The sequence below is a fragment of the Gadus morhua genome, chromosome 19 (assembly GCF_902167405.1).
Source record: "Gadus morhua chromosome 19, gadMor3.0, whole genome shotgun sequence".
NCBI lineage: Eukaryota > Metazoa > Chordata > Actinopteri > Gadiformes > Gadidae > Gadus > Gadus morhua.
Genome location: NC_044066.1, coordinates 7,506,332 through 7,631,702, shown reverse-complemented (window position 1 = coordinate 7,631,702; position 125,371 = coordinate 7,506,332). Strand labels below are relative to the sequence as shown.

General features: G+C 44.9%; 3 protein-coding genes across 16 annotated transcripts in view; 2 read left to right on the top strand and 1 right to left on the bottom strand.

The window, feature by feature from the left end:
• Positions 1 to 4,013: 4,013 nt before the first annotated feature.
• arhgap24 (Rho GTPase activating protein 24) lies at positions 4,014 to 63,546 on the top strand. 5 transcript variants are annotated; one of them, XM_030341477.1, is made up of 10 exons: positions 4,014 to 4,717; positions 13,928 to 14,155; positions 24,650 to 24,737; positions 52,142 to 52,264; positions 55,210 to 55,417; positions 57,500 to 57,632; positions 58,143 to 58,216; positions 58,326 to 58,447; positions 58,637 to 59,933; positions 60,808 to 61,093. In XM_030341477.1, the coding sequence occupies exons 2-10, from the start codon at positions 13,955 to 13,957 to the stop codon at positions 61,091 to 61,093; spliced, it is 2,532 nt and encodes an 843-aa protein (XP_030197337.1). In that variant the 5' UTR covers positions 4,014 to 4,717; positions 13,928 to 13,954. The 5 variants fall into 5 exon arrangements, with proteins under 5 accessions (XP_030197337.1, XP_030197336.1, XP_030197339.1 ...); XM_030341476.1 differs by lacking the exon at positions 4,014 to 4,717 and adding an exon at positions 8,281 to 8,601 and having other exon boundaries at positions 60,808 to 63,546; XM_030341479.1 differs by lacking the exons at positions 4,014 to 4,717; positions 13,928 to 14,155; positions 24,650 to 24,737 and adding an exon at positions 35,879 to 36,426 and having other exon boundaries at positions 60,808 to 63,546.
• A 373-nt stretch (positions 63,547 to 63,919) lies between these two features.
• On the bottom strand, positions 63,920 to 96,850 carry mapk10 (mitogen-activated protein kinase 10). Of its 7 annotated transcripts, none has more exons than XM_030342015.1 (14): positions 96,408 to 96,850; positions 87,036 to 87,107; positions 86,181 to 86,350; positions 80,619 to 80,748; positions 80,443 to 80,501; positions 79,481 to 79,619; positions 78,994 to 79,159; positions 77,044 to 77,115; positions 74,668 to 74,850; positions 74,127 to 74,251; positions 73,334 to 73,360; positions 71,991 to 72,054; positions 70,573 to 70,650; positions 63,920 to 68,375 (listed from the first exon to the last, which is right to left on the bottom strand). In XM_030342015.1, the coding sequence occupies exons 1-14, from the start codon at positions 96,408 to 96,410 to the stop codon at positions 68,233 to 68,235; spliced, it is 1,431 nt and encodes a 476-aa protein (XP_030197875.1). In that variant the 5' UTR covers positions 96,411 to 96,850; the 3' UTR covers positions 63,920 to 68,232. The 7 variants fall into 7 exon arrangements, with proteins under 7 accessions (XP_030197875.1, XP_030197877.1, XP_030197874.1 ...); XM_030342017.1 differs by lacking the exon at positions 77,044 to 77,115 and adding an exon at positions 78,482 to 78,553 and having other exon boundaries at positions 87,019 to 87,107; positions 96,408 to 96,847; XM_030342014.1 differs by lacking the exon at positions 77,044 to 77,115 and adding an exon at positions 78,482 to 78,553 and having other exon boundaries at positions 96,408 to 96,847.
• A 2,022-nt stretch (positions 96,851 to 98,872) lies between these two features.
• Positions 98,873 to 125,371, top strand: part of ptpn13 (protein tyrosine phosphatase non-receptor type 13) — a 63,234-nt gene continuing 36,735 nt past the window's right edge. For 2 of the 4 annotated variants that reach the window (XM_030341594.1, XM_030341593.1), the window contains exons 1-8: positions 98,874 to 99,266; positions 103,996 to 104,115; positions 109,302 to 109,468; positions 111,412 to 111,477; positions 112,415 to 112,600; positions 114,027 to 114,114; positions 117,385 to 118,071; positions 125,352 to 125,371. The exon at positions 125,352 to 125,371 is cut by the window's right edge and continues 73 nt beyond it. In XM_030341594.1, coding sequence (XP_030197454.1) covers positions 104,001 to 104,115; positions 109,302 to 109,468; positions 111,412 to 111,477; positions 112,415 to 112,600; positions 114,027 to 114,114; positions 117,385 to 118,071; positions 125,352 to 125,371 — 1,329 coding nt within the window. In that variant the 5' untranslated portion in view covers positions 98,874 to 99,266; positions 103,996 to 104,000. Of the gene's footprint in view, positions 99,267 to 102,101; positions 102,218 to 103,995; positions 104,116 to 109,301; positions 109,469 to 111,411; positions 111,478 to 112,414; positions 112,601 to 114,026; positions 114,115 to 117,384; positions 118,072 to 125,351 lie in introns of those variants that run through there. The other 2 variants (XM_030341591.1, XM_030341592.1) reach the window with 2 other exon arrangements.

Genomic DNA, 125,371 nt, shown 5'->3' with positions numbered 1-125,371 from the left:
TTCATGAGAACCGCCGCCCCAGCGAGATAACGACCTGCTCCCTGACGATCATACCACGCCGTCTAAATCTTAAGATGCGATGTCTCGTAGGAAAGCCGCTTTGCTCTCTGTAGGGGGTCGGTGGAGGGCTTTCCCAGATGTGTTTCTTGCAAATGGCCTCTTCCCTCGTCACAAGGTCGCAGAGTTTCATGTTAGCATTCCTCGTTCTGAGGTTGGCGAAGAGTCAGATGGCTGGAGCCGGGACTGCACTGTTAAACACGTTTTGATAAAGTCTGACGCCTGCTACGCCGCACAGAAACAGTTACAAATAAAAAAAAAAATCGAATATTATGTAAAGGAAAGCGAGAGGGAATGGTATTTACATAAACTTAAGTTGAATCAAATGATTAAAATAGGCATTCATGATAAAGACAACTTTATCATGATTCAGAATTTGAGCACATTTTTTGGGGGGCATTTCAGGGTCACCATCGCATTTATTTATTATCTGTCTACTTCAAGTAAAGAAACTTGACTCTTAACCGCCATATCACCAGTTTCACAACTTCTAATCCTTACCCAAACCGTTACAAAATGGACATAGAAATAAAAAGTCTTTGGTCCTTGTGCTGGTGGCCAAAGACCGCTACCTCAGTATTTTCAACAAGGCTGGCATGGATGGAGTGAGTGAGTCAGTCACACAGAGCTTCATGTCGCCTACAGCTGACCGAATAGTGTTTCTAATCCGACCAGGTAAAGTGAGGTTGCCTCCTTGAGCAAAATGTTCCATCAATAGATAATTGATTGAAAGGCATTTTCTCTCAGAGGGAATCATGCCAGTGACCTCACATCATCTACTCTAAACTACGTCATCAACATGTTCTGTTATAGTGTTAGTAGGCTCATACTCAGATATTGTTTTGAATTCGAAGCTTCAGATGTTGAGCACCAGTGGAGTGGGTCTGAAATGATTTTAAAGAAGGCTGTAAGTTTGCGGCAAAAAACGTGCAATTTGACAGTGAGAGAAAGGGGGGGTGAGAGTGCGTGAAGAGGGTCATTTGCTTGAGTCTCACGCTATATGCGTGAGAGTTGGCAGCTCTGTAAGTTATTCCCTTGTGAAACATCCAAAAGCATCTGTCTAGCAAACAACAGATGTCTGCTTATCACTAGTGCTGTAGATTATGGCCCAAAACACATAACAGCACAATACAGAGCTATGCTAACGCTTTGGCTACTAAATTCTTCAACATGGCATAGCCTGCCAAGGCTCTTGGTACATGAAAATCTAAGATATTTAGTTTTCTATTGTTTTCTATTGGCCAGATACATAGGCCTACGGATTTTGTTGTGGATAAACACGGTTACCTTGCCTGCACATTGGACCTTTGGCACTGCTTTTGTTCAAATGTATTTAATATTGAGTGTAGATAGAATAAAACCCATCCAGCCATGGCTCACGCAAACATGGGATTGTTTTTATCTAAATCAATTTGTTCTTCAGAGGAGAAATATAAGACACAGAATCTAACTTTGAACAAAAGTGTAGTCTGTAGTGAAAAGGTTAGGGCTGGTATAAAGGTTATGCTTTAATGCATGTGCTCAGTGACCTGTCATAATAATCTCATTTGTTATCGTGTCCACTTGTCCGTTGTGGGTAGAGCTTGGCGGACTGGGGGCTGACTACACCTGCCCGGTTGTGTTCATAGCGCTCTCTACTCAGTCTAAACTTCAGTAGTTTGAGCCGGTATCGAGACAACCACAACGAGGGCGCAGCATCTGAACCCACAGCATGTTTAATAAGAACAGGAATGTGTGTGTGCATCCATCTTCTCCACCCATCTCCCTCACAGCCTTCTCCATTGTTTGCTAAGTTACGACCACATCAGTATCTTTATGAATCTTGCTTCTTGCCACATCAGGATTTGGGCAGTGATTTATGGATGTCTAATTGTTACACATCTGAATTTGCACTGACTATGTTTGAACAAATTGTGTCTGCTATAGAATAGCCCAGACAAGTTTACTAATCATAGTATTTGCAGTTTAATCAAGACTTCCTGTAGATATAGAACCTTTTACACAGGTTAGTGTAAAATTCCCATTATATTATCATCTTTTTTCAAATACCTTGCCTGGACTGCCTGTCCGATATGCAAGGCACCTGGGGTCTTCAAAAAGACTGAGCAGATTAACCACAGCATGGCTGGGCACAGGAATGCACTTGTCAGAATTCCTTCTGCATGTCAGGGACTCACACACTTAGTTCAACAACATGCTACAGCGGTTGAAGCCTGTTCCCTCTCTCTCTTCTCCTGGTCACCACTTCTTTATTATTTTTAGTCATAAATACAGTAGACACTTCAGAGTACAGGGATATGCTTTGTCCAGACGTCGTTAATTACGTTATCCCTTGCGTTTACAATAATACAATGTTGAATTTCTTCACTTTCCAGTGAGTGTTTGAAAGACTTGTTAGATGATCAATAGTACACAGTGTCTTATCTTCTCCGGATGAGCAAGTCGGCTTTAGGAATCTCGCTCAAGGACGTCTACAGGTGGACTGCAGACATGTCAATGGAGATGTAACCCAGACTCCTTCAGCAGGGGGTCAACACCCACCACTGCAGAGCACTTCCCCCTGTGCAGTGTTAAGAGTGGTTTATTCCACTTTTACCACATTCACCAACACTGGTTAGATAATAGTTATGTTCATCTGTAGCGTTATTGGCTTTCGTGAACTTAAGCAGCTGGATTTGTATTATTCTTCCAAGGCGCTTTGGGCAAATTGCTTTTGGGTTGTCAAGGAAACACGTGGTCAATTGTTGTATTCGACTATGTTTTCAGTGTTGGATTTGTAGTGCATTGACTCACGACTGTTAAGAGGCAGGGGTGTCCTATTATCGAAAAATAAAACACCCCCCCCACGTTGTTGACCAATCAGGATCAATTATTCAACAATGCTGCGGTTTATCTTTGTATTAGAACTAATGGAGAGGAGGAAAAACAGGCCGCTCCCACCATGCAAACAAGAGGGTTCTCTTTGCGCCACTGCTGTGTAAACAGCTGGGGTTTACTCTGTGGTGAACAGCGAGAGGCTGGGCTGTTTTCTCCTATTTTACGGTTTGTCCCAGTAGCCACGCTAACACTTAATTTATCTGAGTCGTTACGAGGACACCTCGCAACTGGGGCAGAGTTTGCACGTAGCAAGTTGAAGCACAAGCGCGCACACAGACACGTACTAACACACAAAGACACACATGTGTGGACACACACATCACATCTGCATGCACACACACACACACACACATGTGCATAAACATGTGTGTGCATGCACAAACACACAAAGACACACGCGTGTGGACGCACACACACACGTGTGTACGCACACACACACAAAGACACACACATGTGGACACACACACACACATATGTGCAGGCACACACACTTGCACAGAATCTCCAATCTTTTTTAAGAAAGCATGGTGTTTCTATCTGTTGATTGCAACAGGAGGGACTTTCTCAGTCTCAAGAATAAATCTCATCTTGACACTTCCTCAAACATGCTCACACAAATACCCCTCACCCCTTCTCTTTTCACTCTCTTTTCCTCTCTCTCTTCCTCTCTCTGCCTCTCTCCCTCTTTCACAGTCCCCCCTCCCCTCACCCATCGCTCCCTCCCAACACACACAGTCACCCTCACAGCTCTCTCTCTTTCTCTCTCTCTTTCTCCCCCTCTCTCTCTCTCTCTCTCTCTCTCTCCCTCTCTCTCTCTCTCTCTCTTTCTCTCTCTCTTTCTCCCCCTCTCTCTCTCTCTCTCTCTCTCTCCCTCTCTCTCTCTCCCTCTCCCTCTCTCTCTCTCTCTCTCTCTCTCTCTCTCTCTCTCTCTCTCTCTCTCTCTCTCTCCCTCTCCCTCTCCCTCTCCCTCTCCCTCTCTCTCTCTCTCTCTCTCTCTCTCTCTCTCTCTCTCTCCCCCTCCCTCTCTCTCTCTCTCTCTCTCTCTCTCTCTCTCTCTCTCTCTCTCTCTCTCTCTCTCTCTCTCTCTCTCTCTCTCTCTCCGTACGCTCAGCGCAGAGTGAGCGCGTCTCACTCTGACTGTCAGGCTGTTTGAGGAAGACCCTAAGGATTCATTAAGCAGGCTGCCGACTTGTTGAAAAGTGCGCACGGGAGAGTGTGTGCTCCATTGACTCCTCCTGCTGCCTTTGCCTCCTCAGTTTGTGCGTATGTGCGTGTGAGTGTGTGTACGTGTGTGTGTGTGTGTGTGTGTGTCTCGGCGTGTGTGTGACAACGCGGACCGTGGCCTGCCGTCTCTCTCTCTCTCTTTCCTCCGCACTCTTGAAGCGGCTACAAAGGCAGACTTTCCCGTAGCCTAGCGAGCCGGTCAACAGAAGAAGAGGAGAAGGAGGAGCGGGAGGGGGAGAGGGCGGGGGGGCGGGAGGGTGTGTAGGAAAAGTTTACAACCATAACTTGATCCAGCAGTCCGGTCATCGCAGCGCACTCACCGGGAGACACGCGAGCTGAGCCTCAGCAGAAGGGCTCCTACAGGAGGGGGCACCGGCTACCGCGGCACAGAGATAAACGGCGTGCGTCCGGGACGGTCGGCGACCAGGATTACTGTTATTTACTACTACTCTTATGCCGCTGTCCCCGGTGCGCCGCTGGGCTCAAGCGCTCCCGTCGGACTGGATTTAACCCTGTTGCACCTGAGAGAGTCCACTGCTGCGGCCGGAGCCCTAACAGGGTGAGTGGATGGAAGTGGGCTTTGTTTATCGCTTGACGTCAGTTATTTCGCTGTATTTTCGGCTGACATCCTTTGCTACTTTGACGGAAAAGAGGGTTGTTTGGTTTATGGTCCAACTGCGTCTGTGAATCAAGCAGAAGACCCCATCAACACCGAGTCAACGCTTTTAGAGACACTGTTGTCTTGGCAACGGATTGACATTTAACGACCTGCTATCTGACGGAGAGGGAACACGATTTGTGAAGGGTGTTCTTGTTGTTCAGTAAGCGTTGCTATAACCACCTGCTAATGTAAGACCTACTGTATATATGCATAGAGGCAAGTTTGTGTGGTTGGACTGGTTTCACCCAGAAGTTAATGAATCGCCTTCAAACAGCCTCTGACCGGTCTTTAGTCAGCCACAATGCGTACCCATGCAGCAAAGTGCGTCGTTTACCACTACTGTGTGTCCCCCGTTTATTAGATACACCGAGGTACCCCATAAAACCCCCCAATGTACCGGACACCCCCCATGGAGCCGGCCAACTTTATTAGCTACCTTGATGCAGTTAATAAACTATCAAACGCTACACTTCTTTTGAAACATGCCACACTTTAGTGCACAGGTCGAGACACAACACCGTAAAAAGAAAAAGCCTCCTCCCCCCCACCCCCCACCCACCCACTGGTTCTCCTTGAAGTTCCATTTCACAGCGGTACGATGCAAACATTAGTCACGGCTCTCCTGTCATGTAGGGGCTCGGGGGGAGACGAGCAGAGGAGGAAGTGATTCGGCGGTAACGGTGGGTATCCATGTCACTGATCTACAGCGCGCCACCTGGGTGGGCAGGCTCTGGCACGGCCGCCACGCCGGCGTCTCATTACAGGATGGAGGCAAATAGAAGCAGCAGTGGCCCGAAGGAGCCTCGTGAATCGCTTACTCGCAGTAAGTTCTGTACAGTCAGGGGCAAGGGCGGAAAGGGAGAGCGGCACTCTGTTCAGAAGCGTGACCACAAGCCCTACCTGCTCCTGAAGGACGTGTGTCGGGATTCACTGGCGGTCGCTGTGGATGACATTGTCGGTTAAATGACTGAATACGTGAATATAAGGGGAGTGAATGTATAAGGAACATAAGAATATAATAGCACGACCGTTTTACGTAAAGAGATCCGTACCGAGGGATAGCGAATGCAGAAATAAATTCAGATGTTTCTAACTATAAGCATATTAGGCACTGATGGAGTATGCACTATCAAGGTCTCACTAAGACCTTAATGAGACCATAATGAGACCTTTCTCGTTGAGGTCTTAAAATCTGCAACACTGAGGTTGAAGGTTGAAGTCAAAGGTAAAGGTAAAAATTGTCGTAAAAAGAAAAAGCATAAATACAAATGAAAGAAGGAAACAGGCTGAATAAACCATACTCCATGTGGTAGGGCACGGTCCACCATGGTGTTGTCCAGGAATGTGTGCTGCAGTGTGTTGGGGGAGCTCAGCTGCTGCTCTGCCTTGTGGCTCCAGGTCAGGCTGTGTGTTTAGGGTTAGTGTTTATGGGATGGAGAGGAACCAGAAGGAACCGTGGAAACGAGACATGAGAGCAAACCCAAACCCAGCACTCATTTAATTACACTTTCAAAATGCAAATATAGAACCAATTCCATTCAAAAGTGTTATAAACTGATGCTGGATATGGATGATGTTTGGTGGACTGGACACACTATCCAAAGTGTCCTATAATACCATTGAGTTGTTATATTATTAGCAGTGGGAGCATTAATGCCAGGTTCTACCAGTTGAGCTAGTGTAATTCTTGCCAATGAACTACACAGAGTACACCTTCCTTCAGATTCCATGCAAACAGGCAAAAGGCTGTTGTAAAGTTTGACCCTCTCGCGACATGTCAGACACACCTGGGAACAGATGACCGTCACATCCCAGAAACAGCTACATGGGTCTAAAGAGTTCTTGTAACTCTGTCTGAAAAGGACATCAGCAGGGTCAGATGCTGCAGAAGGCACCAGCTGAATAATGGCTTTTATTATGACTTGTTAGGGTTACTGGAAAACACTTTCAGTATGCCAGTGTGAGTCAGCATGCGGAATGGGTTTTTGGAAGGACCTCAGGGTTTTATACGCTGACATAGTGCGTGACACATGCAAGGATCATGGGAGAGCACAGTTGGTGCACACATCCATTTATAAATATAGAAACAAACACGCATTCTGTGTGTGTCTGTGTGTAGCTGTGTTGAGTGTGTGCATTTGTCTGTGTCTAGCTGTGTGTGTTTGCACGTGTCTGTATCTGTGTGTGTGTGTGCTTGCGTGGGGGTATGTGTGTGTGTGGTCGTGGGTGTGTTTAGTTGACTCTTATTGCGGTTACACCGATTTTCCAATCAGTGATCACCCTGCAGTCTGCGTCAATAGGCCCGTGTGCAGACGTAGCCAAGTGTATTCTTTCCCGATCCATATGTGTGCGCAACTTCGCACGAGACGGGATGGGTCTGACCGTTCTTCCACATGAAGCCGTTTCACCCTGCTTAACCTCATCTTCTTTACCAAAGAGTAGCGAGTAACACAGCACAGGGGGAAACTGGCCCCGCTTCTCATCTCTCTGTGACTTTGCTAGAGGTCAACAGAAACTGCCTTCTCTCTCTCTCTCTCTCTCTCTCTCTCTCTCTCTCTCTCTCTCTCTCTCTCTCTCTCTCTCTCTCTCTCTCTCTCTCTCTCTCTCTCTCTCTCTCTCTTCCCCCCAACATGCAGCTTCGGTGACAGGGGGTTATATTTGTCTTCGGTACATACAGGCTGACGACGAGACCCAGTCGTGACCAGACTACGGGTGGGGGGTGCTCTGATGGGACAAAGGGAGCTGGCCTGGGATATTTAAAGGGGTTTACAGCATGACCAGCGGGTGTTATATAAAGATCGTGCGGAGTGCATTTTCAGTGCCCCGCTGGTTTTAATGGAGTCTGTCTTCAGTCTGTTTTGTAATAACAACTTCAAAGTGTGGATATTACGAAGAAGAATCAAATTCTTTAGACTTCTGTAAACATCATGCATACCCTTTGTTAAGTGTGTATTCATCACAACATTAATAAGAGCCAGAATGACAATTACAAAAAGAAAATAATATGAACTGGGGAGCTGCCAGTAAAGAAAGATGGCTAACAGGTAAATAGCTGAGTAGATAAAGACTGTGGCTTTGTAGATCGGCCCACAACAGTCTCCTCTCGAAGTACAGTTCTGAAGTTACCACTCTCTCCGTGTGGGAAACACCATGCCAAGTGTTTCAAGGGCAAAGCCCTCTGTCACTCACTGCCTCCGTCTGATTTACCTCCTCCAGAGGGCGGTTGTCATCTGCACTTCTCTGAGAGCTCTGCCCATCATGCTTGAGAGAGAGGCGGGCGCTGCCGGTCTGGGATGAGGCTTGTCAACGCTGGCATGAATCTGTGATGGCCCGCCACACAGCTCCTCGTGTGAATCCTAATGCCGGGCCTTTTAAAAGCAGAGCGTTTTGCATGCTGGCCACCTTGCGACACAGAGGCGTGACGCTGTGAAACAACCGAAAGGAGAAGTTTGATTTGCATGGTTGATGAAGCACTCATGGACTGTGTTGGAAGTAATGTGTTTATGGTTTAAGCGCAGTAGATTGTCATGTTTGCAGCCTTTCTTTTGCTGTTTTAGTTCAAGTGAATTTGCTCAGCTGATTTTAGGCTGATTGGTTTTGAGCGTAATGTTTTATCCAGCTGTCTAAAACATGAGATTGCATTATTTTTGGGACCAATCGACTAATCAGTGATCCAATTCAAAAACGCAATGAAGCAGGTTGATGTGAAGCCGTACGTCCCATCAGTTTCATATTTCGAGAAAAACTCAAGAATCTATGCAAGAAAAGGTTGCAAGAAAAAAGTAAGTAAAATCAAAGTCCCTCAAGCTCCTTCCTGTATTGGATATATTTAGAAGTCAACGCTGGTTGTTCTCTTTTCCCCGAACCATTGTGGCTTTTCTGTGCTTCTATATTTAGCCATCAGGCTTTGGCTTTAATGTCCTTGAGAAAATTGATATGGAGACCGGGTCATAAAACAGCAGGCTATAGGACGAATGTAGCATACGACAGCTGTGAGGCAGCAATGAACACGACTGTAGACAGACGGACAGACGGCCCTGCTCATGGGGCTGTCTGCCACTTGCTAAAGGAGGCGAATAAGAAAGAACATTTCCTATTCATCTGGGAATAATGAAGCGTGTTAAGTGGCAGTAGATGATGAAGCGATTTGTGTTAGATGGTTGGTGAATGAATAGCGTGTTTGGATGGATAGCCTTGTTGTGTGAGTCATGTTTGGAAACGAAAGGGAATGTCCAGAAATAAATTGCCACTCGCTTATTGATTGTATTGAAAATACCCATTTATTTGTAGCCGAGGGTCCACCAGTGACACATCATCTCATCATAGGGTCATATTGGGTCCCAGTGAAGTTCAAATTTCGAGGACAGAAGTGCATCGGGAGCTTGGCTCCCTTTTGAACTTTCGTTTTTCATTTTAGGGATCACAGGCGGGCTAGTGTTTCAGACGCGGGACTCGTCAAACGATAATCACCATGTTTATATGCTCTGTGCTCAATCTCATTCCGATACCGAGGGGAACAAACCCGCCGTGTGTACGCACTGGACGAGAACAGCTGCCGGCCGATGACGGCGGAGCCCAGGGCGCTGGCGGCCACCACACGCTAACCCGCATCCCGTTTCATAGTTTTGTTTTATAAGAACTCATCAAGCATGCTTTACGGACTTTCACACCTCCCCCCTCCAAATAATCCTATCTCCTGGCTGCTCACGTTGCTGACACAAACCATAGTCTCATGTGAACTTAAAGCGGGAACTTAGAGACCTCAGTGAGGTAGTGGGCTTTCCACTGTTCCACAAGTTCTCAGGTTTTCATATTGGGAACCTGTGTTTGCAAATCAAAACTGCTGCTATATGGACTGCAAACTCACTTAAACAAATGAGTTTTATTTGGTCGAATATCCCGGAACCAGCCGTCAGCCCGCCCCTTTCTGTTGCTGGTTTCCTGCCCAAGCTCTGAGCGCCCCTTCCCGGGGGGTTCTGCTGCCACATAGGGGACTGCTGCACCAGGGGTTAAGCTCTGCTGGGCTTTCCTATAAAAAGCTCAAATTACAAAAACAAACCGTAAAAATGGCTGAAATATATAGCCAGCCGTCAAGGTGTTTTATTGTATTTTTGTTAGTTCACAATTTCTTGTCTTATTACTCTGCTGAGGATGGGGAGGAGAAAATAGAAAAGATTAATACACGTCTGTATACATGTCTGATTTACTAGATGGAATATTTTATTTATGAGGGTCATCAATGGGGTCTTTCAGTCTGGACACGGTCGACGAACCCGGGGGACAAAGCAGCACTGTTACATGCTGACCCCGGTGACTTTGGGATACAGTGCGGACCGAGGCACACACACGGCTATATGGAGGGAAATGTTATGCTGCACAACTGCTCACACAGGCACGTCGACACACGCTGACACAGAGTCACACATACCCACATATTCATAGACCCACACATCCACGAACACACACACACACATACCTACATATACGTACACACACACACACACAACTACATACACGCACACACACACACACACACACACCTAAACATCCATGACACGCACACATACATCCATGACACACACATGCACATCCATGACACACGCACATGTACCAACACACACACACACACACACACACACACACACACACACACACACACACACACACACACACACACACACACACACACACACGCATAGAGACACACACACAGAAACACATGCAAATAGAGAGACGAACACACAAACATAGAGACACACACACAAACACACATAGAGAGACGCACACAGACACGCACACTAGTGTTGCAATTGTTTTAGTGATGTGTCAGATACGAAGCAGATTGTTATTACTCCTCAGTGACATGTTGGGGGTGTTTTGGTGTGGGTCCAGTTTTATATTCCCTCTTAATGTGTTATCATGTATCACGTGCTCACATGTCATTGATACCCATAGAGTGAACCGGTACGTGCATAACACAACACACATCTTGTCACCAAAATCCCTTCTTGCTGTAAGAATACTGAGTACAATAACAAGGCACATGACACTCATATTTACATAGGCCCAACAGAGAACTACAACCGTCATTATAACAGAACTACAACCATCATTATAACAGAGAACTACAGCTATTATCGTAACTTACAACGACAACTCACAGAGTTACGTGTTTTCTGTCTGAGCGGAAACACATGAGCAGCAGCAGTGGTAGCGGGGATGGAGGGAGAGTAGCCTAGCGGTAGCATACGCAGGATGAATCTATCACTGAGTAGGAGTCCTGGCCGCTACGTGCTAGCGCTGTGGTGCTAGCCCGACAGAGCACCGCGGGGGCCCTTATAAACAGATGGGCGTGTCACCTCTATGCTGCTGCTGCTGCTGCTGGCAAGTCTGTGTGTGTGTCTATGTCTGTGTGTTGGTTTTAGTGGAGTGTGTGTGTGTGTGTGTGTGTGTGTGTGTGTGTGTGTGTGTGTGTGTGTGTGTGTGTGTGTGTGTGTGTGTGTGTGTGTGTGTGTGTGTGTGTGTGTGTGTGTGTGTGACTGTCTGACTGTGTTGGTTTGTGTTGTGTGTGTGTTTGTGCGTGCGTTGGTTTTGGTGGTAGTGCCCTTGTTTTGTTGATCTTTAGTGGTTGTGTGTTCAAAGGTTTGTGTGTAAAAGAGAACCAGGAGTAAAGAAAAGCCTTATGAAGCCACATTAAGTGTGCTTAAGTCCTCCTTAGCCTGGAGCACAGCTCCAGTTCTTCAGCCCGCTGTATCAGCTGGATCCCGCCACCATAGCTCAATAGATACTTTATTATTATTTCCTTCATGTTACCAACAGCTGAGGAAGTGCAGTACTTACACCACAGTGATATGAGCCGATATTATCAACAAACCAACAAATCTCCAGTAGCTTCAATAATATTTGAACTGCTCCCTAATATTTACATCCATATATTACAGCCTACTCGCACACACATAAATCCAGTCGGCTCTTGCCGCAGACTGCCAGCCGAAGCAGTGGGAGGTCACATGTCCTCCTGATGCACTTGTTCCGCCGCCGCTGCTGACGAGGCCAAGCGCTGCACGCCCACATCTGGTGCTCATCTGGATCTCCTCTGGTTCCCCTGGTCGTTTGGACGGCGCCCAGACCTAATGTCTTCCCTCGGACCGCTGAGTGTGTGGCCGCGGGTGAGGACGGCAGCAGGCCGTCAGAGGAAGGGTTACCGGGGAACAGATGAGTTCAGGACGGTGCATCATGTTGTAGGAGATGGTACACTGTTGAGGGCGGATTTATGGTTCTGATGAAGCTTTCATAGACTTTAAATGCCTTTTTGTGTGTGTTTGTGCATGTGTGTGCGTGTGTGCCCGCGCACACTCAAGACTTTGTTCATGAAACAACCAATCATCTTGGGACAACAGACGATATGAGTTACTTATTTCCCCCATACTTTATCCCAAACCTAGAGTCAAAACAATAGCAGAATAGATACTGCACATATATATACATGAATCTGATACCAGAATAATTCAATCTATTGTCCCTTGTACCACAAAATAACTTCCCAATGCTGAGGAACACACAGTTTTATTTTTATGTACGTCAAGCCGGTCTCGTGTTCCAAACGTTTATGTTGATGAAGAAGAGTGAACAACATGTGCTTTGTAATCCATATGACCTGTCTCTCTGACGACTCCAGACCACCAAGGAATGGGAGCCATGTGTAGGTTATATGTATATCATACATTGTGTGGGAAGGCTAGCAAACTTTGGGTATGTCTTACTATTGTCTCGTGCGCATTCAACGTGTCATTCATTCATCAAGCCAGTAAATGACATACTTTGACAAACACTGTGGCATTCATTTTATTTCCTGCTCCTCCTCCATTTTCATAAATATTAAAGTACTTAATCTAGGCCATTTTTTAATCAAACCAAATCTCTCGCTGTACATTTTCAGAATTATTCCAACGGGAAGAAATTAGTAGGGGGAAGAGAAATGTACATTGTGTTTTTGTTTATTGTGGAAATATTGCCCTCATCCACTGTCCAATCACTGACTAGGGGGATGGAATGACATGTCATGGGGCCAATGAACAAGCTCCAGCTTGTTCAAGTTACACATTTATGACAACAATGAGGCCCAATCCCATTTCTACCCCTTACCCCTTACCCTTACCCCTCCCCCTTACCCTTACCCTTTCAAAACAAGGCAGAGGGGTAAATGGGATTGGGCCTTAAGCTTAGATACTCTTCTTTAGTTGAGGTAAAAAGTGTAAGCTTAGGTATTATGTTATAACTTAGCGGTTCGTTTTGGGTATCAGGTTGGTGGGGTTAAAGGAGAAGAGAACTGGGAGACATTTCTGCACACAGACAAGACTCTAGCAGCAGTTAATTAAAAGAGAGACACAACAGGTGTTAAAATAGTCTTTGATGAATTATTTAAAGTCAACATTCAACGTCCTTTGTGAGCAAGGATGGATTTAACATCCATAACATCCTTAACATTTTATGCCTGTGCTAATTGTGGACTTAAACCGTGTGAGAGCGGTTACTTGTCTCAACAGGCAGAGACAGGGAGTCTTATGCAATAGAAGATGAAAACAGAGAGACAGAGAAACAGAACAAGAAACCCCTAGACAAGTGGGAGAACATTGGCACGTGGGCGGGGGGGTTTAGATGTTTTCCCCTTTCTCAGATTTCTCAGGATAACACACACGCATCAGAACATGTAATATATGCAGTTTATCATCATGGATCTTGAACATATCACAGCGGTACGCAGTGCCAGAACACGTTGACTTTGTTATTTAATTCATGAAACACTTCGTGACAAAACAACTCGACTAATAACGAGGGATATTAAAAACCATAACTATAACAGCAGCCCGCCAAACCATTTGCCAGGTCCCTTTATAGAGCTCTTTACTGACTCAATAAATGACTGGCCTATTTCGACCTAACCTCTCCTGCTTTCAATGGCTTACATCTAAATAGCCTTCACGGTTAGTTTGAGTCTACATCACAAGTCAATACATTTGCTTCACTTTGTCCTTCGTTTCCGAACGCAATTGTAAATAGCACAATAGTAAATAACACAATGGTAAATATCCTTCCACTTGTTCACAGATCGCGTTTCCTGCGCCGCCTCTCTCGATGGAGGACCAGGCGGTCTCCCAGAGAGTCGGGGGCCCCGCCGCCCACGTCCCGGGGCCCGGCGGCGGGCCGGCCCGGGTCGTCCGGTGTGGGTGGCTGAAGAAGCAGGGCGGCTTCGTGAAGACCTGGCACACCCGCTGGTTCGTGCTGCGCAGGGAGCAGCTGTGCTACTACAAGGACGAGGAGGAGAACAAGGCCCTGGTGAGTCTGAGGAGAGGCCAGAGGAAACCCACCCTGTGGCCGTTACGCTGTTCTTACCGTTACCTAAGCAACCCGACGATCCAACCACAGCCAAGGAAGCGTGTTTATATAGCACGCCTCAATCACAAAGGCTCCTCTGCCATGGTCGATTGTGTAAGATGTCTGCATATGGAATATATATAGATATGGCTTTTATTAAATCTATTTTATAGTTCCTCCGTCATCCTGGAAACCATAAAGGTGGCCGCACGTTTTCTTCATTTCTATACAGGAGGTCTTCCGTCTTTCTCTGAAAGACGGTAATAATTACAATACATAAATTTAGCACGAGAAATCTCCGGTGGGTGCAGTAGGACAGCCTTTGTTACGGAGCAGAAGATGATGTCGTAGCGTACCTCTCCTGGCCTAGATCCTGGGAGGGACCCTGACTGTCATAACACTGCTTTGATTTTCCCCTTCTTGTATCCGTGTGCTGGATAGTGTACTGGTGGGAATAGCAACAACAATGCGAGTCACTGCAGCGGTTGTTGTCGTCAGACGCTCCACAAACTCCGAAAAAAGCTTAAAGAAGCGAGGATGGAGGGTTATTGGGTTAGACTCATGGAAGGAACTGGATCAACATCAGAGAAGCATCGGGGCGACGTGAAGGTGGTTTTATGTTGAAGGTAAACAGCAGAGCGCTGGCTTGGAGGAGTCAACATGGAACGTCAGTACTGTGGACTGATGTAAGCATTCCCGACACTGTCTTCCCTTTGTCTGGGTGTCGTTTTCCCAGTGACTGTGATTTTCCAGCAGGAATGGAAACCTTTTTAGTCGGTACCCCTGCATGCTACTCAACCCTTGGTTCGGACGCAAAGAAAGCGTTCTTCCATTGTTGTTCTTGGTGTACTTTGTGTTTGATAGATCGGTACCAGTTAAAGGGTTTTCCTGGAGAATGACCCGCTCCTGGACAGCATCTCTCGTACATAAACTGACGTTAAAAGCCCTGGAAAGCGCTCTCAGATCAATTAGTGAGTTCAGATAGTTCCAGAAGCTTTCTCTTCTTTTGTTTATCCCTTTCCTACCATCTATTCATTCATTATTCCCCACAAACTTCCGCTGCCGGCGGAAGATAGTGTTCAGTAAAGTCGAGTCGTTTCTCTTTCCTTTGCCCTACTTCTTGGGGAGAGACTACATACATTTCAGATAGACATTTTCCCCCTTTAAAACGGTAACTTATTTTTTACGTCTTCAGTGGAAAACTTTAATAAAACTTTAACAAAAAACTAGGCCAGGCACAGAGCAATGTGTTCAAAGTCCCTAAATCTCCGTGGCTAGCAGGGCGGAACAGTCTCGCAGATACACTCACACAAATTCACTCCCGAACACGCACACACACACACACGCACACACACACACACACACACACACACACACACACACACACACACACACACACACACACATTCACTCCCGAACACGCACACACACTCACACACACACACACACACACACGCACGCACACACACACACACACACACACACACACACACACACACACACACACACACACACACACACACACACACACACACACACACACACACACACACACACACACATTCACTCCCGAACACGCACACACACACACACACACACACACACACACACACATGCACTCCCGAACACGCTAACACACACACACACGCACGCACGCACGCACGCACGCACGCACGCACGCACGCACGCACGCACACACGCACACACACATGCACTCCCGAGCACAGACACACACGCACGCACACACTCCCCCACAAAGTAAAAGTACCTAAAGAGAAGTCGGAAGAAAAGGAAAGTTGTTTCCAGATGGAGATAATACGGAGATAGGCCTCTTTGGATGCTCCCAGTTTAAAAATGCTTCTTAAAGGTTCACACTGGAATGTTCAGGCGTCCTGATCTCTGAGCGTGGAGCCGACTGATTTAGAAATGAATAGTTAATGGCTCTCTGTTGCATTATTTCTCAGAGTCATAAAACCCACATGCACCCACACACACACACAAACACACATACGCACACAATGACAATGTGGATCTATATTCAGATTGTTATTGTCAGCTCGTGTGAGGCAAGGCGTTTGTTACCTATTACTTTCCCATTATTTACCGCTACTGCTAATGGCGTCCTCTGTTGCCCATAAATAACATGCATGAAACATTCAGGTAAGGATAGTAAAACGTACCGAACCAAACAGAGAAACACAGACACAGCTAGCCAAAGGAAATTACTTCTCCTATTTTCACATGCGCATACAATAGCATGCAGCAATAAGTACATACACTATCCCTAATTCCCTGCGTATAACTATCTGATAATGCAACGACTTCAACTTTGTGATATATGTTGATGCTCAAGCAGTAACTGCAGCGGAATGTTTCGATCCGCTAAGATTGGATGATGAGGATGATGATGGCTGTTATGATGATGATTGTGGGGATGAGGAGTTATGGACCGCTGTTGTTGTCACCATGCAAGGGTGTGTGTGTGTGTGTGTGTGTTTTAGTGTGTGTGTGTGTGTGTGTGTGTGTGTCTGTGTCACTTCATCAGTACCCAGCCGCTCCCTGGAATCTGAGGAATGGGAGAGGAGATTCGGGTGAAGGGTCAGGGAAGCATGTGTGTGTGTGTGTTTGTGTGTGTGGGAGGGGGGTTTGAGCACGCGTGCGTTTGGCATCACCACTCTGTTGACATGCCCCCCCCCCCCCCCCCCCCCCCCCACCCCTCGATACAGCTGCCCACTGCAGACACACAGGCAAAGACTAATTAAGTTTCAGTATAGTAGGCACTCGTGCAAAGAAATGTTAATTCCATCATGTATAGTGAACCATGTACAACATAATGTATAACATAATATAGTATGATCATAACCTCATATATTTGCCTGTTATATCAAATCAGCTCATGCAGTTCGTTACAAAAGCATTTAGGGGTGCATACCAAACTCCTACCTTTCTTGTGTACGCCAATCACCCTATTCTCTTTCTGACTCCTAAACGAATCGTCCCCCTGACACACCCACCCACACACACACACATCAGTCTAGACACCCTCACCGCACCACAATACGTAATCGTAAATAAAGGCAGTGGGGCTGCCAACCACCATCCATACTCCAACCAGCCAGACAGGGAGAGCCCGCCCGCGCCCCGCGCTCCTCAAAGGCACTGCCGCTCGGCTGCGTCTGCACGCGCTCAGAGGGGTAAGGCGAGAGCAGGGGGCGGGGGTCTGGACTGCAGCAGATAACAGTTGCTGGTCCCACGGCGCGGTGGTCTTCTCGGACCGACGTCGCTCCTATAGCGGGGTTTATTAGTTCAGAAACAGAGCCCGCGCGGCGTGTGTGACACTTGCCAGCTGAACGGTTTAACAAGTTCCAGTGTGAGCGTGTGGTGGCGTGTCTTGGCGCTGATGCTGAAGTATAAAACCACGGAGGTGGTGGATCCTTTTTCTCAGCGGGGTCATCGCTCATAGCACTAATTGTTGGGCTGGTATTTTTACGGGGCACGGGTAGAAGAGTTATATCCACCAGTTGAGTCCACCATCCTTGCCCTGGTACGTAAAGTGGAGCAGACCTATAATTAGTGTTATGAGGAACACCTGTGTTTGCCCTACGATATCACCTCGTGAACAGGTCTTCAGGGTGTGTGAAGAAGTAGTCCTCCATTACAATTATGCTAATTGGTGTGTTTTAACAAAATGTGAGATCAGCGTTTGTTGTTCCAGCCTTTGAAGCTATTATCCCTAAAGCCAGATAGTCTAGTGGGGGCCTAGGGTGTTGGGCTCCCAGCATCATTCAGCAAGATTCCTTAATGCCTACCTTCTCCTTAATATAGGCTATCTATGAGGCTTTCGATAAAACCGTCTGCTAAATGACTAAATAGTAGTACTTTTTTTGATACTCTTTTTAATTTACTTCATTGGTATACGTCCGTTTTTTTGGAGTTGTCATTTATACAGTTGAAAGGTATTTATATAGTTCCTTCTTTTCAGTTAGCCAGCAAAGTTGAATCCGTCCTCAGCTTGGCCGTGTGGGAGCGTTTTGCTTTGAAGCAAGGTGCCACTTGATTTCTGGTGTCAGCTAACATCCTCACCGCCAAGCTGGGAATGTTTTGGCCTCGGCAGGGCCGGCGCTCTGGCAGTGTGGATTCTTATCGGCGCCATTCCGTGGGCTTTGGTCTAGAGGGAGACAGATAAATCAGACTCATGCATGGGGATTACTTTAATGCGCCACCGTTTGAAACGCCAGCGAGTGAGAAGGTTGTAATAAGCTGCTGAGAGGCTAGGTCTTAAGGTCGCTGCGAGGGGCTCTAAAACACGCACACACGCCCACACAACACATCCATACATGCACACACACACACACACACACACACACACACACACACACACACACACACACACACACACACACACACACACATACACACATGCATACACACATGCATACACAAACGCAAACCCTTGCATGCACACACACACACACATGCATGCACACAAACACACACACACACACATACACATACAGAAACACACACATGCAAACCCACGTACAGAAATATATAAAGAGTCTCACATCAAGGCTTGCACAAACTTTGAAAAGAAACAAACTCAGTGTGTTTACTAGCTTGATTTAAAAGTATTTTTTATTTGACAGATAATATGCATATTTTTAAAGGAGTGATGTGTAGGATTTAGCGCCATCTGCCAGTGAGGTTGCAGATTGAAAGCGACTGAATACCCCCCTCAGCTCTTCCTTTCAAACGACAGAGGAGAAGCTATGGTGGTCTGTCCTGGTACAAAAGGATTTAATTGTGTACAACAGTATCGAGCAGCCAAGTGTCAAGTTGTTGGTCCGTCCTGAGCTGCTTAACCAACATGGCGTTGCAACATGGTGGGCTCCATGGAGGACCTCCTCCCTATGGAGACATAAAGGGCTCGTTCTGAGTTACTAGAAACACAAGGATTTATGTTTTCATCGGATTATACACACATTCAAACATGCAAAAATTATATTTGATTCCATATCTTCCAATTCCGTTGCGCTAGATGCCACTAAATTCTACACACTGCACCTTTAAGAAATCAAACATTTTGACTTTGACTTTCCACTAGGTTCGACAAACCTGTGTTTTTTTTGTACTTCCAACGGTAAATGGAGTGTAAAGGATGACTAATGATAGAATACCGGTTAATATAAACCATATAAAAGGCAGTTCACTGAGGTTACGTACTTTCTGAAGGAGCTTTCACACCTCATTCACTTTTACTCCTTAATGAGGAATGACTCTGGCCCGGTGGGACCTGGACTCTGGCCCAGAGCCCCGACTCCTTGCTTCGTTTTTTCCTACTTCTTCTTTTAGCAGACACGTTCATCCAAAGCCTCTTACAGTCATTCAGGAGCAGCTGTGAGCCATCTCTTCCCTATGGTACCTCAAAGCTTAGGCTGCAGACACTGGGCATCGAACCCGGTACCTTTCAGCTGTGAGCTTCAACACCCGAGACGCCAGAAACCTACAGTAGAAAGGGGCGTAGTACATATAGACGTGACTTATATTAAGGAAGATCTGTAAAAGAGGTGTTATTGGTTCATTTTAGAGCGCCTTTGTTAATCACTTTCATTTGTCAGTCAAATTCATCATTTTTGTTGTTATTGCTATTGCAGTTCGGATGTTTATTACTATTGGATTTTACTACTAGCACAGTTTAATGAAACATAAACATTTGCTGGTGGTGGAAAAACACCATCTTCATAAAAACAAGATTAAGAATTTACTCAACGACCACAATTTCATAGATTCAATGAAAATTCGCTTTTTTATTCACTACAGAGAATAATGCATGTGCTATCCTGCAGCCATTGGATCATAGGGTATCAAATATTAACAGCCAAGGCACAAGTTGTGCTCCCTCTATAAGTTTCCTAATTGGTGTAACTATTGCCAAAGAGACCTCCCCAAACACACTCCTCTGTGTGGGAAGGTGGAGGGAGCAACTGATCAATCATTCATTTCACACTTTTGGAATGAAAAACGAACAAAATAGGATTGATCCTCAGCTGAAGTGAGTTTCCCTTCCTCGAGTAGACTAGGGTGGGGACAACTGTTCAAACATCATAATATGATTCTTGATTTTATTTTTTTATGTCTACGAAATTGACTCGCAAATCATTAAATCAATAAATCAGAGCATTAAGACCCAACCGATCACATGAACATATTGAAATGCTCTCTGCAATCATTTGTCTAATTGGTTTCTGAGTTGTACACTGATACCAACTCTCCTGTGGCCATCCATAGCTGGTGAGTCAAGTCAGTCCGAGTCTTGTAGTCGTTTACAAAGAAGCAGGTTTACTAGGGTGAGATATTTTGTTGACGCATGGTCCGTCAAACTCATTTCAGAAATCTGGTCACGTTAACGTTAGCATTTCTGTCATTCTTGGTATTTTTATATCTAGCCGTGTTTCTCTGAACATGGACAATGCAGTGCTGCAGTGGGGAGCCATCAAAATAGTCCCTTTATAGTCTCTTTATGGCTATACTACGAACAATAATAAAAACGATCACATTCATACGAGAGAGAGGGGGAAAGTAAGAAATGGAAGAAGAGAGGGGGGGGGGGGGGGGGAGATATATAGTGAAGATAGATAGGGACCTAAGTCCAGGAACTCAACTCTATTCTGTATGTTCAACTATGAATCCCCAGTGTGAAGTGTGCTTGGTACATACCATGTGATCTTCCTTGTGATTAAGGTGCTGTTGGGTCACTAGCTCAGTGCTCTTATTACCGTGCTAATAAGCTTCCTTCTCACACGTCTGCACACATGCTGTTAGCAACACACTTAACCCCAAAAGCTAACTCCTCAGGCTAATGGGATGAGACAAGAAAATACAACTACTTTGATTAAAAAAGGGGTTACCTCGTTTGTGTCTTATTTTAGGGCTGGCATCATATTACAATCATTTAGCTGGCACTGGAAGAGTCTGTGATCTCAACAGGAGTTCTAGTGAGACAGTTATCATGGTAGTTACCCTCTGTGCCTTTCAGTCACATTGAGGGAGCGAGACGCGAGATTATTTATAACTAAAGTTATCCACAACACCACATGGTTGCACACTTAAAAATACAGCTTCATGTATGGCAGGTGGGGGTCTTGGGTCTGTTCATGTGCTGATGAAGACGCATGTGTGTGCGGCTGGTTTATATCTGGCCTGGATTTGGACCCCAGGTGAGCCTGGGGACAATCAAGGGGGAGAGAGCGGGGGGGGGGAGGGGGGGCTGTGTTACCAAACGGAGGTATGACCTCCACCGGTTTGACTAATTAGTGAAATGCATGCGTGTACATGCGGAAATGCACCCTTGGGTGACTGAACAGCTGCCGAAGCTAGGAATCCTAACTTTTGCCTTTCCAGCATCGCTGCTGTATTCAACTTCGTGCTTCCGGGGAAAGGGAAAACACATTCCTGGTGTGCCGCTTGCAGTAAACACCCTCGTCGCTGTAAGCAGAGGTCGGACTAAAACGGCGCCCTTAATCCAGGCCTTGACCTCAGCTGTATTTTTAGGAGCACACATTTCTATCCAAAGTGACTTACAGTGAATTCACTGGACAGAGGTACAGGTTATTAAGGAGCAGATAGGGGTTATGGCATGTGGCTCAGGGATGCTGACAGATAGAGTGATAGTCCGGACATTGGGGTTCGAACCCGGAACTTGTGAGGCTGGGACTGAAACATCCTAACCGCTAAAGAGTAAGCTAGCCCTCTGCTCTGCGCTTCACCGCCTTGCGGGAATAAATACATTTTATATAAATACATTTGGCGTTAGGAATTTCAACCGACAACCTCTGAGACCATCTCCGACGCTGAATCTGCGGGCTTTGCACTTTCCCAGTGCGCTCGTAGAAAATAGATACACCAGACGCGCTATTCTGAAAAGGAAATGCCAAGCGACAAAATGATGCCTTTCTATTCTTAAACCACTCAGCTCCCCATGTAGTGGGACAACACCAGGGACATGTGTGTGTGTGAGCGTGTGTGCGTGCTCTTGTATATGTCCCTGTTTGTGTGTGAGCGTGTTTGCGTGCACTTGTACTCGTGTGCGTGTGTGTGTGTGTGTGTGTGTGTGTGTGTGTGTGTGTGTGTGTGTGTGTGTGTGTGAGTGTGTTTGTGTGTGTGTGTGCGAGTGTGTTCGCTTGTACGTGTATGTGTGTGTGTGTGTGTGTGTGTGTGTGTGTGTGTGTGTGTGGGTGTGTGCGCGCTTGTACGTGTTTGTGTGTGTGCGCGCTTGTACGTGTTTGTGTGGGTGCGCTTGTACACAACCACCACCACTACCATCACAAAATACAATGTACACGAAGGCAATATAAAAAACAATACTCCAATTCACTCTGGTTCGGTGACCTGTTACAAACCCAAATGCTGTCTATGGAAGCAGTGCAGGAGCTGACCTTACAGAGCACTACATTTTCTCGGAGAACAGAACAGCAAACCACTGGTCCGCGGAGGGGAGGTGTGGTCCTCTGCTTTGGGCACGGGTCTATAAATATTGTTTTGTCTGAGACGGCTGGGTTCCTCTTCAGCAAAACAAGAGCCCAAGGAGGGGAGAACACCCCTGTGGAAAGTGTGGCTGTGGCCGAGAGAGAGAGGGAGAGAGGGAGGGAGAGCTAGCACCCCGCCAGTGTTGTGGTTTTTAAGGAAAAATTGTTATAATATAGAGGAAGAAAACATGGCTCCGGTGGTCGGAACACACCCAGATCAGCCCACACAGACGTACATGTATTCTTGGCTGTACACACACACATGCACGCACACGTACGCGTGCATGCATGCATACGCAAACACACAAACAAACCCGCACGCAAACACACACACACGCACGCATACACACAAACATGCATGCATACACATTACACGCATACATACAAACCTACACACACACTTACAGCAGTAGTAGAACTACTTGTGGTAGCATGATGTCATCCCTAACAATTCACTTGTGGCGGCTTTTGGTTGTAATCCCGCTCATGTCGTCAGGCTAACACACTCCCACATGCAAACACAAACAGTAATAGCAGTAGTAGTAGTAGTATGAGTCATACCTAACAACCCAACTGTGGTCGCTTTCATGTTGCTTAGTCGTAATCCCTTTAAAAAAATCTCACGTGTTGCACGACCACTGATGCATTTTACACTGCATTCTGTGAACCACTTGGATGTCATCATGTGACATTGGTCCAGACCTCTCTATTGCTGTGCTCAACAAAACAGCAACAATCCCCCCTCTCCGCTGGGCCTGATCCCTTCCCAGCCCGCGACACAGCCTTTTTTAAGTCTTGTCGCTAGGGGTGTCGGGTCTCCTCCGGTTAGGGTCAGCTTCCTGCTTGTCACGGTGTTTATGGCTTATTAAAGCCCTCTCTCTAATCATGTGTCCGTAGCCTCTGAGCAGGAAGCAGGCCGACCGAAAAAAACCTCCCTTAGAAGTCAGTGGCGAGCTGGACCCCCGTCCACAGCTTGCCTGCGTTAGCATCGTTAGCCTCTCCCCGCAGGCGAGATAAGCGTCGCTCTAACGGCGATCACATGTCGCCAAAGGTCGGAAGGTGCGACGCTAATTTAGCCAAGGGACAATCACTCTCCGTTTATTGTGTGTGTCGTGATTTAAAGTGATTAGGTTCAAGTGTGGGGACCTTTATCGCAGAGGCGTTGTCGCAGGGCAAACACAGGTGCCGCTCATTACACTAATTATGAGTCTGCTCCACCTTTGATGTACCGCTTGTACTGCTAGACTAAGGTAGGGGAGATAAGTCTACTATAAAGGTAGCAGACGCATCATTAGTGTTATGAGCCCTGTCTGTGTTAGTCCCTATAATGATGCCTGCAATGATAATAAAGGGTTGATTATTATGTGAGGCTGGTTTACCAATGTTTAATATTTGTTAGGTCCTGGGTCTATTCAATGACCGTGATGTTCTTGATGGTTGATTATATGGTACTTGGTATCTGATTGATCCATATCTTTCTCTTTCACTCCCTCTTCTTCCATTCATTGCTCTCTCTTCTCCTCCCTTTTTTAACTTGCTCCATCAGTCTGTTCCATACTTTCCTCTCTAACTCCATCTCTCTCCACCTCCCTTTTTGACTGGCTCCATCGCTCTGTTCCCTCCCTTCCTCTCTACCCCTCTCTCCTCCTCCCTTTTTAACTTGCTCACTCTCTCTCTACCCTTTCATCCTCTCTCCCTCCATCTCTCTCCTCCCTTATGGACTTGGTCCATCCTCTCTCCCTCCATCCTCTCCTCCTCCCTTCTGTGGTTCCTGGTCTCAGGGATGGTCTCATGCATCCATGCGATATGGTTTCAAATGAGGATGTTTGTCCAGTGAGGCATGAGTCGATGTTCCTGGTGAAACGATGTATCCTGTACCTTCAGCCTCTGACTCCTGTCCTTTTCCCTTGTGTGTTTTGTTGTGTTTCAGGGCACCATTGTGTTATCTGGAAACAGAGTCACGGAGCACGCGACCAACGGCGACGAAGGAGGGAAGTTTCTCTTCGAGATCGCTCCAGGTACTGAAAAACATGAAACATTTGCAATAAACCCGTCATAAGAAAAACTTTTATTTTTTATTAAGTTGACTTGGAGCCATCAAAACTGAATGTGCGCGACCGTAACTCGTGAATGTTCTCCCGGTTTCAGCCCACGGGGGTAGGGTCGCTGCTCCTACAAAACGACTGTACTAAAAAAATACCGCAAACTTCATCCACACCAACCTCTGGATACTTTTTTAGTACCGTCGTTGTGTACAAGCGTTACAATCAGCGATGTTGCATATGAAATTTGCAACACACGGTATGCTATAATTGTTGGAGAAGCTTAACCCCCAATCGGACACGGCCATCAAACTAAACCACTGCAAGACATATTCCCATGTTTAAAACCAAATAAATTGTTTTGAGTTCACTGGCTCTTAAAAACAATGTTGTAAATCGAAGTGTGGAGTCAGCTTAACTCATTTAATTTCGCAAGTCAAACCGCGCAAATCCTTTTTCTTCTCAGTTCCTTCATTTGTTTTCCGGTCAACTGACTTTGAAATGTGCCTGTTTTAGGCCCAATCCCATTTCTACCCCTTACCCCTTCCCCTTACCCCTCCCCCTTGTTTTGAAGGGGTAAGGGGAAGGGGTAAGGGGTAGAAATGGGATTGGGCCTTAATGCTGAAGCAGCAACAGCAGAGGGCGGGAGTGTGGGCTCTCAAAGTGTATTACATTCAATTCACACACACAAATTCACACATGCACACACACACACACACGCACACACAAGCTCACGCACACACACACACACACACGCACACACCAAAGGCAGCATCCACCAATGTAAGGTAACAAGCGGTTCATTGGTTGCACCACCCAGTACTCCGCTGTCCCAGATTGACCTTGAGTCTCATGCCAGGAGCGGTCACTGCCGTAGTCCCCAGCACTGTAGTAGCCTTGCTGCAATGTGTCTGATACAGAGTCTCAGGAACCACAAACAGCAGCTCATCGATTCAGAGACTACGAAGGGAAGGTAATGGGGAGATTGTACAAGTAAATGTTGTATTGTATTGTAGTATAGTACTTAACTGTGTAGCAACTGCAGTAGCCGCTATCATGGCTGTAACACGGGGAATTGGTTAGCCTAGCGATTGTTGTACTTGCACTTGGTTCTATGAACATCCTTTCTGTACCGACAGCGATATATTGATGCACTTCTTATGACAAATGTACATATTGTAAGTCGCTTTGGATAAAAGCGTCTGCTAAATGCCCTAAATGTTAATGTAAATGTAAATGGGAGATGGAATCTCAGCATGAACCAAAAATCACAAGTAGAGAGAAAAATAGGGAATGAGCGAGATCCTATTTTTGTTTCTTTCTGTCTTGTTTTGTTTTGACATCCTGTTTTGTGCCTTTGAATATTTAACGACGGGTCCTTTTACCTGTATGTCTATAGATGGCTTCTCCTCCTGTGTGACTCAATGTGCACAAAAACACCCAAACTCTGACAGAATACATTAAGTTTCTCTCTCCAGCTTTCTCTATCTCTCTCTGTCTCTTTCCCTCTTGTTGCTTTATTTCTCAATACCTTTTTTCTTTGTTTTGCACTCTTCCTCACATGCACAGATAAGCTGTCAGTGATACACACACACGCACGCACGCACACGTACACACACAGATGCCGTGACAGACCAGTATCTGAGGTCGGTAAGGATTGATCGCGGGCTGGAAAGAGATAGCAGATATTTTCCCAGACTACGAGTTTGCCTCCTGGGAATTGGAGTCCTGGGAATGTGTTTTTGTAAACACATTGACAACACACACACTAACACACACACAAACACACAAAAGTTCTCAGCTGTTCATCTCAGATGCTCTCGGCCAGAGCATCACCAGATGCATCTGAATGTGAACATCAGAATTGCGGCAGAAGTTTCACCAACATATGCTGTGAGCCCTCACTGTCGACGTGTATTTGATGCCTGTCTCTCAAGTCACCAAACTTTATTTATTTATTCGATTAACCTGCAGTGACTCACTGCTGTTTAGGCAAAAGGCAGAGAGAGCAACACTTTGCACTATCTCTGACAGGAAAGCAACACTGCACTTCCTTTTTTACCAGCAGATTGAAGAAACTGCCGATGGACGTGCTGAAATAGTTTATTATTAACCATAATTTCGTCGTATCTCTCTCTCAATCTCACTCTCACTCTCTCTGTCTCCCTCTTGCTCTCTGTCTCTCTCACTCTCTCTGTCTCCATCGTGCCCTCTCTCTCTCTCTCTCTCTCTCTCTCTCTCTCTCTCTCTCTCTCTCTCTCTCTCTCTCTCTCTCTCTCTCTCTCTCTCTCTCTCTCTCTCTCTCTCTCTTTCTGAGTAGAGTCTGTTTGCCACTATGATATAGGATTTATGCTTTATGGTTTTAATCACAGCAAAACACAACTTTAAAAAGTTAAACAGTGCTCCTCATGGTAACTTAATATATCCGAGTACTAAAGACTTGAAGAAGGTCAGCTCATTGCTTGGGGTTCATTTTGCTGCAAAGAAAAAGGGAACTCTTTCTTTTTTCAAGTGTCAAGTTTCCTGCCAGATTTGTCAAGACAGTAAATAAAGAGCTCTTAGAGTACAGAGAGAGAGCGATAGAGAGGGAGAGTGACAAAGTGAATGACGAGGGAAAAGACGACAAACAAATTCCTCAAGTCTCACAGAGACCCAGTGGCTCTTTGAACACAACGCACAGTCACTGGTAAACACTGGCAACCACGCGTTCTGAAGCGGCTTGGCAACGGGTAGGAAACACAGAGAGAGAGTAACAGTGAGAGAGGGAGAGAGTAAGAGTGAGAGAGAGAGAAGGAGAGATGGCGTGAGAAAGAGAGACGGAGACAGAGAGAGATGAAGAGAGTGAGAAAAGTGGACAGAGAAAGCGAGAGAGGAGAGTGATAGTAAGAGCAAGAGAGACAGGGAAGGAGAGACAGAGAGAAAGAGAGAAATGGAGAGATAAAGCGAGAGAGGAGAAAGAGAGAGAGACAGACGTGGAGAGAACGAGAAAGAGAGAGAGAGAGAGTGGAAGACAAGGAAAGATGTAGGGAATGAGAAAGAGGGAGAGAGAGAAGAGAGATAGAGACAGACATGGAGGGAATAAGAAAAAGGGAGAGGGAAAGCGGATGGGGATCTAGAGAGAGAGAATGAGAAGAAAGAGAGAGATAGACAGAGGGATGGAAAGAGGGTGAAAGAGGTAGAGAGAGAGAGAGAGAGAGAGAGAGAGAGAGAGAGAGAGAGAGAGAGAGAGAGAGCAAGGGAGAGGGAGAAAGTGAGCGAGAGGAGACAGAGAGAGAGAAGAAGAGAGAAAGAGACGGAGGGAGAGACATATAGACAGAGAGATGGAGAGAACAAGAAAGAGGGGGAGGGAGAGACCAAGAAGAAGATAGAAAGAGAGAGAGAGAGAGAGTCAGACATGGAGGGAACGAGAAAGAGGGAGAGAGGGAAAGCGAGAGAGGATAGAGAGAGAGACAGAGAGAGTGTGAAAGGGAAGGAAATGGATGGATGGAAGAAAGGAAAGCACAGAGTTTTCTATTGTCTTAATGGGTGACGAGGATGGAGCCCTCTGGACCAGTGCCGGGCTTAGCTGCCAGCGGCTAGCGCTGGAGCCCCAGGACAACAGCTGAGCTCACCGCCATGCTCCACGGCAACAATGCGGCTGTGACCTCCAGACTGGCGCAGAGCCGCGCATTCATCCATACATCACACGGGCTGTCCAGCTCAACACACTGGAGCCCTAGGAAAATGGAGCCTCGCCCTGCCGGGAAGAGAGTGGGTGGATGGGGGGGCTGTAAGAGGGGGGCTCCAAAGAGTGTGTGTGTGTGTGTGTGTGTGTGTGTGTGTGTGTGTGTGTGTGTGTGTGTGTGTGTGTGTGTGTGTGTGTGTGTGTGTGTGTGTGTGTGTGTGTGTGTGTGTGAGCGCACACATAGCATAGCATTAACACCTCCAGGGTTAGGGGTTCGATACTCTCTGCCACCCAAGCCAAGAGTTTAAGCACTAATCTTATTTACGCGTTTATGTGGCTGTGTGTGTGTGCCTGCGCATGTGAGTTTGTCTTTCATTCCAAGGGTTCCTTTCTCTACGGCTGCTTTCCAGTTTGTCTTACGAAACAGTTTTCTCCCTTTGACAAGTAAATATATATATATTCCATGCTGCCATCTCTTTCTCTCTTCGTCTCTATGCCTCCCCCTCTTTCTATATCCCTCCCCCCCCCTCTCTCTCTCTCTCTCTCTCTGTCGCTCTCTGTCTCTCTCTCTCTCTCTCTCTCTCTCTCTCTCTCTCTCTCTCTCTCTCTCTCTCTCTCTCTCTCTCTCTCTCTCTCTCTCTCTCTCTCTCTCTCTCTCTCTCTCTCTCTCTCTCTCTCTCTCTCTGTCTCTCTCTCTCATCTCTCTCTGAAATCCCACCTGTGGTGCGGGAGGACTCTCTTTGCCGTCACAGCTGCCAGTTACACTGAGCTCTGCTTTACCTGTGATGTGTGGAAACAAACTTCCCACCCCAGAAAAAGTGCGAAAAGTGTTTGTCGTTTTATGGAGCCGATTTTGACCAAGCGTCCCTCCGGTGTTTAGACTGCGCTCACGGAGCCCTCACACACGTGTAGACCCAGGGGAAATTAAGAACCGCAGTATTGTTTCGCCCAGGCCAGGTTCTAAGAGGCCGGCACCATCACTGTTTTCATGACGCCAAAGCCTAGGACTTGTTCTGACACGTACGAGCACCGAAGGAGTTCAACAAGGAGGCTATAGGAGAATGCAAAATTGTGCCGTAGGTTATGTTTACATTCTTGCAGGTCCAGAGATTACGCACTCTGTGCATGCAGGGACGATAACAACATACCATGTTTCATGATTGAATCGATTGCTTGATAATAACATACCTTGGCCAATGTGTCTAGACAGTATCAAATACACAGCTTTGCATTCACTTACTGCTCTTGAAAGATAAGAAGAGAAAAGTAAGGTTGACTTTTGGGCAAGACCACCGCACATGCAAAGGCTCCAGCTTTGAAAGCCCTTCATTCCTGATATCCATATCTGTATATTGAATATATACCGCTATCTGTAGAGTCAACAAGCCAGGTACGATGTGAACACAGCAACCTGTCATGACAGGGCTCCGAACACACAGCATGCGGGGGTCTCTCGGGAACAGGAACGCCACCAGCAAGTATTTTGGAGAAGAAGTCGAACTCTTGTAGACTTTCCAGTGGCTATATCCTGTAATCCACTTGAAGTTCCTCTGGGACTTCTTCTATTTAGTTGAGGCGCCCTGTTGGGGTTAGAGCCTAAAGGTGCTCACACAGACAGGCGGCAGACAACCAAACCACATGAATGACGTTATAGCCTCGGGACAAAGACAATATTGATTGATGCTTTTGAAAATATCTTCTAACTCCATAATCACGTGGATTTTCATGCGTGTGCATTTGTGGAATGTATACGTTAGATGTGTCATTCAGATTGGATTTTACAGTTAATACATGCTGTGATATCATGCAAATCTATTTTCTAATCTTCCATGGTCGAAATAATGATCTCAGGATAAGGACACAGCCACAGATGAACAAAGTTTGAGTCGTCCATCTGTGGTGAGTAGAGAGGTTTTCCAGGAGGAAGTAGCTCCCTGTTGGGCTTTATATGGTCGCTCGTCTTGACCCAAGCTCTAATAAACATGGTTAGCTGGTATGACTTCCTGTTCCCCATCCTATCCTTCCCTCAACCTCGGTCTCTCTCTCTTTCTCTCTCTTGCTCTCTCTCTCTCTCGCTCGCTCGCTCTCATTCTCTCCTTCCATGTCCTTTCCATAGGAACGTATTCCTTTTCAATCTTAAATCACGTCGCTGGATGCACTCTTGCCAGTGTGCCGTACTGGTCCGGCCAAGCATGAGATTAAGGCTGAGTTATTGACACGTTTCCGTGGTCTCTCCCTAGAGGAATCCATCCCATAATTCATGGATCACCGTGGATCACCTCATGGGTTCATGTTGGTGTGAGCAGGTGGAAGAGCCGGTAGTCCAGCATAAATGCTTTTTATGGCACTATAGAATCAGTTGATAAGATTGTGTTATTATTATATACGTAAAGGTGATAATCCTGTTGAATAATATAATTCATTGTTTTACTCATCCAATAATATTATACATGTTCAATTGTTTGAGACCAATCATCTAGAAAATCCAATAGCAGGTATTTGGATGGAAATGTCTTTCAGGAATAGGTCAACAGCGCCCTCATATGGTTTTGTGCATTGTTGCAGCTTTGGGAACATATTCTCTGCATCTTATGCAATTATTTTTAAACAGTTGAATACTTTTATTACGTGATCTGCTGTTTCAGTTATATATTTCATTTGCAACAGTCCAACCTTTGATATAGGTCGTTAGGTGGTTACTACTATCAATTAAAAAATCTGTAAATGTCTTGATCTAGTGCTTTTATTAAATGTGTGCATGCATACATACATACATACATACATACATACATACATACATACATACATACATACATACATACATACATACATACATACATACATACATACATACATACATACATACATACATACATGCATACATGCATGCATACAAACATATAACATGCATACAACATAGTAAGTGCCCTATAAAACATATGAACTATAAAACTATAAAATAAAACAGCCATTACAATAAAACACATTTTAACAGTTTCAAGGTTTTGCTCAATTGCACTGTAGAAGCTATGAATATATAAGTATCCTGCAAGATTCAGAAGCAATAGTTTTGGGATGGAGACTGACATCTCACTAACTCATACCTGGCAGAGGTGATGGATAGGCCTATCTTTATATTAGATGTCAACACTAAATAAATAAATAACCACACACCCACACACACTCTCTCATGCTCCATCTCCCGCTCTGTTTCTCTCTCTCTCACACACACACACACACTCACACACACACACACGCACACACACACACAAACACGTTTCCAGTGATCTATGACACAGTGTGGGCTATCTCAGTCAGTCAACACACCGTTAAACCAACAGTTGCATTCTGTTGCTCGACATTGTGTCGGGTTAACGTTTTGCCCACAGTGGAAGCAAACAATATAATATCCATTAGTTCTAAACAACCATACATCAACAATCCGCTTACCACATTGCTACCAATACTCTATGTATGATAAAGGCCGATTCATGCCCGGATCATGCCCCGATGAGAGGGTGAAGCCAGCTCCAACAGGTAGAGGCAGTGGGGGTCTAAGGGACTACTGTTCACTGATACAGCAGGCCGGGAGTACTGTCCCCTTCTGAGTCGACCCCGACACACGCAACAACCACACCAGATGTGCTATTCATAGCTGCTTTACTGTTTGCTGTATTTGTTATTTTTGTTATTTATAGATCAATTGTCTCAGATAAACTACAGTTTGAACTAAACCTTACTTTACCAGGCTATACAAGTCATATCACTCTATTGTGGCATCATGGAGGCCTTTCTGAATGGATATATATTATTCAGCCATTAATGCGTGCCTTGGTGTGTGTGGGGGGGGGCTGAAGGCCCCTCATGAAACAGAGCCTAACTACGCCCCTGGTGGCAGCCGTTTATAAGGGCCATCACCCATATGAAAAAGAATGGGTCATTTAAATCAATTTACCCCCTTCCAACACACATAAATCAAGCGAACACACACACATACATCAGTGCACGCACACGCACATGTGCACACGTCCACACAAATAAGCACACCAATACACAGAAATAAATGTGCATACTCACACACATAAACAATCCCACATGCATAAATATATGTCTTGTAATGTAATGCATACTCACTCACATAAACTCACAGACCCACACACACACACAAACACACACACACACACACACACACACACACACACACACACACACACACACACACACACACACACACACACACACACTGTGTATGCATGAGTTCTATGCTGACGGTGTCATATATTACGTGGACAGTTTGTTTAGCATGGCGGTGCAGGGCTCGTGGGTTGGTTTGATTTACCGCCTCCCCCCCCTCCCCCCCAGCGTGGCGGAAGCTGATGATTAAACCTCCAGCGCGGGCACCACCAGCCACACCTCGCCTGGTGAGGGGGGTGAAGCCCTGGGTTTGATGACTCTGGAAAAAGAAATAAAGTGCATGCAGAAAGTAATAATGTTTGAGGTTTGAATATGAATGGTTGGGATGGGTAGAGAACATTGGAGCTCTAGGTGGTGGGGGCTCTCAGGGTCCGCCCGGGGCTGTCCTCCGGCCAGGCTCCTGGAACACCCTGACCGGGCTGTCAGGGTGCTTTATGGTTCACCATTATCTCTGTGATGTAGGGGGTTCTTTTTGCTTGATCCTTACACTCGCTCTCTTGCTCTCGCTCTCTTACTCCTGTTCTCTCTCGCTCCGTCTCTCTCGCTCTCTCGCTCCCTCACTCTCGCTCACTCTCTCTCTCCCCCTCGTGTTCATATACCTAAGCATTTTTGTTTGAAGTTGTCTATGCAAGTGTGTGTGTGTGTGTGTCTGTGTGTATGCATATGTGTATATGTGTGTCTGTGTCGAAGTGTGCGTGTTTATGTCTCTGTGCGTGCGTGTGTGTTAATCTGTTTATGTCTGTGTGCTTGTGTGTGCATGTGTGTGTGTGCACGCAAAAACACACGTATCCGTGCCTGTGTTGGTTCTCCTTGAGATGGTCCATGTCTGGCTGCTGTGCGGGGGCCAATCACTAAGCTGGTGTCTCCATCATGCTGCCATATGGCTTCCCGAGGGAGGGGGGGTGGGGGGGGGGGGGGGTTGTTCTGCTGTTGACGTATCTCATATTGGACCCGTACTGATTTACAGCCACCGTTGTTCCCTCAATAGAGGAATCCATTACACCCCTGTTTCTTCAGCAGAGCCAGGATATAGGTTATACTGTACAGGTGTGTGTGTGTGTGTGTGTGTGTGTGTGTGTGTGTGTGTGTGTGTGTGTGTGTGTGTGTGTGTGTGTGTGTGTGTGTGTGTGTGTGTGTGTGTGTGTGTGTGCGTGCGTGCGTGCGTGCGTGCGTGCGTGCGTGCGTGCGTGCGTGCGTGCGTGCGTGCGTGCGTGCGTGCGTGCGTGCGTGCGTGCGTGCGTGCGTGCGTGCGTGCGTGCGTGCGTGCGTGCGTGCGTGCGTGTGTGCGTGCGTGTGTGTGCGTGTGTGTACCATACTCTATCTATATAACCCCTGCTGTTTGCCGTTGAAGTCAACAATGAAGGAGGCAGAGGATTAATGAAATAAAACAATCCCCCTGAGAATCAAACTTAATACCTCGTGTTTCAGAGGTGCCATGAGGCCCATTTGTCATCAGAACGATGACTGATCTCCCCACCAATGCATCGAGACAACGGCCAAACAACAATAACAAGACCCCTGCAGAATGGCATGTTGTGTGCGACGTGCACATCTCCACCCTGGGGAGAGCACCAGCCTTACAGATTGAGTGTGGTTGGTACTAGTGTACCATTATTGACTGGAGGACCGAGCCTTCAGGGGACTCTTGCTGGACTTTGGAGGACAGCACAAGCTAAGATAACGTGGGCCGGATCTAGAAGGAGTTAGCTTGTTTGCACAGAGTTGCAATTAGAGATCAGTCGATAATCCCAGGGTTTTCAGCGAAAGGAGGGGCACTGAGTGTGTGTTAATAATTAGTGTATAGTGGGCATAGGTCACAGGTTAAGTGGTAAAGTATCATAGTTTAAAATAAAATGTAATTCTGCTCTTGTTTGATTGAATATTGATATTCAATCAATATATATTGCAATTTTTACAATTTATGTCAAAATCAATCTATCTCCTAGTGAACAAAACAAATAGCAGTAGGACATTACTTCATACTTGAACCCCTGTCTGCAGAGGAATGCTTTGGGAAACATCCAATCCAGCTCCAGTCTATCTCCCGTGGCCAATGGGAAATATGTCTTCTGTGCTGTGACACACTACAGGTTTTCCTACCTCCCACCTGTGCACGTGTTTAGGTTTCTCCATCTGTACGCATGCCAAGTACGCTGCATGTGTACTTTTTGCAACTTTGCGTCTCACAAAACATATTCAGATACAGCATAGAGGATAATGATGTACACATTATGTACTCCCCCAGATCGCTCTCACGACCCCAACCCCCTCGTGACCCCTAACTCCTCCCCCATGACCTCATCATCCCCCCCCCCCCACATGTATCAGGTTGGCTGGGGCTTCGCGGGGGGACTATTTGGAGTGGATTTCAGCCGAACAGCTCCCGGACTTACTTCCATATCTGTTATGAAATGTGGAGTCGTCTGACCCCCGGCTCACCCCCCGGCGACTCTGGTAAATATTTAGACGTCTCTATGGTGCCGGCTTTTTTCCGCTCCTTCCTTCCTCCTTACATACATTCCAGCAGAGCGAAAAGGGAAATCGCAAGATTAGTTTGAATCGCAGTGGCATTCCTCCTCCTCCTCTTGCTCCTCCTCCTCCGGCTCCTCCTCCTCTTCCTCTCGCTCTTCCTCCCCATGCTCATCCTCCTCTTCCTCCTCCTCCTCTTCCTCCTCCTCCTCCTCCTCTTCCTCCTCCTCCTGTCTCCATCGATGTCACCGGAGTGATTATTTTGCGGATAAGATCATGTGGACGTAGTCCGACGGGAAGGAAAATTCGGCGGTAGGGTCACATAGGTCACCTGAGACAGCACTGTACCCGAGATCCTGAACCCCCCCTCCCCCCCCCCTCCAGCCTCCCCTTAACATGCATAACACATTTGGCTAAGTGCCCACGCTTTGTACCCCCAGATTTACTGTTACCAAGAAGGGGAACTCGCCTGACCTCGGTACAGGACTGCTGAGTTACGATCCCCCTCCCTGAGAGAGAGAGAGAGAGAGAGAGAGAGAGAGAGAGAGAGAGAGAGAGAGAGAGAGAGAGAGAGAGAGAGAGAGAGAGAGAGAGAGAGAGAGAGAGAGAGAGAGAGAGAGAGAGAGAGAGAGAGAGAGAGGGAGAGAGAGAGAGAGAGAGGGGGAGAAAGAGAGAGAGAAAGAGAGAGAGCTGTGAGGGTGACTGTGTGTGTTGGGAGGGAGCGATGGGTGAGGGGAGGGGGGACTGTGAAAGAGGGAGAGAGGCAGAGAGAGACAGACACAGACACAGACACAGAGGACAGAGACACAGAGGACAGAGAGACTCACGAGGTGGACAAAGTACTGTAGCCTCGTCTCTGTGTGACCCTGTGTGAGTTCAGCTGTGTGAGCTCAGCTGTGTGTGTGCGTGTTGCACTTGTCTTGGCGCAGACGTCGTCCTGACTCACTATAAAAATAGAGAGACAGAGAGAGGGAGAGCATTTTCAGAGAGAGAGAGCTCTGATTTTAGGAGGATCATTTTACGGGGGGGTGAAAAAAAATGAATGAAAGTAGGTGGAGAATATGGAACGGTGGTGGTGGTGTTGGCGGCGGCGGGTGCTAAGCACTGGAAGCAGCAGGGTGGAGAGGGAGTGGAGCAGCTATCTGGGACTGGATAATGACAGGAGCAGATGACAGGAGCTGTGCCGGCACGGTGTGCAGAGTCCACAGAGAGAGAGCTCGGCGTGTGCCCTCTCCAGGCCCAGACACTGCTGCTGCTGCTAGGGAGAGCAGCTGAACAATCACCTTCCTCCTCCTCTTCTTCTTCATCTGGAACCAATGGCTCTGAACTCCAACCCAGGTCGGTGTCTCGTCTTTCTCTGGCTCTGGGGTCTCACTCGAGGGCTGGTTTCCATTGGTGTTCGACTGACTCCCCGGATTCATTCATTATTTTTTTAGCGTTTGAGGTTGAGATTTATGAGCGGGATGTTTTTTGACGGTTTTATGATTGCGCTGGCCTGGGGGCTTTGAATGAAAGGCGAGCCTGGTGGAAGGTCTGCGATGGGGAGGCTGCATCTCCCGTGTGCTGCTTCAGCGAACATGTCCGCTATGAGTGTATTGTCAAAGAGACATGTTTTTTTTTTTGGGGGGGGGGGGTGATTTTAAGCTCAGGGTGTCAGAAAGGTGCTCGATAACCAATGCTTTTCAATTCGTTGTGCCACTATTCAGTCTGAATACACTTGTTTGTACCACAACTAGTGTTAGCACAAGCAGACTCAGTGCAAGAAATAGGACATAGACAAGTTTAAATGGAAGTGGTTTGCTGCTTTTCCCAGGGAATGATTCGATGTGGTGGGTCATAAGGGCAGTGGGTTGGACCTGCTATAGTAAACAGGTATAGCTTCACAAAAACACACATCATGAACACAGACTCACTCACAAACACACGTACCTTCACACACAGAAACATGCAATGTGTGTGCTCACGCATGCACACAAACATACATACAAACTTGCTCAAACACACCCATATACAAATACACACTAACATACCTGAACACACAGACATGAAATACACACACACACACACACACACACACACACACACACACACACACACACACACACACACACACACACACACACACACACACACACACACACACACATATACACAAACACACCTACACACCAGTGGAGGCTTCTCCATTGAGGAGAGGGAGGAAGATCCTCCCTAACATTGTTGAGAATAAAAAATGTAGATTGCCCAGACTATTGTAATGAATTAATGTGACTACTTTATTGCCTCTGAATATATAATGTTCGTTTCCCTGGGTAAAGGGACATTAGCACCCCCTATCGCCTATCGTCAATTATTTCAGGGAGGAACGTCCTCCCTTTGCCTCCGTTCACTCCCATTCATTTCCCCGAAAGTACTGGCGGCCGGTGGATAACATGGGTTTCAATGGGAGAGAGGAGGAAAATCCTCCTCTGAGTGGGTGGGACCTTAAGGGGTCTGATTCGCGCAAAAATCTATCCGTCTGCGCTATGAACCAATAAGCAGGATCCCTGGATGTTGAGCAGTGTTGCCAGATTGGTCAGATTTCCCACCCAATTGGGCTACTTTTAACCATGTTAGGCTGGAAAAATGATCATTGGGCGGGAAATCTGCCCAATCTGGCAACGCTGTCGATAACATACCCGGTCTGCATTGCCGCGGTGCTCACTGCAGACGCAGAGCAAGTGAAATCTGCGATAGCGAGATCCGAAATGCACAATGGAAACATTGGAAACGGAGGGCATTGTTAATGTCTTGTTACAAAAATCATTCCATTCATTCACTTACAGTGCTAAGTTAGCGACCAAAGAAAGAGGTAGACCACTTCCCAAAATCAAGGTCACAAGAAGTAATGGCAACGTCAGTGTTGTGAGTGGCACATGGTTTGCTAGGTACGCATGGCTTACTGGTAGCATTACCGTTCTTGTTGTTCTTTTACTAGTTTGTTACTCTGACCGCTCTGTTTGATATTGTGGAAAGGGTGTTAGTGAATGATTCAGAGCATGATGTATTTTAAATGGCATCACTTTGGTTCTTGAGTCTTTTCTTAAAACAATTGTTACTGAAAATAAACATAGCTAATAACTACAGTCAGTGAGGGCAAAAATAGGCCCAATGAAAGGCCCAGATTTTTTTATTTACTTTTACAAATCAATAGTAGGCCTGATTTGACTAATATGCTTTGCATCCTTTCCTTCTCAAATTACAGTGATGCCACTGGTGGCTTTGTATACATTTTATTCACATAACTCCCTCCCTGCTATTTTGTAGTTCACCAAAACACCCTGAAACAACTTGAGTCTCACATTCTTATGCCACCATACACCAACAGTGCAAGCAGGCCAATGGCAACCAAGCGCGCAGTCCTTCCTCCCTCACTTTAAAAACCACCAGCCGCCACATATACACGCAATGCCCACACACGTACGCACACACATCCAGTGCGGTCAGCAGTATTTCTCAGCCCTTCCGCCACTCCTTATTTTTCGCCCTTCCCAACCCAACTTGTTCCCCGACCTGCCCTGCATCATCTCAGGTTGCGCCCCCGTCTCAGGTTCTGGCTGCCTCGGGCCAGAACCTACCAGCCAGCCTGGATCACAGACAACAGCCCCGGAGCGGTGAGACAGACAGGACTGCTGCCACGGCAGAATCACCGCACGCTTGTCTTGCTCAAGCTAGAGGCGGGGGGGGGGGGGGGGGGGGGGGGGGGATGCTGTCCACGTTGGCTGGCTGAATAATTGGGCAACAAGTCAACAGAGGGGTTTGTAGTGCATGCCTCCAGGGAATAGAGTATCACACAGATATGCCCATACACACACACACGCACACACACACACACACACACACACACACACACACACACACACACACACACACACACACACACACACACACACACACACACACACACAAACACACACACACACACACACATACACACACGTACGTACACAGACAAACACACACACTCACACTCTTTCACACGCACACACACGCACACGTGTGCCATAAAACCAGACATATCCAGCAGCAGCAGCAGCAGCAGCAGCAGCAGCAGCAGCCACACACACATCAAACATGCCCCCACAGGCCGTTGGAATGCAGGAATGTGCAAGTGGCCATATCGCAGAGCCACCGTTAACGGTGCAACAAGAGGTTTGTTAATGTGTCCTACCACCTGAACCCTTCATCCAACCCAGCGCCGGGTGCTACGGTGTCAAACATTAGCTGTAGGTCAGGGACAGACTCAGCATCGGATGTATCTGCTGTCCAAGAATCCAGATGTGAAAACAAGAGTAATCCGACATTAGCTTTCCTGTTTAATGGTAATGACACTCGCATAGCGATAGGTGGATTATAGTGGGGAGAACTTGATTGCTTGTTGTATTTTCATCTTTTCATCCTTCTTTATATGTATCTTGTTTCTTTTGAACAGGCTGCTAGGTAGTCTTATTTAGACTTTAAGAATTCAAGGTTTAATTTGTTTCTGCTTAAAAGTAAAGAGTAGAAGGCTGGTCGATCATTCTTGGGAGGTCTGATTAATCAGGTGGTCCATGTTTCTCTCCACAGCCAGTGTCTTTAGAGTTCAAGCTGGCCTTTCTTTTCCCAGGGCCCGGTTGACTCCTTCCTTACCTACCAATTTCGTCTGAGAGCAGTGCAGGTGTGTGTGTCCTCCCTGGGGTCCTCATCTGTGCTGAAAGATAGTATTAGCGAGTAGTAGTTAGCATTAGGGAACAGAGAAACAGGTGCTTTCTCAAGTCCACTGCAAGCCTTTGTGTCCTTCTTTAAATTGCGGGTCAAAGTTGAGTTTCCTTTTTCGGAAGGAGGGAGGGTTTGGCAGCCTAACTAGACCGTAAATACCTTCCAATTCCTGCAAGGTTTCTTTAGATAAGGAAACAGCTTGTTGAGGTCCAAAGACTATCTGTAGGTGTGTGTTGAGACCTATCCAACTTCGAATGATTAGTCTGCTAAATGATGAGTTACAACGAACGTGTAGCAGCCTACTTTATTCTTATTACTCATGTTCAAATTGACTTTCATTGAATTTGTCAACTCGTCATTCAGGAGATGCAGTCAGGTCTCAGCCACTACCTCCAGGAATACAAACTTTCACAAAGTTCCCATTACTCTGTTTTGATTTCTGGCAGACGTTCCCCTGATGACCTCCTGCACTCTCATGCACCTCGCATTTAAAAGTGGATATACTGCACTTTCCTTTTATGTGTGTGCGTATGTGTGTGGATGTGAGCGAGAGACAGAAGACATTTTCCCTAAAGCTAAGAGGATTAGATAGTAAATAATTACCTGTTGATGTTGACTCTTTTCATCAACCTAAAAGCCTTCAGCTGCCCTGCATAGAGACGCAGAGCTCACATGGCCCCCCGCCATCGCTTCAATCACAGTATAAAGGCTGTAACTTTAATTACATTTGATTCAAGGGTTTTAAACAGTGGCTTCAAGATAAAGGCTGCATTCCTGTGTGTGTGTGTGTGTGTGTGTGTGTGTGTGTGTGTGTGTGTGTGTGTGTGTGTGTGTGTGTGTGTGAAGGGGAGGGTAGAGAGGGAGGGTCATTATTCACAGAAAGCCCAAATGCACAGATGCTGATGTGGCTGTTAATCATCTGTTGAAGTACTTTACATTGTATATTTTCCTTGTTGAGTTCAACACTTAATGTGTTATTGTATTCAGCCTCCACACGGCATTTATTTTCAGTGAAATAAAAAGCTCTCTGGTGCGTTGAACTCTTAAAGTTTTGCTTCATTCCAGTGAGATAAACCGTCGTGTCAAATAGTGACATAAAGCGGTATAACAGGATTTATCTTCTGTTTTCCTAGATGTGGATATAGTCATTGAACTACAGAATCAAAAGAAGGATCATTCCTCCCCTCTATCATTCCTCCCTCACCTTACAAAGGCCCTTTCTCTCTCTCTCTCTCTCTCTCTCTCTGTCTGTCTGTGTCTGTGTCTGTCTCTGTTTTTTCATCTCTTTCTGTCTGTCTGTCTGTCTGTCTGTCTGTCTGTCTGTCTGTCTGTCTGTCTGTCTGTCTGTCTGTCTGTCTGTCTCTCTGTCTTTCTGTCTGTCTGTCTGTCTCGGTCTTTGTCTCTCTCTCTCTCTCTCTCTCTCTCTCTCTCTCTCTCTCTGGGGGTTTATTTAGTACCGTGCCTTAGCAGGAGTTTCTCATGATACCTAAGAAGCTAGTTAGCATTCCTGCTATCACATTTGAAACCCACCTCCACCACCGCTGTTGTAGTAAAGTGGTAGAACTGAAGACTTCAAGTGAAAACAGCTGCCACTCTTTAGCTTTAACAAGCCACTAATCCTCCTTCAGAAGCCAATGAAGCTGTAGCTGGACTTAATGGCCGCTCTTCATAGTGTGCTTCCTTCGGGAATCTCTTTGCACTCCTTGAACTAACGGCTAAAGGACAAACCCCTAAAGGACCTCGAAAGACCTTGTTTATGAGTTAATTTTGAAGTGAAATAACAACAATGAATTTCATACAAGTCACTGGAAATTAAATTATGTATAAATAAACGTAATATATTATGATTATGGTACAAGATGAAGATATCAATATTTAAATACATTAATCTTCAATGACATCCACTCTTGATCTCAATGCCTCAGGGGAAATGAAGGAAAACAGCGTGCCCCAACACATGCTTCGAGTTCGGTTTAAGTTCCCAGTTTGACCGTCTCTCATTCCAACATACATCCGTCGTACTGGGAAACTCTGCGTGAACCCAGTGAGCGCCTCCTGGTTTCCGTCCTCAAAGCTGAGATGGATTCCCCTTGCATAATGCTGTGTATTTACAGCCACCTTGGCAGCCCAGGCGGGCCGATGGCGGCAGGCAGCTCTTTATTTAGTTGCTGTGTAATCAGGGCCCTCGGCCGCTTGACAGAGCGGCGACGATGACCGAAGCCGCAACAGGCCGCGGCTTCTCTGAAAGACACGGCAAAGCCTTGTTTCATCTTCCACAAAACAGGTTAACCGACGACATCTTGGTTAAATGATGCTCCTTTGAAGGGTGCGATGTCATCAAATGTCTGTCAGCGTAACTCTAATTGTGAGCAGTCATTCAGTCATTTACAGTTGGATTTTCTGCATTTAGAACACTGCTATGGAATATATTGGGCGATTATATTACAGTAAACCAGTGATCTTCTTACACACAAACGCACACACACACACACACACACACACACACACACACACACACACACACACACACACACACACACACACACATTTACACACACCCCAAAAAACAGCACATCCCGGCCACACACATGTGACACATGACATATGATCATGTTAGACTGTGTGTCAGCTTTCTGTCTGTTAACTATAGAGCGACCAAAAGGTTTGTGTGGAGGAGTGCATAGGTTGATGTCGGGGTCGGGTACGGTTCAAGATAAAGACCACATGCATTGACTACTATTATTTTTCACCCCCCCCCCTCTCTGTGTTCCCTGTGAGGACATGTGGATGGATGCTGCTGGCCAGGGGAATCTTCACAAGCTTTATGATGAGATGGAATATGAGAAGGCATACGCCTGTGTGAAACCGTACGAAAAAATTCACTGCAGAGCAAACACCTCCTGTACAAATTACGTTAAATCAATATGTGAGTGCGGGTGAATTATTGAGTGTGTCGTCTGTGTGTATGTGTGGGCCTCCCATCTCTTGATCGCCCATGTGTCTCGGCCTCGGCGCCTTACGATAACAGACACTGTATGTGTGAGCCCGGGTTGGTGTTGTCTTTTAGGGTTCTCGTGTGGGGTGACAGAGAGGGTGGGTGGGGGGGGGGGGGTGGGGGGGTGGTGGAATGCCTTTAATGGGGAGGAATGGTGTCATGTTTGCCTTTGTCATGAGTGTGGCTCCCCAGTGGCCGGCCGGGAGGGACAGTAGAGTCCGACCAAAGCGAAGCCCCCTTTGACCCGACCTTTTGCTATTTGCTTTGTTGCTCAATCAACATCCGAGTGTAATGGATAGCGGCGGAAGAGACCTATGGAGCTCTCTCTACTTTCTCTCCCAAGACACAATGGACCCCAGCCACGACTCAGATAGAGGCTAACGTTCAGCCGTCTCCATGCTGATTACACCCGCTGATAAGCCAGGACCACCGGGAACTATAGCCACAGAAAGAAAAAAGAAACTTTGAGCAATTTGGCAAACTGAATACCTTTTGGACTGAGGGGAGGCAAGTGAAAGGAGACACCGATTGTAGATAGATGGAAAGATGGCCCTGGAGATACAGACGGCTGGTGAAGCACCTGGAACCAGTGATACAGAGCTCCTGGCGTGCACCTTGGAGTCCCCCGCCCCAGGCCTGGGAAACCCTGAGCATGCATCAGGGTGTGCCTGTGGTCTGTGGTCTGCACACCAAATAAATACTTTGATATTAGAATCTGGTTAGAATGGCATTTGAAACTTTATCCATGTCAGCTTGTTTTGAATATGGCCTTTTGGATTCCCCCCATCGTTTGACTGTACACATGTATACGCACGCGATCGTGCATGTAGTCTCGTCACGCTCCAGGACATATTCTATCCCTCCCTTTCTCTTTCTGTCCTTGTTTTGCTTGAATATAAACCATACCATATACTCTCCGGAATAATGTAATTAGAAAAATGGCAAAGAAATACAGAAAAAAATTGCTTATGGGACTTATGGAAAACCGAGTTAAAACCAAGTAAAGACAGTTACAGAATGTGTGTATAAAACACCTTATTCTACTTGCGTGGCTCATTTCTATCATGAGTCGACCAGTGAATGGTCTCCTAACAATGCATGAATGGGAGGGAATGGCACTGTGGGGATCCCATGTTTGCTCACGGGGTCATGTCCTGGTGTCAAACCAACAAGCTCTCTGAAGACAGAGCACCCCTCCTATTGTTGCTCCCACTGACATGAAGAGGTTGTGTGTGTGTGTGTGTGTGTGTGTGTGTGTGTGTGTGTGTGTGTGTGTGTGTGTGTGTGTGTGTGTGTGTGTGTGTGTGTGTGTGTGTGTGTGTGGGGGTATGTGTGTGTGTGTGTGTGTGTGTGTGTGTGTGTGTGGGGGGCGGGATGTACGCTTCTGTGTGTGTGTGTGTGTGTGTGTGTGTGTGTGTGTGTGTGTGTGTGTGTGTGTGTGTGTGTGTGTGTGTGTGTGTGTGTGTGTGTGTGTGTGTGTGCACGCATGTCAGTGGGTGCACATGTGTGGATGTGCGACTATGGACGCCTGTGTGTGTGGGGTGTGTGTGGGGCTTCTTTCTCTGTTTCTCTCCTATTCCCCAGCCCCCCACCTTTCCACCAATCCTCAGGTTCCTCCTTCCCTTCTCTCTCCCACAAACGCTCAGCTGTACACACTTACTCGCACACACACTCGCTCCCACACTCGCTCACCCACACTCACTCACTCACTCACTCACGCTGAGCTGGGGCCAAAAGAACTATCTGGGAGAGTTACCCATTCTACCAGACCTCCACTCCCCCAGCCAGCCACCCAGCCACCCGGGTCTGGTGGTGTGTGTCCCATTCAGAGACCCCCAGGGCTGGCCACGTGAGGAGTGTGACGGGGAGAGCAAATGGAAGTGGTTCACCAGCCGCTGCATCGGTTGCAACAGTATCATGGATTAGCTGATTTACCCTCTTCACACTCAGGTAACAAACGATAAACTAGCATGGTATGTGCTTTCCAATGGAGCCTGTTGCTGGCTAAACATATACAGGCAGAACAAATTAGCACATTGAAAAGGGCTGAGATCTCCGGGTTACTTGTCTAGACTACTGTGTACGCTTCACTGGAATGGAATGGACTTTTTGCATCAGAAGAATCAGGTTTGGAGTTCTAATTCAATGTATTTTAAACTTTGAAGTAAACCACAACGGATCAAACACAATAAGGGACATTTTAAACAGCACCTTCAGTTTTTAACTGAAGTTAGCACGAATAACCGAGCATTTGACTTTGTAGTACCCGCACGTGTGTGTACTCCTGTGTGTGTCCTGTGATATTTTCCACACAACCTGCTCCAATGTAAATCTGATACACTGACTTCCTCTGCAGTTCGAAGTATTTATGACACGCAGCCTACTGAGAAGTTTCCAGACTATCATTAGGCACAATATTGAATCTCAACTTGCCCATGCTTGCACACAAACAAACAGTGTGTTCTTGCCACCAGAGAGAGGAGAGAACACTTGACAGAACAGTTGACACACTTTTATGCAGTTAGTAGGCTGCACACATCCAACACCACTATTGCTGACTAGGAAGCTAGCATGCATACAAAAAACAACCAAAAGACAGTCACAACTATTGAAACACACGCACACACACACGCACACACACACACACACACACACACACACACACACACACACACACACACACACACAGACACACACACAGACACACACACACACACACACACACACCTTGAAAGGAACTTGACATATGGTTTAGTCATTCAGAGCCAAACAATGCTGAGGCAGTATATTGAATCATGTGTTTTCCGGAACAGTACAGTGGGCTGCTTCCTCTGTTCTTGGCAAGCAGCACAGAAACTGCAGTAGTAAACGTATATGATACTTGTATATGTTTATTGACACTGTGTAAACTGTTGGGTCTTTATTTGCTAATAAGGACAATCTCTATCGTTGGAGGCCAAGTACAGGGTGTGTATAAGAGTGTATAATGTATAAGGAGCCCCTAGCATTGCTGGGTAATTACAGCATAGGGGCTGCCTTTGTTGTCTCCACCTGTTCACAACCATTAGTTAGGGTTACACTCGCTGCACAGCCCGGCCAAGTTTGAAGACTGCTGGTCACAGTCTGAAATACAAGAATACTGCTGCTGGCGATATTCTTGTAATCTCACCCAAACTGACTTGCTGAATTACAGACTACTATGTAGGCATCTTACTCAGCTTTTATTTTTTTTCTATTTCTATATTTATCTTCTTAAGGCTTCTTTTTTTTTTTTTTTTTCTCCCTGCCAGAAATAACTCGAACTCGGTGACACTTTTAACGTCAGTTCACCGGACGTTAGCAGGAGACTGCCCAGCGTGTAATGTGGGACATGTGCATCCTTGTCTCAACTTCCCCGGTGTTGGTTTAAAACCAAGGAGAGGTGGCGGCGGCAGCTGTCATGACCGTCTCACGTCACGTCGGTTACTGCCGCGTCACGTGGGAATCTCCTTGACTGTGGAGGTCTCGCTCGGATTTTAGAAGTGTACGCGGTATCCATGGAGATGACGGCGCGAAGCGCCAGACGCTAGCTGGTGGAGCATCAGACAGATAGACACGCGCTTGATAGGGACATGTGGGTGTTTAAAGGCCACCTGCACCAACCACAGTTTAGCGATTAATTATTGCGTGAAAACATTATCAGTCTTTTTTATTAGTGCAACTATGCACAAACTTTTTTGTAAATCGTTTGCGCAATAACGTGTTACCTTAACCCTTTTTACGACTGTGTTGTTGAAGTTGCAGTGAAGGTTATGTCTGCTGATTACAATTGAAAGGGTCAATGTGTATGCTCGGAAGGGTGAGTGTGACTTCGGTTTCAGACTTGACGTCTTTTTGCCGTGGGCCGGTTGGGTTGGGGCGTTGACTGATATCGACTACATGGGAGCGGTTAGGAGACACAATCCTGCCATATCTTTTTACGATGTAAGGGTTAGGTAATGCAAGGTAAATAAAACCAGCCTTGATTAAATCAGCAACTCTTTAAACAATGGGAGACTGGGTCCAATAGTGGTTACAACTCTATACATCCTTACTTCTCCACGTCGCTCTGTCTTGGAATAATGGAATAATACGTCACAAATCCATTTCATTCAATTCACCAGTCCGGCTCCTTGCAGTAGGTCACACCTGGATCAAAGGTCGTATCGACGGAGAAAATTAGGAGCCATTAGGAGACATTAGGAGCCTCCAGTATAACTCAATAAATAAGTACATAACTGTGGAAAACCGACAACAGAAAATGGCAGGAGGACAGCAGCACGGTGCTCTCATACATGTGGTATGCGGTATAATAAGCCTGCTGCATAATATGTATGATGGTGTGTCCCAGTGGCTGCTTCGAGAGGAAAGGCAGCGGCAGTAGGCCAGTGCTTGACAAGGTTCTTGGATTAATAACACGCAGTGTGACCCCCGAGGAATTCACAACACGTCCACGTGATGATATAGGGTTCTGATCGCACAGGAACACAGTGCTTTGAAATGAGAATGAGTCGAGGCTGGTTTTAAATACTCCCACCGTGTAGAATACTTCGCTGGCAATAAACAACGCGTGCGTGTGTCTGTGCGCGCGCGCGTGCGTGCGTCTGTATATGCACGGATTTCGCTGTCGTCTTATTGGCTCCTTCGTGACTTGTTTCTGCCATACTTCAGTCTATGAAGTGGTTGTTAGCGTTGTTTAGTATCTCATCTACCCGGATAGGGTAGAAGAAGGCAGCCTCTCTCTCTCTCTCTCTCTCTCTCTCTCTCTCTCTCTCTCTCTCTCTCTCTCTCTCTCTCTCTCTCTCTCTCTCTCTCTCTCTCTCTCTCTCTCTCTCTCTCTCTCTCTCTCTCTCTCTCTCTCTCTCTCTCTCTCTCTCTCTCTCTCTCTCTCTCTCTCTCTCTCTCTCTCTCTCTCTCTCTCTCTCTCTCTCTCTCTCTCTCTCTCTCTCTCTCTCTCTCTCTCTCTCTCTCTCTCTCTCTCTCTCTCTCTCTCTCTCTCTATTCCAATAGCAGTAGTCCACCGAGGGTGAGTTTAGTGCCGTTGTTTGGTCGTTCATCAGCTGGCGGGGGACACGAGCCACATCCGCTTTAATAGCCGTCGTTCACGAGCCGAGCTTGACGTCAACCCGGGAGGTTCATCGACCTTTTGTCATTTTCATACCGTAAGGCAAACTTCTTCTTTCACTGACATGTGTGACAACATTAGATCTGCGTGTGTACCGGTTGTTGCCTTGAGGATTTCTGATGTCACTTTTGTGGCTGTGAGTCTGCTGGGATGTTTTAACGGGATTGTACAGTGAGGATTTATGACGGAAATGCCGCATTCAACAGGGCGAACTGAATGTGCTGTTGTAACCAAACCGCTGTAGCGGTGTTGTGGATGAGACGTGGGATCACGTCATGCGATCGAGTTCATTGAGAGCCCTAGACAAGTCTGCGATGCCTCTACCACTTGTTTGTTTTCTAAATTATTGTTACCGCATTTGCATTCAAGTCCAATCGTGTATCGCAAGAGGCGGGCACTTGTTACATCGGCTGTGCCCAGTGAAACGGCGTAGTCGATGTGTGTACTGGATTTCAACTAATTGTGTTGGGGTTGAAGTCAATGGGGCTCATGTGTTATCATATCAAGTTATCAAACAACCTTTTGATAGCCAATGGATATTGCATTTCTGTTTAGTTATATATTGTGTAAATTTTTCTCAATAGAGAAACTTGGAGAGAGACATTAGCTGGAGCATATGTAGAGCAATGGTTTCAAGCAGTCGCTTGGAGTGGTGTAGAACAAACGGACACAATTTAGGATGATTGTATAGTTAAGATAATTAGATCAAATAAGGTGGTTATGAAAGTTATGTATGGAAATATTTCTACATTCATTGCTTAATTTATTGATAGTTTTTTCCTCGATTTCCTTGACTTATAAATATATGCAAAACATTGGTGCAGTGATTGCACGAAAACAAACGATCGGGACAAACCCCCATTCTATAGTTGGTTCTCCTGATCATGTGCAGTTAAGATCAAATGAGATTTACATTAGCAATCCTTGATCAACTACAGACATAAACCACATGCTATTGTGGATGTTTAATAAATTGATCATCAATAATCAATCCACACATTTCTAAACACACTGACCTAATGATACATTCAAAACCCTAACATTTACCACTCACTTTTAGTTCCAGTTAAAGACAGTGAAAGGCTTGTGGATAAGCCAGAGCTGAAATGTGCTTCCCACACCTTCTCTAGTCAATGATTAACGATGGTTTTTAAATCCCAGATAGAGTAAGGCATTCAAGCACTCAAACTTAAAAGGCGTTTTGTGTGGCCCACACATACTCAGCGTTAAAGCAGACAGCCGTTGGCAAACCAACAGTGCGTTTGGTGAGATGCAACCAGAGCATGTGTGTAGGCCGGTCACGTCATCATTCAGTCTGTTATCACTTGATGAAGTTCCACCCGCCCCGTCCTGGAGAAGTGACGTGCCACAGCTGGGAACTTGCCTGCTTGATTATGTACATCACACCTTCTCCTGAGGCCCTTAAAACCTAGACAGCATAAGCAGAGTAAATAGTCGCGTGAGGCACCGTTCTTGCTGTGCCACAAAGGCAAAGTTTGCGCTGCGAAAGGTCAGAGGTGTGCGATGAATCACTTAATAAACCACATGGTCGCGAGGGCTGCGATTACGTCACTTTCGCTTCACTCCTTTTTGTGTGTTTATGGGCCAGATAGAAAGGAGAGACGGGAGAGCAGGTTGGAGAAGAGAGATGGAATGACATGTAGCATCGGACCACAGGTGGGAATCAACCCGGGGTCGCCTCAAGGAGAACTGTCTACGTGGTTGGCACATTAGCCGGTTGACCCACCGAGCCGCCCTGCTCTGTGCTTTCCGAGGAGATGGGTTCTGGAGGTCATCAAGGCCTGCATCTGCCATAGTGACAGAGTGATCACACATGGGAGTGTCCAGAATCCAGACAGATGATGGATCGATCAGCCCACCGGTCTCTGCAGTCCACTGGATCGGCTTGTAGCTTGAGCTATCCATCCATCATACATCTGGGTGGACTGTTCCACGTGTGATTTCACTAACTGGGACATTAGTATGGCTTGTAATGGCTCATCAACATCACAGCTGGTGGTAAAATAGGGGGTCCTTTAAGTACAGTGGTAGAGGGGTCCACACACCAGAAGGTATCCAAACAATGAGGAGCACAACAGGGAGACTCTTGAAGACAGGCAGACTGACAGGAGGGGGGACTGGCAGGCCTCCTTGACCCCTGGTGTTGTAAAGCCTGACCCCTGACAGAGGAACTCCAACAAACAGCTGGGCTCTGGTTTCACGAGAAGGCATCGGAGGTTCTTGCCTCTGCAATGCCAGCAGGAGACAATAAAGGGATTAGGAAGGAGAAAGTAGACGAAGGACATGAAGATGCTAGGGCTTAAGGATGCTTGAACTCTGTTTTGCGTGTAAAGACGTTGCCGGTAGCAACTGATTAATCGGCTGATTTTCTCACTTGGTATTTCTTTGTTAATTTGACCCAACAGGACTTAGAACCAATGCTTGGTTAAAAAACCCAGATATAGTCTCATGTCTAATGTGAGACAGCCGGTTAGCCGTTAAATCACCATTAATATAGCTTTAAGAAGCTAAACAGAAACCCAGAGATGGATTGAGTTTGGGGCATGTGCCCTGCCCACCCCAAATAGTTAACACCTTGGCGTGTACACACACGGGGGTCAGACAGTTGGTCACTGGGTCTTCTTTGGGGTGGAATCTAATTGAGTGGTCAGCATTTCAAACATGCAGCATATACACATCGGGTAAACAGTGAAATCTGCTGCCCGTTAAAGAGATCTCATCAATCAGACAACAGCCATTAATCTCTTGTCAGGGTTCCACATTGACAGTAAAATGTGGACCTGGTTTCCCATGCTGGGTTAAAGGTGCAAAAGCTGGACCCCTCCAAATACAACCCTGCTGTGGGTTGCTGGTTGTCTCTTTCTAGTGTGTGTGTGTGTGTGTGTGTGTGTGTGTGTGTGTGTCTGTGTGTGTGTGTGTGTGTGTGTGTGTGTGTGTGTGTGTGTGTGTGTGTGTGTGTGTGTGTGTGTGTGTGTGTGTGTGTGTGTGTGTTTGCTGGATCAGTAGACAAACATCTGGCATTTGGCTTCTAAATGAGCAAAGACCACAGCAGTAGCATTGCTTGTCTCCCATTTGTTTCAGAGTAGTTTTCCAACTACAATGTAATGAACAACCCTAAACTACTTGAATTTATAATTTGTATCTACTTTCTGTGGTTCAGATAGTGCGCTAGTTGCAATATATACCAACTCAGTGCAACAAAATACATCTGTCATCTTGTGTTCACGTCTATAAATAAAGCTTTTACACCAGAAAATTGATCTCATCTTGAGTTGCAATCAATAAATGAAGCCAGAGGAAAGACCCCTGGAGAGTGTGATTGTAGGCAGTCGAGAACGCCATGCATAATTTATGCACCCCGCTACATTTGGTATTCAAACTAAACATTTGGTTTTGCTGGAACCAAAGCCTTAATATTGAAAGTAATGTAATGCAGACTCTTTTTTCAAATTCTGCTCCCAAATGAGGTCATAAATTATTACAGGAAATAAAAACTTGCTGGCGCCATGGCTGGGGCATATGGGCTTGGACTAGGAGCATGAACTCAAAAAATATATTGCGAATAGAAGAGAATAAAGGGAATAAAAACATGTAAGTTGTGGCTTTGGCAAGAAGAGGCTCAGCTGTGAGTGTCCAGATCAATTTTATATGATGAGTACTCCAATGTTGTGCTGAACTGTTGCAAAGACTTAATACAAGAAGAATCCTGAGCTGGCCACTTGTTGGCGTCAATGAGGGGGTTAAAGGACGCTTTTACTCAATTAAAACGGCCATTTAAAGAAAACGGCTCTAAGAATGTTTTGGCCAGTTACCGCCGACCAGTTTGTGAACGTTGTACTCAGCTCTGAACTCAAGTTGTGTTTTTTTGCGGGATGTCAAAGTGCCTTTTCCTACATCCGCAGCGAGGAGTGTGTGGATGTGTTGGGACCTGTCTGGGCAGGAGTTTTAGTGACAATTGCGAGTGACATATTTTGTTATTCCAGGAACCTCCCCCCAAAATGTGGCCATTGAGGCCTTCAGGGGTCTTAAGTGTCTATCAAGGCGTCTCTGACAGTCCCCGGAGCCCCCTTGTGTTTCACCCCCTGGGGCCAGCCCAGAAGAGTCATATGATGGAGAGACGTTGAGGCTTAACTCTACCCGCTTTTGTGTTTGACCAGGAGGAGACAGGGAGCGAATGACCGCTAACCATGAGACCTACCTTCTCATGGCCAACACCCAGAATGACATGGAGGATTGGGTGAAGACCATCCGCAGGGTAATCTGGGCCCCCTTCGGAGGAGGTCAGTACATCTCACCTGTGTTCATAATGTGTGTCCACGACCCACCTCATATAATACTCATTGTGCAGGTTGTTTGTTACACTTTACAATAAAGGTACATGAATTATCCATGAGTTACCAGTAGTTAATGCAGGGATTAGCATTATTATATAGCTTCAGCATAGCATAGGGGTTAATAATAAATAATAATAAATGAAATTTATATAGCGCTTAATATGGTACTGTAATAAGACGCTTAAACGGTTAGCGTAAGTGTGTTATGGTTAACCCTAACCCTATACAACAATGTATTGATTAATGCCTTAGTTAAAATGAAGACCATAAACGTAGCCATTAAAAAATAGTAAACTTGAACATCATTAGTAAATGATAACTAGACTTTAGTTATCGTTTTCATTTACAGTTAGTTAATACCAGGCAGATACTCAACATAACCTAATAAACATATATATATAGGTATCATACTGTTATATTAATATTTGTATTGTATATTGTCTGTGAGACAGAAACATCTATACACACTATATATTTCAGTAGTGTGCAAATAAATAATATATCAAGACATTAGCATCAATTAGTTGTTTGCTATGCTTCGCTGCTGGGCTCCCCGGGCACCATATTGACTGGCAGAGGTGTGTGTGTGTGTGTGTGTGTGTGTGTGTGTGTGTGTGTGTGTGTGTGTGTGTGTGTGTGTGTGTGTGTGTGTGTGTGTGTGTGTGTGTGTGTGTGTGTGTGTGTGTGTGTGTGTGTGTGTGTGTGTGTGTGTGTGTGTGTTGGATGAAGATGAGTTAGCCCCTGTGTTATCAGTGCCGGGAGTTTGATTTGTATCTCAGTTGACTGCTCTTCAAAAGGACGAGCCATTTGTCAAAGTTGAGAGGTGGGGCTCCGAGCTGGCGTGGGGGGGGTGCTCTTTGTCACCCGATCAGGACTCACACACAAACACATGCATTCAATGATGCTCGCGCGCACATACTCTCAAACGATCAGTCCCAATTCCCCATGCATAGTCAAAACTCAGTCATTGCTGCGCACGCACACAGAAAAACAGGAAAACCCTCTTCAAACACCTACAGATTCACATCGATGTCACTTGTTTATTCACACGCAGTCACACAAACACAGTTATACACAGTTATACACACACATTTACATTGATACACACACACGTACAGTGATATATATATATATATATATATATATACACACACATACACATACACACACACACAGTTATACACACAGCCACACACAATATACACATACCCATACACACACACAGTTATACACACACACACAAACACACACACACAGTTGTATATACACACACACACACACACGGTTATATGCACACACACACACACACACACACACACACACACACACACACACACACACACACACACACACACACACACACACACTCACACACAGTTATACACACACACACAGTTCTACACACATGCACACACAGAGTTATAGACACACACAAAGCTCCATATTTCAGCCCAGTCCGGGAGCAGCCTATTGGCTTGCGTAATCCCCCAGGGCCTTGTCTCCTCCTGCTGGAGACAGACTGACGGGGAGACAGACAGGGAGACAGGGAGACAGACAGAGAAAGAGGTCACTCCCCATAGATCACTGTGAGTTTGACAAAGAGGCAACCATCAGCCATCAGGGGTCCTTTCTTGCCGTCAAAGTCGTCGTTGTGTCCCGCTCCCGCGATGAGAGAAAACCTCCATTGTCATTCATGGGAGTATAAGTTGGTGCGTTGCGTTCAGAAGGAGCTGATATGTGCAGCTGCGGCCTCTCGGTGTGGATCTTCAGGGACGCTATGGATGGTAATGTGATGTTCCGTCCAGATCCACATACGTCCTGGTGGGATGCCTTTGTATGTGTTGTTTAGAGGCGTGCTTTGAGGTAGAAGCGTTACATAATCGGTGTCATAAATGCAGGTTGTGCACCCCGGTCTAAATTTATGTATTCTTTATGTACCAATAAAGTTCACGGAGGGGGATAAAAATACATTGTTGCTCGTTGGACCGCTTCCAGATTCAGGGGAAAGATAGGTTGAATGTGTGTTTAGCCTGATGTATATCTGCATATTATAATGGTCACACTGTGTGCATTAGAGCTTTACAGTCTACAATGTGTGCTGTACAAAAATTAAGCTTAACACTAACATTGATCATAACCTGCTGGTACGTTACTGTTTTACAATACATGATTTAATTCATAGCATCGGAGTAAAACCTACAAAGTGTGTGTGTGTGTACCGGGGTTCCAGTGTGTTTGCATGTATTGGCCCAGGAAATAGGTGTTAATCCCAGTTTGTATGAGAGACCTGTGCTGATAACCAGGCTGTTAACCACACACACACACACACACACACACACACACACACACACACACACACACACACACACACACACACACACACACACACACACACACACACACACACACACACACACACACACACACACACACACACACACACACACACACAGGGCAGGAGAAAGAGCAGCAGGATGTGGAGGGATTGAGTTCCCCTCAGTCCAGACCAAGGCTTTTGCTAGTCTGCATATTCAGTTCATGCTCTCCTCCATATACAACTCTGTACCACAAGCTTTGCATGGAAGCCAACCTAGGGGTTTGTCACAAACTAAGTGGATCAAGTCGCGCTTAAATATATCACCTCACTGCCAGGGGTATTTTGTACACACTAATGGGACAATTACTGTTTGTTGTGTTTGTGTGTGTTTGTGCACAGACATGTTTGTGCCTGAACGTGTGTATGTGTATATTCAGTCATTCAAATCCATTTATTATTGTACGGGTGTAACTGTCGCCTTTCATAATGCCACTATTTCCATTCAATACTGACCTGCTAACTGGGATAACATCATCACGTGTCTGACGTTCTTGGATGGGGCCATGTGTTCCAGGCATCTTCGGCCAGAAGCTTGAGGAGACGGTGCGTTACGAGCGGCGCTATGGCAACAAGCTGGCCCCAATGCTGGTGGAGCAGTGCGTGGACTTCATCCGGGAGCAGGGCCTGCAGGAGGAGGGCCTGTTCAGGCTGCCGGGGCAGGCCAACCTGGTGAAGGAGCTCCAGGATGCATTCGACTGCGGGGAGAAGCCCTCCTTTGACCGGTAAGGAGAACCTCTCTAGGGATAAGAGAGGTGGAGCAACACAGTCTCACCTCTGGTGTGAGCTGAATATTTCTGATAACTTCAAAATGGTTTGAAAGTCGTTTGTTAACATCTCCCCCTCATCATTACATCTCATCTTTTTTTTAAAATATGGTGATTCATAGTTTTGATCAGTAAATACAACTTGAAATCCTTTTTATTTTAACATGATTATAATGCTTTTTCAAAACTCCCAGTGAGTTTTGACTGAGCTATTTGCTTGTTAAATGTACAGTTCGATTGATTTCAACCTGGCTGCACACAATAACTGACCCAGTAATGATATCATACCATTCACATCAACATGACTTTAGATCAATGACCTTATGTCCTAGGTATCTAACTCCAATCTGGCCAAGCTTTCACAGCGTAGTGGGACTTTACTGGCTAATTTCACGCTCCACTGGACCTTTTTGGGTGCAACACATTCTTTTTTATAGAGTAGCATGTCGGGTCATTGAGATTCCTGGATTTACCAAGAAGCATTTCACTGGACTCCAGCCGTCTCTGGCAGAGAGGAGATTATGCCTTCAGACTCACAGTAAACTAGAGAGAGCTGGAGGGCCTAGCAGAAGCACTAGAGGGCCTAGCAGAAGCACTAGAGGGCCTAGCAGAAGCACTAGAGGGCCTAGCAGAAGCACTAGAGGGCCTACCAGAAGCACTGGAGGGCCTACCAGAAGCACTGGAGGGCCTACCAGAAGCTTTAAGCAGCTAGCATCAAATAGTGAATCAGAGCCTTAGCAGGATGATGTGCAGCACTTACCAGTTGACATGAAGCTTAAAGAAAAACGTATCTCCCATGCCAAGAAAGATCTTGGGAAGATGACAAACAGTTGTTAAAACCTGGAATACCAACCTGTAAGAGAGGTGATGCAGTGAGGAGTTAAAAGGCGCCGATCCGAGCATTGGAACCTGCTATACTAAGCAGAGCCCGGTCAACACCATATATCATCATGACAGCCTCATGACTTATGAAACTGCCTTGCATATGCATGGGAGATATACTATCTGGAGGTTGGGCGGCCGCAGATGGAATAAGTGAACTAAAGTTGCAGGATTTCAACAACTCTCATTTGATTTGCATCTCCTCTTTGGATTTGTTATAGTGTTCTTTCTTTCTTTCTTTCTTTTTTTCTCCAAAAGTGCTGGAGATAGATAAAATACTTAATGTTTTAAGAACTTTCTACTAATAACTGAAATGTTGTTAGAGAAGTTACATACCGGCGGTGGCGTAGCCAGCCCTTAAAGTAATTGTATTGTCTTAACAATACAACGCAAAACAAAAATAACACACCAATACAACACTAATTTGAGCATGGTAGCAAGATATACTGACATTTTCTGTGCACGAAATGACATCTCTTGTATCGGTCTCTGTTATTGTATGTACTGTGGTGGATGCCTGGGTGGTCATGGGACGATGAAACTATTTTCCATGGCAGCGTCTCTCTGTACCATAGCTGCTGTGATGATGTATAGCATCATCTATAACTCAGTCTGACACACACGCACACACACACACACAGTAATGGAATCCTCCTCTTCCTATCTGCAAACCACATCCTCTGCTGAACTCATCTGACCCCGCCAACTGTATCAATGGAGGTGATAAATTAGAGCTGAAATGCATTACTTCAAGGAACTTCTGCCAGTACATCACCTGGCTGTCCCTCTTAGACAGTGGTACATTCACAGATGTATCCGCCCTGGAAGAACGGAAATACTCCTCCTCCTTCCTCTCCTTTTTGGCTAACTCAAGTTAACTTATTTTCTCCATGTTTTATTTACTTATTTTCTCCTTATTTTTTCCAGGCCAATAAGGACGTCATACACATATTATTTGATGATGCTCATGTTTGCTTGGATAGCTCTCTCTCTTGCATTGGGACGCACAATAGCATGTCATGGTTTGTTTTCTCCTGTTTCTGTACAATGTCTCGCCCACACCTGCTCATAGATGTGTCTTCTGAAGCAATATTTCTATATACATTTTTCAAAACTAATTTTGCCATCATCCCTCCCTCCCTCCCTCCCTCTGTACAGCAACACAGACGTCCATACAGTGGCATCTCTGCTGAAGCTGTACCTCAGAGAGCTCCCTGAGCCGGTGGTCCCCTTCTCCCAATACGATTGCTTCTTGGCCTGCACCAAGCTGCTCAGCAAGGACGACGCCACGGTGAGCACCAGGATCAGTCCTGGGGGGGGTGAGGGGCGACCCGCTCCTAGCCGAGAGCTACCTGGCCCTGGATCCCGGGTGTCCCCATTGACCTCACCTGTCGGCCTCCTAGAGCAAGACACCCTGCGCCTGCTTGTTAACAACGTGCATCTGAATTGGCAGCCGCTCTGCATAACAGGGGTGCTAAATAGTGTCAACAGCTAATGGAACAAACTACAAGTTGGTCCATTGTGTTAGGCTGTACCTCCACTGACCCCATTCTGTCTGCTGCTTCACTGATTCATCAGTTCTACTGGAATGGATTGAGTTCAAATGATAGTTCGGGGTCACATTACCCATTAATCATCTTTTTTTTGTTTTGCCACCGTGCGTCAAAGTGTGTTTTGATATGGCGTATTGTGTATGGCTGTGTATAATTTTCATAGGCCCTATCATGTCCATAGGTAGTGCAGGGGTGGTATGGTATAAGGATGTACAGCGTATTAAACTAGGTGTTTGTGTTGTCTGCAGGGTATTGCGGAATTGAGGAAACTTGTGAAAGCTCTACCTCAAGTCAACTACAATCTCCTCACATACATTTGCAGGTTTGTACAATGAAACCCTTTAATACTGTTTCTAATAGTAATATAGGAGATTGTTGTTTCATTGTATAACTTTTTCTCATGTTCTCTGATGTTTCTCTCTGTATTGCAGATTCCTAGATGAAGTCCAATCCTACTCAGGAGTGAATAAAATGAGCGTCCAGAATCTAGGCACCGTCTTTGGTCCAAATATCTTGAGACCGAAGATTGAAGATCCTGTAGCAATCATGGAAGGTGAGGACACATAGAGGTTGATTTACTAAAGTTACAGACCACCCCTGTCCGTGAGTTAGATGTTCTCTTATGATTGTACGTCTATTGATCAACTTTAAGAAAAATAAAACTTATATAATTAGAAGAATATAAAAATACGGATTTGTATATATTATTGCCAATAATTCCTGTGTGTCTTTGTGTCATCAGGTACAGTCCTGGTGCAGCAGCTAATGGCGGTTCTGATCGGGCGCCATGACGCCCTGTTCCCCGACGCGGAGGACGTCACCACGGCGATGGAGCGCGCCAGCAACAACAACAACGAGCTCCCGTCGCACCGGCCGCTGCCCGTCTCCTCGGGCTCGGGCTCCGCAGGCCAGAACGTGGCCAACAACAACGCCACCCAGTCGTCACGACAGTGCGCGTGGGAGGCCCCCGACCCCCCTCCGCCGGCCCTGCAGCCCACCCACCCCCAGCACCACGCCATGCACGTGGACAACGGCTCCCCGCCGCCGCACTCGCTCAGCCCCCGGAACAGCCTGGGGGGCCGCTTCGACCTGACGCGCAACCCGCCGCTCACGCTCAAGAAGAACCCGGCCTTCAGCAAGGGCAGCGGCATCGTCACCAACGGCTCCTTCAGCTCCACCTCCCCCGGGGGAGAGGGCGGGGCCGAGAAGGGCCCCGCCCTCGGAGGAGGGGGAGGAGGAGGAGGAGGAGGAGTGACAGGAGGGGGTAGCCTACCGGGGAGGCGCAACGCCGCCCACAAAGGCTCAGGAACCAAGATGGGCACCAGCGGGGTGACCAACGGGGGCGGGGCGCGGCTGGGCGTGTCCAGCACCGACGTGGTCAACGGGAGCCTGAACGGACGCAACGGCCTCTGGGTGCCCAACGGCCACGTGACGCTGCGGGACAACAGCAAGGCGCGGGACGGCGAGCACGGCCACTCGTCCAGCCAGAACCGGCTGTCCACGTACGACAACGTCCAGCTGAACCAGCTGAACCTCCAGCAGCAGCAGCAGCAGCACCACCACCACCACCCCCAGCAGCACCACCACCTCCCCCAGCACCACCCCCAGCAGACGCAGCCCGGGGACGGCTGCAGCGAGGACAAGCAGAGCGTGGACAGCGCCACCTGGTCCACCTCGTCCTGCGAGATCTCCCTGCCCGACAACTCCACCTCCTGCCGCTCCTCCACCACCACCTGCCCCGAGCAGGACTTCTACGCCGGCCACTACGACGAACCGGACGGGCCGGCGGTGGCAGCGGCGGCGGCGGCGGCGGCGATGCGCGAGAGCGAGGGGGCGGCCCCCGGGGGCGGGGGCGGGGAGGCGGAGGGGAGGCACGGCGCCAACGGGAGGGGCCGCAGGGGGACCAGCAGCAGCGACACCAGCGACGGCTACCCGGTCAGCAACGGGACCAGCAGCCACAGCGCGCTGCACAGCCTGGTGGCCGGCCTGAAGCAGGAGATGAACAAGCAGAAGAGCGAGTACGAGGCCCGGATCAAGAGGTAGGGGGGGGCAAAGTGGAGCCCAACCGAGGCACTGGTCACCTCATGCATCATCTCCTGTTCAACCTAATGGATCTGAGTTTAGAGACCCATCCCACAACATGGCTTTATTCTAGGTGTATTTATTTAACTGTTATAATGTTACGGTCTTGAATAAGAAGAATGTGCCTTCTTAAAGTGGTAAAGTTCCCTCCCTTGTAGAGGGCTTAAGGCACTATGAGGGGATACATACGAAGCACCTGTAAGGAGAACAAACGCAGTCCTTGTGCATCCATGTGCATGAATGCCACGTTGTTCTAGCTCTCGCAGAAAATATGTCTCTGAGGTCGAAGGTTATCATAACTATTTTCCCTTATGTCCTAATATATGAGTACATTCCAAAAGATATTACAAGAATAATCCCAGAGCTGATTAAAAATGTCAAAGCTGTCAGAAAGAGAGTGACGCAAAAATGTAATTATTTTAATTATATGCCAGGTGTAATAGTGCCAGACCTCGTGGGTGGCCAATCAATCTACTCCCCAGGGGGCCACATGCCACCACCCTTGCATTCTATGAGACATTTACAATTTACACGTAGGGCATCAACCAGACGCTTTTATCCACTTAGCGACTTACAATAAGTACATTTGTCAGAAGAAAGAGAAACAATACATGGCTGTCGGCATAGTAACGATGTTCATAGAACCAAGGGCCAAGCACTTACAAGTGATAGCTCAACCCATTCCCTGTATGCAAAAAGATAGCTAGGACACGATGCTACACCATGCTAAGCACTCACTACTAACTCACTACTAGAGACAGATCCACGTCTCTCTGCCCGCTCTTCTGCTCGCCGCCTGGCTAACCTCCCGCCCCCTGTCCGCCCACACAGCCTGGAGCAGCGCAACCTGGAGCTGGAGACGGACATGGCCGGCCTGAACGAGGAGCTGGACCAGGAGAGGAAGAAGTACACCATGGTGGAGATCAAGCTGCGCAACGCCGAGCGGGCCAAGGAGGACGCCGAGCGCCGCAACCACATGCTGCAGAAGGAGATGGAGCAGTTCTTCACCACCTTCGGGGACCTGACGGCGGGGCCCGGGGCCTCGACCGCCTCCGCCGCCGCCGCCGCGGAGCCACCGCGACGGGCGGACCGCGCCAACAGCATTTGGATCCAATGAAGGAACCGGGAGGAAGGGGAGGGAGGAAGGGGCGGGAGGAAGGGAGGGAGGAAGGGGCGGGAGGAAGGGGCGGGAGGAAGGGAGGGAGGAAGGGGCGGGAGGAAGGGGCGGGAGGAAGGGAGGGAGGAAGGGGCGGGAGGAAGGGAGGGAGCGGAGGACGAAACAGGAAGCGCCTCTTCTGCACGGTGATGTGAAAACAGAGAATATCCTGTGGTGGAATATTGTTGTTGTTGTTGTTATTATTATTAATGGGGTGTGAATGTTGTGGAGAGGAGGAGGGTCATTTTTATTTGACTTTCGCGGGCCTACTTGGACGTTTTGTGGGGGCATCTGAACGAGGTAGGCGGATTGGTGGAGGGTGGGGAAAGTGCAAGGCCATGTAGAAATGTAGACCTGTGGAAATTATGACAAGCTTGATCATATCAGTCTTTATCAATCGTTTTTTTTATATGTTTAAGTTTAAACTGGTGGACTTTCGCTTGAGTTCCCTTCTGGATCAGCTAGAAGGGAACTACAAAGTACAAAATATAAGAACAACAAACCTTTGGATTCAAAAAGGTTAAAGTAAACTTGCTTAATAACTCAACTCCCATGATTATGTAAAAAATTATTGTTCGATGTTCTCAGTCATTGGCATTGGTGTGTATATGACAGAGTATATACAACTGAATAAACGTGACGGCATATACAGTATGTAAAGACAAAGTAAAGTGCTATTTTAATGTTTTATCGTATATTTAAGCAGAACTGTGTCAATGTAGGATATTCAGATCATTATTTTCCTCTCAAGGCTTGCCTTGCACTTAAATGTTTGTTAACATTTTGAGACTGTGGTACTGGACTATAATGTTTGTGCGTTGCTTCTGAATGGATAAATATACTGTATATATAGCTTGATGCTTCTGCGCCGCTATTGTTCTCCCCATGACCAAAAAGATTAAGTCTGTACTGTAAATATTTTATAGATAATTGTTGACACTACTTTCTAGTCTGCACTGTGGCTTTATGCTTATTGTTACAAAAAGAAATAGCATGGATTACAACATCGGATAATGTTTTGTAGCTTAATTGTAGCTAAATTCCCAAAGACTCCCAAAATCGGGTCATTGGGATGAGATCCCCTTTTAAGTTATTGAATATTCGTCATCGATCTGAAACAGTTTTTTTCTAGTAAGGTTTCTTCATCGTAACACATTATGCGTTCTCCCTGTACAAAGCGATGTCGTTTTTTGCTGTTGTTCATTCTGTGAATGCTCTTAGAAGTACAGTTTTGCAAGAGCGATATGCTGTGTGCGTATTTAGAAAAAAAAACACACACATCTGTTTGTGTGTGTGCGTGGTAACGATATCCCAGGTGGTTGCTGTTCTGGGCTGGTGGGCTGGTTTATATTTGCATTGAATACCCGCTGGAGTTACGTGGTGGGTCCCCTCTGTATCACCTTCATAGAACACCATCGCTTCTGTGCACCTTAACAAAGTTGTAGCTATCCATTACAGTTAATTTCTGCTCAATGTAAAAAAGCATGGATCAGATAATAGGGACACAAACAACGCATCTTTGTCATTTTATAGGGATCACAAGATATTGGATGAAATTCATGGCGAGAAAACCAATTAGCGGTCTGTGCACAGAATCATCGACGCAGAACCATAAATAAAACCGTTTGACCCAGAAGTAAAGTCGAGCCTTCGGAAAGAGACCTTGTGTTGATTCTGTCCTCACATAGCACAGACGCACAAGGTTTTCCTTCTATCTTTACTGTGAACAAAAGGGCCGTTTTCAATGAGAAAAAAAGGAGGGAGGAAACGATCTAGGTGAAGATGCTTTTTTTGAGAAAAATTTTAAAAAAGAAAATGCAAACATAAATTGGAGGTATTTTTTTTTGTTACAGCATTATATAAATTAGCTTTAAAACAGTCTATCTTCAGATTTTTGTTTGAGTTCAGAGATGTGAATAGACTGTTAGACAAACATGGCATACATCATTTCCAACACTCACAGTCACAGATACAAAACACAAGTCCATGCACACACACACACACCAACGCAGACCTGACCGCTCTGTCAAGTGGAGGCCACCGGATCCATCACTCTCAGCCTTCTCTCGCCACTGTTGCATGATGGGACGTTTGGAATGTGCAGACCATTTTAGAAATCTGTCAATCAAAAGTGCCTGAACTAAAACGAGGGCCAGAAGGAGAGTCTGGGATTCTCGTCACAATGCCCTCTAGCAGGCTTTAGACTGGCGGTACATCACAACAGTGTGTGTGTATGTATGTGCGTGTGTGTGAACCCACTCACAATAGGGCAGATGACAAGAAATAGATTAGCAAAGAGAGGAAAGATGGGAGTTTGGGGGCAATGGAAAATGTTCCTGGCATGAATACTTGACACACACAACAAAATGTCCAATTTGTTATTGATGAATAAACAAGTGTTTTTATGTCAGCTCTTCTGTTGTCTGTGTGTGTTTTGTTGCATCATCTTCACATGCCTCCCCAAAGATGTACATATTCTAACTTCATTGCAAAGAATGAAAGTCTACTTTTCATTTTGGAAGTATATTAAACTTTAAGATTTGAATAAATGATAAATAGCATTGTATACCTTCACAGAATTGCTTTAGCTGCAGTCGCAAGGTGGGTAAATAATTCATTTTAACAGGGATTCCATAAGGGATTGGTGTATTGCTTGGTTGATTGATAGTTTTGATTGATGTGGTTATATAGGTGGAAGATTGGTTATTGTTCATTGATAAGTTGGCCTTAAAGGGTGTGAACAAACAACATGGGTCAAATACAAATAAAGAAAAAACCACACAATTCCAAGGTCAAAGGTTTTTGTTTATTTTCAATCACATACATATACTATTTTTTACATACACAGTTCCTTTAAAATGTTGAGTGTTTAACGTTACAGCTTTCAGTAATTTTTTGAACCACTTCTTTTCATTTGCATTTGTTTTATTTTAGACTTTATTTGGAACGCTATGAACGCCTGAGGCTTCAAAATCATCTGCATGAAAACGGATACATTTGAAATCTGGTATGGTCAACCTGTTTTCATTAACCAGCATAGAATAAAATGAAAAAAAACTAAAACACACCACCTGATTCAGATTAACTATACATGGTGTCTCATCTGCTTAGAGGGTTTTCACGTTTAAAACTCCTAAAACACATAGGCCTGTTAGTATTTTCTCCTTGACCTCTCAGGTCTGACAGCAGTCACTTCTTCCCATAAATGTATATATATATTTTGCCAATAATCAAAAAGTGATAGATATTATTTATTGGGCAGTTTTAGAACCTAATTTTATTTATTTATTTTTTTGGCTTGCCACAACGTACTGGGTTTGATAATTGTTTTGATTGTGACAGAAACTCGTCTTCTTTAAACATGAATGGCATTAATTTCAAATTCAATCCAAAATATTCGATTTTAAAAAAGAATAACGCTTCCATCATATAATCTTTGTTTCATAGGGGATTTGAACACGTAACTATTTCTATATTTCTACCGTAAATGTGAATGAAAATGAACGCGCTAATTTCCAAATACACACGCATGCGCGCGCGCGCACACACACGCACACGCACACGAACACACAAACACACACACAATCCAGCCCACGTATACCCTATCCATCAACATTCCTGAAGTCATATGAGGAATGCTGGTTTCTTTCTCGTTGCACACGCGCATGTATGAACTGTATAGCGATAGAGAAAAAACATACATTTCTACATTCAGTGCTGAGAGACCCCCCCACCCCCATGTTGAAAGAAACTTAACTGAACTGTAATAAGTGGTTTCATATCACAATAAAAAAAAATCACATTCAGAGAAAGGGAACATGGAGATAAAAGTACCAACGTGCGTCAACGTGTATGTAAGTATGACATTATTTATTTTAGTGAAAAAGGAAATCGGTGTCATGGTTAAAAATGCCCTGTGGAAAAGATACAACCCGCTTTAACACAATAAACCCAGTAGCAGAAATTCAGTACATTATTTCAAACTACTAAATGACCACCCTGTTTTTTACAGTGCCCAGACCAGACCCTGAAGTTAGCTTAGTTTAGCTCGCTAGGCTAACCGCTAGGCTAACCCTACGATGGAGAAGCCTCCCTCCTCCTCCCCTTTTCTCCCCGCCTTTACCTACACTGGTAAAGGGAGGGGGTTTGAGACATAAAGCACAGGGTTAGAGGACAAACACGATAATGGTTATGAGTTATGGCCACAGCTTTTGGTATTATAGTGCGTGTTGTTGTGTAAGGGCCGGCGTTGACATGCAAATGCCACTAGGGGTCATGAAGTGGACCTCAACCCGTGGTGAACGGGCCATGTTGTGTGGTCGCTGCCTCTGTTGTTCTGTTGGTTCTGCCTCAGAACACGGCGCACGGCGATACGTCCCTTCACGCTCCCTTTAATGAGCAATGAGTGGCAATTCATGTATGGAATGATCAGGACGCCACACAGGTATTCGTCTTTTAGGAGATATTAGTCATCTGCGATTCCTACTTGGCAAAGGGACAATCCATAGTATTCATATAGTAGATGGAATTGTGTTACTTATAGTCGTTTATTGTAGCACTATTCGTAGGAATGGTTTCTGTACCTGCAGTTTACACCTTATTTACAGATGGAAGAGATTGATAGGGTCCCTGTGCAAAAATGGGTTAGGTAAGTGATATGTTACTCTAATCTAATCTCTGTGCCCACAAAGAAAAAAATGTCTACCTGCCAATTCAGGGTGTATTCCTATACCATACAGCAGATGTACAGCCCTGTGTAAAATATGATTATTTCATTATTTACATGAATGGAATACATCCAATTAAATAAAATCTAAACAAGTAAATGAAAAAAAAGCTTTTAAGTAGACAAGCATTTAAGTGTGAGGAGCAAAAGTTGAATTGTGGCGGATCACACCTATAGTGCATACAAATGATATGTGAGTAATATTCATGCAGAGAACAGAGTCATAAATAAAGCCTAGTAGTATTGGTGCTGTGTCTGCTATGATGGATGAACATGGGCCTTACTGCACTTTTAACTTTAATCATTTATTTAAGTGACCGGAATATATTCTCAAAAGGCTGCTCTTAAATTCCGTGCTGTTCCTTCCACCCACACAAACGCTTTGGATAATATGATATTATAAACTTGAGAACATTGCCTAGCAACAACTGAGATGTAGTTCTTTCTTTTTTGTGGCTCACCAATGAAGTGAAATGAAAGGATTGGTTAAGACAGAGAGGAGAGATGGAGGTCGCAAGGAAAACAAACCAGGAGAAGTAGGATTATTGCATTGTGGTGTGACCCTCCTTGAAGACACTTCTGTCAGTTAGAAACTTCAAGAGCTCCTTTCCTCCATCCCTTTACATTGACAGAAAAATAAACTGTATCATTCCAAAAGGCACTTGCCAGATTCAGTTTCAGTTTAATAATAATATTAATTCTAATAATGTAATAATAAATAAAGCAATAAATAACAGGTATTTCTATTTCCTATTCCCTTTTTTTAAATCACAAACGGATGGAATAAGCGGTTATGTCACTAAAATGTATATTTTAGACCAAAGAAAATAGAAGCACATTTGAGGTAAAAACTCACCACCCTGCCTTTGTGCCTACACTTTCATCCTTCACATCACACCACACAATCTCTAGATATATCCACCACCTTGACTTGGAAAAGGACAAACCTGCCTTGTATAGGGGGGTGAAAAGGGTTCATAATTACATGCAGTGCTGTTGGCCAACCAGTGAATGGCGTGCTAGACAAACTTGAATGGCACAGTCCACATATATTATCTAACAGATACAAAAAGAGGGGGGGAAATTAACTTGTTAGCAGAAAAGTGTACTGACCCTTTTCGAGCGGAACGCAGTAACAAAAAGACATTCACTTGACGGAATTTCCCTACAGTCTTTGCATGTGTTTGATTGACACAACCTCACGTCTCACGCACAAAAACGCACACACACACAAACGCACAGACATGCACACTACTATCCTTATCGTCTAAACAGAATCCCTTGGGTATGGATTTGAAGTTGTTTTTTTTGTCCACAAACAAAACAAAAAGGTGTCTACAGACTCATCTTTAGCATACAGTGGGTTTAGCGTAGCATCATTTAACCATGCAAGAAGACAATGGGTTTCAGGCAGGGGGGCGGGTCTAAGGTGGAAGGGATGATGTGATGTGGCAAGGTGTGCTAGTCGAGGAACTTGTTTCTGTGTGTGTGTGTGTTTGTTTGCGTGTGTGTGTGTGTGTCTGTACGTGTACACTGGCCGTAAGTCCCACTCACTGCATGCGCCCCCATCAGCTGTACAGAATTACAGTATTTACAAAAACAAAGGAACAGTTAAGAATGCTCCCTGCAGAAGAGTCACATACATACAAACATACATCTGGCACCCTCACGTTAGGCTCCTGGGGGTGGATAGATGGGGGGGGGAGGGGGTCTCACACACAGGTGAGAAGGGTTAATTTCCATTTAAGTTTCATCATCACATAGGGGTTGCATGGGAGTAAAAGTGGACAAAAGTGAAGTATTTTTCTCTTTGTATTTTATACAGAGATGTGATGGAGGAAACAGCAGCACCACCTTACCAGATGGGTGGTGGAAGCATAAACATTTTGAAAGGTAATGGCGGGAGACCAGTAGCTGGCCACTGTACAGTTTGCAGGGAGAGGTATAAGCATTTAAATATATATATATATACATATATATTATATATATGTGTATACATATATTTGTATGTAATGCGAGAGAGGTGGAGATATAAGCGAAAAGCAACTAGATTTCATAAACAAGTATGTCGGCCTATTTAATTTATTTGAAATACAATTGATTCTTTTCTTTCTTTCTCATTTTAAGCAAAATATGCAGGCTTGAGATTTTGGTAATGTGTCGTTTTCGCGTGAATGTCTCACCTATTTCCATTTTTCCTGAAGTTAAACTTTATTTTGTGTGTGTTTTTATATTCTTTGTTTGTCGTTTTCTTTCTATTTTAAGTTTTGGATCGTTTGGTGGGGGGACCGGTTGGTTAGTGGGTGGGTGGGGGGGCCCTAGGGTGTGTTCTTCAACGACGGAAGAACATGGGGTTGCGCAGGCAGGCTGCTAGTCACCTGCAGCACCCCAGCGGCCCCACGGAGGTCTCCAGGCTGCTGTCGGTGTCTGAAGCCAGGGTCTGGTCGGTGGACATGGAGGAGATGTCGTTGACGGAGGTGGACGGAGGGAGGCTCTCGCTGCTGTTCACGGCTGCACCTGCGCTGAGGGAAGCAACGGCGGTACACAGGGTGGGGGGCGTTACAATTAAATAGGAATCCTCTTCACAACGGGGAGACAGAGACACCTAGAAGGAATACTGTTCGGTGCAAGGTAATAGTGTAGTATAGTTGTGTTTGAGTTAATATGGGATCCAGAAGTTCTACTTTGTAAAAGCAGGACTTCTTGGGGATGGGGGTGGATAGGGTCGGAAAACAAAACCTGAAAGGGGCAGAGTTTTGACTATTTCCTGCTTCGTTAGGGAAATATTAGACTGAAGAAAACTTGTTTGCACAAGCGGATGAACGGGATTTTTGTGTATTTCTACAGGGATCAGTCTACACATTGTCGATTTATAAACCATTACAGACATCCGATTTTTTTACAGTTTACTATTGCTAGCCTAGTTTGTGTTCGCCAATTAAGCGTTAACAGATCCTGGCCTCCATCGACATGATTGGTCGAAACAAATAAGAATAGAAAGTGAAAGTCCCCGGGGACCCAGATTAGAGCTCGTCTTCCATCACACTTTAGATATGAATCCAAAGACTGATTTGGGGGATTGCTGGCATGTGACAGGCATGGCAACAGCAATGCAAAATAGTCAAGCCTAACCTAACCCTAGGCATTTTTATCTAAACTCAAGCATCGTAGTCAAGCAAAAGTTTAACGACAAAGATGAATAATAATGGTAACATTGACACCACAGTCACGGTACTTCTGTAAAATGAGAGTTGAACGGTTAATGTTGGGGTCTGCTTAATTATCTTTTGACCATCAAAGAGGGAGTTGGAGCTATGAAGAGCTTTAGGTTAGACCTGTCTGCTTATAGCCCTATTAACTAGGAACACTGGAGATACAATCTAGAATGCAAAAAATATATCCTGGAGGAGACGTGTATGTAGAACGTAAAAATATCTGAATTCCCTGTTGATTGACACATCCAAAGAAACTATGATATTCAAATCTACAATATATATTTAGGTGTAAATAGCTATGAAGCTTCTGGTCTTTTTTGTTGCCTTCTGCTCTGCATGGGTAGTAGCAGTGCAACAGTGCTGCCTGGTGTCACCTCCACTGCAGCACACTGCAAAGTACTGCAGCTCTGCACTACATCTGTCATGACTCCATCGTGATACTCAACCCATCAGCTAAATGTCTAATGGTGGTGAGCTTTGAAAAGATTAAGCGATGGAGAGAGAGAGAGAGAGAGAGAGAGAGAGAGAGAGAGAGAGAGAGAGAGAGAGAGAGAGAGAGAGAGAGAGAGAGAGAGAGAGAGAGAGAGAGAGAGAGAGAGAGAGAGAGAGAGAGAGAGAGAGAGAGAGAGAGAGAGAGAGAGAGAGGGGGAGGGAGGGAGGGAGGGAGGGAGGGAGGGAGGGAGGGAGGGAGGGAGGGAGGGAGGGGGAGAGAGAGAGAGAGAGAGAGAGAGAGAGAGAGAGAGAGAGAGAGAGAGAGAGAGAGAGAGAGAGAGAGAGAGAGAGAGAGAGAGAGAGAGAGCGTTCTGTTCTGTCTTCAGAAAACTGCAGACAGGGAGATTGCGTTTGGATTCAAGTATTGATCGGTCACAATGGCGTTAAATCTATTCGAAGAGAGTTATCTTGAGAAACGGTTATACTGAATAGTTTAAATCGTGTATTTCAACCAGTGGAAAAGAATAACAAAGACGACACTCTAGATTCTGATCGTTACTATTTCTACATGTGTTATCTCATTTGTATCGCGTTTGCGGCTGACTGAGACAACTATATACTGCCCCTCCGTGGCGGACTCTATTGCTACACGCACACAGTGATTTAGGATCGAAAATAGCCTGCGCAGAGTAAACAAGCACACAGGGGGCTTGGATATAACCTAGACCCCAACCTTAAACGATTCGTAAATGCATTGATGCACACTAAACACAGTCAGAATATCATGCTTAGAATATTATGAGGTACATTACAACAGTTATTCATTCATTCAGTTATTCATTGTTCTACATTTGAATTTAACATGAGATATGGTATGCAAAAAAAGGTTATTAATTTAGGAACCCTTTACACAGAACTAAACTATATAAAAAAAGTGCTAAACAAATGATATTGGACACATGGGAAAAGGCACAATGAGTAATGTGTGTGTACAAACAACAAGGAAGCCCATGAAGGTTTGAAAGGAGGTCCACTTACAGAGCGTGGGGCTCATGCACTGAGAGTACCTGAGGGTGAAGGCTGGCCCTTCACAACGCCATTCTTCGTTCTCTCCTCAAAGTTCATCACCTCTTTGTAGATCAGCTCTGAGAAACAGCAAATTAGAGGGCTATTGGTGTATGTTTAGAAGACCAGCATATGAGTTTTGTTCAATCCAAGTATTGATATTCTTAAATGATGAGTGGAGGGAGGGCGATTTGATCTTCAGTGTGAATGATCTATTTGGGATCGATCAATTATTAGAAAGATAAGATATATGAATATGAGATTTATTTATCCCAGATAGGAATTGTGTCACATTAGAAGTACAGTAATACGATTTAAATAATTACATTTTAAAATAAGAATATGCAGAAATCTTTGAGTAAAACCAATTATCAATATACACACTATGAGTAGTAAATTGATCATGACGAGTCTACCCTCAGATATTGATAATCAGAAGAAATGTCAAGAAAGTTTCAACAGCAGCAGGGTAAACAAAGGATTTGTATTCAAAGGCAGAGGTGTCAAAAGTATTCACATTCATTACTCAAGTAGAAGTATAGATACTAGCGTTTAAAAATACTTCTGTAGAAGTTGAAGTATCAACGCAAGCTTTTTACTAAAGTAAAAGTATAAAAGTACTGGTTTCAAAATTACTTAAAGTATTAAAGTAAAAGTAATGCAAGGGGGAAAAAATGCCATTAAGGACAAAAGCATAGGCCGTGCCACAGGGGCCTATAGAATTACAATCAGCTTTTTTTGCCAAGTATGCTCACACATACAAGGAATTTGATCTCTGCATTTATCCCATCTGTGAATTAGTGACACACACACAGCACACCTCTATAGCACACTGCCCCACTACAAAAAACATTTTTCTAAAGGCCATAATGACTATAATATTAATGTTGAAAAAATTGGGATGCACCTGTTTCAGACACATTTATACCCATTGAAAATGAACGCAATTAGTACAATGCAAATACATTAAAGAACCATATCTGTGTACTGAATGTAGACAGGCTCTGGTCACGCGCAGGTGCCATGTATCGCGTATTAACCAATAGGGTGTCAGAATGGTATATGTTTCTATTCTCATCCAACCAATCAAATTCACTCTATCCGATGGCGCGAATTATCTGGATGTTGTTTTTTTTGAACGCCGGTGGAATAAAAACAAGCCGAAATTAAATAGGAGTAACGCGGCCATTTTTAAAAAGTAAGGGGTAGAAAGTACAGATAAGTGCGTGAAAATGGAAGTAGAAGTAAAAAGTAGGCTCAAAAATAATTACTCCAGTAAAGTATAGATACCCAAAATTTCTACTTAAGTAAGGTAACAAAGTATTTGTACTTAGTTACGTGACACCTCTGTTTAAAGGTAGTCATGGTAGAAAATAACAAACTATTCATGACCCATGGTCAGGTGCATTGTGGCCGTTACCTTTCCATTCATCAATGGAGTGTTCTCTCTCATCCAGCTGCTTGTCGTAGATCGCAGGTGGAGGCTGTAAGGGTAGCAACAGAGGACACACTTATCAGACCAACCATAAATGAACAAAACAATCACACATTTATAGCTGCAGGAAAAAAATTGGGATATTTACTGTTGGTTCAAAATAGAAAAGAAATGTCAATAACTGTCATTGAGAAATTATATGAATATTTACACTGACACTGACAATACACACATTAAGTCACCATTTAACATTTGTAGCAGATGCATGGTATATTAAAAATGCATCCTTTCCAGGTTTAGAAATACAGGAAGTATTACATTTATCAATATAATATACCAATGCACAGTTCAAATAAACAACACGTCTAAACATACGTGGTGACAAGGAACTGGATATTATATTTCACATGACTATAGCTTCTGTGGGTTTCTGTGTTTTTTTCCTTAGGGTTGACAAGAAACAAGATAATGTGGGTAGGAAGAGAGAAGCAAGGCTAATGTTGACAAGATCTAGCTGAAGAAGGACTTGAAGGGATCAGGAGTAGGATGAAAGAGGTAAGAAAATGCTTCCATGCTATCGATCCTTAATTATCTATTTAGAGACTGAGAGAGATAAACAAAGAAATAAATCTGGCACTAATTTTATACAGTTTATAATTGTATAATAGCTACTAAAGGTCAGCGGTAACTTAAGTCTTGATGAAGGACGAAGACTTAAAGTTTAGACACGTAACGACTTGGCTGTAATGAAGTCTAATTGGCGACGCCTGAAAGTGTTATATCTACGGGTATGAGCAACCCTCAGTGACTCATCGCAGAGAAGAGAATATACTTATCAACGTCAACATTCCAGCGGGTCAGAGCACTGTGTTAATGTGTTAACATTAGCAACTCCCTTTCTGAACAATTTCTTTCAGCTGTGGGCGTATGGTAGTATTGTATCTCCGGATCCGTATTATGCACACAATATTTATTTCAATTGAACAAGGTTTACAATCAACCAGAATAAATCTTAATGTGCAATTCATTTCCATCGGGAAGCTCCGCATTCTCATAAAGCAGGGAACACCCGTATTCAGACCAAACGCATGCATATACAATAACTCTCTGCACCCAGTCATAAAGCATTATTAATCCATTTATCTTAACATAATATCTGGTTAACCTCATAACATGATATGAACAAAACAAGATTCAGAGCACATTACCCATTTGTGTTATTTTATTTACTCTTAATGGTTTAATATGTTTGAGTTCTTTGCATCAGGACCTTTCCCTTAGTCCGGATAGTGGGGGCGTTTCTGGGATGTAGGAAGGTTGTTATTTACCATTGATATTTGGACGAGATCTCGGGCCTTCATCAGCATGAAATGACATTAGAGAAGGAGGGGGAAACAGCAGAATGTTTGTTTAAACGAGAAATGCCATCGATCACACGCACGCACGCACGCAGGCAGACACAAACACACACACACACACACACACACATCAGCATCACTAGCAGTAGTACAAAGCAGTTGTTATGCTCGGTCATCAGCAGCCACAGCTAGGTTAGTCATGATGTTCCATTTGAGAACCGGTCACCAGATCCCACTCAGAGCTCTTGAAACACACGTTTTCATTGCGTATTTATTGTGTATTTTAGCAGTGTTCAGAAGCCTTTCAATCGCATGTGTCATGGGTGTGTTATGTGTGTGAACAACGTGGGAAAAACATCTCACCGTCATCCTTATGCTAAGCTCAGATGACAAATGAAGGCTTCACTGAATGAAAATGGAAACCCTGTATGCGTTTTTCTATGACAGACTCCTTTGCTCTAAGACCGATGGTTTGTCATGGATAGTGGAGCAGCGTTTCTGTGTGGGAGTATGTTTGTTGTAAGTTATTGACCTCAACTCTATGATATTACAAGCTTAAGCGAGACATTTTAGTTCGGGAAACCTTTGGGATACAAACATATGACCCCAAAAAATTAGATGCAAACGTCTTTTTTGTTGTTGTCATACTCTCAGTTCTCAGCATAGAGATGAAAAAACAATGCTGATCCTGTTGTATTCTGCCAACAGTGAAGACCTGGCCAAGACTGTTAGAGTGCGAGTACGAATCCCTCCTCCAACTCACCGCTTCCACCTCGGCTGGGTCGTACCACACGTTGATGTAGGGGTGCTGCAGGGCCTCGTCCACTGATATCCTCTTAGAGGGGTCTATGATCAGCATCTTGGACAGCAGGTCTCTGGCCTGACTGGCTGGGGGGCCAAGCACACACACACACACAACCACACAGTTGAGGAGCATCTACGCAAGAACGAGAGACAGATGGAAAGGGGATAAAGAGAGAGAGAGAGAGAGAGGACAGACAAACGGCAACAGCTTTGCAAAACAATGCATTACATCTTGACATATAACATCGATTATTTTGATTTTATGAATAAATGCAAATTATCTGAAATGCTGTAGCTTATCTAAATACATTTAAAATCATTCATATCAATAACCGTGACAGGATCATGTTCCTCCTGGCCTTCTCAGCATAGAGGATGTAAAACATGACTCAATAAACGGATATGGATCTTGCATACATACAACAAGGGGCAATTCAATGTATTGAATTATTCAATGAAGTCTTCGTCTGGTTAGTGACCCCTATCCCACAGGGCCTTACCTTTGAGTTTGTTGTGCTCAGAGTCTGCCGGGAACAGGCAGTCTGGGAAGAGCTTGGGGAAGGTGAGGCCGGCGTACTTTGGCCGGTTCTCCACGTAGTTGCGGACCGTGGGCTGCAGCTTCTTCATGAACTCTGCTTGCGGTGTGCCCAGCTGCTCTATGACCTTGTTCCATTGGTCGATGTCTGATCAGGTGACCGCAGGTCAAGGGAAACTTTGGCTCTGTGCAACACCAGTGGTTAAACGGTCTACCGTCCCATCGTTTAACCACCCGTGGTAAAAGTCAATGAAAATGCTCCTTAAAGGTGAGATGTTTTTAAATGTAATAATCCCGGAAGGTCTCATATTGATTAGCGATGAAAACCACTATGGTTGAGTTTATCTGAGGACCACATCTCTTGGTCAATAGACTTTAGTATGAACAAGTCTCTTGTGAGACAATCGGCCAGCAATGATTCATTCACTAATATAACTGGAATAGTCGGCTTACAGATTCAAATTAAAACAGGAAGCAGAATTCCCAGCACAAAGACATGTTTGTCACGCAGTCTTTAAGCTAAGAAAAAGCTCTTCAAAAGAACATAACATTGCCCAAAGTTGCCCTAACAGTGGGATTTGTATTGGGAGGGCATTTATATTCATTGCCAAACCTTTGTTTATTTTATGTTTGTATCTACAATATGGTCAGGATCTACTTGTCCATTGTGCAATTTAAATAGGCAAATTCCTCAATTTCAATTCATATAAAGGGCACCCGTTTAAGACTAGACAGTAAAATCCAGGACTCGAATAATAATTCAAGTACCAAACTAATATATTAACACTTTGTTTAAAAGGAAAATCATCATCTTCTTCTAAACACAAACAAGTCTCTCTCTCTCTCTCTCTCTCTCTCTCTCTCTCTCTCTCTCTCTCTCTCTCTCTCTTCCCACCGGGGACCACTTGTGTCTTTCCTACCACTTCCTCTGTTCTCACCGCTGGGTGCCAAAGAAGTCTGCAGCCTGCCAGCACCACAACAGAAGCCCCATTACATCACCCCGTTGGAATGCCACACGTCCACCTCTCTCTCTCTCTCTCTCTCTCTATCTCTCTCTCTCTCTCTCTCTCTCTCGCTCTCCCATTGTCCACATTATGCCTCCACCATTCACACTGTCTCCATAGAAACACTTGTTCTCTTTATATATATTATGCTAAAATTTTCATCGGTGGTGGATTGGCGAGTTTCCATGAAACATTCATGTAGACTTGAGAGGTTGGTTTTTTCCCCTCATAGGTTTGTTTGAAAATGTACACATTTTTGGCAAGCCCTAGTTTCCTGAATGCGCCACTTATACTTACTTTGCATTGGGTTACATTTAATCTGGCTTGTAGCTTAAAAAAACCTGGACGTATCTGTAGTCAATGCTGATCAACAGTGATTTCACTAATGTGGTCATTAAAATCACATCCTATAGCACAAATCAATTGATATATCCTACAAATATATATTTTTTGCCAGGTTGTACCTCTCTCTCTGTTTATAAGAATGACTCACTATTGACACACCCAAACCCCCCTCCCCACAAACTCACACCACCCAGCGAGCTGAGCTAAGCTAGTTTGTCAGTTAGAGTGGGCAGAACCATGACTCTGAGATCCAGACTTCCGACAGCATTGGGTTCCCACTTGTAAGTTACCTCGGGGAGACAGAACCATGCCAGGAGGAAGTGAGGCATATTGTGGCTCAAGTCTGAGCATGTTTATTAGAGTCTTGAATGTAGCATGAGTTTGATTTATTCTGAAAGTCTCCCACCTACTAACTGGGAGCGGCTCAATCGAACACAATGCGTCTTTAACCATGACCAATATTACCAGAGCAACACTGGTATTTTGAAGATGTTTTGTTTTTAAACTTTTTAGACACGGTAGGCAGGACCATTAGTGGCAGTTTAATGTACATAAGACTTGAGCTATATGCTATAGGTTACAGGTCGCTAAAGGTTTCTGGGTTTAGGCTATAGGTTTCAGGTCACTAAAGGTCTAGCTATAGCCTATTGGGCTTGTACATAGCAACGTCACATAGCAATGACCACCTCGATTTTGGAAGCATAGGAGCCTTGGAATGTTAGTGCTTGTGTTGGTAGCATTGTTTGATTGGTCTTTTTGAAAATGTTGTTGTCATTGTTGTGTTCGAAAGTACCACAGCATTTCCCATGGGAGACTTGGCAAAAAAAGTCTAGGTCATGTTATATTATGATGATTTAGGATTTTACAACTCCCTTGAGGTTGCTCCAAATGGTGGAGAATTGCCAACAAAACGTCCCATGATGCATTCTGACGTACAGGCCCCATAGGCTGTTGTGTAGCTCTATGCTAGCAGTAGCAGGGTAGAAGGATACGGTCAGTCCCAGGGAAAAGCACTGTGCCTCTTACCACCTCTCCAAAGATACAGCCCACTGACCACATGTCCACTGAACACACACACGCACACACACACACACACACACACACACACACACACATAGACACACACATACACAGGCAGACACACATTTGATTACATGGAGGCACACGTACCATTTAAACTCATACATTCCCCCAAGGCATGTACGGCAATTATAGTCAACACACACTCATACACACAGACATCCTCTGCAACGTCAATGTACAAATTGGCTTGGCAGGGATCTCATGTTTCATTATTGTCCTCTTTACCTCATCATCTATATCAGAACTCTAAAAGTTATGTGAACTTCTTTTGACGTTTTTGTGGCATTCTCACTTTCGTGTCCTTAAAATGTCAGCCGTTGGTGTCAGCCAAAATAATTCAATATTCACTATATATGTGCACAAACTCACAGTTCCATGAGCGGTTTTTATCGCCTGACAGACGTTACCATGGGGATAGAAAGTAATATGCTCAGCCTCCCAGTTGAGCTACACACAGTCATACTTTAATACAAATGTAATGTTATCTGCAGAGAGAATAAGGGATTAAAATGGCAGATTTGCCAGGTTAATAAACAGTTTGAAGCGTGTTAACAAAGAAATATCGGAGCATCAGCTGAAAACATAGTGGTGGTGGGTGCAGGTTAGCATAAGCTAGTTTGGGCTAACAGTTAAGGTCGCTATACAGCGCAGGATTAGATGAAAGGGGAGAGGGGAGTATACAGGTAATAGAAATGAACAAAAATGGAGAGCCACAAGAAACTAACAGTTAGGTCTCGTGTTTGAGAGTCAGTTAAAGGGTACGCCTATTTAAATTCAACCAACAATAAAGGGGAAATCAGAGGTGGCTGTTAACAACACAAAAAGCACACAATTTGTTCCAAATACCATCTAAGATCACATGCAAACTACTCTACAGGGGGGACACTTAACCACATGTGTGTAGACAAGTGTATCATTAATTTAATGTTACTATTAACAGTAGTTTATAGTAGTTATTGAATAACTGGGGCTAGTCATTTATTACTGCAAGAGGCAAAAAAAATTAAATATCTTCTAACGCGTACCATTGTGTTAAATTCCCCATATTTTACCACCATGTGGTTTGTTGATGAGCAATCATAAGCCATTTCCAATGATATCCATTTTGACATCAAAAGTAGGAGTATTCAGGTCCAGCCTTCAAGTCCACAATCAACTCCTTCCAGTGGGTCAAACTCTAATTTAGTGATATCACAAATGGACAGATCTTAGATTGGCTTGTGATGTCTCAAGATGTTGGGGAAATAAGAGAGCCTTTTAACTGAATCGAATACATCTGAGCATTAGACATAAGTATATTTTAGCACTAAACATGCACTGCTTTAAGGAAATAAATTACAAGGATACAGTCCCTGCCTGGGAAGAGTATTTTGTGGCGCACCATTTCTCCCATAATGCATCCCACTGACCATATGTCGACTGGATGTACGGAGGAGGTGAGTGGCAACAAGAGAGAAGAGACAAAACAGAGATAGATGTTAGTGTTTGATAGACCAAGAGAAGGAGCAGACAGCCATGATGAACCTGTTATCACACGTTTACAATGAGTCAGTAAACAAAAGTATCACCAGGACAAATTCAACTGGCATTCAGGTCAGTAAATGAATAGGTAAATAAATGAAGGTAATAGCCAGCAAATGATGAGAGAAAGAGAGAAGGATAAGCTCAGTATACATTTGATATACTATCAATATTTACTCCACATAGAATAAATACTCAATATTAAAATATTTCGGTACAAAACATTTTTAGGAGAGTGAAAATATTCTTTTGACTTTGATAATTTAGCTGAACTAACTGCAGGCCCGGTTTCCATTGGTTAGTGGCCTGTGAGTAGGGTATTGGGTGAAGTCTCTCACCGTTCTCCTTGTAGCCCATGCCCAGGATGACCTCTGGCGCTCTGTAGTATCTGGTCACCACGTAGGGGGTCATCATGAAGCTGGTGCCAGCTGTCCTGGCCAGGCCGAAGTCCAAGATCTTCAGGGTGCAGTCTGACTTTACCACGATATTGCTTGGCTTCAGGTCCTGGGGAAAAGGAAAACCTGGATTACAAACATACTCTATGCACCCAAGAAGCTCTAAACCTGAGGGTAGGTCCCCATAGGAGATGAATTGGTTTTAGCACCATGTGTGGGAGTGTTTTCTCTCTCTCTCTCTCTCTCTCTCTCTCTCTCTCTCTCTCTCTCTCTCTCTCTCTCTCTCTCTCTCTCTCTCTCTCTCTCTCTCTCTCTCTCTCTCTCTCTCTCTCTCTCTGCCATTTGTGATGTCACAAGTGGATAGATCCTAGTGAAAATAACATGTCAAGATAATCCATGTGAGATGAAGGTGTAAGGCGGGTCAACTTACCCTGTGGATGATGCCGGCGGCATGCAGGTGCTTGATGCCACAGAGCATCTGGTAGAGCAGGTAGGACATCCTCTCGTGGTCCAGCTCCATCTGGATCACCTGGCACAGGTTGGCATCCATTAGCTCCATCACGAGATACCTGGTAACCGTGGGAACCGACAGGTGGGATCGTGACCGTGAGTTCATGTGACCGAGCTGGTACAACGAGTACACACGTTAATGCGGTACAATGTAACTGCACTGCACTGTGCTGTGGAAAAACCATCACAGTCAAACATAGTGTGTTGCTGTGATCATGACCGGATGCCCGGCACCTCACATGACCGCCGGCAGGTGACTCACTAGCCAGCATCTCTTGCAACACCATGGACATAATCCGGGATCCTACTATGTTGTAGCAGAACTTCTAGGGGGAGATGGTGCAGAACCTGGGCCGAAACCAGGAACTGGAAACTAGGCCTTGTTTCCTGTTTAGTTTCTACCAGAGTGATCTCAATTGTGTATCTTCAGTGGCGTATCTATCTTTTCTTCACTCTATTCTGCATTGATTTGCAAAGCTTTAAAGACTGCTGTATACAGTTCACTACTGCTGGTTGCTATAGTTTGTGTTCACCAATGAGGTGAACAGATCCCTTACTCCAGCAATGTGTGGTCGAAATAAGTAAGAAGCAAAAGAAACAGACACGCCCTGTTCTTCAGATCGGAGCTCGTCTGCATTCAGACTGCAGATGCTAATCTAGTGTCTTATTTGTGAGACCATGGATATAGCTCATTTTCAACAATTACAAAAATGTAATTGTACTGTTTAGGTTGTTGTGCTACCACTGTATCTGCCAATTTTGGTGGATACAATCATTATCATTACCATTATCATTTATTTTTTGTAAATAAATGATAGATGTTAAATGCTAACTTAAGCATTTCCACATTGAGGAAATGTATAAAAAATATAGTGTACTTACACATCTTGGAATTCCTCTAATGATTTCTGTGGTGTGAAAACATTTAATAAACTGATGATCTGCAAAAGGAAAGAAAAACACACAGTTGAACACAGATCTTGACCAACATGACACAGCATTCTCCCCTTTATTGTCTTTAAATATATAAAACAAGGCATGCTCTAATAATTCCTCACGTTTTTGTGGTTGACACATTTCATGAGCACTAGTTCCCGGTACGCCCTCTTAGAGTGCGTCTGGTTCTGGAACGGTCTGCTCAGCTTTTTGATGGCCACATTTCTGTCCAGGACCGCATCGTAGCCCGCGCTGCAGGAAGCAACACAGAAACACAGGGTTGCAATCAATATGTTTATGATATGAATGACAATTACCAGGGAAAAATGACCACCTGCTGTTAGTTCTTGGATCTGATTCAGAATCAGAAAAACTTTGATCTTGACTATTGCAACAACCCCACCCCACGCACACACACACGCATGTATGCATGTGCACACACACAAACCCACACTCACACAGACACAAACAACTCTATACAAGTAGTTTAGATAAGCAAACGCTCTGAAATATTAATGACTTAGGATTACAGGTCAGACGAGCAGTTGATTGCGTGTGAAAGTGACATTTTGTCAATTTGTGAGGCTCCTGGCACATAGCCTGTGGTGGGACTGTTACTGTGGGAGTTACTGCAACAGTGGAAGTGATGGACCAGCGGATGAGCAAGCCAGCTGGACCATATAACGGTTCCAAATAGGATTTTGGCAGTAGATAAGGAATAGATAAGCTGAAGGCTTTGTACTGTCCATCAACAGTGACAGAAAATGGTTGAGGCTCCATCAAAATGGGCTCACATTAATAAACATAAAAACATCAATAACTCACAAAACAACCAGTTGGGAACAGAGTTCTGTTGAGGATGCTAATTGAGTGATAGCGCAGGAATAAAATACATGGTTCTCTATTTACCGTATATCGTTTTTAACCACTAATCATAATATAAAACTGAGCAATGTGTTTCTGTTTCTGTGTTTCCAGTAGATATCTCTTCCATGCAGATACAGTATCTATGGCATTTCTTTTGGCTGGTTGCAGCCAGGGCAGGGAGTGACCCAGACCCAGACAACACACAGCATCCTGTAGATAGACCCATTGTCTCCGCTCTAGGATCCTGGAGCCCGTGAGGTCATAGGGTCGAAGCCCTGACCGCCCTTAGCCGATGGAAAACAGAACCATTTGGCTGAGTACCGCATACAATGGGAATATCAAATCACCAATTCTGAAATAACCTGACCTAGACGATGGACTAGTTCCAATTTATTGTCTATTATATGTTGTGTCTTATGAGATACGTCTTCTGCCTGTTGTGCAATAAGAGAGACGTTTCCATCTTTAAGATGAGACTTATTGTTTCCCCCCTTATTTAAAAGGTCGTAAACGATTAATTAAGCCAGATCCTTTAACTCATATAAAACAGTTTAGGGCTTTTTATTATTTTATTACTTTTTATTACTTTTTATTGCATGCAATTTTTCTTTTTTTTATGTGTCGGAATAAAATTACACTTATCACTCATTTGGGCATTTATGCATGCACACACGCATGCACGCGCACACATAAGAGCAATATATAAAACAGTTGTTTAGGTAATGAAATGAGCAGCGTGTTACATTCACTTACCGCCTCATGAACAACACATGTCGTTCATAAATATCATGATAAGTAATCTTATCAAAAGCATAATGCTTCCCATGAGTGTAAGAATCTTCGGAGAAATTCTTAACACTTATTAAACCGCAGAACAGATGCCTTGTTAAAATGAGCAGCTCTGCACTCGCACAAAAACAACATCTTAAGGATTATTTTATTGAGAATACTGAACATTTAAAAATAGATGGAAAAGAACTGAAGAAATGTAAAAACAAAGAGATGATGACCTTGTTGAACTTAAGCAAGGTAACATTGAACAAGTGTGTCCCCGCATATGGATTTTTCTTCGTTGCTATGGAAGCACGAGAGACTTCAGCACAAATGGAGTGGAAATGCAGAGGAGGAAAACTAGCAGATGAATAGAGAACGTACTTCGCCATTGTTCATGTTGCCTTTGTTTCCCCATGAATCATTCCCATCTCAGACGCCCCACATACTGCAAGCCGGAGACACTCGATGAAAAATGTCCTCATGACTCATGACAACGTAATGTTCAATTAAAGTAATATGGTGGCCTTGCTTGCTCAACCATTTAGTGTGGTAGCCATGCACAGGGCCGTGGCACCAAATCCTGGGCCCTGTATACAAGAGGTACTGATGCCCCCCCCCCCGAATTCCCCCTACCAGCCCCCTGTGCTGAATTGTTGACGGGGGGGGGGGGGTAGAGAACAATTGTTGACGGGGGGGGGGGGGGGGGGGGGGGGGGGGGTAGAAAACAATTGTTGACAGGGGGGGGGGGGAGAAGTAGCCGTTTTTTTTTTTTGCCATGGGCCCCCCCAGGACTGCCTCACTTTCCCCCGCAGTCCGTCGGCCCTGGCCATGCATAATATATGCGATGTATCATACAGTATGTAGTGCACCAGGTTTGATTCTGACTTTCAACCCACTTTGATATCTCTCTCCAAACTTCTTTCCATAATTCACACGGACCATTTAAAGAATATATATAATAATAATAATAATAATAATAATAAATGAAATTTATATAGCGCTTAATATGGTACTCTAAGACGCTTTATATATATATTTATATATAGCTGTATAGTAGTGTATGTATAAAGATCCAGTTCTTGCAACCAGCAAAATGCTAACAATCGAAGTGCTACTGCCAACAATTCTAACCATAAACCTCCTTCATACACTTTGCCATTACAATTATAAACTCACTGCTCTAAATAATTATTCTCTCCTCTTCTCCGCTATGCGCTAATGTCCTCTAGAGAGTGTCTCCGGCCTCGTCTCAGTGTGTGTTAGCGGTCCGCTACACGGTAGGAGCAGGCTGTGTGCTGGCGTCTGCCCTGTCCTCTGACTGTATAGGGTGTGCAGGCCGCGGATGCTGTGGTGCCATGGTAACAGCGGCAGCCTTCTGACTCTGACGAAAGTGTTTGAACCATGTGTGGGGGAGGATGGGGACGGGAGTGTGGGGGGGGGCGGGAGTGGGGGGGGGGGGAGGTAAGTCATCTCCTCCCGGGCTCAGTGAAGGATGATGTCATGATGTCATCTATCTCAACGACCTCATGCTGTGCGTGCATCGTCGACGCAGAGATCACGGTTAAGTCCTCGCCGGAAGCAGACCGTAGTGATCAGGCAGGCGGGTGTGGTGTCCAAGCTGTTCCAGTGATATGCTGGTGTGTGTGCTCATGGCTTCACTGCATCGTCAACAGCCACCACAACGTCGACTCCTCGTTACATAAGAGGCACAGAGAGTGAGAGGATGAGCCTCCTTATTTTTGTCTTCGTTTTTGTTCCTTCTTTTGTCTCGACACTGCGAGTATGTTGGGTATATTTTGTGTGAGTGTATTCACGTGTGCGTGTGCGTGTTGTAGAGGGCGGGTGCGGCTCCACACCACGGGTTTCCTTTACTTATTCATCGTCACTCCAACCCTTATTTATACCTTAACCTAACTATACGTGTAACGTTAACAGGGGGCACTGATAACCCTTGACGCAGGTCTTTGTAGAAATCCCAGGCACCACAAGGAAGGGTATCCAGTAAGGTGTGCAGGCTAAAAAGGTTAAATAAAAGAAGTAACAGTGATAAAAAGCATGGTTGTTTGTAAGACGGTAACTTGAAACGGAATGACATTGTGGCGCCAGTTATAAACGTCAGGAACTCATAAATAAATAATATGATATTTTATTTTCATATATATCACAATAATACTAGTGATCATTACACTGTGTGTGTGTGTGTGTGTGTGTGTGTGTGTGTGTGTGTGTGTGTGTGTGTGTGTGTGTGTGTGTGTGTGTGTGTGTGTGTGTGTGTGTGTGTGTGTGTGTGTGCGTGCGTGCGTGCGTGCGTGGATGGGGATATAGTTTGCCCTTTCAGTGGCTATATGTGAAAATGTTCAACTAAAATATACTCCACTGAGGAGTAAAACCAGATATCCATGAAATAAGATCCAACAGATTAAATGACATTCCCTTTTTTTTGGTTTCAGACCGAGTAATTTCAGCGTCTCCATTCGATCGACCGTCCTTTACACTCCAACGATGGCTTTACAAACGACCTCTAAACAATCCACATGAATCCCCCTATTTACCACGGATATTTCTAATATTCTGTCACATAATCTCCTAGACACGCCAAATTCACTGCGTACTCGGTCATCATCCGCAATCAGGCAGCTGGCTGTTATCCTCAGTAGGGTGGGGTTAATATGGGTTTATAGCGGCGGCGATAACACCATCACCATCTGACAGGGGTGGAGCGGAACAAAAGGGCAGGGCCAGGGGGGAGCCCAGCACAGCGGGTCCGCTCCTCTGGTCCTCCCCGCCCCGCCACCCTGCTGCCCACACGCAAGCCCCCTGAACCAGCTCACCCATCTGGGGCGTGGGCTGGGCCGCCGGGCCGGGGTCTACCCTCTACGGCTCTGTGTGCACGATCGCTTTGGAATAGGACCAGTGAAGGGGTGAGGGATGTGGAGGAGGAGGAGGAGGAGGAGGAGGAGGAGGAGGAGGAGGGAGACAATGAATAAGCTGGTCTTGAAGAGGCTTGTTCAATTCAAGTGCCATTGATTTTGTTTGAAATAAGGCTCTGCTGCTGCACCCCTCATATTTATAGCAGGACTCAAGTGAGATTACCCATGTCCCTTGTTCATGCTGAATTGTTTTGAATTAAATGTAGTGATGTGGAGACTAATACCTTAACCCTCTTAAACCACAATTTAAAAGTAGGACATAATGGGGACTATGACTAGCATGGCTACAACTAAACATTATGAATTCCAAACCATACAGAGGTGCCGTCGTGATTTTGAGGAATAATTAAAAACAAACAGAGATCACAAACAGATCGCCCCTGTGCAGTCAACGACCGTCTTTGAATTTTGCATTTAGATGTTAGGAGGTTGACAATGTGTACAGCATTTGCCACTGCAATCCAAAGCATTTATTCACTGTGCCTAGTTCCTTATGGTCAACTCAAACAGGTTCTTTCTTAAATGTATTTCTTACAGCTTGTAACATGCATGGTCATCATCTTTTTCTCTCTCTCTCTCTCTCTCTCTCTCTCTCTCTCTCTCTCTCTCTCTCTCTCTCTCTCTCTCTCTCTCTCTCTCTCTCTCTCTCTCTCTCTCTCTCTCTCTCTCTCTCTCTCTCTCTGTCTACACACACATACATATAACATTCAAGTGCTCTAACACAAGAGACCTCTTATACATGTGCAGCCCACATGTAGACCTTGGATGTGCTATTACTGACTCATGCATTTTTATTTCCCATTCGTGAATCCGACTAAGTTGCTGTCATGCAGTCACACCCTTTAATTATGCAACCTTGCAATTCAACTACTGCACAAACCATAATCATATGAATATCTTTAGAGATTCTATATATATTTAAATCCAATCTATCCATCCCTGTAGCCTTCTCATTGTTATTTTCAAACGTGCATTTGTTTTTTATCTCTGAACATTTGCTCACACAAGCAATGAGATACCGTCCTTCTGCATTTGTACTTAGGCGTATAAAGTTTTGAACATTTTGAATGAATGAAAAAAATGACCCGGTGTTGACAACCAGGAAGTGCTTACCATACGATGCCCTGGGCCCCCGAGCCAATGGGCTTGAGATTCTGGTAGCGCTTTAGGACTGTGAAGGTAGAGTCTCCCACTTCCACGCTGTAGAACTGGTTGTCCACTTTGCTTTTACTCATGTTGTAATGCTTGCCGATATATGACACATCCACTTCTTTTCCAAAACCCTGTGCGTGGCGGGAAGGGGGAGAGCAGTCAGTGACCATGAAGAGGACGTTTGTGTTTACGTTAAAGCAAGAATACATTGCATGGCATAGGCTTGATAACTCATATTATCAGTTGAAAGATTCATTCATGAGTATTGTTGACATTGCTTAAAAAATGACATGTCTATTTCTTATGTCATTGGATGTGTTGGCATCCAGTGCTTGTCATAGGTTAAGTACCGGTAGATACATATACAATTGGAAATTGATTGTTATTTGTCAATAATCTCTCATAGTTGCAGTTCTTTGCATTACATTCATAATATGGTCACATGAATACTATAGATTCAAAATACTACTGATAATAACAATATTAATAATCACAATTATGAAAGGGCAATCAATCAGCATGCCAATTATCACCTTTGTCATAATAATCTTATTCTGTATGGTAACATTTCTCTTAATGAAGATTACTTCAGTTCTGGGGGATACAGACGAGACAACAGTACAGTAACAGTTGTTTAAATCAAATGTTTAAAACGTGTTGTAAACATTTGATGCAGACTAGTCTGTTGTGCTGTAAACATGCACAGCAAAACGTTTTTTGTGACTAATCTGACCCTAAGCACAAAAACAAGACAGTGACGGGAACATGGAACAGAATGGGTACTGTACCTTATTTTTACCTGTAAGGAACACACACCTGACAAAAAGCTATCTTCACATCCAGGATGGGTTGGCTGCAGTTGTATAAGAAATGTCTGCTCATAAATACCTGGAGGACACGAGCAGAGGAGAGGGGAGAAGAAAGAGGAAAGAACGGGATTAGTAGGAGTCTAATGTAAAAGAAGTAGGGTACAAGTTTACATACATATTTCATACGCGGAAAGATTCATACGCATGCTACAAATAATTTAATTACGGAAAATGTAGAATCATCCTCAATAAAATGCAAAATACCCTGAATAGGTCAGATAACAAGACACACAGTTATTATTATCTAAGGCTAATATATTGATTATTGTGTGATTGAAAGTATGAAAAACTGAGAGTCCATCTCCACACATAAACTCATTAAATGATTAGAACTCGTGGCTGGAGATGCAATTCTCGTCGCCACCTGCCCTCTAATAATAATAATTGAGCTCAGTCACTAATCCCAAGGGAGTGGGTGATTTTAAGACAGAAATGTAGGACGGAAAGAAGGTTTTCAGTTTGCCCTATTTTAGAGTGACTCTTCCATTCAGCTTTTTACTGCAGTGTCATGGTGGAAAATTGACCGGGGGTTCGGCTATATTAGGCCTAATGTGTGTCTAACGCTGCATATAATGCTGCATAATACATCACACACTAAAACCTGTTATCTCCAAAAAAAATTTGCAAAAACAATTTGTGCAGTTTGAAGCACCTTCCGCTCAATTTAATGCAATGTCAAATTTGTTTAAATTGAAAAGACAAGTATAGAAAGACAGAGCCAGTAAGGGATGTGGATCAGGCCGGCAATGGTGGACATTGTAGATGCAAATCTGTGTTTTTGTGTGGCTATGATTAAAAAAAGATATGATTCAGTTTTTTAATGACCAAACGCCAAGTTAATGATATGACAGTCTCATCATATAAATATATTAATAATAAAACAATTATGTCAGCACAAGACAAATATGTCACCCTGCGAAAGCCATAGTTTATATTGTGTTCTAAACCGTAGAATTTAACACTATTTCCAAGACATGGCATCAAGAATAGAATGTCTACTTCACATTTAAATTGGATACTAGGTCGCCTTCACGCCTAACTCAATGAGCATCAATTTGCAGATCTTTTGACTGCAAATAAGATACATGGATGTTGACTGAACATACCATAATCCCAAGGCCTGTGTCAATGCTCAGTAAAGAGCTTCCGGCCAATGGAACCCTCAGTTTAAGAGACTCACTGGACTGCAGACAAAATGTTACTTCCTAGCTAATTCTGGGACGGTTATTTACTGTCCATTGTCCCTGTTAAATAAATTACTAAATAAATAATGCTGCTTAAACTGATCTGCTTTCCAACACGACAGAAACCATCACATTCTACTGCATCATTGCATCATAATCCATAAACATATGATTGTCGTAATATCCCGTAACGTCTCACAATCCATACATGTGAAACCTCAGTTTCGGTTTCAAGAACAGACTGCAAATAGGATAGTTTGTACCTGGACTATAAAAATACAAGTTATATACAACAGCACATGTTTACATAATGTAACACAAGCCCAACAGCCAAAAGTACATGCGACGATGAAGGAGGACATACAAACAATATAAGGAAGCTACACAGCCACGGCTGGGAGACATTGCCTTGGCCGGTTTCCTTGGCAACACACACGCCCTTTTCTTTCATCACGATCAGAATGAAGGTACTGGCCTGCTAGTCTCCCAGTCGACTCTCACTCCTCTCCACTTGGATTTCCAATAACTATCTGGCATATTATAACTTTAATAAGCAAGCGCAGACTCCCAAGCCCTGTCCTGGCACAATAGAAAAGGGAAAATGTATTATAATAATAATAAATAGGTAGTCTTCAGCCAGCAGGATTACTACATCAAGAAAAAATAGGTCTAGTAGATGCTGTCAGTATGCCCTTACCAAAGCCTGGAACGATTTCACAAGGAGGGAATAGCAAACATCATCCTGTATACATTATATTGAAAAACCATTATTCAATCTTGTGTGAACATTATATGAATTACTATTCAAACCACATTTGTGAACGAATAGATGTTGTGGTTATTATTTCAACACGGATAAGGTGCATGATGATGATTATTATAAAGGTAGCTATGCCTTTGCATTACACAACCAAATATAAATACAATAGTTTCAAAAGTATGGCATGTATTGTTTGAAAATGACTATTCGCTCCATATTTAGCACGCTATAAGGGTACATTTTTATATATTCTTAATAGTTTTAATGGGATTCCCGGAAATGGGTTTCATTAATTCACCTGATTAATACAAGATGCTGTATTAGTGATGCATTGTACATGTTAATACTCAAATACCTCATCAGAGGAGACACCACAGTAGACCCATTATAGCAGACGCACACACAAACACACACACACACAAACAGAGACACACACACACGCATTCACACACACACACACACATACACTCACACACGTACACAACCACACACACACACAAAGATACACACACACAACCCCACACACACAGACACACACACACACACGTACACACAGGCACTATCGCTCACCTTTCTTTAACATTCACACACAAAACACGAAAGTGACACCACAATGCAGTTATGAGTCTCTGCGACAAGGACACAAACAGACACACAGTGACACACACACACACACACACACACGCACACCTTGAAAGAACGCTTGGTCACTTGAGAGATGCATCAAGGTGGCACTGGCCTCATGAGAGAGTAAAGACGCCCGAGGGGGAAAACCAGCAGAGGTTGATCTGGAAACAAGATGGACGCCCTTTTCCTTTTGAAGTGAAATCCTTTTTCGAGCCTGCAATTGTCTTTGAAGTTATTCAACAATTTTACTAAGGGGATGAAAATAAATCTCTTGTTGCTTTTCTGTTGGAGTGTGTGTGTGTGTGTGTGTGTGTGTGTGTGTGTGTGTGTGTGTGTGTGTGTGTGTGTGTGTGTGTGTGTGTGTGTGTGTGTGTGTGTGTGTGTGTGTGTGTGTGTTCTAGTTTATTGGAAATCTGTAGCCTACGTGATCTGATAAAGTTGTTTGTTTCCTCTCTCATAGCAAGAAATCAGCTTTCTGTGCCGAAAAAACTCATGAACAAACATAGGGACTGTGTTGTTATTATTATTATGGTTTGTAGTTATTTTACCGTCTTGATGCATAATAGCACAACAGCCTCAACCGAAACAAGGTGAATACAAATACCAATATGATGACATAAATCAGAGCTAATCTAGAACTGACTTTGATTGATTGTGTGTCTCTATACATCTGTGTCATTATATCTGTGTGTGCATCTGTATTTGTATCATATTTGCATCTCAACATCTGTCTATTTGTACATGTGTCTATCTGAGTGGCTTAATTCATGTGTGCCTGTAAGTCTGTTACTCAGTGTAGAGCTTAGTCAGTCCGCCTGCTCTTCTGTGTGTCTTACTGTTTATCTTTGTGTGTCTTCAGGATCGCTTGCCATTCCTCCCTACTGTTGCTGGTCCTTAATATTCACAGGCTGTTCCAGGTTCTGTGAAGACGCCGGGGCGGGGGGGAGGAGGGGGGCATGGGAACTGGGCAGGGCTTCTCTGACACACTGGACAATAGTCCATGCAAATGCACTCTAATCATTCTGCCTTTGGTCAATGTTGTGTCCCATTGTCGGGTTTCCCCTGATGATGACAATGATGAGGACTACTAATGCCTGATTAATTTAATCTTTATATATAATATCATTGAGATTGACTCAGACTGTCACTATGCAGATACAGATAGTGGGTCTCTTGAGGGTTAACTCCAAAGTAAAAGTCTTTCAAATCTCGCCGTAGCTGAAGGAAATAATCCAAAACAAGAAATTGACATTGCTCATAATAAAGATGCCTTCCTATACATATAACTTAAGCTTACAATATCCCTTCAGACATTTATTCAACGTTTAAAAACACAAAAAACACAGTTTCCTTTTATTATGGGAAAACTGAAATGTAATGTATAACATATTACCCTAAACACCCAAGTCAGACAATATAATCACCGAAACACCAAACCCTACATAAAAGCCCAGCTTGGGGCTTTTAACTCCAGGAGGAGGGCCCTGGTAGACACAGTATTCCAAAGGCTTATTCTGTGACAGGTTATCCCATAAAAGGATGTTATCACATACAAAACAATTGACAGAAACCAATGAAGTGCCACCTCTTTAAGATGGTCCACAGAAAAGCAATATCTACCTCTCATCAATCATCATTTCATTTGTTGAAGCCGGGATTCATTCTCGGGCAATTCAGGCCTCCATTTACTCTAAGGATCTTTGTGTCATGTGAATGTCGCAGCATAACAAGTGATTCCGACTATTCACCGGGAAGCTGACCCTGTCCCATCCTCCCCTTGTGAATGCCTTTATGTGACACCCCTGCATTCACAATGCTCTACAACGCGCCCATGGTTAACCAATTTATGATTCCCCTTTGTCCCTCCCCCCCAGCCATCTTCCTATCCATCCATCATCCATACATCCCCCTGTCACACCATACTTCCCTCCGTCCATCTAACCATCTATTCATCCATCAAATCATCCAGAATCCATCCAGAATTCATCCCTCTGGATATCCATTCATCCGTCCATCCACCATCCATGCCGCCTTCCATCCCTCCCTTCATCCGTCCATCATTCATCCATCCATCCATCCCTCCCTTCATCCGTCAATCATTCATCCATCCAATCCATCCCTCCCTTCATCCGTCCATCATTCATCCATCCATCCATCCATCCCTTCTGCAAGCCAGTCATCCCTGTTCCCAGCCTGCCCTCTCCCCCCCCCCTCCCCCCCCGCTCCTGGTCTTTACCGGCAGCTCCACGGTGATTGCTCGGTTTAGCAGCCTCAGCCTCTCCTGCAGTACGCGCCGTTGCTTAAGTGTGCAGCCTGAGCCAAACACACGCCCAAGCAGAGCCCTCGCACGGGCCTGCAGCTCGCAGCCCCCCCCCCCCCCCCCCCCCCCCCCCCCCCCCTCTGGGACGGCCTCGGCTCCGCAGGCCCCAGCCAGGAAAAACAAGTCGACGCTCCACCCTCCACCACCGCTGTAGAGACGGTACCGCTGCGGAGAGGCTACGGAGAATCAGGGCTCTCCGGCGATTATTTATTGATGTTATTGTTTGTACAGCGGAGCCCAGCCTCTCGGTCTGCGTGTCGTTGTTCTTTGGTCAGGAACACGGCCCCCGTCGTTTAAAGGCTAAACTGTAGAGAGGCCGGCATCTGACGCTGCAGATTCTCCGGAGTAGATTGGTGTTAATAAGGACGCATAGCCTTCTGTACTTAATGAGCGTGAAGCGCAGTCAGCAGTACCCTGCAGAGAGCAGCCCGCCCGGCTTTTCCGCCCCGTCCAGCTTTGCGTCAAAACTCGACGATAATCCGATTCAATCCTTATGCAGAATGTACATAAGGTATCGATAAACAAAGGCACTACGATCCATCCACCCAGACGTCCACCCTCTGACTAATTGTTGCTTCCTTCTTGCCAAAGATTTGTTCTAAACACTTTGTCCTAATTCATAGCCCATTTCAACACATCCAATTATGTACATAATACTGAATGTCTTCTTTCTCCTCTGAAGTCATGGAAACGCTAGCGAGCACAGGGACAAGAGTGACACTCCTGAGAAGGCTTGTTGGAATCTCACTCCCTTTGAATATCAATCTTACTTCATTTATATACTTCCAAATCGAAATATCACTGTCTCTTAACTATTGATCTGTTGTAGAGTGTTGATCATGACATGTCTTTGATTCCCAATTCAGAGCAAGTAGGAATTGAGAACTATCAACACTATATTGGAGCATTTCAACCCAAACCAGCTTCAGGGACATGGCAGCGCCACTTGTCTGGCTATTTTTTTTTCACTCAATCCACAAGGCACTGCTGGGTTTACCCATAACAAGCATGATTTGAACCTTGGACATTCAAAACTAAGTGCAACGATATATTCATGCTGTTTAATATTGTGAATGAATATATTGCGAAGGTAAAACCACATGAAAACAGCAGGATCCTAAATGAATGCAATAGACATCCATACTATGGTACAAACCACAGGAAATGTTTTTCCCTCTTATATTCTCAAGAACTGTTGGTAAAGCTAGAAAGAGCTATAAAAGATAGCGGTGTATGTCCATTGATAGTATTCATTTAACCTCATGGATGGTACGTGTCTTCTACACGCTTCCCGCAGTTATTTCCTCAATGCCTCGATTTCCATCTTTTCTCAAATAAAAGTCAGCCTGACAGGTATTGCAATGAGTTCTGAAGCAATACTGAAGTGCATTCATAATTTGTAGCCAGTTCCTTTAGGGACCACACAGTAACTCAGCATCACTATTGAGGAGCATGTTTGTCATTATGTGTGGTGCCATCATGCAGGTTCCATACATAATGTCTGTGGAACAACATATTTGGTGGAAGCAGTCAAGTGTTAAAGGGCCCCTGTTCCACCACCAGGTGTGAGGTGGTTTGGCCTGCCATTTTCAGATCGATTATTTTGTGACATCACAAGTGGGAGTTCCGACTCTGATAAGCGATGGAGAAGACAACGCCAGCCTGCCAGTTGGTCCAGTACACCAGGGATGAGACTGTATACCTGATATAAAGTTTGGGGCTTTATACATACGCTAGCGCATTTAAACAAACACATTCTGTTGTTCCAGTTCCTCCATGCTTCAACTGCGGCTCGTTTCCCTAAAGAATCCTTTGTGGAACGACCAATTAACATAGGTAATCATTAACTTAACAATTAAGAGAGGAGAAGGCCATAATTGGGTAATAATTAGCATCCACAGCTCCTGTTTACATAAAGATCCCCCTGAAAGCGGATCTGCTGTGTGTGTGTCTTGTCATAACAAACTACAATGTGTGCCTTGCAGCAGGGTGGCTGAACATCACACCTAGCAGGATAACAGCTGAAGAGCTGAGGCACCTAACCCTCTTGGTAAACAGCAAAACTAACAGATTCGGTCCTGCTGCATCACACATTCTATATTTTTTTCCCAACAATCATCATCCAGCCACGATGAATTAGGTATGAGTTATTTAGTTGTATATTGTTCTCAAATGGAAACTCTAGTCCTGAAATATAGTTCAATGGCTGTATCTAATGTTAGGCTACAGTTGCCTGAACAGACACTGGGATGGGAATTTGATTTCACAGTAGCAGCAGTCTTGGAAGCTCTCTATAACATAATAAAAGAAACGGTCAATAACATGCTTTAAATATCCCTATATACTGCATTGAATTCTACAATGTAGCATATTGTGCAGTTCCATTGGAGTTAACCTCTGCTCATTCATATAACCCAATCTGTTGACTGATTTCCTCCGGCACAAAATACTGCATTACTGTGACATAACAGAGGTGACAATTATTGCAACAAATACATTTAGGTTTAGCAAGGAAAATACCTTCAGATAAATAGTAGTGATTATAGATGTGATCTAAACCTATGTTAACCTTGCCTCGTTACAATTTATCATAATATTAGTATAAACGTCATGAAGATAACAATGATGATGACATCATGAGAATAACCGTGGGGATGAGGAAGATGAATGAACTTTAACAGAATTCTTGAATATATAGATTTACTAACTATCCATATAATATAAAAAGCTTTATAAATGGTTAAGTATGCTCTTTGCAGCATTTTAACAGGCACGGTCTCCTGCTTATGAATAATTTAGTACACAAGGTCACAATTCTGAAGCCCTGTTCTTCTCCCCGAATGGACTTTCTGTGCCATCGCAGGAGCTTCTCACGGTTTACCGGCGTCCCGGTATGGGTGATCGTTTGGAACCAAGAGCTTGGGGCTCACTTCAAGTTTGAGCGATCTGCTGAAGGGGAAGTATCTAAGAAACATTTGGGCGCATGCCAAATCCCAATGAATGGATTGTAATGGGTATTTTCCGTTCAATCAGCAATCCAGGAGAATCTTACATGATGTTTTAAATTAAGCCTATGTGGAGCAGAAATATATATTTATCCTTAATATTTGCAGCAATATTTCCCGAAGTGATTTGAGATTAAACAAACGTAGTCCTACATCTAGAGGATGAGAGACTCGCGGAGGACTGCGTGTTTACGTATTCTGTACCATCCCGTCTGCAGCAAAACTTGGACCTCATCCGAAAGGGACGTCCTCTTCCTCCTCCTCCTCCTCTTCCTCCCCCTCCTCCTCCTCCACCCTTCCCGCAGGTTTGGCCTGCTAACATCTCCTTATCAATAATGCACAAGTTGCACCCCTGCCACACTATTTAGACATAGAAAACATCCAAAGGGTTCATCAAATGTAGGCGGATTTCTGTGTCGAGACAAGCTTCCTGACGTGATGGAAACTGGACATCCTTGCCTTCAAGTAAACAAATCGTGACTTGTGTTCAGGCTTTTTCTTCTTCTTAACATTTATCCTTCAGAAACGATCACTCTGAAGTAGGACAGAACAGCTCGTTAAAGACACAAGGCTGCAGCAGGTGACTTGCATCCCAAGAGGAAGGATGAGTTGAAAGGCAAAAAAAAAAGGCACATTACGCAACGCTAGGACTTATTAGAGATATAGCAGACCGCTAAAATCATTCGTGTGTGCGTGCCCATCCGTGTTTGCTCGTGCGTGTGTGGGTGTGTGCGTGTGTTTTGGGAGCTGCTTGTGTTTTGAACGTCATCCAGGCGTCCATTTGCACCACTCCTACTCTGATATGTTCTAACCTCAGCACCGTCAGCCATCATTCCAGATCACCGTGCTCAGAGCCCGGGCGTCAGCACCGAGTCTCACTCCACAACACGCTCTTTGAGGAGCCGCTAAAACATCATCATAATAACACGGCAGCACGTGTTGTACATTCCTAAAACCACCGGGGCAACAGCACCATAACATGTTATTCTGTGTCATGATGTACACGCACACCAGAATGATGCAAAGCCCATTGCCATGATAACGACGTTAAATCGAGCAACAATAATGCGGTATCACCCCCCCCCCCCTTTTTTTTGATAATTCAGTGTATCCTGGATTGAGGAGCGCTCGGGACGCAGTGATGCATTTGATGCTCCGTGATGGATCCTTATAGTCGTTGTTGAACAAGAGGTCGCTTCATTAAGGCACACACACAAACACACAGAGTCGCCTATGGTATCAGGGATATTCTCGCTTTTTTTTTCTTTTATCCTCCACCCTTCTTCCACATTTGCATCGCGATCAGTGTTCCGATCCATACTCATCACCCCACCCTCCTGCTCCCGTCATCAGCAGCAGCCTCCCCGCATCGCGTCCATCCCGTCCGCGGTGCAGGGGCTGCCGTTCCCCATCCCAGACCTACCATTCCGTGCCAGCTGATGACGGTCCGATCCGAGTCCGGGAACAGTCCTGGTCCAGTCCTGCTCAAAAAATTCCGACTGGAAACATCGTTATACTCTCTTTTCCCTCTACGGTGACCTTGCTTGGAATGACGGGTGAAAGGCTGCTGATGGGAAAAGCGCGACAACAATACAAAAATAAATCTCACAAAACAATCGTGGCGTTGAGCAACAGAAAAAAACGGATGCTGAATCACTCCTCGTTCACCGGCTGGCAAGCATCGTTCTGCGTGCTGCAAGATGCTGCTGCTGCTGCCTGTGAAACATTGTGGACCTACCAACACGCGCACACACACACACACATACACACGCACGCACAAAAGCAAGGGTGGGTGATGAGAGGAAGAAGAAGAAAAAAACGGAGAGGGTTAGGGAAACATGTCGCTATAGCAACTAAAACGGAGCACATGTGACGTCAAAGCGCGGAGAGAGAGGGATGGGGCTCAATCGCGGGAAGGGAGGGCTGCGAGGTGGGAGGCTATGTCTCTCCCAACCCCCCTGAGTCTCTCTCTCTCTCTCTCTCTCTCTCTCTCTCTCTCTCTCTCTCTCTCTCTCTCTCTCTCTCTCTCTCTCTCTCTCTCTCTCTCTCTCTCTCTCTCTCTCTCTCTCTCTCTCTCTCTCTCTATCTCTCTCTCTACAGAAGTCTTTATTACTGCCGGCTGGACCCAAAGTAATACTATTGATAATATGAATTATTTAACATAATTACATTAAATAAAAAGTGCATGCATGCAAGCATATGTTGCCCTGCTATTCGATTAGGCAACTCTTTATTTGGAGATTTAGTAATTATATCAATGAGTCAAATATATAACATTGCTTCATGACACATATACAGTAGGCCTATGCAGGCACAGCACGCGGAATAAAATATTTTAGTTTTTACTCTTTCTGACTTACTTTGTGTTTGTTGACTTCTCCGACACACCTCTCATTCAGCAGTCAGTAATCAGTCGTTCAGGAATAATAATCCAATGCTTTTGATTTCCTCATTTGTAGGAACCATGGGAACCGAGTCCCATTAAGCCATTCTAATTGAACCGGTATTAAGAGGCAGCGTAAATACAATTGTTCGATTCAATTCAACAGTTTTACAAACATAAATGTTGTGCAATTTGTTTTAGTGAAATAATATTTGATCTATGTGCTTCACCCTCGCTACTCCACACACACACACACACACACACACACACACACACACACACACACACACACACACACACGCGCACGCACGCACACACACACACACACACACACACACACACACACACACACACACACACACACACACACACTTTATAATTATAATCTTGAAAATATATTTGTCCTTAACTAGTCTTAGATCACACTTTTCAATACAATTCACTTATTAAAATGCAATTCTGTAAGCTTCATCCCCTCACACGAATGAGTATCTTCGGTAGAATATCTCCACAATGAAACAGGAAATAAGGTGAACCCCACCCCTTTCTGTTTCTGGTTTCCGGCCCAGGTTTTGGGCGGGATGTTTCAAATAAGGGAATAAGAGAGATAAATTATGATTATTTTATTTTCTATTCTTGGATACATACCATACACACATACATGTACCTGTATTTTACAATTTATACTTTTTCAAAGTAGATTAAACAATTTACTTTGCTGTGAAATATATAGACTAAAAGTGTATTTTTTAATGTATTCTAAATATATATATATATATATATATATATATATATATATATTCAAATCTCGTCTCTCCATATTAATTGAATGCCAAAAAGTTGCAGTCTTATATATTTGTAGGCCCATTGCATGTGCATACATCTAACATCCACCAGATGGCATGACCTCGCGAGAAACTGACTGGCTGCTGTCTGACCACGGGCTGTTTTATGGCACCGCGCGAGGAAGGAAGTACTCCACTGCGAATTGTTTCCTGACTGCTCAAGCGGCCCGCCTGTTTCCATAACGCCAAAAGTGCTCTGATGTGGTGCAAGTCAAGAATGAACACTGACTGACTATGTTTTATTTTGACCTACAAGACCTAATTCTAAAGAGGCAACGATTATATTAGTTTCCACTTACAAATTCACCTGCATAGCACTTGTTTTTTTAGTGTGTTTGGTATTTGTCTTTAATAGAAGCATTTATTCACGTCGCGATCAACCTAAACCCTTAAACATCCATCCTGTGCTTTTAAGCATCCTTCACTTAGGTCTACACACGTGACAGCCAAGCGCGACACTTAAAATCAACTGAAATATGTGTGTTATGTTATCCTGCCTCTATTATCAATAATGGACCACTTGAATATTTTCCTCCCAGTTGTGTGTTACTATAGTGACGACTCTCAGCCCTGTGACGGTCCGCCAGCCGGCAGCCAATAAGCGGCGGGCGCCGGGTGTCTGGTTCCTCCCCGGTCAGCCCACGCTATGTGGGCAGAGGGAGGAGGAGGGGTTAAACAGCTCTCTGTACGGCAACACGAAAAAATGGTAACTTGGCCGCCACGGATAGAAAAGGGAAGGCTGAAATAGTGCCCAGTGCGGCTTTAAGTGAACCTTTCCAAGAACAATTATACACGTTACTGCTCGCGTCGACACACACTCACACGTTACCGCTTGGTGGAGGGCTAACACGTCGCCTCGAGTAGGGGGGTTTGTACCCTGGTTGTTGGGGAGAAAAAGGTAAACCTGTTGCTGCTCCGCACAGAGCTCCTCCAACTCTCAAGATGTTGCATTGTGGATGGGATGGCGTTGGGGCTCGTCGGTCTGCCCGCTCCTGAGCCTGTTCGGAGTACGAGCCGCTCTTCCTCCAGCTCGTTTCTGACCTACCCTGCCCCGGTGAGTCTCCTTCGGAACCCTCAAAAAGTCCATTCGTCCGGGTAGAAAGTTACTGAACTGCCGACGAACTGAACCAGCTTTGAGAACAGGCGCTGATAGTGCAGGTCGCACGTATCGGTCATGTTTCTGTCCACTGAGTATACATTGGAGATGGGTTTTTGGAACACATTAACGGGTTGATGTTGTTACTGTCACTTTGCGTTTCTGCATAAGAATAGATGTTGACTTAACCTGTGTTTTTTTTTTTAAATACCGTACGGGAGCTCACACAACTTGATGTAGGACGAGAAAGATCTCACTACAAGTGTGTCCGCTACGCTAGTTTAAAAAAATCGATTTGACTTGGAAATATAAAAGCAGTGGAAAGAAATAGATTTGTTTTCGTGTCGAATTGTTATAACTTCAGTGACGCACAGTCTTGGCATTATCTTGAATATGGGCGGACGGTTTGAATATGAAGACCAATCGTGCCTGCGCCTTCCCAACTCCCCAAACCAAGGCCTGCTAGTCCCAACACATACCCGTCCCACTGTGAGATTGTATCAATCCTGCAGGGAGATCATTAGGATATCTCTCTTCCTCTACCATGACACATGGTGTACACATGTAAAAACATTTCTAATTAACCATCCAAACTGATGGTTGCAAGGGAGACTGTATAAAGGTTTAGGACTACTTTATAAGAAGGCTCTTCCAAAGCACCTCCCCCCACCTGCTTCATGAAGGACCACTTGCAGAGGTACTGCAAAATAATCGCTGGCATTCGGCCCTGAGATATCTGGCAAGTGTGAAGGGAGGATGTGAGGGGGAGAAATATGAAAATATTGACCTCATCTCCAACGTGTGTGTGTGTGTGTGTGTGTGTGTGTGTGTGTGTGTGTGTGTGTGTGTGTGTGTGTGTGTGTGTGTGTGTGTGTGTGTGTGTGTGGAAAGGGCCGGGTTTTAGACGGACTGACTGGGTGGGGTGTGGTTTAGTAAGAGCATGCTCTGCATGTCACGGTACCCATAGCAACCCTATGATTAGCAGGAATGGGACGGATGAGGTTGAGGGAGACCAAAATGAGAATCCAGGGCCCTCTGTCCTCGTAGCGGGAGTTGATAATCACCGGCCTGGTGGCCTCAGTGGCCCTGGAAAACATTAATAGGCAGAGAGTAGTGGCTTGGTCGTCAGCGGAGGAACAATTATGGAGCCTGCGTAAGGCGTCCACTTTTTTATTTTAATTTGATTTAACCCTAATTTTACCAGGTAGGCCCACTAGAATGTAATTTAGAATTCAATTAGAAAATATTTTCCAAGAGGGCCAAGAGCAGTATAAAACAACATTCACCAAAAACTAAAACAGACAGGAACAGGCATAACCATTATCCTCTGAATAAGTTCCAGTTACATTTGATGCAAAGGCATCAACCGTGGCTCTCCCTATCCTTTAGGATTGATATCAATTTATGATATTGGTCCCAGTGATTCTTGCTGGCATGTCTATCAAGGTTGATGGTGTGAATCATGGAACACTTTGACTCAGGGAAATGAGCCACTCGGCTAGCCTGGGTATAAAAGTTATTTTTGTTTACTGTTAACTTGACTCCAGTCCTTGAATGCATCTACCTGCACTGCAGCATAACTGTTTTGCATATTGCAACTTGTTCACAGGTGCCATAGATCTATACCGGTCCACGTTTTGGCATGTTAATGTTGCATAAGTTGTTGTTTCACATGAATGACCTGAAGAAGGTTTTCTACTTCGTTGATGGTTTAGGCTATTTCTGGTGTCAATGGTTTCTGGTTATAATGTTGAAAAAACTGAAGAAAAGTTGTCTAATCTACTGTCAACTTTGAGACATTATGTAGAAATATAACAAAATTGGTGTGTAATGCCATAATGCCAAACATCTTATTTTAGTTTTCTTCCAGTCTTGCAGCAGTTTTTGGGTTGAAATTATCTGCTGACCTTAAAAGCTTTTCTAATCTCTCAATGACTGGGAAGTCCAGAATGTCTTAGACCAAATCAAGCCGGCAAATCAACCTTTTTATTGGTTGTTCTCTCAGAGATTTGCTAAACGGGAGAATATTTTCTCTGGGGCTTGTTTTAAAACCCCTTACGGGGCTTAAAGCCATGTCACCGAGAGAAGCAGGTCTCACCTAAGCACCCAGTAAAGCACGCTATCACGTTTCCTGGATTATTTTCTTAAAAATCCTTGTGACTGGAGCCAAGCCGTAACTCTGCACAGCCTCAGAAAGAGTAACAGGCTTTGTTTGTGTTTTGGTTTGTGTGTGCTGTAGTGTGGGAATATCACGGAATACCTCACAAACAAACATCCCCCCGCAGGTTTTGAATAAAAGACAGTGGGTTTAGTGGTGGCGTTGATGTTGTGGTGGTGTGGGAGTGGTGGTGGTGATGAAGGCTGTCTGATCTCACTGTTTTGGGCCACTGCCCCCCTAATCCCCCCCTCCATAATGAGCCAAGACCCCCGGGCCAATGGGAGAGGGGCTGGCCTCCTCTCGCAGCATCCGTGTGGATAAAAAACATTCCACTGTACGTCCCTGTTGAAATAGGGGCGAAACGACGGCGAAAAACAATCAGCCTCCACAGAGCCCACTTTACCAGGTTTTAATGAGTTAGGGGCAGAGTAGGGTAGTAACCCACTTTCCCCCCTCCTTTTGCCTCGCGCACCTCCCCGTTAACCGGAATAGTAAACGTGCATTCCTGCATAAACGTGGCTGAAGTGATTACTCATTAACGGCTCGCCAAACAGATACTCATTTGAACAATGTTGCCCCACATCCATCCCTGAGATACGTACATAGTCCTGGCCCCTTTCAGTCCGAGGCTTAGGAGTCATACATGATGACGGTTGCTTTGTTCGGTGCTCAATTACTTTGGCCTGGATTTTAGCACATACACAGATACACCTACTGAATATAGGCTACATACCATCCCCAACTGGAGTGGGTGAGTGCTTTGGAAACAGGCTTTTAGTTTTGGAGTTGGGACATGAATTATTTTGTTTATGTGAAAGGCAAGGTGTTCTGATTGGTTAAGTTAATTTGGGGGCTGCATTGTTTCCGGTTGCAAACTAGGTTACTTGATGGCATTCCATCTGGATTATCCAAACAGGATGTACGTTTACAACTTGCTTTTCTTAGCCCATAACCTGTTTAAGATGAATACAGGTTTTGGGGATGTTTTTGTTAAGTTAATGACGAAACCAAAGTGGGCGTCCACTTTAATCAAGGGCTTTGGCAGGTTGTTCCTTCTATGGAAAATGTTGTGTTGCTCTTTCAACATCTGCTGGTGCTTTCCCATAGAAGCAATGCAAGGAATGTTGAAAGTTGAATAAGCTTGATTGCATTTCTATTCATTAAGTTCCAACGTCCTTGATGTTGCATGAAGTATTTTTACTTAAATTACCTCTGAAATCATATATTGATGCAACAAGTTTTCTGGTCTTAACTCTTTAAAAATACGAATCTTATTTTTAGCAGTAATTAAAGAAAAACGGTAACATGTTCTAAATCCTATTTTGTTGTATTGTTGTAGTCAAGCTTATTGAACTGTTAAACTAGCTTGCCAACGGAGGCCCCACACAGGAAATTGACCCAATTCAGAGGACACACATGAAAACTTTGCACAAATTCAAAGCAAACAAACTGAATGGAAATGACAGGCTTTACTGAACGCCAACCAAAAGAAGTATGAAGTGCGGGTAAACAACTTAATCTTTACAGCCATGTTCAATCCTGCCTTTTTCAACATAAACGATGGCACATTATCTATTTCAATCATTGTAAGCTCGATAATTGAGATTCAGGGAAACCAACCCTTTACCTGACGAGGTTTTTGGAGAGGAGATAGGTTCATGCCGACTCATGACAGGAGCTCTTGGACAAACAGCATGATGATGTGTAAAGTAGGCCTTAGCCATGTATAAAGCATGAGTAGGCACTGTGTGTACACCTGTTCTTGAAAGGCCAACAAAAGGGAGATTGGTTTGTTGAGGAAGTTGATTCTTGTGTGTGTTAATTTGTTTGCCCAGTGATAAGAAGACAATTCAAACAGTGTTTTCTTTCTTTGATTTATGTTTTCATTTCTGAATGTATAAAGAATGTGTATTTTGTGCTGTACTTGACCTGTAATTGCGTATAATTGAGTATTTGGGATTTTTTAAATCTGTAGAAGTCAACAGAAACCTATTATATTAAGCAAATGAGCTATTCTCTTCCACTTTGTAAATTATATTATTCATGAGCAAATGTTAAACACTACTAATGAACAGCCATGAGGGCTTTTGCTTTGACAGAGTTGTGTGGTTACCTGGTGTCGTGGTTGCTATGTGATACCACATGGTTCAGCATATGTTCCACCCCTCCATGACTGCCTGAACCTAGCAGGAGTGGCTAGACCTCCCAGACGTGGCTACTAACTAATTCATCATTTATCAACACTATTATGTGTGTTTTTGCAGCTCGATTGCCCTTGTTTTAAGAACATATACCACTGTACTGAATGACCATATTATACTGCACATTTGATAATAAAAGTTGGACAAGAGAGGGTAGATACTAGATAGTAAATAATTGTCCTAAAATTCATTTGATCAGGCAAAGGGGCACAAAACATAGACGCAACACAAGACGTAATAACACAACACCAGATACCCGAGTTGAGGATATACTTCTGTCCCATGCCACCTCCTAACCCGGTCTCCCTTCCCCCCCTCGCTGTCCCAGGGAAGATGCATGTGTCCCTGGCCGAGGCCCTGGAGGTCCGCGGGGGCCCGCTCCAGGAGGACGAGGTCTGGGCAGTGCTCAGCCAGAGCGCAGAGAGCCTCCACGAGCTCTTCCACAAAGGTAGGAATGTGCAGAGTCAAAGTTACAGCACACGCGCGCACGTGCACACGCAGCATTTGGGAATGTCTAATTCAACGGGTAGAGCATGAAATCACGGCTGTGGCTGGGTTTGGGGTTCGATCCCAATTGGGAACCGACCATGGTAAGAATGTATTGTATGCACTCACTAGTCACAGTATATTAAGAAGCTGAAGATAAAAGCGTCCACCAAATGGCATACATATATAATTTCATTGTTGGATATTCTTTTCTCTACCTACGCTTTTTTGGTATCGGAAACAGGTGTGTATTTCTTTTTGCCAAAGCAATTCATCTCGGTGAAGGTTTCGGCATTCCTTCAGTGATTGATAAATATAAATGATATAAAATATTACAATTACCTCTGTGACTTACACCCTCGTTAACGCCAGTGCATTAGTCGTGACCTCTGTCCATGTTGTTGTCAGAGTTCAGAAGGCTACTAAGGAAACCTCTCTGCATCAGTGGCAGCGATATCCCTCAGGTCACCACCAGGAACATCCGTCACTAGGCAATATGCCCTCCTGCCACGCAATTAATTAAAGGCATTTAGTTCTGGACGAGTACTTTAACAAATAGTACAACTTCTGCTTCGTCCCTGGACTATACCAATGTGTTGAATTGCAGCTTTGTGAATTGTTAAAAAGTATGTTGAAAAATCAATGTCCTACCAGTGGCAAGCTTTGCTTGGTCGGTTCAATCAGTCAGGATGTTTTTTAATTTGTTTGATTAACCGGCTGTCTCTGAAATCCACCTCTTAAATTATATTTCCATACAGCTCAGGGAGGCTGAGTCGGCAAACAAGCTTCCTAACTGGATCAGTAGTTTTGTCCAAGTTTTTAAGTACTTGTACTCTGGTTACTTCCGTTTGTGTCGTTGTGTGCATACATTAACTTTTTCATGAAGAAATTGCTTCTAGCTTTTAAAATGGTTTTGAAATATGAAAAAGTTGGCGCATTAAGTGAACCATCGTTAAAAGTTCAAATTAACATTACATTTTAGCTGCCGTCGCAGGCTACGAAAATGTAAAAAAAAGTATTTAAAAAGTGTTTAAATGTGTGGTCGATCAGGCCTGATGCTAAATGTGTCAGAAGTTTGCCATGTCTCAATAGTATCCAGTCTAACTGAGGATGAATGGACTGAAACTATACAAAACTGAAACTATACAACTATTCTTTACATCCTATTATGCATCCTATTCTTAAAGCTCATGCTGTATGTGTGTAGTCTTTGCATAGATATATAGATATTTTTATTTTTTATTTATTTTTATTGCCCCATTAACTTGTTTGCAAACATTACAGTGTAGTTTTGTCAATTTGTCAGGCAAGCCTAGGACCATAATGGTGCAATAGACCCAAGACAAAAGCGCCTTTATCGTCGACAGGAAGATGTGTTTTTTTCATTGAAACGGTTCAAAAGGCTAAAAACCAATGTCTTTTCAGGTCTTAATCTGTGCAGAGCAGCCTTCTAAAACACACACACACGCGCACGCACGCACGCACGCACGCACGCACGCACGCACACACGCACACACACAGTGGAATTAATACATTTCACCCACACACACTCGCGTAACTAACCATTCACTGAGTGTGGTGACTTATTGCTTTTGTTAACTGATTTTTACGTTTTCTCTCTTGTTGGTACCGATGAGGTACTTTGGGGCTATCTCACTATCCTTACGGAGTCATTCTGAATAGGGGGAGATATGTGCTTATTCTTCAGTTTGTATCATCTATGGTCAGTGAGACCGTCATCCTTGGAAGGAAAATAAAAGAACTGTGAAGCCATAAAGTCATAAATCATTTCTTGTGTTTTGGTGCACATGCAGTCGTCTCTGCTGAATGTCTTTTAACATGGCAGCAAAAAAAAATCCCATTTGAGAGATGGAAGAGGTTGAGTGGCTTGCTGAAATGTGAATCAAGATTTTGTCGGCCTTCCGTTTTGAGGGAAGTGCTGCTCTGAATAGTCTGCTAATCCTGGCCTTGCTGGAGAATGTGCAGACTTCATGACTTTGGGCTCTTTAGGATATTTTCGTTTTTACAAATTGCAGGCATGCTCAAGTGTTAAAGTACAGCCAAACGGTCTTTTGAATTCCCCACTCTTCTGAACGTCATTTGTTAACTTTGCATCAAAGCCTAATTATCTTCAAATATGGGGGAGCCAATGTGATATTTGTCTGTGCCAAAACAGTTCAAATCATATTAATCCCATGGTTCCTTGAAATAGGTAAATTCCCATGGGGAGTTTAGAAGTATTATGTCTTTGTCTTATTATGTAGTATTGGTCTATTATGTCAATTACACTATCAAAGTAGAAAGCTAACCAATAGCTAGCCATCATGCTCATTTGCAGTTGTGTGCCATTTTAACTTCTAGCTGTATTCTGAGCGCCAAAAGATCAGGATGTAGGCGTATTGTCCCAAGTGTGATTGGCTCTGTTCCGCCGACAGGAAATAAAGTGGACTCTCTTTCATGAAACGTGTTCTGTAAAAACCATCCTCTCTCTGGCGTCACGGCCATTGCTTCAGCGTCACCCCGTTCATGGGATCACACAAAGATCTATTATATGGGACGGTGCTAAGGACAAACGACTGTGGAGTTCAGCGTTGGGGAATGCGTTTGTGAGTGCAGGCGAAATGTATCGAGGCAGTGATTCATGAGGATTTTGCCATTATTATTTGCATGCAGGACGCGTCGCAGGGGTGCCCGTTACTGCACGGGTCAGCAGAAATATTTCCATATCGTAGTTGTATAGAACAAAAACAATTGAATTGCTTCTCAGGAGTTTAGTGTTGGTAAACGCTGAGGAAGGCTGTTGCACCGTCTGAGGTGCAACAGCAGATATGAATCAATATCATAATGGATTAAATGGCAATATGTTTTGCTGCCTTGCTGCCAAAACGCCATCCATATTTCATGGACATCGATAGTTATTAATTTAGGGCATTCATTTTGGCTATGCAAAGGTGAAAATCCTTGTGTTGCAGTCTCTCAAGAGACATTTAAACACATCATCTTTTAAAAACCAGCGTGACCTTTTTTCTTTCTGTATCATCATGAACTCATGAGTCGGCTCTTTTTGCATGTTTGGGGTGGGCCGGTGTAGATTTCACCTTATGTCTACCACATCATGACAGTATTAGACTGGTTGTTCAAACAACCAGACCACTCGTGGTACAGTCATGCATCATGTGTAAACAGCGGTGGTTAACTGCAGTGTTTGTTCAAGGGCGATTTGTTACGTGTATGGGTTTAATTCAGCTGGAGGAATTCCATGTCTTTTTTTTCTTTTTCAGCTGAAGTCATGTCAGGTTCACGAACAGCTAACCCAATGGTCTTTGGAGCGGAGTTTCCCGCTGGCTGATTTCTCATTGGCCCAGCTAAAACGCCAATCATTATCCTCATACCGATCTTCCTACTTCCTAAGCTGTCTCCGGAGAGCTTTGATAGTGATTTGTCCAAGGAGGTTGCACCTCACAACCAACAGACCGGAAGTTGTTATGGATTTTTGAGCTATTTTTAGATGTGTGTGTAACAAATGACGTCACCTCTTTCTCAAAATCTAACAAGGTCAAAATAGATATTTATTTATTATTTATTTTATGAATATTTAATAAATTTCAGGATGCACAGATTTGTCAGATACGATTCCCTAGTTATAATGGCCCTCTTTAAAGAAAAAGAAAAAAAAAGTCGAACACCATTTTGCGGCCCTGCTGATGAAACACACAAATGTATTTATGTTCAACGTTACCTCACCGCTGTGTACCGCTTTGAAGAAACATATGTTCTCCTTCCAACAGTGCTGTGCTTGTTTTTTGAAGAAAGCTGCACTCGTCACGAGAAAGCAACATGTGTTGTTCAATCTCGATGCGGCTCAAATGTGTTATTGTGTCTTCGTTCAGGGTATCTCTGGCAGCAGCAGCTAAAGCTCCCGGCTAGCTAGCCATCGCCTCGGTTGCCCCCCTCCTGTCTGTGTATGAATGTTTTTATGTGTCAATGGGTAATTGTAAGGTATTGATTGCCACAGGCTTTGAAAGGCTGTAGTAGTCACTGGTTACAAGGATGTATGCTCCAGGCCTGGATGGTCGGGGTTAGGTCATGTTCTTTCTTTTAAGGAATGGATTTGTGTACCTTTTTGATTGACGGAACAGAGTGTAAAAGGCTAAGGTGTCCTGTTATCTTAAAATAACACACACCCTTGGAACTTTATTTGAGGATTGCAACAGCGTACTTTAACCTGATTGGTCAATAAAGAGACCAGACGTGCGTGTGTGTGTGTGTGTGTGTGTGTGTGTGTGTGTGTGTGTGTGTGTGTGTGTGTGTGTGTGTGTGTGTGTGTGTGTGTGTGTGTGTGTGTGTGTGTGTGTGTGTGTGTGTGTGTGTTTTTTTGCACGTTCAGAATAGAACATTTCTGACACAGGTGGCAATAATTTACTACGGTATATGTCAATGGACTATTTTGTCCCCGGTCAATAGTTAGCAACAGCGTATGGTACAAGTAGCAAGCCTTTTTTGGTATCCTTACAGTTATTTTCTGAGTACGAAAGGCAACTGGACGGTAGATTGGATTCTAGATTTTGCTCTGTGTTTGATATAATGGGTCCCAATGGAGGAGGCTGCGATCCGGGCCAAGGGGCCAATCTACTTTGTTCACGCTCAAAGCCCATCGGGCTTTAAACACAAACATTGACGGAGCAACGCAGACAATATGTACAAAAATAACTTTTGCTGACTTTTGTGTCATCCTTTTAACTTGTTTTCAAGAGTTAGAAGTTATGAAAACCGGGCTGTTTTGACCTCCTGTCTTATAATAATTGTATAGTATTGGTAGACTTATAATAAACTACGGAGCCTTGGATATACATTGTATTCACAATAATGTAATTCTAATTCAATATAGCCTACCACTCAAAAACACAATATGTCACTGAATATGTCCCTCCTGCCCACAAAAATAATGGATTAAGCAGCTTTTTTTCTCCCTAATGAAAGTAATACAGTGCCCGTGGATAAGTGCATAAAAACCAACCGACCAAAACTTGAAAGCCCTACATCATAATGACATGTCATGTTAATATTTCCATCACAACTAGTCCAAAATGCTGCGGTGTCGTCGTTCCCCGTGTGTGCTGGTGTTCACATCCTCTCTGTTGTCTTCAGACCCCTCAGCCATGGGCTTCATCATCTCCCCCTGGTCCCTGCTGCTCATGCCCTCGGGGAACATCTCCTTCACCGACGAGAACGTCACCCAGCAGGACCTGAGGGCCTTCACGGCCCCCGAGGTCCTTGAGGGGATCCCTTTGGCCTCCGTCTCGGACATAGAGAAGGTAGGAGGAGCCGTGCTTTTATTTTGGAGTGGGGACATTTATTGTGGAAATCCAATATGGTGGCTTAAGTATAGCTTGTGGTGGTCGTTTTCACTGTGTGTGCACTACTGATACTTGCAAGGCACAAACAGGAGGATTTGAGAGAGAGACGGCTCACATACATCGAAATAAAGTCTTATTTGATGCCTTCTTGAGTGACACACGTTCTAAAATCCAAACTTGGAGGGTTTCCAGCAAATTTGAGTGTAATACTTGGTCATCTTCCGGTGAAAACAGTGTTATTGCTATTTTCAATAGATTCAGAAAACGGTTGAAAACAGAAGATAAAGTTAGTTCTGATAGTTTACATCTGATAGAATATTTGGCAAATAAATTCACATTCATGAGTTTATCCATGAGTCCCTGTCCACTGCTTGACAAAAAGGAAGAATATTTGACAACTTTGCACCATGTTGCAGCATAAAATGACAAATAAAAAGTTGTATTAAAACTGACATCAAATCAAATATAACAAGATCACATGTTGACGCACGCAGGCACACGCTCACACACTCAGCTTCTTTTTCAAACAGCACTTTAATAACGGCGGATTAACACGTTTTATCACCAGCTTCCTGTCTGGGCCGCTCGCTGAAGAAACTTTGTGCCGAGTCAGCTCTCTCCGGGGGTAGCCTCCATTAACCCAGTTACTTTCCTCTGTGTACAAAACACGCCGTCTCATTATGCTCCATCTCTTTTTGTTAATATCTCACAGCTGGGATCACGAAAAAATACCTTTTAACTTGGGGTGTGTTAACAGCTGGCTTGGGTGTAGGGAGCATTCAAAAGGCTTTTGATTACCACCACTGCAAGAAAGGAAAAAAACGATACAGGAATAAAAAGCAAGTTTGCCCTTTAAATCTGTGTCAAGCCCTCCTTTTTTTAAAGTGAAAAACCTTGAAGGCCGTGTTGCATTCCCTGGCAGTCCCCTGAATTATTTTTTCCTCCACCGAGCCCCGCACGGCAGGGGAAAGGGCTCGGCCTCCCAGAGCTCGGGACAGAGGAAAGAAAAGTGGGAGGGAGAGTCGCTCCACGCAGAAGGGCCTTTTGTCTCTGTTTCCAGAGAAGAATGAATTCAAAATGTTTTATTGCGCCCCCGTTACCGAGACATAGTCTACTTTTCACTTTCGAGGGGTATTTCGGAGAAGGCCGGGGTTGTGTGGACAAGTGGTGTTTATGACTCAATGCTTCTCAGAATGTCTCTGGTGGTGTTCGCCTGACTGAGGCACACCTGTTTCCAACTGCCATGGAACCAAACAAAACCAAAATGTTCCTTTTATTTTAGAACATGTATCCTCATATGTTTATTTATACCACACATCAAGATGACGCACATGAAAGTCATTATTGAAGCATAGCAAGATTTCCAAGAGCTTTGTAAAAAGTGCCCTCCCAAGAGCTCTTGTAAATGGTAAATTGGCTGCATTTATATAGAGCTTTTCTGAACTGTGGGCACTCAAAGCAGTCACAATATTTCCTAACATTCACCCATTCATGCACACATTCACACACCAACGGCGGTGTCAGCCATGCAAGGCGACAGCCAGCTCGTCGGGAGCAGTTTGGTTAGGTGTCTTCTTGCTCAAGGACACTTCGATACTCGAAGTGGAGCCAGGGATCAATCTAGCAACCTTCCGGTAACCAGCCAACCCGCTCTACCTCCTGAGCCACATGCCACCCAAGTAGTCAATCTTTTAGTCTACTTGGAGTCCATTTTACTTTTCATGTTAAAAAACCCAACCCCCAAACAGGAGTGTACATATTGGAACACGGTGGAGTGACCGGATTGGAGTTACACGCGTTGTCCTTGTTAAATGTTTCTGCATGCGTCTCACATGGTCAAGTGATTGAGCGGGGCGATCAAGCGGTGCTGACGGGCGTCTGTGTGCTGCTGTTTTCCACAGATGCACATGTACTCACTGGGGATGACCCTGTTCTGGGGAGCGGACTACCAGATCCCCCACAGCCAGGTGAGCCCGCCGCAAACACAGGCCTCAGCTCACGCTCTTCTCTGGAAAATGAAGTTGTACTCCTACACACACCATGTGGTTTTATGATGACATGTATGGAACAGGTTTTGCATGTGCTTACAGTCTACTGATTGATTGATAAAAGCTAAACAAATGGAGGACATTATTTGCCTTCCAACCCACACATACTTTTTACCATCGAGTCATTTAGCAGATGCTTTGACCCAAAACGACTCGCTGTGAATACAGATTCATTATCATTAAGGAGCAAGTAAGGGTTGGGTTTCCTGCTCAAAGATACCCACAGCAAGGCCTCAGACATTGGGAATCAAACCGCAAACCTTTAGGCTGGGCGTCAAACCACTAAATACGACTCAACTATCTTGCCCGCTGCTGCAGTTCTACCTACATGAATCTATATTTGACATCAGCAGGAACATCGGTTCCAACTAGGGATGCACCGAATATTCGGCCACCGAAAATGTTCGGCCGAAAATGGCCCAAAACATAATTTTCGGTTTCGGCCAAAGGAGTAAAAACGGCGAAAAAAAATAGGCTGAACATTTTTATTTTTGATTAAAAAATATAATAATTTTTTTACTCATTTATTGAGAGGTACATTGTTCTTACATTCTTGCTCTAAGGTCTGCTGGAATGTTAGAAAACGTTCAATATTGAATAAATATTTTGTATCAAATTTTATTGAAAAGCAAGACAGAAACGTTTACTAAGGACATTTAATTGGTTGATTCATGCAATGGTGAAAAATTAAAGCTAAATGAAGGAAAAACAGAAAAAGCCACATTCGGTATTCGGTTTCGGCTTTCGGCCAACTGTTTCAGTATATTCTATTTAGTTTTTCGGCCACATCCCTAGTTCCAACATGTATCAGTATCATTATAATCGTTGAAATGGATTTCCTCTGGACGTCCTGCAGCCCATGAAGCTGGGCGAGCACCTCAACAGCCTGCTGCTCAACATGTGTGACGACATCACGCTCAGCCGCATGTCGGTGCGCACCGTGCTGGACATCTGCAGCAAGCACATCCGCAACTCGTCCTGCGAGCCGCCCTTCGCCTACGTCAGGAAGCTGGTCCGCCTGGTGCTCGGCAGCCTCTCCCAGGTACGCCCCCCCCCCCCGGCTGTGTTTGCGTCCGTGCGTTGTGTCTGTGTGTCCGTGCGTTGTGTGTGTGTCCGTGCGTTGTGTGTGTGTCCGTGCGTTGTGTGTGTGTCCGTGCGTTGTGTGTGTGTCCGTGCGTTGTGTGTGTGTCCGTGCGTTGTGTGTGTGTCCGTGCGTTGTGTGTGTGTCCACGCGTTGTGTGTGTGTCCGTGCGTTGTGTGTGTGTCCGTGCGTTGTGTGTGTGTCCGTGCGTTGGGTGTGTGTCCGCGCGTTGTGTGTGTGTGTGTCCGTGCGTTGGGTAGGCGTCCGTGCGCTGGGTGTGTGTCCGCGCGTTGTGTGTGTGTGTGTGTCTGCGCGTTGGGTGTGTATCCGCGCGTTGTGTGTGTGTGTCCGTGCGTTGGGTATGCGTCCGTGCGCTGGGTGTGCGTCCGTGCGTTGTGTGTTCAGCCGGGAGTTGTGTGTGCATCCGGGAGTTGTGTGTTAGCCCGCGCATTGTTCATGTGTGTCCGTGTGTTGGCTGGGTGTCCGCGGGCTGTGTGTGCGTCTGTGCCTTGTGTGTGTGTCCGCGAGTTGTGTGTGTGTCCGTGAGTTGTGTGTGCGTTCACGCGTTGTGGTTGTGTGTGTGTGTGTGTGTGTGTGTCTGTGCCTTGTGGGTGTGTGTGTGTCTGTGCCTTGTGTGTGCACCCGCGCCTTGTGTGTGCGCGTCCGCGTTGTGTGTTTCAGCCGCGTGTTGTGTTGAACATGCGAGTTGTTCGTAAGCCCGCGAGTTGTGTGTACGCCCGCACCGGTCAACACACCTGCAGAGCACGTTGTGTTATGATGTTTCACAATCGCCCTGATGAGTTTCGTCTGTTTATAGTTTTTGTTTCTGTGGAAACGTGTGTGGATTCCTGGGTAATGTGTGTATCAAAGCTGGTGGTTTTTAAAGCACGCAAATAAAAAAAAAAAGTGTTGATTGTTTTTGTTGAATTTTAAAGTTGCCGTCGGCAAGAATTGTGAGTTGTAAAGGGAGGGCGCAGAATAAGGCTTAAGGGGAGGATTGTGACACTAATCAACTCTAATACCTCTGCATTGAAAGTGTTGCAACTTTTTAATGCCTGTGAGACATGGAAACACTCCAATATGAATATTTAGGATCTGGGCCCCGGTCTTTTAATGCTCTTCATTAGAGCTTCCAGCTAAAGTAAATAAGCCATCACACGCCCGGTCTAACCACAACAGACTGGGTTTGTATCAGACGGCAAGAACGGGCTGCTCACCTTAAACACATGATCTAAAAAAGCTAAAAATAAATAAAACAAGATCAAGTTGAACCCCACTGTAATTTACAGCCGTAAGGGAGGAAGAAATCTACACTGGTCTTCACACTCCTGTTGCTCACCTTTCCTCTTCCTGTCTGATTGTGGTTGTCTGTCTGTCCCGGCGCTAGCTGGACGGCCTGCTGACGGACAGAGAGTCTCTGCCGGAGCGCAGCAAGGAGATCCGGGAGAGGCTGCGGGGGAAAGGTCTGCCCTCCGGTAAGAACACCTCCACCTGAGACCCTCCGGACCCCCGGGAACCCTGGGATGGGTTTTACCCGGATGTGGACAACTGGCCATGACCTTTCACTGCTTATGTCTCGCATTCAAACAATAACAAATATTATAATAGTAATGATAATAATAATGTTACCGGTAATAGTAATGATTATATTATAATTAATCTTAAAACAATACTTTTTATTTAGCACACTCAAGACTTTATATAGCACAGCTCTCTCTGTCTCCCGTTCTCTCTCTCGTTTTTGTTTTAATACTTTTTAACAAGCACACTCAAGACTTTATACAACACACTCGAGACACTCAAAGACCCTTTACAAAGACATAAAATGCAAGAGCAAATGGCAAACAAAATATCTTGCTTTCGTTTCTACAGTCTCTGTAAAGTCCTGAAAGTCACATCCGATTTTGTGTACCATTTAGATAAAACAACATTAAACCTGCCCAATGCGCTGGAAGAGACATCGCAAGATAGAGTGGCGTTTCACACATCGGCCATCATACATGTCCACAATTAGTCATAGCTCTACCACAATGCTGAATGAGTATGAAAGAGAGTTCTCAGCTGACTCTCTTCATGTTAAAGCGAGGGCTTTCATTGGCCAACGGTGTGAACCGTAGTCAGGGTTCCAGGAATGGGCGGTGGTTCCCTGGAACACCTTGTGAACTCTACAAGGCCGGATCCATCGCTGAGTGCATGTGGTCCTATTTATACGAGTTCAAGAGGATATTCACATGACGCTCGCCCTTTCTACGAAGACAGTTTTCCCGGAGAAACCATTTGTTTGACAATTTTAAGAGAAAGCTTTTATCTGTGAGTACACGGAAGACGGCAGGGTCATGAAGGCTTCTAAATCACCCAGCCGACCGGGGGGAGAGAGCGAGAGAGAGAGGGAGAGAGAGAGAGAGGGCAGCGAGCAAAACATTCTGCCTGCTTCACGTGGAAAGAAATACAAGTGAAACGGGTTCAATAAAAATATCTCTGAAAGCAGACAAGAAGCACCACACTGCAAACCCCAGGAAGGGAATTTAATTGAGGAAAATATGAGCAAGTCTTCCCAGCGGTTTTCTGAGGGAGAAGTCTGGCAGCGGAGAGCCCGACTGAAGGCATGGCTGCTCTCCGTCTTATGTAAGCTCCTGCATGGCATTGATTACAGATACATATTTTGGAGTCACCAGTGAAACTGCTGGTCCCCTGTTTGTATCGCAGCTTTGTTTTTCCTGTGCCTAAGCCCCAGCCTGCCGCAGGGAAAGTGCATGCAAAGAGTATTACCCGGCCGGTAATGGACTTTTCTCCCAAGGAGCGTCTCTCTCTCCCCTCTCGCTTTCTCCCTTTCTTGTTCCTCTCTCTATCTCTCGCTCTCTTTTTCTCTCCGTCTCTCTCGTTCTGTCTCGCTCTCTCTCTCTCGTTCTCTGTCTCTCTCTCGTTCTCTGCCTCTCTCCTTTAGTCTGAAGGCTGCGAGCTGTAGTCATGCTGGGACAATTCCGTCATTGTGTCTTTTGTTAAGTCAGGTGTGAAGTGCAACAGTTTTGTGTATTTTTGACCCTGGTAGCTCAACACAAAACACAAAATCGCACGCCCAGTGGCGCTTCCCACATTGGGTGTACATGCTGTATCGGAGAAAAGAAAACTGTTATACTTGATCGTTTTTATTGGCTGTCCTAATCGTGTGTGTGTGTGCGTGCTCTTGAGTTCCTCGAAGCCCGTCTGTGTTTGATAGCACCTTCCTCTGGGATGAAGCGTGTGCTTCTTTAGATTAAGCAGCCACATACAGGCTGTTGCTACAGGGCTGAAACGCTGCTTCCTATTTCTCTCTCTGTGTCCCTCTCTTTCCCCTTCTCTGGTAATCTTTCCTCGCTCTCTGCCTCGTTCTCACTCTCTGCCTCTCTCGCACTCGCTCTCTGCCTCTCTCGCGCTCGCTCTCTGCCTCTCTCGCACTCGCTCTCCCTCTCTGCCTCGTTCTCTCTCTCTCTCTCTCTCTCTCTCTCTCTCTCTCTCTCTCTCTCTCTCTCTCTCTCTCTCTCTCTCTCTCTCTCTCTCTCTCTCTCTCTCTCTCTCTCTCTCTCTCTCTCTCTCTCTCTCTCTCTCTCTCTCTCTCTCTGCTTTGCTTTGCTTTGCTTTGCTGTGATTCTTTTGTCTGCCTTCTATGTATCCATAAATCTCTATTTATAACTTTGTTTGGGTTAGTGTTTTATTGGAAAAACTTAAGTGGATTTTAAAAGCAGCAATCTATATAGTAATCTATATATATATATATATATATATATATATATATATATAAATATATATATATATATAATATACAATATATATATCTTGCTTGTGAACCCGTTAAGCACTTTTTTCCACAGCGTTTATCCTAAACACGTCCTGGGCTAACCTGACGCTAATGTGGCAGATTGTTGCGTGTAGGCCTTCATCCCTGGCTTGCGGTCAGATTATCCGGCCCCCACCCCCCAGGCCTCTCTCCGCTGGACACGTTTTGTGCGCTTGCTTGCGTGCTAAATCAATTTCACGGACTCCCTGTAGATGTAGTTTTAAGCATGATGTGAAAAATATCTGGATCAGCAGCTCTGGATTGGAGACCAGATTGGGAGTGCCCCCCCCAGAGAACCAGGGGTCCCGATTGGTCGTAACCTCGCAGAATTGACAGACAGCTTTTATGGATCAAGACATTCAAGCCTTGAAACTTTTACTAGGATAAAGCCGCTGGCCGGAACTTTTGAGTTATTAGGCAACCGTGTACCAATTACTACGCCTGATTACCGTTTGATCCCCAGCCTTTGAGCCTAACCGAGGCAACGGAAGCGGTTTAAGGTTGTTCCCCTTGGTCCGTTGCGTGAAATTAGGGCCATATTTCATCCTCTCCCATCTATTAAAGGAGAAATACAGGGTTAAACTCTTTGACCTTATGGAGATGAATTCTCAATCTCTAATTGGATATATGCATATGAACACAGAATCTAAAGGCGGCTTGCCGAGAAGCCTAATACCAACGGTGCCCTAATTGGGACCCAATTATCTGTGTTTGTAGATATACAGATATTTTGCTGGAAAAACTGATTTTTGTTTTAAGATTCAATTGCCATTTCTGCAGGTTCTATTGTGTTTTCTTTCTAGTGGCGTTTAAAACACAGACAAATGCACAAAACACAAATACACAAACACAGACGCACAAACAAACCAAAAGTTGACGGACAGTTAAAAGGATGATGTTTGAGACGGTTTTCCCTCCTGGTTCTCTTCAGGGCGGGGTGCCGCCTCCAGGGTCCTGGAGCGCTACCGCGTGCGCACCCAGGAGCAGGCCTCTCTGAACCGGGGCATGAGCCGCTCCATGAGCTCCCTCCCCCTCCTGGACCCGCAGAGCCAGGACGAGACCTACCCCCTGCAGTACTCCCCGTCGGACTACCCCCCCCACCCCCAGGACCCCCTGCACCTCCTCCACCACCACCACCAGGGCTCCGAGTCCACCTCGGACCTCTACTCCAAGAGCCAGCCGCTCCGGGGGCAGCACTCCCAGCCCCACCTGCACGCCTTCCAGCCTCAGCTGCGCTCGCGGCCCGTGGAGCTGGACCAGCGCTCGCTGCAGTACTCCGGGCTGCCCCGCAAGACGTGGGCGTCGTCCGTGGACCTGGCGTGCATCGACCCCGACGCCCTGCGCTTCGGGGCGCTGGAGGACGCGCGCCGCGGCAGCAGCGCCCTCAGCACCCAGTCGGTGGGCCGGCGGCGGGCGTCCGCGGCGCGGCCGGCGCCCGCCGACGCCGAGGCCCGCTACTCGGAGTTTGGCGGCGGCCTGGGCGGCGGCGGCGGCGGAGGGCTGAAGGGCAGGAAGCCCCAGCACCACCGCTCGGCCCAGTCGGTGGCTCTGACGGGGGCCTACGACCGGATCAAAGAGAAGCAGAGGAAGCTGCAGGTGCTGAGGCAGGCCATAGATGGTGAGTTCTGGCGGGTGCATTCTCTCGCTCTCTCACTCTAAATGGCACATTCTCTCTCTCTCTCGCTCTCGCTCTCGCTCTCTGTCTCTCTCTCAGCCTCGCTCGCTCTCTCTCTCACTCTCTCTGCCCAAATAATTTACTTGCAAGTTGACTTGGATGAAAGCGTTGCTGAAAGTTATGCCTACGGATTAAATGTGGAATTGGGAACTTGGCTGCCCCTGACTAATCAAGTCTTCGGGAGCCTTAAGGCGAGACCGAATTCCTCTTGGTGCATCTCTCCCATGGACGCCAACTCAAAGACGACTGATCATGCAAAACAAGTTCTCACTCCCTCTAAGTAACTATACAAATGTTTTAATATTTGCCTTTGGGATCATGATGACTACACAGTCTTCTTTTCGATGTTTGTTTGTCAATTAAAGGGGCAGGCTAGTATAGTGGCTACGGCGTTGGACTCCAAGCCAAAAGGTACCGCGTTCGATCCCCAAGGTCCTTGAGCAAGACGTCTGGCCAGTTCCTGCTCCCTAAACGAACTGTGACTAAATTCACCATCGACAAATACATCGTGCACGGATCGACCCTGCACTGTTACTGCACAGGAGGGGGGAATCCAACCCCAGCCGGAACCCAGGTTATTGTTCTGCTCTCCTATTCAGGGAGATGGCGTTGGGGGAGGGTGACGTAGGCAGACAGACACCGGGGCCGCTTATAGCCCGCGTGTCCACCGTTTAACTACCATGTGGGATGGAAGCTGGGTTCTGGCCTGAGTGAAGTACCACTGGGCTGCTGGTGTTTAGACAGAACCAATGAGTCACAGGCACAGAGCTCCCTCTCTAAATGGTCTGATTCTAATTACAGGCCATCTTAATTCTAGCTTGCTGCTAACTGTCACACGTACTGTATTGCCTGGAATCTCGGTCTCTCTCTCGCTGTGTGTGTGTGTGTGTGTGTGTGTGTGTGTGTGTGTGTGTGTGTGTGTGTGTGTGTGTGTGTGTGTGTGTGTGTGTGTGTGTGTGTGTGTGTGTGTGTGTGTGTGTGTGTGTTTTGCTCCTGCTGTCTCTCTCGCTCTGTCTCTCTGCGTTGCTCTCGCTCTGTCCCTCTCTCGCTGTGTCTCACGTTTGCTCACTCGCTCTCTCCGTTTCGTTCTCTCTCTCTCTCTCTCTCTCTCTCGTTCTCTCTGTGTGTGTGTGTGTGTGTTCCTCTCTTTCACTCTCACGTGCAGACAAATGTATAAGTCAGTGACCCACATTTTATAGCGCACCCTGTACTTAACCATTTGTTCAATAAAACAGGTTAGCAGTGGGCCTAGTTAGGGCGCTGACGCGCTGCAACACAACAGCCACCACAGCCGCCAGACGGCTCTTAGTCAACCGCCAGACAGTGTTTACATCTTTTTACATTTCTGTTTACGCGAAGGCGCGCATGTCCACCTTCTCCCTGGGTGACGGGGCATATGAAGCCCAGCTCAAGCTGTGAACAGCTCCTCCAGCCTTGCTCCGCCTTTTCCACCTTGTCTTCGCTCCCTGTTCTACGGCGGCCCTCCTCGTGCCGTCTGGGGGTCTACGCACGCACACACATGCACACACACACGCACGCGAGCACAGCCTTTTACCCTATAGCAATTATAACTGGGGCTGCTTGCTTCATTCCTTTGATGTAAATTAGGGATCTTAAAGAGCACCTCTAAGTGAGAGCTCCCTCCCTGCACTGAACTGTAAAGCTATTTTATGCGGGAATGTTCACTTTTCAGTTGAGTTTGTGTGTGTGTCAGGGCTTGTCTGCCCTAATGATAGTTGACTTGATTACATTTTTGAGGGCATGGGTGATTCGGTCGGTATTATGAATGATTAAAAAAATAACGAAGGACTGGAAGGTCGGCCTTCTATTATAACAGTGGGCTGAGTATGATCCCCCCCGAAACCCAAATATTGTTCTCCCTCCCGTCTCCCAGAATTCCTTGCAGTATGAATGAGGCCTAATGGAGCGCACAGGACTTACCAGGCCTCCTCTGTGTTTTGCTTGGCTCGGTGCTTCCTCCCTTTTCCTTTTTTACCCCTCTCTTCCTTCTCTTCTCCTTCTTACCCTTTCCTGTTCTTCTCTCTGTGTGTGTGTGTGTGTGTGTGTGTGTGTGTGTGTGTGTGTGTGTGTGTGTGTGTGTGTGTGTGTGTGTGTGTGTGTGTGTGTGTGTGTGTGTGTGTGTGTGTGTGTGTGAGAGCAGGAAAACGATGGCACAGCAGTGGTCAATGCGCTCAGGTTTCACCCGGTTACAGTCTGCCCCCGGTTTCTTTCCCCTCTCGCTGCTGTGTATGTGTGTGCACATGCATGTGTGTGCACATGCAAAATTAACCCACCCCACCTATTACCACCACACCCACCCCCCCATACCGCCTACACCTCTCCCCCCCACCAGACTGTGCCAAGGTGCTGCTGCTAGTCAGCCGGCGTGGAAGGTTTCCCGACGCAGGCTGTAATTAGAGTCATGTGTAGCGGATGAGGGAATTCCAAACGTTATTGTGCTTTCCGGGGGCTTGGCGGACGGGTCTCGTGGCCCCCAGGCCCTAACTGGGGCAGGCTGGGGAAACTCTGCCTGTGTGTGGCGGCAGCAAGCGGGCCTACCGGGGCTGGGAGTGGGAGTAGCCTGGGAGTAGCATTGTGCTGAGTAGCATAAGGCTGTGAGTTGCATGGGGGGTAGGGCTGTGATGGGTGCAGCACAGGGATGGGTTCAGCTTACCTTTGGGAAGCTTTGTGCTGGGTGTAGCATAAGGATGGGTGTAGCTTACCTTGGGGAAGCTTTGTGCTGGGTGTAGCATAAGGATGGGAGTAGCTTACCTTGGGCGTAGCAGTGTGCTGGGTGTAGCATAAGGGTGGGAGTAGCATGGGGGTAGCATGGGATGGGTGGAGGTAGCATGATTGGACTAGGTAATGCATTGATTTAGGTACAGCATGGAATTGGGGGTAGGGTGCTGTTGTAGCATTGGGATGGGTGCAGTATGGGGATAGCATTGGACCGGATGTGTCATGTTTTTGGGGTTAGCATGAAACTGGGTAAAGGGTGACTGGGTTACTGGTTGTGGCATGAGGGTTTGCGACGCATTGGCTTTTGGGTGGTGTGGGGATAGCATTGGACTGGGTGCATCACGGTGTTGGGGATAGCATTGAGCTGGGTGCTGCATGGTGGTGGGGGTCCGATGGGGAAGTGGGCATCATACAGCAAACCAGCGGTTTCATAATGAGTAAGTTGTTCGTTCTCTCTAGCGAAGAAAAAACAATGTCAACCTCGAAACCTAAACTCCCTTCCTGCTAAGCTGTTGTTCGTTACATAAATGTATGAATTATCTCGCAGCACGTGAGTTGGTCGACGTGAACTTCAGCGATTTCAGCTGCAGCATTACTAGGTTCTAAACCGCACGGTCTACACACAGGGCGGCGGGCTGTAGAAGAGCCGGAGACTCTCTCTATACTGCTGGGTTTTCTGCTGAATCAAGGCAACGCAGAGTTTGCAGTAGGCTATCATTATCCATTTCAGCTCTTTCTCTTTTTTTTCCCTCTTCTCCTCGAGACCACCAGACTGTAAATAACCTCAGTGTCTGAGTTCGCGTTGCTTTGAGTGGGAGCAATTAAAGACCATGAAGGCTGCGGAGGAGGAAAAAAGAGAAAAACAAAGCAGAGGCACTGAAAATAATAAGCAGGAAAGGGAAATGGACCGAGAGAAAAAAACTAAACGATGAAATAACTTATTTTTTTTTTTGTCTTTGTCTTGTTTAATATTTATAGATGTTTTGTGTTAACCTTACTTTGTCTCTTATAGATTACATGGGAATATCACTTTAGGCTAGTAGAAAATGTGTTAGAGGAGAGACTGTCCGCTGATTTTGCCCCCCTAGTTGCGGCCCTCTCTGGCCTTGTCCCGTCCATTGACAATAATTTAACTGATTACGAGAAAATGAGCTTTCCCTTCACATTTTTGGGACCTTGCATCAGAAATAGGGTCCTGGCCTATCATAAACAAGCATTGTTCATGCATTTCCCATTTAAACACATTAAACTTTGGAGTATGAGTATGTTGAATTATGAATTCTAGATTGAATGCAACTTTTTAAAGTTATTTTTGTATTGAATGTGGGATCTTCCATCAGCAATCTAGTTGTCTGGCATAGCCTCTTGTCTTACTGGCCAACCAAATGCTACAAAGCTTGTGTAATTATTTCCAATTAACTGGATGCTTGTGTTACACTTTAGACCTCAGACTCTCTGTCCCTCCCCAGTATATTCAGCTGAATGTGTCCTCATTACAACCTATAAGCTTTAGTCAGGTTAACTGGCCCCAAAGTTATCCATTAAGACAGCGGTTCATCCATTACCTAGAATAACTTAATGCTGAACGCTGTTCGTCAGAGGGGTTGAAGAGAACTTCAGAGGCCAGCAGTTTGACTACCTTGTAGCCTCTCTGGAAATATGTCATTCAGGGACTTTGTAGCTTTACAGCAATGCTAGCTGCACACAGAGGCCAGTGGGTCTACTCTGCGGTTAAAGGAACCGCCTAATATGTAACATTTTATCATCAAAATATCTACAAAGGACTGGCTTTGTTGAGTTTAGTTTTACTTTGTACCTACATTATCCACATTGTTTCCAATAATGTTCAACCACAGAGTAGTCTGTTGTTTTATTCACGGTAACAGTCTGTTACATTTGGTCGCATGTCGATAACGTGCTGTGCCCTTTACCCCCTTACTTTCGGTGAAATACAGTAGACTTAGTCCAGTAGAGAGATGATATTCTAATAGCGACGTAGCTTACAATGATGTACTATTTTAACTAGTGGCCCATGAAAACCACCAAGCTTATGTAGTGTTTCCCAAACATAATGCGCTTGGGCGGGTTATTTTTCATTTTATCATCCATCCGAGAGAACGATGCCATGCGCGGTCGATAGTGTCTCCCATACATTTACCACTTTTTTGTGATGGGGAAAAGCTTATTTCATTGTAGAACTGCGTGTCACATATTGATTCGCTCCACATCTCTCTTCTCACACCAACACACTGATAACGGTCCGTCTGGGAATGAACTCTCCTCTCCGAGCACCCTCTGAATCAAGACATGATGCTGTTAGGCTTTTCCCAGCAGAGAAAATGGCTGGCTGAATTAATTAATAGAATCAATCCAGAGTTCGAGGATCAGTTTGAGGGATGCCAGAAATACCAAAAACCTCTAATCGAATACACAGCCTAAATCTCAACGAGACTCTTGTACTCATTGATAGTTTGATCAACTCAGGAAATGTACACATATTGAGATTGTTTAATCTGTATTACATACACATACATGTTCCTGAAACACCAGAGTTTAAATGTCAATACACTTCTTAACCTGCTTATACTAGTGTACAGCTAGCAGGATACACTTCTTAACAGAAACAACATTTTGAAATGTCGGACGCCTCCAGTTAAATTGCATTGTAGTTAGGCTTTTAGTTGGGTACTGTCATTTTGGAAGAATTTGACCCAACTATTTCTCTAGTTCTACTGTCCGACCGTCTTGTGGGCACGTATACGTAGACACATGGGACTCCTAGCTCCAGTGCTCAATCCCCGCGCCACTTTGTGGTATTTATAGCATGAATATTTGTAAAAAATAAATAAAACGAGACACTTTCAACAGGCTCATAACGTTCTTTTGTATGATTGTTTTGACCAGGGATAACGCTGGGCTACCCCACGATTGAATAACTCAAATATGGTTATCTACAGCTGAGTAGAGTTAACATTATGTTACTTGCGGTAAATTATTTAGATTGAGATTACATTACGTGAATAAATGTGACTAGATGTAAAGTGAATATAACCTAGATACCTATACTCGTCCCCGAACAAGACCCTTATCTGACTCGCATCAGAAAGTCTTTGACTGGCAATGGTGGTGAAGACCACCACTGCCATATTCCCAATGTTATCCAACTACTTATTTTGTTATTGTTTTGATTGAGAGAACCCTAGTGGCAGAGATGACATAATACACCTTTAAAAAATATATAAAAAGCTCTATCATTATTAGAGCTTTTATTTATGTATATACTTAAAGGGTGGTCGGAGGCAAGAAACATTTCTTGTGGTGGTATTATTAAACTGTTGAAGCCAACAATGGCTAGGACGGGTGACTTAAACTGCAGGCTATAAAGCTTCACTAACAGTCCCCCCAACCTCAACCACTAAACCCCTTTTAAATGTTTGAGGATGTTTTAGTCCTTGTATGTGTCATATGAACCCATTTGTTGTGCATGTATGTGTGTTGTTGAATGTGTTTGAAACATCCCTTTAACACATGATTCATTTTAACAACTGAAACTAATACCGATTGGATGACGACAGACCAGTTCAATCGTTTTTCCTGAAATAGCTGCTCAATCACTTCAGCTGTTTACATGAAGAGAGACGCATCTAGGGTTTGAACTAGTTTGCCAATAGAGTGCGAGTGTATAAACCACTGAGGAATGCCATTTATCTAAACTATGTTGTGGTACCAGATACTCGGGAGCCGGACTTTCAAGTTCTGGAAGAGAGCAAACAAGGAAACTGGAAGCATTTTAAACGCATGACTATTTTTACAACATCATGCCCGACCTGATCTGCTCGAAGAGATAGTGTCCCTAGGTAAGAGATTGGAGTAAGGTCAAATCAATCTATTCAAATGATTTCATGGATCTTTCCATGGCTTATCTGACATGCTAGTGGGTTACAGCTGGTTAAAGGAAAGTTTCAGACTTGGCCACATCCTGGTTAATTTATTGCACAGGTGTTTTTAAAGACCGCTTTCGCTAGATGGCTTTTCAGTCCTAATGCCCACACTTAAAAATCTGAACTCTGTGCGAACTGAAGTTGTAAAAATAGACGTCTGCAGTGAATGTCTTTCCGGTCACTCCTTCTTTCTTTCTGCGATTCTTTCTTTTGGGGAAAGAGAATTGGTCAGGGATGATTAAGGAAAATGTCCGCACCAAAAATAGTGTAGTACTATTTCCATTTCCTCATCCTCATCCTCATCCTCAATATCAGAAATCAAACCGTGCACGACTAAACCTGAATGCATGAGAGTTTCCCTCCTCCCCCCTCTACCACTGTACATTTTTGGATGACCCCCACTACTCACCCATGAACAGTTACGACTGTTAAAACTAACACTGCATTCCATTCTCCCTGTCTGTCCGACCTTCTCCCCCTCCCCCTCCTCCTCCTCCTCCTCCTCCTCCTCCTCCTCCTCCTCCTCCTCCCCCTCCTCCTCAGACCCGCTCCACACCCACCAG

Bases quoted from the DNA above. Each gene is read 5' to 3' on its own strand.
- mapk10 (XM_030342015.1), bottom strand. The intron at 86,351-87,035 runs GTGTGTGTTCCT...CGCCACGCACAG, and splicing joins TGAAGATAGCTTTTTGTCAG to GGTTTTGGAAAAGAAGTGGA. The intron at 73,361-74,126 runs GTGAGTTGGAGG...ATGCTGATGAAG, and splicing joins ACCCAGCCGAGGTGGAAGCG to GCCCGAGATCTCGTCCAAAT.
- arhgap24 (XM_030341476.1), top strand. From the start codon at position 8,509: ATGAAGCAGGTTGATGTGAAGCCGTACGTCCCATCAGTTTCATATTTC. The intron at 57,633-58,142 runs GTGAGCACCAGG...TGTTGTCTGCAG, and splicing joins TCAGCAAGGACGACGCCACG to GGTATTGCGGAATTGAGGAA. The intron at 58,217-58,325 runs GTTTGTACAATG...TCTGTATTGCAG, and splicing joins CTCCTCACATACATTTGCAG to ATTCCTAGATGAAGTCCAAT.